Here is a 121,783-nt window from a genome sequence, read left to right on the forward strand (position 1 = left end):
GTTTTCGAGAATCAGATGAGATTAGGTCAGTGAAGACATTTTTGAAAAGTACAACCTGGAGACGAGTCCCCACACGTGTTATTATTAGGGGCATGGGTTCAGGGGAGAGCTGGATTTCTTTGCTCGTAAGCATTTTAAGGTGACCTTTTAAACAAGGAGCCAGCTGGGTTCTTAGTTCACAGTAGTTTAGAGCATTTTAGTGCAGAGGTTTTGAAAGCACAGATGAAACCAGAGAGAAATATTTGCAGGCACCGTTCCAGAAACAGCCAGAGAGAAACCAGAGCTCCCACGGGGAGCAGGGTTGGGGTCAGGAAGCTGGCCCAGATCTCTGCCAGCTGGCCCAGATCTCACCAGCTTCTCATCCCCAGAGTCAGGAAATCCTTGCCACTCCTGGCCCTTTCCCACACTGACTTCCCGCTTCCCCCTGCGGGAGCACAGGCTCTCCCCTGGCCTTTCAATCTTGACCTCGGGGTGGGGAGGGAAAGGGAGGAGGGTCTGTGAGCAGGAATGCTCTGCCTAAGGGAAGGAGGAAGGGGTATGGGAGAGGGCTGTGGGCTCTTCTGCTGTGGTGTGCGGGGTGCCTTGTGTATTTCACAACACCCCCCCCACCCCCCATATACCAGGAACTTCCAGGGAGTTCTACCTGCTGCGTCTGTTTCAGAATGAGGACACTCGGGCTCAGGGCTGGGCAGGGGGCCCGTGGGGGGACTATGGCACAGCTACTATGTGCTGGCACTGGATTTAGTCTAGTCGACTCTATACTCAGAGCAAACCCCTTTCTCCTGAGGATCTCTCTGCATGTTTGTGGAAGGACAGGCAGACCCAGCACCATGCATGGTGCCTGCTGACACCCTCTCTCCTGGCGATGTCCCGAACAAGAAGGCTTACTCTTCATGCCCCAAGCTCTGGATTTGCCTCTTCCCTCTGCTCTTCTGTCTTGCTTTTCTCGAACATCTGGCGCAGTTACACAATTCCCAAAGATGCCAAACACGTCTCCTTGCCCTGGTTCCCACCCAGCCTCCCTCCCAGTGTTCACCACTCTGCCCTGCCCCCACACCCCAGTGGGCTGGCAACTATCTACTCTTAAATCTTAAACTGAGGCATATTAAAATTTTTGAATTTATTTGAGCATGTATTGATTTGAACAGGAGAGTGGTTAGGAGTGCTCTGATGACAGGAGCTCAGGGAAGGACTTTTAGAGAGAAAAGGCAGAAGCAAAAGAAGGAGATTATTGATTGGCTCTAACTTAAAGCCTGGTTGGCTGTTTGTGACTGCTTGCACTTGGGTTTCGATTTTATAACCTTGGGGCATTGATGGGCTTAGGTGGTGGTTTGCTTATGCAGGTGCCACGGCCTAGAGGCACAGCAGTCCGAAGGCCTCCTGGTTTAATTAATTTAACATGACTCATCTTTTAAGACTTGGCCGAAGCGTTGCTGCTTCTGTGGTGCCTTTCCTTATCCCACCATGCATGCAAAGGTAGAATTGATCCTTTCCTCCTTTAAGCTCCCACTGTGACAGGTACAACTGTCCACCATAATATATATAATATTTTATTGTTCTTGCATTTACAGGCCATCAGATTATAAGCCCTTTAGCACAGGGACCACAGATTATAGATTTGGGGATTTCCACAGCTTTTCACACAGGGAACTTACTAAGTGTCATTTTAATTTGAGAACATGTATTAGTGCAAGATACTATATTAATGTGTTTTCACTGTAAACATTTCAAGCAATAAAAATAGTAAGAAATTCCTTCTTGACCCCAACTCAATCTCATTACCCTTGACCCCAATTCAATTCAATCTCATTACACCCCAATTCAATCTCATTATTGAGTAATCAATATGGTATACATCTTTCCAGGCCTTTCTCTATGTCCTTATCTACGTAACCTACAAACACAGAGAAATAGATCACTCTGAGGTGGTTAAGTAAAAATAGAATTATACTACTAATTGTTTTACAGCATGCTCTTTTTTCACCTAAAAACATCTTCCAGACACCTTAGCACATCCACATGGTTACGTCTGCTCAATCCATTTTATTTATTTTTTTAATCTTTAAGTAGATTTCACGCCCAACATGGATCTTGAACTCAAACCCTGAGATCGAGAGTCAAATGCTCTGCCAACAGAGTCAGCTAGGGGCTCCTTCCCGTTCCTTTTTAAATGCCAGTATTCCCAGCATGAAGAGACCATGGTTCAATCTAGCAAGTCCTCTACTAATGGACAGTTATATGCTTTCCAATATTTTGCCATTATAGACAGTACTGCAATGAACATCTCAGGACATATCTCTCGGAACACAAGACTGAGTTTTTCTGTCTGTCAACATCTCTCAACCAAACTGTATATTGGACTCAGGATTAATAAATCGAATGCAACATTATATAAAAAGAATTATTCAGCACAACTCAGTAGATGCAAAGCTGGTTCAACATTCCAAATCAATTCATATAAACCATCACATCAACAAGCTAAAGAAGAAAAATTGTAGGAAAATAACAATTGATGCAGAAAAGCGTTGCACAAAATCCAATACCCCTTCACAATAAGAAGTCTCAGAAAAACTAAGTACAGAGGGCAGCTTCCTTAGCTTGCCCTTCACAATAAGAAGTCTCAGAAAAACTAAGTACAGAGGGAAGCTTCCTTAGCTTGATAAAGAATGTCTACAAGAACCTAGCTGCAGCTAACATCAGATGTATCGGTGAGAACCTAGATACATTCCCCTGACAACCAAGAGCCCACCAGACTGTCCCCCGTCACCCTACCTTTCGACATCACATGGCAAATCTGAGCTAATGTCATAAAGTAGGAAGAGGAAATAAAAGGAATACCAAAAGAAAGAAATAAAACCTTCTTTGTTTGCAGATGACATGATTGTGCAGAAAATCCCAAAGAATCCCCCAAAACTCCTGAAACTAAATAAATTGTCTGTAGTAAGCTTATGGGCTACCAAGTCAACTGCTTCTGTGTATACCAGCAACAAATGGTTGGAATATATGTAAATGAACACCATTTACATTAGTACCAAAAAGAAAAAGAAAAAAGAAAATATTTAGTTGTAAATCTAACAAAATTTGTAAAAGGTCTCTCTATGAGGAAAACAACCAAATGCGGATGACAAATATGTAAGAAGAACTAAATAAAGGGAGAAACACCCTGTGTTTATGGGCAAGAGGCCTCAATAATGCTAAAATGTCTGTTCTTCCCAGCTTGATCTCTGGATTCCATGAAATCTGGGTCAAAGTCCCAGCAACTTATTTGTGCCTATCAACAAACTGACTCTAAACCTTGTAGGGGAAGGGAAACCACAGAAGAGGCCACATGATGGTAAAAAAGAACGACCCAACTTGAAGCCTTCCTGTAAATCTACAGCAATCAGGACAGTGTGGTTTTGATAAAAGAACAGATAGATAGATCAATGGGACAGAAGAGAGAGGCCAAAAATAAAGCCATGCAAATACAATCCACTGATCTTTGACCAAGGAGCCAGGCGCTTCAAGGGAGAAAGAAGGGCCTTCTGGATAAAAGGTGCTAAAAGAGGACATCCACAAGGAAAAAAAAAAAAAAAATCCAAACCTAGACTTTACATCTTTCTCAAAATTAAACTCAAAAAATGTCACAGACCTCAATGTAAAATGCAAAGAAAGCTATGTAACTTCTAGAAGATAGCGTAGGAAAAACCTGGGGGAGCTTGGGCTTGGCTTTGTAGATACAACTTGAAAAGCACGATTCCTGAAAGACAAGGTTGACAAGCCGAGTGTCGTTAAAATAAAAAACTTTGTCTCCTCGAGAGACACCGTTAAGAGAATGAAAAGAGAAGCACAGACTAGGAAGAAACTCCCTGCAAAACTCGGATCCTTTACCTGAAATACACAAAGAACTCTTAAAACTCAGCGGTAAGGAAACAATTTGAAATTTAAATGGCCCCAAATCCACACAAGCACCTTGCTCTGGAAGACATACAGATGAGAAAGAAACAGATGAAAACACGCCTCACGTCGTATGTCATTAGGGAGAGGCAAATCAAAACAAGAGAGCCTTACAGACCTCTTAGGATGGCTGACATCCAAAACACTGACAGCAGCAGATGCCTGCGAAGATGGGGCACAACAGAAACTCTCGTTTGTTGCTGTTGGGAATGAAAGACGGCACAGCCACGCGAGAAGACAATTTGGCAGTTTCTCGCAGAGCTCAACATAAGCCTGCCGTATGATCCAGCAATCCTCCTGCTTCCAGATATTTACCCAAACGAATTGAAAACTTATGTCCATGCAAAACCTGCACATGGATATTTAGAGCAGCCTTAAACTTGGAAGCACAACCAAGATGTCCCTTCGTAGGTGAAGGAGGGATAAAATCCACCCAATGGAATATAGCTCAGCCAGAAAGAGAGATGAACGATCACCAAGCAGTGAAGAGACACGGAGGAGGGGTGCCGGGGTGGCTTAGCGGGTTAAGCAGTTGCCTGGGTCTCAGGTCATGACGCCAGGGTCCTGGGATCGAGCCCTGTTTCGGGCTCCCTATTTAGTGTGGAATCTGCTTCTCCCTCTGCCCCTCCCCTCTGCTTGTGTGCTCTCTCGCTCTTTCTCCAAATAAATAAAAAAAATCTAAGCAAAAAGAAAAAAGGACATGGAGGAAGCTCGAGAGCTGACAGCCAGAAACCACTCTAAAAGCACTACATACTGTACAATTCTAATTTTATGACACTGTCATCATCAATCATTATCACCACACGTTTGCAGTCCCAAACCAAGTTCAGAAGTCATCATCACAGCAGCGAACTGATCTGATCCTCACAAGAATCCCACAGATCAGGCCGGGCAGATGTCTGGATCCCAGTTCACAGACGAGGACGCTGGGGTTCGGAGACTGCCCTGCCTCTGGACCCATGGCAGGAAGCAAAATCACCTCTTTCCAGCCCAGATTTTGTATGACACCTCATTGCCTCTGGTTCAGTCAGCCTCCGAGGCCTTGAGTGGATCTCAGATGATGGTGGGGAGGAGGCAGTTCTGCAGTATATGACCACGGGAACTGATGTGTCATCCGGGAGAGGAGTACAGAACACAGAGTCTAACAACTGCAGTCAGTGGTTCCCATGCTCTGTGGGCTCTGGATCAGCACTGCTGACCCTCAGTCCCTCCCCATGGCTTGCATTAACATTCACCACACACCGAGACAGGGTGGGAGATGCTCATTGTTTATGCACTGAGAGCCCATCCGCAGACTCCTTCTTCTCCATCTGCCTGAGAGAGCCGGGTCAAGACGTGCCAACCTCTGCCCTATCATCCTTGGGGGCTGATTCACTGCCCACAGACATAGCTGCTAGCAGAAAGCAGAAAGCGAGTTGTCTGTAGGTAGGAGAGTTCCCTTGAGACAGCCATAAATGAGCACAATGGAGACTTGCTAGAGAAATGCGCAGACAGGTGGGAGATGGGAAAGGGGAGAAAGAGTCTCTTTCACAAGCCTCTGGTCACCATGGCAACCATGTTACCTTAAAAGAAGCGCAACTGATCATTTTATGATCAGAGGGGTTTTGTTTGTAAGTTTGTCTGTTGCTTTTCAAAATAAATATGAACACATACTGTATTCCAGCCTTTCCCATAGGTGGAATTTAGGAATGGGTGAGTGGAAGGAGAGGTCTGGACCTCAGCTCCACACCCAGGCAGAGTGTCTTCAGAACAATTACGTCTCTGAGGCTGGAAGCCCCTACTTTAGTTCCCGACTCAGAACACACTTTGGAAAACAGCTGAGCATGTTGGTGGGAACAGAGAGAACCATACCTTGAAAGCCCATACAGGGAAGGACTGTAGAGGGTTGGACTGGCCTTTGCAGAAGGGCTCACCCACCAGGGATGGGGGCTGTCCTCACGGCAATGAACAAGGACGCATGGCTACAGCAGCTGTGTGACTGAATAGTGCCCCCCCCCCAAAGATGTCCACATCCTAAACCCTGAATTTATAAATACATTACCTTGGCCAAAGGCACTTTGCAATTGTAATTCAGGATCTTGAGATGGGAGATCACCCTAGACAATCTTGGAGGCCCAATGCAACCACAAGAGTCCTTCTAAGAGGAAGTCAGGAAGGTCAGGGTTGGTGGAGATTATGTGACAACAGAAGCAGAGGAAAATAAAGAAATAGGACAGTGGAAGCAGGGCCCGCATGCCAAGCGATGCAAGCATCCTCTAGGAGCTGGAAAAGGCAAGAAAATGGTCTTCCCCAGAGCCCACAGAAGGAATGCAGCCCTCTCAATAACTTGGCTGTAGGTTTCTGACCTCCAGAACTGTAAGAGGGTAAATGTGTGCCATTTTCAGCCACCAGGTTGGTGGTAATTTGCAACAGTAGCATTAAGGGACTCGGAACAGACTAATTTTTCAGTAACGGCATGAGCCATTATTGCAGAAGCGAAGGGACCAGGACACAAGGACCCATCAGTGAATGAGGAGACTCTCTGAACCTCCATGTGTCTGGTCACTGACAGCAAGATGACACACTCAGGTCGAGCGAGGCTGTGCTGGCCCCGTGTAGGGAGGGACACTGGCTACGACCTTCTGAAGAAACACGCAGTGTTCAGGAGCACTGTTGCATGGAGCTCTCTCTTGCTTTCCACAGAATGGCAGTCGGAGGTCGGGGACAGGGGGCAGAGAGGGAAGGTGAACCTGACCTTCAGGTATTTTAAGATGTCGAACAGGGTCTGAAGTTTCAAGCAGCTTTTCTCGTCCATGAAAACCATTGGGGAAGACACTAGAACTGTGGTCCGCCCTGCCCAGCGAGTCCGACGAGTTATCTACTTTCTCAATTCAGGGTGGCCATTAAGTCTGGAAACAGTTCTAGTCTTGTACTTTAAGGTCATTTGAAGCCAGTTTTCATGCCCATGCCTCTTGATGTATGTACCTCATACTTCTGGAATCCATCTTTCCTCCACATACTGACATTTCTCTTGGTTCAGGTCATCTTCATTTGTCACCTCAATTATGGCAACAACTCCGACCGGTCCTCCTGCCTCCACTCCGCCCTCAAAGCCGTCCTCTACACACTTTCCAGAACGTTCATGCTATATAGTCCCCTCCTGATGAAACCTTTCCCTGGCTTCCCATTGCCCCAGGGATAAAAGCCAGAATCCTTCACTTCTCTGGACTAGAAGCTCATCAAGGGCAGTGGTACTCATAGGTTCATTTAGAACTTTCCAGCATGAGCACAGGGCAAGGCAAAGGGAGACCCCCACAGCCTCTTCCTGGGATGTCTTACTGGAACCTCCATGCCTCACCTTTGGTGACTTCGCTTTCAGACCACTCCAGCCACACTAACTGCCTCTCAATTCTTCGACGGCGCCGTTTCTCCTCCTCGCCTTTGTACCCTCTCTGCCCTAGCTTCCGTCCTGTCAGAGACCTTTCCTGAATGCCTCATGGAAGGGCTCTTTTAATTCAGGATGGCCTGAGAACTGCAAATGGACCCGTGGGGGCAGGAACAAACCTGTATTTTGGAGTCAGCATGGCCTGGCGTATGGAATCTGGGTTGGCAATCGCAGGGCGGCTCAGAGCACGGGCCTGGGCATCAGGGGGGCTGGGCCAAGCTTGGCTCTGCCATCACAGCTCCTCAGGCCCTTGAGCCATAGTGGATAAGCCACTGTAGACGCTTTGAGTCTCCGCACACCCAAAGGGAACACTGGAGATGACTTTAACCACCCTAAAGCCTGGACCAGCGCCTGGATCCAAAGAGGCGCTCCATATATGTTTACTGGATGCCGGAGTAAGGCCTCTGAAGACGACATCCTACTAAGTGCTCACACCTACCCTCACCCGCTGTCCGCTGCCGCCATGGTGAGGTTTCTCGCGCTGCTTGTCTCTGCCCCGTTTCTCAGGAGACCTTTCCTTTCCCAGGCGTCAAATGTACTTACATGCAGTAGCTGGAGCTAAAAAGAACTTGTTCCCTTTCAGTAACAGGCAGCTTTGTCCTCCTTTTTTTTTTTTTTTTCAGTTTAATTGTCTCCCTGTGAGGGAGGAGGGGTGGCCTCCCGAGCTCACCCCACAAGCCTGCCCTGGGGCGGAGGGGCAAGAGCAGATGTTCTGCTGCTCATCTGGAAGGGCATCTTCACACCACTTGGGAGGAAGTCCAGACCCATGAGTGGGGCCCACCAAGCCCCTTCCCACTTTCCCCATCTCCTCTCTCCCACGGCATCCAACGCCCTCACTTGGCTCTGCCTACTTCTGTCCCTGGAAATTGTCTGGTGGCTCCAGGCTTTCCTGGGGTCTCTTTCCGCCTCCAGTGCCCAACCCCCCACCCCTCACCCATTTCACCTGGCGCTTTGCCTTCCAGATCTTGCTTTAGGTGTTACCTCTTCTCAGATGCCTCCCTCCCAGGCAGACTCAGTGCTGGGTGACCCAGATCCCCCTTCGAGAAAGGTCTGTCCGCCGGGGCTGGGATGCACAGTTCTTCAAAGCCCCACATCTGATGCCTGAGCAAGATGGCGGTGGGGCAGGCCCCCTAGTGTCAGCCGATGGGGTCCTGTGATGGGCAGTCTCCTCTCCCCAGCCCGGGGCTGCTTGGCCGAGGCTGCGCTGGGATTGCATTGCCTCGACCCCATCCGGCCCCTCCCACCTCCTTTACACACGTGCCAGCCCACTAAACGTCTCGCACCCCACACTCCATCTCATCATCTTCTGGACCAAGAACCCAAACCCATAATCTTGTCATAATGAAACCGTCTAAAGACATAAAAGCTGAACAAAATCAAAATGACTGCATTAATGCTTCTGGCGAAGCTTGATTTTAAACTAAGTAACCCTTTCCTCTGTCCCCAAACCTCCCCTCCTCCCTTCTTAGCCTTTTCTTTCAGGAACCTAGTACCACATGGAAATCGACTAACTAAGGAGGCTGGCAGCAGTACACTCCTGCTGAAACCGGCCAGATCCTGTATTTCCCTGTAAAACCCCCCAGCGCCATCTTGGGGTAGGGGGTAGGGAGGTTCGCAATTTTTGAAGACCCTAGCCTGCAGCAGCCTCTTCCATCCTGCAAAGCAATAAAGCTATTGTTCCTCTTTATCCCGAACTCTGTCTCCCAGGTACATTTTGGCTCCAAAGTACAGAGGTCAGTTTTCAACAATATTCCACATCTCCTTCTGCAGCGCCTCCCCATAAATGAACCTGAAGTCCATCTGGTAGGCTCCCCTTGGCGTGCTCAAGAAATAGAATAAAAAATAAATAAATAAATAAATAAATAAATAAATAAATAAATAAATATTATTTTGAGAAAGAGAGTGAGAAGGGAGAGAAGAGGGAGAGAGAGAATCTCAAGCAGGCTCCATGCAAAGTGTGGAGCTGGACGTGGGGCTCCATCTCACAACCTTGAGATTGTGACCTGAGCCGAAATCAAGAGTTGGATGCTTAACCCAGTGCACCACCCAGGAACTCCTGAAAGCATCAACATTTCAAAGCCCCAAGAGATTTTGGAGAGGAAGCACCATTTTTCCCAGCAGATGCTTGCTAAAATGAGGTCTGCAGTGGGTGTAGCCATTCTTTGAGTCTATTAATAAATAAGTTTGTCCCCCGGACAAGACACCTAGGGACACCATCCTGCAGATATGTTCAAAGAAAAGTATTTAAAATCCTCCTACAAGCTGAACACGGACTGGAAACAGGCACTCCCTGGGGAATGAGAGGTCTAGAGAGCAATACATATATATAGTAAGCCTTCTAGCATATACTTCCTTTAATAGCCAAGGGACTCTCTGGGGCCATTTCAGGCCCATTTTCCCTAAGTAATCTGCAGCCAGAAAGATGCGGCTTGGGTCCTCTTCCTCAGTCGCAGCAGGGGAATCAGGGCAGAGAAAGGAACGTCTCCTCTTTCATCTCTGTCTGCTCGCCTCTCTTTCCGACGCCACGCTTCCTACAGTCAGATCTGCCAGAAGTCTACGGTGCCAAATTAGTGATGATAATACCTGACACATACTCCCTGGCTGCCAGGCCTGTCCTGGGAACTTCCTGTGGGGCATCTGGGGGAACATGGTGCAGGTTACCAGCAGCAGCCCTGAGAGACAAACATCATACCCACACAGAAATGGAAGCTGAAACTAAAGGGGTCAGGTTGCCCAGACCATGTAGGAACATCAAAATCAAGGTTTGAATCCAGATATCTGTGACCCCACAGTCCATCCTCTGGGGCCTCCGGTAAAATCACCCTTGCAAAGAGGGCGCCTGTCTCCTCCGCTGAGGCTGCTCTCTGGAGGTGGTGAGGCCGCCGCGGCCCTGGGCCTGTGCTCTGCTGTGTCAGCAGAGACCCCGCGAATAGAGGTCCTGGACGCCTGTCTCCTATGATTCTCTGAAATATGCTAAGTGCATTAAAAGTTCTGGGACCGATTCCAATGTGTGTGGGGAGTGGTTTCCACATTCACAGGACACCAGCTGGGTTTTCCACAGTGTAGCCCTGTTCTGACGCTCTCTCTCCCTGGAGATGGCATCAGACTCCAGTTGGGGGACTCCGTCCTACAGGACTGCCCCCAGCCCCACGCTTCAGATGCCAATCACAAACCCAGTTTATCACTGCTGCTTCCCACCTCCTGGCTGCAGACCAGAAGTTCTAACAGCCCCTCCCAGGAGTTGGTGAATTTGCTAGAGCGACTTCAGGTGCCAGTCACAATTCCAGGTGGCGATCCATGCTTTTGACCCACTGGCTATAATTCAGAGGTTCTTGCGACTTTCTCCTTTGGGGTCACGAATAATTTGCTAGAACAGCTCACAGAACTCAGGGAACCCTTTACTCACTAGATTGTCAATTTACTGCAAAGGGTATTAGAGGATGAAGAGAGGTTTAAATCAATTAGTAATGCGTGTAAAGTGCACTATAAATATTGGTTCCCTTCTCATCACATAATGCTCTCTGCACAGCCCCAGGGAAAATTCATAGTGAGTGACCAATAAAGTCTTGAATGGACTTCAGGGCCTCTGGAAGAGGTATTACCATGTTCACCTCCATTTTGCCCTCCAGACATCAGAGGATGACAGCAAGGCCTAAATAATATATCCCCGGCTGCTCTGACTGTATGAAAGGTTGGACAGGTGCCGGGAGCAAGCATTAGCTCACAGAATTTCCAAGCCTGGATCCTGGAGAGAATGGTGGTCATTCCCAGGGTGGGCCACTAGAGGGCGCAGCTGTCCGAGCAGCCAGCCCTGTCACAAGGTCAGTTCCTTCAGTTATGTGCTTTTCAAAGGTGGAACAGATGGCCAACTTCTTGGTGACATCTCCAAGAAGGAGATGTCATGTGCAGGCAGAATATATTTCCAAAATATCTTCCCCTGAGGTCCGAAGGCACTGACTAATTTCCATATTTTGACGTAGTAATTTAGAGGCAAATTTCCAAAGTATCATTACGGCTTACCAATCATTCTCTGATGGGAAGAGAGGAGGAAGGACTAGGCAGGTGGTGGGACGAGGAGCGGGGTGGGAGAGGGGTAAGATTCATGCGAGCAATAGGTCATTGGAAAGGGAGGAGCAGAGGGAACTGAAGACAAGCCTCAGTACTAGTCCACCTCTCCCTCACTGGAAAAGAACAACACAGCGAACTTAAAAGGATTCCCATTATCCCACCTGTGGCTGGGTGAAGCATGTCCTTCCAGGACAAGGTCCCAGTCTCTGATTTTTAATATATCCATCTTATCCCAAGAAGAAAAGCCCTCCCCCTGGGAGCGAGAGCTCTTTCCTATTTCTCTGTTCAAACCTATGAGCAGTCTGAACAGGGAGACAACACTGCCTCCATTCTGTTGGAAATGGAGCTTTGCAGAGCTTCTCAAGATTGCTCAGCTAATAAATCATAGACTCGGTATAGATCCAGGTCTGTGTGACTCAGCCTGAGCTGTACGGTTGCACAGGTTATGCACTATTCAACTGTGGGAAGGGACATGGACTTAGATGTCTCCCTAGATATGTATATGTATAGTCATAATTTTCCAGAAAATGACAATCACGTGTCTTGAGGGAAGGTACCCTTTTTTTCTAATTCATAAAGTGTACCATCTGAGCCCTCAGCAGCCCTAGCATGACTTTAGTCACACCTCTATCTACACAGAAGCGGAGCCAATGGGCTGTTTCAGAAACTCAGAAGATCGCCTTGAGGGCTGCCACTGCTCAACTGGACTCCTTATGCACCTTTTTTTTTTTTTTTTAAAGACTTTATTTATTTATTTGACAGAGAGAGAAAGAGAGCACAAGCAAGGGAAGGGTCAGGGGGCAGAGGGAGAGGGGAAGCAGACTCCCTGCTGAGTAGGGAGCCTGATGCAGGACTCAATCCCAGGACCCTGGGATCGTGACCTGAGCTGAAGGCAGATGCTTAACTGACTGAGCCACCCAGACACATCTGCTCATGCCCTTTTGCTCAGGCTAATTCCAAAGTCTACTGAGAACTTTCTGAATCCTGGCCAGGACTTTGGATAGGGATAGAGACAGGACGTCAGAGGAAGATGTCCTTCAGTGAAGAAGAATTTGCTAATAATACTAATAATGGAAAGAAAAGAATCCTCTATAGACCAAGAAAGGAGCAGAACTACCAGTGGGTTAACAAGGACCATGGATTCTGGAGCCTGTAGACCACATCTGGGCTCCAGTTCTTACCAGCTGGCTGAGTCTCAGTTTCCTCCTGTGCAGATGGTGGGTAAGGAGGAGAGAGATTCAGAGATTGTGATCCAGAGATTGTGATAAACATGAAATGATATAATACACGAGGGGGGTGTGGAATAAGGCCAGGTACCTGCAGGGCTCCGCAGGGGTCAGCCAGCATTATTGCTAGGGGATGTCAGGTCAGCAGTCAGGGATGTGGATCCAGAGAGGCAGCTGGGAATGTGGAAGTCATCGGCCTAGAGCTGAGAGCGCCTCTGCAGTCCTGGCTGCAGCCCAACTCATTCCACCAAGGCCCATCCGGGCATCCAAACCCTGATCAGAATGGGGAAAGGTGTTGAGAGAGATGAGCCATCCTGGGTGCCAAGCGCCCCTGCCTGGTCCTATTAAGTATGCCAAAAATGCCAGGTTCTGAGTGCTCTTTGCCTAGACCATTTGCAGCAAACAAGCAATCACCCTAGAGGGACGAGATAATGCTTCCCCCTGGAGAGAGAATAGGCATACATACCGTTCTCTGTAAGAGCTTAGTGGGCCTCAGTTTTGGGTTTGTTTTTTTGTTTTTGTTTTTGTTTTTTGAAGATTTTTTCTTTTAATTTTTATTTATTTGACAGACAGAGATCACAAGTAGGCAGAGAGGCAGGCAGAGAGAGAGGAGGAAGCAAGCTCTCTGCGGAGCAGAGAGCCCGATGCGGGGTTTGATCCCAGGACCCTGGGATCATGACCTGAGCGGAAGGCAGAGGCTTTAACCCACTGAGCCACCCAGGCATCCCCTCAGTTTTGATGCAAACCCCCTTCGAGGGCAGCATCGATGTAGGAGACATGCAAAACTAATGCTGATGTGAAGCTCACATGGCTTTCTGTGCCAGGAAGGACCAAGTTCTCTGTCTCTGACCCTGGACTGTCCTGTGTCTAGTGTCCACTAAACAATACTGGGCTAGCTTATCACTTTGGAATTTGGGGGACATCCCAAACCCAGCAGGGGCCTTGGGAGAATTCTGTTTGGGAGGAGGGGCTTGGGGATTTATCATTTAAATATTGTTTTTATTTTTGAAGCTGCCTCTAGCTCTCAAACACATCCAGGGCAGAGAAGGGGAGGAGAACACATTAAAATTCATCCACATGTCTGCCCGCCCCACGAAAGTCCTATCTGGCACCAGTACACCTTGGACGGTGCTTTTCTGAGGCAGGTGGGTAGGTGAGTTTGGCTGTGAGGCCCGGCAACCCTGACCACGCCTCTGCTCCATGTCCTAGAGGGTAGCCTGGCTTTGGGGAGGGGGCAGGGAGAGATACAAGCTCTGCTGATCAGCAGTGAACAGCCTCTTCTGCCTCTCAGGGAAGGGGCTGAGGCCGCATGCCTTGAATTTCAAGGGATTTGAAAATTCTCCTGTCACGGATCTTCAGCGTTATTGACGAACAGACGGAGGTAGGGAATTGAAGGCACAAATAACAGAAGTCTCCTGTTTTTCTTTTATTAACCATTCTGTGTGTGTATGTGTGTGTGTGTGTGTGTGTGCCTTGCTGTTAGCCCCCTGGAATCCTCGTGGGAAAGAAGATAAAGAACAACATGACCAGGAAATGTCAGAAAGACACACACACACACACACACACACACACACACACACACACACAAAACCCACCTTCAGATCTCCTGAGTGATGTTGGTGACATTCAAAGGAGGAGAGAAAAGGGATTGACAAAGATTTTCAGAGCGTGAAACTGACCTGCTCCTTGTGAGTTGCGTGTAGACGGAAGTCCTGCAGAACTCCCACTTGAGATGCGGGGTGGGAAGGAAGGGAGGGGTCCTTGTCCTGGGACTCTGGGAGGGACATCGCCTCCCATGAGGAAGCCAGCATACCTGTAACCTTTCATGGTGATTATTTCCTTTTCAAAAAGGAAAGGAGCAAAAACCAAAGTTCTCTCCAAGAAAGCTGGTGGACTGGTAACACAGAACGAGGGGCGGGGCATTCCCACGCTTGGAACCACTGAATGTCGCCCCGCAGATCTTAAGCGATGGAGGTCCACAGTGACGACACACAGTCCTCTGGTTTTGAAGGGTTTGGAAGGAAGGCCCTCCGGAAGCCTTCGGGGCAAGGCCTTGATCGTGTTTTCTAACCATCCTCATTGTGGGGTATGGGCGGCAAGCTGCCAAGGCTGGGCCAGGAGCCCTCTGGGGCGTACATCACTCAGGACTCTGACCCGTTACTCTGGTGACCAGGCCAGCTTACCAGGCTGGACAGAGGGACGGATGTTTTGGCTCACATAGCCAAATCACCAAATCACCAGAAGGACAGGAAGGCGCCTGGATGGGGGACCACGAGCAGGTACCCATCTGGGACGCCCCCAAGGGCCCATCCTTCTCCATTCTCTCTCAGGCCCTGCTCCGTGATACTGGCAGCCCCCCTTCTGCCCCCCGCCAAGAGCCCAGCTCCACTGCCAGAGAAGGGTTTTGCCAACTTAAATCCAGAGGCTCCCAGCCTCCCTGAGACCCTGCTGTGTGGGCTCTGACTCAGGGCATTGATGGCACTCCTGGGTTTGGGGCCATTGTCCATAAAGCTGCACAGTGTCTGCAAATTCCTCCCTGCGCATCCTTACCTCACTCCCCATTTCATTTTTCATTTATCCCTTGCAGTGGCTGGACAGATTAACCCACCTCTACCCTGTCCCGAGGCGAGTATAAACAAGCTGCTTCCTGGCATCTGCAGAGAACAATGCCGACCCCCGGACCGTGAGAAGGTCAGATGCCAGAGTCAACCCCCCAGGGCTGCGGGCCCGGGGCTGCGGGCCCCAGCGTCCTGCCACTAACAGTAGCTACAGCCGCCCATCCAGTGCTCCTTCTGCACTGAGGTCTGCCGTGAAACTGTCCTGCCACTAACAGTAGCTACAGCCGCCCATCCAGTGCTCCTTCTGCACTGAGGTCTGCCGTGAAACTGTCCGGGCTTGTCTTAACACTCCTGCGTAAGGAGCTCATGTTACAGATGGGGCCACTGAGGCACTGCAGGCTTCAGTGACGGGCTCAAGCCCACATAGCTAGTAAATAGTGGGGCTGCCTCCCAGTTCGGCCAGTCTGACTCGAGGGGGCTGGTGCTGCCCCCTGAGAGCAGGGGACTTCGATTCCTTGATTCCAGTTATCATGGTGGAGAGGGAACGGATGCACGGCAGGGAGGTGACATCCCCTCTGCAACATTATTTCATCCTTGAAGCCTGACAACAATAATAATAGTAATTATAATAATAATTAAAATTATAAAATTTATATACAATATATAAAATTTTATAAAATTATAAGATTATTATAAAATAATAAAAAATAAATAAAATAATAAAATCATAGTAAATAATAATAATAGTAACCTGTCCCACAAGGTTATTGTGAAGTGAAATGGGATAGTGCACACAAAGTGCTTCTCACAGAGCCTAGTGCTTGACAAGAGGCACCTGTGAGCTCTGAGTCCCTGCTATTTATTTGCTGTGACCACCGGAAATGCTTGTCACATGTCACCTATGACGCAGACACAGCAAGAATCCCGCTGGTCTTCAAGATCTGTTGATTCAGCCTCCTGTTCAGCTCAGGAATCGCTGTGTCTTTTTCATGGTGACAACATTCTGAATGTTGTCAATGAACAATGACCTTTGAATTCATCCCTGCTTTCCACAGGGGAGGCAGGAGCAGGGAGAGGGACGGTGCCTGGGGCCATCGGCCTTGCAGGTGGAATCCAACCCCATTGCTTCCTGGTGTGTGGTTTTAGGCAGACCACTTAACCTCTCCAAGCCTCCTGTGATTTCCTGTATATAACATGGGCAGGCAAACCCCCACCCCTCACGTAGAGGGGAAAATACAATGAGAATGTGTATTCAAAACTTTGGGTGGCAGACTTTATCCTGGAAGTGATCACACGATAGCAAGACTGCTGACCCCCACGCTCTTCTAGAACCTGCCATTTCCACTGGAAGGGAGGAAAGCTGCCCTTCCGTGCCCTTCCTTCTTGAACCCCAGCAGGTCCCTGGAACTGCCGGGATGAACAGCTGAGGCGGAAGACGCTCTCGGTGACTCCAGAGCCCGGGTCAGACGGCAATCCGTCCTCTGCCTGCTCACTACCTAGCCACCATGCACCTTTGACACCCTGGGCCGCTGCGTCCGAGGTCCAGAAACCCTGCCGCTGCCCGCTGGAGACACCTCAGGACTCCCCACTGTTGTCACCCCGCCTTTGAGCCCCAACTGAGCCAAGCAGAGATGACCTGCCCCCACCAAGTCCTGCCCAAATTGCAGTTTGAGCCCAATAAATGGTGATACTATGCTGCTAAGTTTTGGGGTAACTGTTAGGGCCATAGAGACTAAAACACCCAGGATCGTTCATTCTGTCCCTTTCACTAGTGCGGACTCGGCAGCCCTAGTTCTCTATCTGTAAAACAGCACTGACTGGGTCACATTCCTGCCTAAGCATACCTTGCTGGCTCCCAGCATCCTGTGGTCATCGGACAGAGGCCCCAGTCCTGGGCGTAGCAGCTCAGGGACCGAGAAGACCGCCCAGCCTCAACTCCGCCTGCCGCCAACCGAGCAGAGCCCTGTGGCCCAGCACGCCCGGCCTCCGTGCCTCAGCCCCATCCCCTTCCCTCAGCCTTGCACGTTCAACTCACAACTCATCTGCTCTCCTATTTCCTTCTCCTTTGACCCCAGAACAACCCGTAGGACCCATGGGGTTGGCACTGTGCTGTGGTCCCTCCCGGTGTCCTCACCCACACTGTGAGCCAGGGGTGCCACCAGTGGGCACCAAGCGTGTGCAACTGACGTCTTAATCGTCTTTGCCCGCTTCATTGAGTGCGGTAAGAGTGAGCCGAGCGGGTGTGTGTTTGGGTGTCACAGTCAAGCGTGTTGCTCAGTGTGAGTTGTTTGCATCGCGAGTTAATTGTGATGCTGTGGACGGGCTTCACATACCAAGAACGAGTATGGGCTCTACCACACTGTGGTGGGGGTGGGGGCGTTTCTCCAACCCCGGGTCTCTGACACAGAAGGGACACGAATTTGCCACCGGCTCCGTTATCCCTGGGGAAAGGTCCCCCTGCCCATTGCCATCTGCCGTCTCGCAGCCATGGCCTTTCTCCTGTCAGCCCTGCTGTAAGGTCACGGGTTTGGAGGCTGGCAGAAGAGTCCCCATATCCCACTGTGATCTCATGGTACCGGCTCTGCCCCTGGGAAAAAGGCCAGCCCCGGAGTCTGGAGGGACGGCCTTTTGAGATCTCTTGGCTCCTTAGATGCACAAGTCAGACACGAAGCTCTGCTCAGCTGACTGCCGGACAGACCCACACCAAGCCCATGGCTTCTCAGTTTCCTGATACCCAGGCAGGGCAGGCTGTGGAGCTCCGAAAGGACCCGATCCCCAGACGGCACTGGCACAGAGGGCCCGCTCTGCCCAACGAGCTACAGAGGGCTTCGGGGAAGGCTGGCTCTAACCTGACTCTGTTGGCATTTCCCTGCGACCTTGGGAAAGTGCCCCCTGTTTTCTGCCTGGTTTCTCCCAGCTGTGTAGAAAGGAATCGTGATGTGATGGCTGTTCCTAGGCTGTGTTGCCGGCATAAAAGACACACCCATGCTCTTTAGAAGGAAGGCATTCTACACGGGGGCAGGATGCTACTCCCTAGAAACTTGACGTTTATCGCCACTTGCCGAATGCCCAGAATCACTGTACAGAAAACAGACGTGGGGGTGGTGGTGGTGGCAGTTCAGTCATTTCCAGAAGCCCTGACATCTTCCCCTCTAGCACACTGAGGCTGGTCCCCACTGAGAGGCACCGAGGGCTTGAGACGTTGCTGGCTTTGCATTTCTGTGAGTTTCTTGCCTGTTACTGACAGACGTCAGTTGCACACGCTTGGCAAGCTGTCATACGTGCCCGAGTCAGAGTCCACGGATGGATGCTGAGGGACAGTGTGTGACAGAGCGCAGAAATGGGCAAGAGGGGTTTGATTGGTCGGGATATAAACTGTTGACATCTAAATAAAGCAACTTTGAAAAAAAAATAAAGCTACTTATGGTTACCACCTCTGATGACCTCCCTTTCAAGTAACATTAGATGGAGAAGATAAGCAGATGGGAGAGAAGGGGGGCAGAGACCAGTGCTGGCTCTCGTGGGACCCCTCTAGGGGGCTCTCAGTGGGACAGGATGGCAGGTGGCCCCTGATGGTGGTGGCGTGGCTCTCAGAGCTCGCAGGAGGGGACACAACTTGGTCTGGGCTCTCAATGTGTCCCAACTGTGAGACTACCTCATACCAACTTTGGTAGTGACTTGTCTGCTCCTACGTTGGGGCTGGGGACTCCGGCCAAAATCTTTCCAAAAGCTGAGGGTGGCGGGGTCTTGATATGTTTGTCCAGGGACCCTGGTGTCCACGCCCTGACACGGATGGACCAGGAGCCCATTGTTTCCTGTACTTTTCTTCTGCTCTTTGGCCTAAACAGGAGGGCTGCATGATGTTGTGAGAGAACGGTGACTATTCATCGCCCAAACCTCAGTTCAGAGCCATGCGGGCACTTACGTGGGTCCAGTGTGGACCGTGGGTCATTTGGTCGCTTGCCCTAATCTGCCTGACCCTGCTTTCCTGAATAGGAGCACAGAGAAGCCTGTAAAGTGCTTGGCACACAATAGGTGGCCCGTTCCCTCAGGGCCTTCATCTCCAGAGCAATCTGTACCCTCTGGTGTCCCAGGATCTGAAATGCGTCAGGTACGTCACAAATTTTCCTTAGTCAACTGACAAGTGAGTCATGAATGGGTGTTCTGTTTACAGGCTGTCCTAAAGCTAAATATTTGTAAAAATCTGCTCGACACTCTGCAAAAGGAAGTGCCAAGGACGAGGGAGGGGTCGAGGCCATCAACGTCACCGAACAAAGTCATCCTGGGGCTCGCTCTCAGTTGATTGTGCCAGGAAAATGTGTTCTTCTCCAGGTCAGAAGGTAGAACGTTGGATGGAAAATCAGCCCCTCAGTCAGAGTCTGAGGATTTCTGGATAGAAAACAGGGCTGGCCAAGCCAGGCTGGGGCCTGAGCCATCAGCTGGGGCCATGGCACGATCAAGTCCTTGCCATTCCAAAGTCACCATGATATTAATCACCAATTTGGGCTTGGACAGGCAAGTGGAAAGGCTTCGATGCACTGGGGCAATCAGAGACAGCCCTTGGGCAAGCCTGACGTACAGTGCAAGTTTTGGCCTCTTTCTTAGAAGAAAATCTAAACCTCTCCTTCGTGTCCCCCTGCACTCAGCATTCCCTTGACTGCTGGGGGAGTGCTGTGGGGAAGCAGGGTGGTAGCAAAGGAGCACACCCCAGATTTCAACAAATCCCCCCTTCCATACAAAGATGCAGCCACCAGAGATAAGAAAGATCTATCTATGTTGGCAGAGAAATCTGCCTATGATCTCTTGTTGAGCGAGAAAAGCAAGTGGGATGAAATAGTACGATCTTAATGTTCACACCAATCTATAACCCTCTCCCTGTGGCTGTATGAGGTAATGGGGACTCGCAGGGTTTGGAGGGGGAGTGACTTCTGTTTTGTACTCTTTTACATGAACCTGTTTTCATAACAAATGTGCGTTACTTGCGTAATTTTTGAGTAAGCTTTCACTTAAGTTTCTTCTTTCAGTTTCCCTGAGGACAGTCACTGAACACATGTAGTAAGCAGCCTGGGATAACTCACATTTGGCTCAAATTTTAATGAGCATCTTCTGGATTCCAGATGGAGAAGCTGACAGACGGCCACGCCACCGGAGGCCATAGCCAGACTGGAGGCCACGATGCTTGGTGCACTCATCTGTGGAGGGCCCCCTGTGTGCAGGCACGTTCCATCTCTTCTCTTCTTAAATCCGTAGGGTTGACTCATTCAGTCAGCAATTACTCGAGCACCTACAATGTGCCATGACGCATGCTAGGACCCTGATTCACATGAGTGAAGAAACAGATATAGTACCCGCTAAGTTTGGAGAACGTCAGCAACTTTCCTAAGATGACTCAGCTAATAATTGAAGAAGGGTGATTATTTTATTTTATTTTTTATTTTTTGGAAGATTTTATGTTTTATTTTTTATTTATTGTGTTATGTTAGTTACCATACATCATTAGTTGTTTTTTTTTTTTTAAGATCTTATTTATTATTTATTTGACACAGAGAGATCACGAGGAGGCAGAGAGGCAGGCACAGAGAGAGGGAGGGAAGTGGACTCCCTGCTGAGCAGAGAGCCCGATGTGGGGCTCTATCCCAGGACCCTGAAATCATGACCTGAGCTGAAGGCAGAGGCCCAACCCACTGAGCCACCCTGGTGCCCCCATCATTAGTTTTTGATGCCATGTTCCAAGATTCACTGTTTATGCATAATACCCAGTTCTCCATGTAATACGTGCCCTCCATAATTCCCACCACCAGGCTCACCCAACCCCCATTCCCCACCCCCCTCCCCTACAAAACCCTCAGTTTGTTTCTCAGAGTCCACAGTCTCTCATGGTTCATCTCCCCCTCTGATTTCCCCAACTCACTTCTCTTCTCCATCTCCCCATCTCCTCCATGATATTTGTTATGCTCCACAAATAAGTGAAACCATATGATAATTGACTCTCTGCTTGACTTATTTCACTCAGCATAATCTCCTCCAGTCCTGTCCATGTTGATATAAAAGTTGGGTATTCATCCTTTCTGATGGAGGCATAATACTCCATAGTGTATATGGACAATATTTTCTTTAACCATTCATCCATTGAAGGGCATCTTGGTTTTTTCCACAGTTTGGTAACTGTGGCCATTGCTGCTATGAACATTGGGGTACAGATGGTCCTTCTTTTCACTACATCTGTATCTTTGGGGTAAATACCCAGTAGTGCAACTGCAGGGTCATAGGGTAGCTCTGTTTTTAATTTCTTAAGGAATCTCCACACTGTTTTCCAAAGTGGCTGTACCAACTTGCATTCCCACCAATAGTGTGAGAGGCTTCCCCCTTTCTGCACATCCTCTCCAACACTTGTTGTTTACTGTCTTGTTAAACTTTGAAATTCTAACTGGTGTAAGGTGATATCTCAGTGTGGTTCTGATTTGAATTTCCCTGATGGCTAATGATGATGAACATTTTTTCATGTGTCTGTTAGCCATTTGTATGTCTCCATTGGAGAAGTATCTGTTCATGTCTTCTGGAGGGATGATTATTTTAGACCTGGCAATCTGGAACACCTCCCTGAAGGAAAACAGCATTTGAGCCTCACCTTAAAGAGGGAACGAGATTTGGGCAGACAAGAAGATACTCCGGGGGCAAAGGACCGGGGGGGGGGGGCGGGCAGGGGCCAGTACAGAAATGCAGAGAGCAGATTTGGGCCATAGTGGTGATTCTGGAGTAACTGGAGGCCAGGGTAGAAGGGGAAGTGGAGAGATACCAGCCCCAGGAGCAGGTCAAAGTCATGGTGTAGGGTGTGAATGACCTATTAGCAGCTTCAACTTTATCCCGGGGGTCATATTGGGGAATAATGTTGTTGTTGTTTCTGTTGAAGGGTGATGTGATCCGACAAGCTTTAGGAGGTTGGAAGGGAACCGTGTGGCCCAGAGTCTTTGAGCCAGTCTGCAGGGCTTTGGATCCCTGTCCTACCACTCACAAGCTCTAGAATGTGGGGAAAGAGACTTGACTTGCCTGTCTCTTGGGTTCTCCTACAGTAGCATGGGGATGAGCTAAGGGTGCTAGCCTGAGAGTGACTGGAAGAATTCAATGTCCTAATTTATTACTCTTGTTTCTCTGGCATCCAGGTCAAGGACAGAGTGGGTGAGATGCGAGGCAGAAGGTGACTGCAACTGGCTGAGTGAGAGACGAGGTCTCACACAAAATCTGTGACGATGGAGACACAAAGTGTGGAAACAAGATGCGAGGTGAGTGGACAGGACAGGTGAATGACTGACCAAAGGAGGGGGGTAGGGAGGAACCCAGGGTGACTTTGGCTCCTAGCGGAGGGGACAGATGGTTGGGGCCGCCAGCAGGGCAGTGACTGTGGCAGAGAAAGCCCCAGGGGTGTGGCTGGGCCATGTTTCAGGGGGACTGGGAAGCCACACATGGAGGTCATCAGGTACAATCAAGGAGTCTGTTTGAATAGAAAACCGAGGCCCTTCTGTTTATACTCAGCATTTCTGGACCATGAATTCTGAGGTCTCGGGACATGGCTGAGGAAAAACAAGACGGGGCCCTGGCCCCAGAGCAGGCCCTGTGAGAGTGTATACCTCAGTCCCCCTCCCCCACCCCTGAGTGGCTGGTGGGCACACTCTGTGTGAACAGGGTCACGTCGCTCTAGCTGCGGTCTGTGTCTCAAACAGACCAGAGGCTTTGGTCCAGCCTCTATGTCCAGCACAGGCCTTCTGCTGGAAATACCACATTTTTAAAAAAAGCCTCAAAAATGTCTTTTCTTAATAAGCCATTTGCCTACCAATTTTCTCCAGAACTATTAAAAACAAATATAAGCAAGCAAACCATTAAAAATAAAAACTCCAGAAATTTGGAGGCCACAGGACGGTACATGGAGAAAACTGGGGGAGTAGGGACAAGCTGGCCTGTTTCCTCATCTGAGACTCAGGTGAAGACTTCGGGTCACAAGAACCCTGGAGGTTGCAGAGGCCACGATGTCCAGTCAAAAGCCAGCTCGGCGAATGTTCAGTCCACTGTCCCTCACGCAGTCGGGAGTGGGGAGAGCAATCAGGACTCGAAGTTATGTGCTCTTACTTCCCAATGGGGCTACAAGGATTCCCGTTCTTTTACTCCAAACTACCCGACAACACAGTCTGTGAGCCTTACATTCTGTTTGCACATTGAGACCCTGGGAAGTCATCCCTGGACGGAACTCCACACCGGGTGGGGAGGGCCTTGTCCGGACACCGTAAGGGAAGAAACAGTTAGGGGGTGACAGGCTGGTCAAGAGAGCTCAGGCCACCTGGACACGGGGTTGGAGGTCTGCCTCCCAGGAGCACATGGCCATGCTCCCTAAGAGGGACAGAAACAATCCAACAGTAACATCGTGTGGCGATAGAAAGCTCTTTCTTCCACCACCACTGACCTAAATCCTGATTATGTTGAGTCTAGGAATCTTAAAAGTCACTGTTACCCCTGTCGCTCCCATGTTCACCAGGGGTGGGAGTGAAGCGAGGCACCCCTTTGGGAGGCATGAGCAGAGGATGTGCAGGGCATCTCCCCCTCCCCAGCTCATGCTCTTCTTGGGAGGGGGCTTCTGGTGGGAACTCTCGCAGCATTTATCCCGTGCTCCTGCTTCCACAGTGGATGCCCCCCTCAGTGTCACCAGCCCGTCACATGCCTCCTTTCCCCCACAGCCCTCACTCTTCCTGCGACCCCAAAACCCCAAGAAGGCAGACCCAACTCCCATGTCCACCGTGGGGCTCAGAGACACATCTGACTCCAGCCGAGTCTCAGCTCTGGGTTGATTCCCCTGAAGCACAGTGGCCCCTGGCAGGTTCCTGAAGCCGGAACCGAAGCAGAGGACGCTCTGATGCAATCGAAGTAGCACCCTCTCCGGGGTCCAGCCTCCCTGCATCTACCCTTTCCTCATCAGTCTGCAGGAGCTGGGAGTGGGCGGGCGGCAAGCTCCAGGGGTCTGGATGACTCATTTCCTTCTGAGAATCAAGACCGGGTGTTGGTGGAAGCAGGAGGCCTGGGGAGGGGGTGGGGGACACTGGATGCCTCTAGAAGCAGAACGGCGAGCAAGGCTGCTTCCAAGCCACGAGAGGACATTAAACTCAACAAGCATGTACGTTTTGGGGGAAAGAAAGGAGCAAGCATGAGAGAAGAACCATTTTATCCCTTTATTATATACAATATTAAGGCACAGGTTTAAGCAGCAAAGAATAGGAAAATCTTTGGCTGACCAACAGAAACCACTTTGGCCGTGGGGGGCACTCTGCGTTCTTGGACATCACCCCCCCCCAACTCGTCACAGAGACCCACGTGGCCGTGCAGCTCTACAGACACCCTTCCGTGGGACGAAGATGCCGAAAGGTCATGCCAGAGTCCACGAGCGGGAACACAGCACGCTGCCCCCAATCACGGCGACCACACAGTGCGGGCAGGGAGCACGGGCGCCCGAGGGCTGTCAGAGAGGTGGCTGAGGTCCCTGCCTGCGCCTGCCCTGGGTTCCCAGGCGCTCGCAGCGATCCCATACGGGCCCCGTGGGGGAGGTGCCGCCACGGCCCCCCCACAGCAGGGGGAAAACACCTCCATTCCAAGAACACCACCGCAGACAAACTTGCTTATGTTCTGTTTTGTAATAAATCCTTGCAGGTGTCTCTACGCGACCAGATTCCGAGGCAAAGTCACACGTACACACACCACTGAGCATCGGCGCTTTGAGAGCTGATACGAGAAAATGCAGTGAATGTACCTCACGGTATTGAGAAGAGTATTTTAATTCTGTGAAGAAGCACTTTTATGACAACGCTACACCTCGGTCACCGCAGTACACGATAACATGCGCTTAAATATTACAAGGCTTTACGGAGCTCCTGCCGGAGCGCTCCACTAAGGACTACGGCCCCCACCCGCGTGTATGCAGAGGCGCGAACACATACAAGGCATGGCAAGAGAAGAGATTTTCAACAGCGAACCCACTAGAAGTTACACGTACTGATGCCTATTGTCCTCCTTGGAAGGGGTCACTTTGAGAGGCTCTACGAGTCCAAAGACCGATTCCAAAGAATGTTTTTGGGATTTTTCTTTTTTGAAAGGTAAAATGGTATGACCTTCATCACCCACTGTTATTTGTTCAACTGGGATGATTTCCAAACTTAGATCCATCCTCAAAGGAGGAAGATTTCTCATTGATAAGGATAATCAAGGCCAGGCCACGCCCTAGAGGCCATTCTCACAGAGGCATGGGCAAACTGTTTCTCCTGGGAACAGCCATCAGCACAGAGTCTCCCAAAGGGTCACCGTTTAAGGGGTGAGATGAAATACATGGATATTCCGGATATCAAGCAAGGAAACCCGACACACAACCTTGCAGTCATGCCTCATACGTATGCACGGACATACACACATGTCTTTATAAATCATTAAATTACTAAACAAGAAAAGGATATCCTACTTAAAAAGAGGAGAGAAAAACTTGCTTCTTCGTTCCAGAAGAAATCCATTTACTGAAATGCTGACCTTTTACATGTTCCCAACTGTCAGCTTCTGGAAGCTTCTTAATGACTCCACCCATCTCCCCGTGGAGCCAGACCTCAGCGGCAAGCTGATTAAACAGTCCTCTCATTGGAGGAAGACATTTTAAACACATCGATTAATTAGCAGAAAGAAGAGAAGAAAAGCCACATTTATAAAGCGTCTGCCAGGGCTGCCTCAGGCGAAGCCAGCATCGGGCTGGATGCCCTCTGGCTACGGGACGGCCTTACCGGTTAAGGATACCCACGGGCTCCCGCTCAGCATGGCCACGGGACCCTTTGTTCAGGAGGGCAAGTTTACCGCAGCTCACAGCACACTCCCCGAACTCCAGGGCAGCCTGCAGCAGGACTTTGGTTTTGGAAAATGGGTGGAGCTCCCTGCCTCGAAACCTTTTAAAACCCCGATCCATTCTTCATGGCCTCCTGGGAACGTGGCCTCCCCAGACGTCTCTGCGACTCTGGAGGCTGCTGGGGACCCAGTTTGTCTTCTCATCAGCCTGCGGCATCAGAACAACACTGGGGGCTGAGGACGACCCGGGCGGGGGGAGAAGGGGAGTGATGGCCAGCTCGTCTGCAGCAGCCATCGTGACAGCCTCTCCCCTGAGCGACAGACCCTTGCGGTCTCTGTTCCAAGATCAGAATTCATAAGGAGCCGCTATCTGGTTATCGGACCCCAGCCCTGTGCCGTCAAACCCAGGATGTGCTCCTAAGAGCTGGCCCCACAGGATGGAAGAGAGAAGGGCCCCACCGCTCTGTGCGCTCCAGCCAATGCCCTGTGAGGGATGAGGCAGCCCTGTCCTACAGGCCTGCCTAGAAGGGGCCCGATAGCACACGGGCACTGGCCACTGGCCTCTGGCAGGCCGCAGAGAAGCCAAGAGAAGAAACAGCTAAGACCAGGTTCTGCGCCTGCTTTGCGACGATCTTCCGGAATCCAGCGGGTCCCTTCCATATGATACCCCGGTCAACACGCGGAAATGCCAGGAGACCCGTTCCGGGAGGAAGCCAAGTGCCCCCGGCAGGTCTTCACATGAAGCAAAGCCTTTACCCTTCACACCAAGATGGGACTCGAGGGGTCCGTAGACACCACAGAATCCTGCCATCCAGGCCTCTGGGCAGTGCACAGGGGTTTTTTTTCAGTGGATTTTGTGGCCCTGCGTATGATGGAACACGGAGACTTCCATCTGTACCTCGTGTTTATGGGCAGTTCTAGGAGTTCTGGGCTCAAGTCCTCCTCCTTAGTTCCCGAGAGGTGTGGCAGCTGGGTGCGTGTGCGTGCGCGTGCGTGCGCGTGCGCTCTGCACATCACAGCTGGGGCCAAACCCGGCTGAGACATGGCATGAAAGATGGCTGGGACCCGTGTCGGTGGCAGTCCAGCCTGTGATGGGGGCACAGCTCCCCTCTTCTCAGGCCCTTGGTTCAGATGCCACTGCTGTGAGCCTTTGGGGAGGGACTGAACCTCCCTGAGCCCCCGTTTCCTCGTCTGTGAAATAAGGTTAAAGCAGCCCTTACTCTCCAGACGGCTCGAGGACTCATGAAAAGATGCTCACCACCCTGCTTGCCTACAGCCAGCACCAACTGGTAGCTCTTTTTCTGCAAATCAAATGAGATAAAGGATTGTAAAGGGCCCAGAACGCAGAGCAGGTGCTCAGTGTTTGTGATCCCTTGCTCCTATGGGCAAACGAGGCTTCCAGAAAGCTTCGAACATGAAAAGCATCAGGGGCTGGGGGAGGGGGCTGGCGTGGCAGGAAATCTCCCAGAAAAGAACACATTTGAAAGCTAGAGATCCCTTTTCTTACGGGAGAGACGTAGCAAGTCAGAAGAAAAAAAGAGTTCTGGACGATCACAGCAAAGCTGAAGAAGCGACCAAGGCCGGCCCCCAGGCCTGGAGGCAAAGGGTGTGCCAGAGCAGAGAGACAAGGCTTAGGGAACACCAGGCTGTGGCTCCCACTTTTACCCACTTCTAGGAGAGACCGCCTATGTTTGAGGTGGCCCGGGTGTGTGCCGTGGGGCCTGGCCGAGGAGACTTGCCCTCCTGCCTCTAGACACTTGCATTCGTTCCTGGTCCATTCGTGATATTAATTAAGGAGTCAAAACATCCTTAAGAGAAAGCGTCCCCATCGCCTAAACCTCACCACCTGTAAAGAGTGATGGGAAGCAGAGACTGGGGTCTCCTCCCCATCCCCACAACCGTCCACACTCACACAGCCCCAGCACAAGGCAGGCGGCCTGGCCGCCAGAACCACTGCAGCTTCCCAGGCCTGATGGGAGCAGAGGAGGCCGAGACCACACAGAGCTCAGTACCCCCACAGAGCCGGGCTTGGGAAGAGGCAGTCCTGCTCGCTGTCATGCCACACCTGCTCTGGCCACGGCCACGGCCGTCTTCCTCCCCGCTCTGGTTCACGCTGCAGCCCTCCCTCCACCACTTCCCTCTGGGGAGGCTACAGCTCCCCCCTCCTTACACCCCCAAGACCAACTCTAAAATAAGCCTCCCAAGCAAAATTCCCGGAGGAGTGTTGTGTCCAGGGCTCCACATAGGTGGGACTTGAGAAAGTCTCAACCCAGGTCTTTTTTTCCTTTAGGAAAGGGCTTGGGATGAGAAGGGTCCAGCTGACCTGGAGAGAGGAAAGTATCCCCAAGAACGTCTGCCAGCCTGGTTAGCATCTCCTCTCCCCTGATCCAGCACCCTTCAGATTCATAAAGAAAGCCAGTGTCTGAGGAGTCAGGGGCCCCCGAGCCCCTTCACTCCTGGCTCTTTGACATGATGCTCTGTCCTACTTTAGTCAGCTTGCCCCACACCGAATCCTCGCAACCTGTGACTATATATATACTGGCCCATTAGGTCACAAAGCCAGTTCGTGGCACAGAAACACTGACATGCTAACATGGAGATCTACGCGGTTGTCCACGGCAAACAGAGGAGTGCAAGGGGGTGGGGAGCGAGGTGAACAGGCTTGGACTATAGGCAGTCATGCAAGCTGTCCCAAGTGTCATTCATTTCCTGGAGGGCAGTCCTGAAAGTCCCATTAGCCCAACAGAGCAACGGGGCAAAAGGACAGAGCTCTGTGCAAGATGTGAGACAGAAGAGCCAGGGCCACGATCTGAACGCAGGATGTCACAGTGACCATGGCATCTTCTGCCTCACCGGCACTCACCTCGTTCCCCGTCGCACTGAGCCCCGTGACTCCAAGGGGGAGGAGGCGGCCAGGCCTCCAGCACACAGCTCTGTCCCACTGGTCACTACAAAGCAGAAATCCGATTCTGCTCCAACAAATCCCAGACCTGAGGAATCCCGCCGTGTTGTAGTAACAAGGAAAGGAAGTGAAAGCAAAGAAGAATAAAATGAAAGAATGAAGCAGAGGAAGAGATGAAACTGAGAGCAGTTAGGGAACTTGAGCACCAAGATCAGAACGCTCCCTTCCTGCTTCGGGTCTTTCCTGCTGAATCCGGAAAATCTAAGAAGCCCCACCGTCTCCTCAAAATCCAAACCAAGCAGGGAGTTGGGTGAGAACCTCCTAAGTGTCCATCACGCGGACACGGCTTCTCGCTGCCAACCCCACACACATTCACAGGAAACCCTGATGGCACAGGTGACATGACAGGATGCCGAGAGAGGCTCTCGGAGATTTCTAGGAGGTTCTTCTTTAAAAAAAAAATAATGATCCCCAAAATAAACATGCTAAGAGGCAAGGAGAAGGGGGGGGTATTTCACGGAAGATCCACGTTCAGGTTTATGTGTTTATAGCCAGAGGGCAGGTGTACACAGACCCTCCCCGAGAGATACATTTTCTACACAGTGAGAATCCCACTTCCTGCGACGTCTCGGTTTCCAAGCCTACATGCATCTTCTCCTCCACCGTAAGTGACGCGAATCCATAGCATTCTCGTCTTCAGTCATGTAGGTCTCCTGATTTTCTTTTTAAACGTTTATAAAAAGCGTTCTTACTAATTTAAGATCTTCATCAGTTCACATCCTTCCTGATTTTCCATCCACGACTTTCTCAATCTTTCTTCTGCCTCTCGGCCGCCCTCCTCGTTTGTCAAGAGCCCCTCCAAGGAGCAGGACGCCGACGTTAGATGAGAACCTCCATCATCTCCCCGTCAGGGAACTCGGGCTTGTGGAGCAAGCTGCTGACGCGGCCTTTGTGGTCAGGGGACTTCCCGTGGCCCAGAGGGTTCTCTGCCAAACAGAAGGGGACATCAGCAGCTCGTCCCACAGAAGAGCACGGGGCCGACCAGCTCTCTCTCCCAGGGAACCACTTCCAACCCCAGCGCTCACCACCAGCCTCAGCAGGGGAGGCCGCAGAACCTGCCCCACCCCCCACCCCCCCACCGTGGAGAAGAGCGAAATGACGGGCCCTGGGATTCAGACAGGAATAAGAGAACCAGGTGGTGATGGGGAAGGTAAGTGTGTGAAGAGGGCCCTAGGGATGTGTGTCAAGAGCCCCTCGCAGCCACTCTCCTTCTCTGCAAAACCATCCAATCCTGCGCCTACAAGCCACGTCCTTTTCACATGGTCCTTGCCTTGGAAAAGTGTGTCTCAAGAATTAAACGTTCAAGGGACACCCGGGTTGCTCAGTTGGTTTAGAATCTGCCTTCAGCTCAGGTCACAATCCCAGGGTCCTGGGATCAAGTCCCACATCAGACTTTCTGCTCAGCGGAAAGTCTGCTTCTTCCTCCTTCCCCCCCACCTCCTCCAAAGAACTCGGGAGGGCTAACCACAACTCAGATTAACCCAAAGACACAGCTGGTCTTTCCCCGGACGCTCTGGACTCACGGCAAGCCCACCGCGCCCAGGCTGTCTTCTCCTAAATATTTTAAAGCACCTCATTCTTGCTGGTGTGAGGGTTGTGCCAGAAGTCTACCTGCCCTGCAGTCAAGTCTGCCTTCCCCCTCAGTCGGGAGGGCGCCCCTAAACCTGGATCCCTGAAGGGCGAACCCCTCGAAGGCAATATCTGCATACCCAGTAACTCTGAAGTGCCTGGTGCCTGGCACTAGTTCCCACACAAGCTGGGGGGCTTCTCATTCCCAAACACCCCGCAGTGGGTCAATTCTCACACCCCTGGGGTGACTACAAAGCATCCATTAAAAGGGTACCTTCGTTTAAAAGGCAAACCGAAGTGTCTATACATATTTTGTTCCCGTAAGAATAAAGTGCATCAGGGTAAGCATAATTATGAAGAACCCCCATGGGGATGCCTGGGTGGCTCAGTCCATTAAGCAGCTGCCTTCAGCTCAGGTCCGTCCTGGGACTGAGTCCCGCACCAGGCTGCTGGGAGCCTGCTTCTCCCTCTCCTTTGGCTGCTGCTCCCCTGCTTATGCTCTCTCTCTCTGACAAATAAATAGTCATTAAAAAAAAAAAAAAAAAAAAAAAGAACCCCATGAAGTGAGAGCTGATTGGCATTCCTGGCACCCTTCCCCCCCTTACCCCCTCAGTCCCAACCAAAGGCTCCCTCTCTGGTCAGAGTTCTCTGGATTTTCTCAGAGTAAAGGGAGGGAAGAAGCCATACCCGGTTTCTCCGCAGTCCCTTTGGCCCCCGGGTGTTTCAGGATGGGGCTGTTGGAAGGGGTCACGCTCAGCCGGCCACGGGTGGGCAGGGAGGCCATGCTGGGCCAGAAGAGCTCAGTGCTCTTGTCGGTCTGGGTGCTGCTGTCCTTGCTGCCCGTCTTTGCGTGGGCACTGCTGGCCAGGGCGGGGGAGGCGTGTTCATGGTGGTCCTTCCCTAGCAGCAACCCTGAGGACACAAAAATAGCTGTGTTAATGCCAATCTCGGAAGAAACACAAACAAACAAAAATTTCATTTCCTTCTCGCCTGAGGACAGCCTCATTCATTGACTCACTTATCACGTCCTTTATAAGCACTTATCATTAGCCTGATAAGAGGACAAACACGGAGGGACTTAAAAAAAAAAAAAAAAAAGGAAAGGAAAGAAAGACCTAGAGCCCCTGTCTCTAAAACTCCCTGGGTTTTTTGTTTGTTTGTTTGTTTGTTTTGGAAGAGTAGTTCTTAAGTAAGCTGGTAATGATGAATTATGATGAACACTAGGATAAAATCATGCCCAGGGTAGTAGAAGAGGCCTCACAGCCCGTGCCGAGGGGAGGGGGCATTCCTGCCGGGCTTTCTGGAAACGAGGCTATCCGACAGCCCAGGGAGGGCTAGCCTTGAGCAGCACGTGTGTGCGGAAGAAACACGGAAGGCTTCCCGGATCTGAGACATGGAGCCCAGGGGCCTTGAGAGCGGCCCAGAAGACTGCCCCACTCTCGGTCATGGAGGGTCTCCCACAGACCCGGGTTCAAAAACAAACACTCTTGGCAGTCAGGGCAACACCAAGTCGTGCTCTTTATTCCCCAAAGCAGATCCCTTGCAGCGGCGAGCCACGCCCCCAGGAAGCAGGGAGCCAGCTGGCCTTCTGGACAGGGTCACTGAGCCCTGCTCCTCCTCCCTGCTGCCCTAGGCAGGCACTGGGGTGGAAAGGGGATGTGCTGGCCAGGAAAACAACATTTGTATTTCTGAACAGTGACACAGGGCATGCACGCCGGAAAGCGCCAGCATCCCAGAACACGAGCCCCCAGAAAAGGTGGTAGTAAGCACAATCGAGTATCTGTTCGCTTAACGAGCCAGCCATCGAGAGAGGATCCTGGCCAGGGTGATTTCAAGGTGCCCATTCACAAGCAAGGCCGTCACATGTAACTGTGTATCCATTTCTTGGACACACTGTTCAAGTGCCCTGTGACTCTGTGGGTGGGGCCTGGGACTCCGCTTCTTTAAGGAGCTCTCAGGTGATCTGGGGGTCCTTGCACTGCACTGCGAGGAACAAGGGTCTTCGGCGACCTGCTCCTCACACACCAGCTCACTTTCTACTTTACAATGCTCCTCTGACACAGGTCCTGTCCTTATCTTTTGTTTTACGGCAAAGGTAATGAGAATGCAGAGAAATGAACCTCTCACAGCTAAGAAGCCACAGAAACGGGATTCAGATGTGTCTGTGCCCGACACCAAGTCCAGCCAGTGCTCCTGGATCCCTGCACCCTGCCTGTTGAACCTCCATGGCCTGACAAGGATGCTCTGATGGAATGAGGTCACCAGCCAGTCAGCCTGCCGGGGAGCCCCAGGCCATCCAGGACATACACACGGTCACCCCTCCCTCCTTCCGGAGCCCAGGAAGCAAGAGGCAGTGGAGACAATTTGGGAACTGCGAATGTGTCCCTCTGCTCAGCCCCTCAGGGAGTCCCCTTTGGTTTTTTGTGACGCGTGGACAGTCACAATCATGAGGAGAACACCAGAGCAGAGAACACAGCAACCCTTCCTGTGGACGGGTCCTCGGTCTCCCGGGCCTGCTTCAGACATGCCAAATGCTAGCGGGGAGAGCCCCAGACAGCGGTGGCTCGCCTGCCTGGCTGGATGTCGCACACCGCCTGCAGCAGGGAGTGACCCATCATGGCCCAGCACACTTCCCACTCCTGTACCAGACCGGCCTGAGCACTACTCCCCGGGCTCTCTAACCAGGGCATGGAGCTATGGGCCCTTGGGAGGGTCTCTGATGACCCCAGCTGCCATCTGCACACGTCCTCTTTGAAGTGCATTCCTGTGGTGGGCAGGGGCTGCTGAAGGGACCTGTGAAGGGACGGCAACCAGAGACTCTGGCCGCGCCTTTGATCCCCCAACACTGGCTGGTCCACTCTGGAAGCCCTTCTTCCCTTTGGCACAAAGCGGCCAGGCTCCTCTGGGGTTCTGTGCGGAGGAAGACGGCTCTCAGCTCCACAGATAAACAAAACACACTCTGACCCAGGGAAAGGCATCAAAGAAGGGCCAGAGCCTGGGAGCCGCTGGAGCTCAAGGGAAGAGAGAGCAAGACGGGTGTCCGGGCACGCTGCCCGCTTCCGCTCCAGGCTCCGGCAGCCCCCTCAGCAGGGCTGCCCGTGCCCAGCAAACCCATTGAGGTTGAGGAAGACCCCATCGGCAGAGCTCACCTCTGCAACCACCACCCAACAAAAACGACCACCCACCACCCCTTATGCTTGACAGCACGGCTTCCAAAGCACTTTCTCCCCATTCTCTCGTTTTTGCCTCAGCTCAGCCACCTGGCAGAAAGCAGGACCCTGATTTTCCAGACACAGATGCAGAAGTGCAGCCAAGTCCAGAGCCTGACCTCTCTGGGATTTTCTCATTTTCTGCCGTGAGGGTTACTTCGACTTTCAGCAATAATGACAATGACTGTGACGTGAATCAACCCAGGGCCGGTAGCTACTCTTGTAGTCTAGCTTTGCTTCCATATATCTCGTCTAATTTCCACAACTAAAGGGTGACCAATTATCCTCGCCATCCACAGATGGGTCAATAGACGCGGAGATACTCTGACATTTCGGCATCTCATGAATGGCAGAGCTGGGGACCGCCAAAGGGTCAGAACCCTTTCCACGGTCATGGAGGGTCTCCCACAGACCTGGGTTCAAAAACAAACACTCTTGGCAGTCAGGGTTTCCGACCAGGTGGGCTCGCCTCTCCACATCTGTGTAGCTCTTGCTTTTCCGATCCTGGCCTGAAGGAGGTGTGGGGCTCACCTATGCTCCCCTTCCAGGGCTTCTCCTCCTTCTTCTCCTCGGCCAGCTGGCTGCTGGTAAGCGACGTCTGGCGGGAGTGGGTCCCCGTGGCCGCAGCAATGGACGGGACGGAGCGGGCGGGACGCAGGCTGGAGGAGTCTGTCTTCCCGGCGTCTTTACGGGACCGCTGCTGAAGGACCTTAATCATGGCATCCTTCTCTATGATTTTGGCATGGAGATTCTTAATGCTATGTAACAAGGCAAAACCAAACGGCCATAAACAGAAGCTATTTGGCGAGAAAAACCTGAACCATTTTTCTTGGGCTGCCCCAGGGACTTGAATTATAATTCAGAGGAAGAGTTATGTGCAGCGTGAGTCCTCAAACATTTACAATCTGCAAATTATACAAGACAGAACTTCCGTAGCAGATCAGAAGGGCACACCTTCTCTGGCCTCTCCTGGGACCCCAAGGACATATGCGCAGAATGGCTGCGGCCTCCCGGCAGGGACCTCCTGAACTACGGTGCGCTCATGGACCAAGTCAGAGGATCTTGGGTCCCTGGGGATGGGGGCTGGAGGGGCAGTCAGGAAACTCAACCACTCTGAAGCCTCACACAGGGTTGGCTTTCCACAAAGGTCAATGCCCCCGTTTTCCGAGAACAGAGAAATACAAGACAGACAGGTTTCTTGAGAAAAGAGGTTTTCATCCCCCTCATGGCCCAAAATGAGAATCAGAAAGCACGTGGGTTCCCTTCCAGACTTGGGGGTATGTGGCTGAGCCCATCAGCTGTTCAGAGCAGGGAGGGACTGGTGGGTCCTGTGTGGTACTTGAGGAGCGTGGCCATGAGCACATGGCGGTCCCTTACGTGTACTCCATGTCCTGACACCTCCTGGTGGCCTGTGCCACCTCCTCCTCGTCCTGCCAGATGTGGGCCTCGAGCGAGCTCTCGCCGTAGCTGCCATTCCTCGAGTGGTTGATGATCGTGGTGTCCCTGGGAACACAGGACACACAGACAATGACGCGTATCCTCCTGGGGAGGTATCTGAGGGCACCACAAGACAGTATCTCTTCAACCCCTCTCCCTCTCTGAAATCCTGGCCAGCTCTCCCCCTAGACTTGACAGAATGAAGACAGCGTCTGGGGAAACAAAATGAAATCCAAAGATCAAAACTCCCTGCTCTCCTGTGGGACCCCTACTGTACCCCCTATGACAGAGGGAAGCTGCTGTCATTGTACTTGTGTCTTCATGCCTGTCCTCCATACTTATCCTTTCTCAATCAGAGTCAACGTTCTATTTCGATTTCTCACCCACCTAGCAGCAATTCCAGTATTTTACAGTGAAACGGAGACTCGGCAAATACTTGGAAACACACACTGGGCCTCTCGGACAGCGAGGCTCAGGCAAAATCTTCCCTTGAGCCTGCAGGCTAGCTCGCGGCCAGCTTCCTGAGCCCCTGTGTGACAGCCATGCCAGGTGGCGGGGCAGAGAGATGGAGACACACAGCTGTCCCTGGAAAGTCCAGTCAAGGAGCTGAAGTGGAGGGAGTGGCAGACATGGTGCAGGGTGGCTGGAGGCAGGTGCCTGGTCGAAGCTAACTACTCCTCTGCTGCTTTAGATAATTTAATCACTCCTAGTTAATGATGACTGGTAAAAAGAAGAGAATGGTGCCATCTAAGTGATCTAGGTGTATCTCCAATTCTAAGGTGCCCTAGTGTCTCGGACCAGTGAACGCCAAATTGATAAATGGTCTAGCCAAAGATCTCACATCTCTTGAACTTCATATTCCAATGCTGCAATCATATTTAAAATCTTAATAGCGTTTTTCTAGAACACTCAAGAACAGCAAAGAGAACTCCTTCTTTTATCACTCTAATGACAGCTATCAACAAATGAGCTTTTCCTTTACACCAGAGACAGGGTAAGTAAGACACGCTACACAGGGCCTCTCACACAGCCCTCACAGCAACCTGGGTAGTTGGCCTTATCCTCATTGTACCGATGAACAAATAGGCGAGGTGACTTTGTGAGAACACCCAGTTAGCGAAGGTGGGGCAGATTCAAGTCCAGATATTTCGGTCCATGCCCTGAACCATCACGCTGCACTGCTAGAGCTTCCTGTGTCTTTTTAAATTTATTTATTCATTTGAGAGAGAGAGAGAGAGCACGAGCAGGGGGAGGGGCAGAGGGAGACGCTGACACCCCACTAAGCAGGGAGCCTGATGCGGGGTGTGACTGCAGGACCCTGGGATCATGACCTGAGCTGAAGGCAGGAGCCCCACTTCCCGTGTCTTTATGAAGAAGGCCTCAGCAAAAGGCACAAAGATAAAATAAACCAACAAAGAGGGTGCATGCAAGTATATTTGTGTGAAATGCAGCTGAAAATAAAGCACAAGGCCAACTAACATAGAAAAGAAGCAAATGCTTTAAACACACAGACAGCCAAAAGAACGCTTTGGAAGAGGTGGTGGAGGTTTTTGCTATATTGTTGCGTAGGCAGAATTCTGAGGCCAATTCTGCAGGTCATGAATTTACCCTACAGTGCCCAAAAATCACCACCACAGAAATCAGTGGCTGAAGAAAACACTGTCAACCAATTAACTTTTGGAAAAATCACGCAAGGCCAGACACCAATTAAAAAATTCATATTTGGGGGGCGCCTGCGTGGCTCAGAGGGTTAAGCCTCTGCCTTCGGCTCAGGTCATGATCTCAGGGTCTTGGGATTGAGCCCCACATCAGGCTCTCTGCTCAGCAGGGAGCCTGCTTCCTCCTGTCTCTCTGCCTGTCTCTCTACCTACTTGTGATCTCTGTCTATCAAATAAATAAATAAATAAAATCTTTAAAAAAAAATTCATATTTATGCTGCCACGTAAGGATAGCAGGAAGAATTAGATCAAAACACCTCAGGAGGTAAAATCACACACGCTGCTCTCAAAAACATTAACTACACTGCATTGGGATCTGTAAAAAGGTTCAAAACCATAAAAAAGGCCCAACCCCTCAAAATTCTGATCAACGGTGCCGAAAGGCACCAAGATGGTGGAAGCGTTCGGTAGACAAAAATCATTCCTTTAAAAATCACTGCTTATAAACACGAAGCATGCAACAGTGTGTGTAAAGTTACAAACCGAATGGCTGGCCATTTTTACCAGTTCATACATGGCCACGGAGCATCTAGACAAGAGCTGAGAATTTTGACCTTTCTCAAAAATTCATTTTCCCTTTCTCCCTCTCTATCAAAAAAAAGCAGTGCAAAATTACAGAGGTTTTCTTTGAAAATTAAAATTGGAGATCAGACTGACCCCCTGACCTCATCTCATGGACTTTCCCCCAGATGGGGGGAAGGAGTGGTCAGGAAGGGGAAGGGAGTTCCCACAGAATTATTAGATGCCCAATTGACACATGCGGAAACAAAGAAGGGGGGGCCAGGCGCATTGGTGGAAGGGCCTTGATCTACCTGTGCATCTGAGACTCCACACTGGGTACAGGAGAGCTGCAGGGCTGGGGAAATCCCACAGGACCCCCATCCTTTGTGGGTAACAGAGCAGTGTGCCTTGCCTGGAGGAAGACGAGCAAGGCGGGGCCTAGCACAGGTGAGTGGCTGAACGCGGGCTCTGACCGGTGCCCACCACAGGTGTCTCACGCCTCAGACCTTTCATTCCCCGACTTCTGGTCTGACATCCCAGTCCCGTTTGTCCTCTCGGGGCCCAGGATCCAAAGACACATTTAATCTCATAAAGCACGGGGAGTGGAGATGGCACACAAAGGACCCCAAGTCCGTTTCCAAGGTAACACATTTACACTGCTGCCAGGGCTCTCCTATCCTCAGCCGGTGGGCTACAATGGTTCTCTGACCTAACTAGCCAAGAATTACCATTTCTGTTTCAGGAATCAGGTGATTTTTTGAAGGAACTCAGGGACACTCAGGAAGGTTTATGTGTAATCACACGCCCACAGTCAGCAGCAGAGGAAGAAGCCTGCAGGGGTGGGGGTGGGGAGGCCCTGCCTGCCTGTGCAGTGTTCCCTCCACTAACAACCCCACGGAGCCAGCGACTCCCAGGGCCATCGCGGACAGCTGGGCATTAGACCCAAAAGGGCGAGGAAGGCCAAAGGCTTCAGTAACTGGATGACCGTCTGGGCTCCTCCTCGAGACAGAGGTGAGTTACCGCCTCAGAGAACAGAAAGCTGAAAAGCAATACCTCACAGCTCTGTAGAAATCCAGGCTTCACTCTTCTCACCCTGGGCAGGAACTGGAGGCCCCAATTCCCTCCAGCTCTCCCACCGTCACTCTGGGGCTCCGCCACGCGACACACCTCTCCGGGGTCTGTGCCTGCTCCCGGGGCTCCCTCAGTGGGGCTACTGTGGGCTGTTTGCCCTCATGCAGACATTCACAGCCGAGCACTAGGAACTGACCCCCAGGGGTTATTCTCCACACGAGTCCGTAGGGTCTCTCCAGGTGTGAGCGCGTTGTGGCACCCAGAGGACACACCTGTGCCCACATGGGTTGGCACTGCTCTTGCTCCAAGTTCCTGGGGGGAGCCCCCGGAGGGACAATTGCTGGGGGCTTCTCTCTGCCTGAGTAATGAAGGTGAAAGCCCTCGAGACCTTACAGAGTACCCCCATGCCCTCCACCCCAAGAGGCCTACAACATGGCCCCTAAAACGTGGCACCAACTACATGATGGAGCTGCATCCTGTGTTTACTCCTCACCTGGTTCGGGTCCCACCCTCCCAAAGGGCTCAACAACAGCCCCCAGTAAGCCCAGTTTCGGGGACATTCCTCTGAGATTTGAGGGTCTCCCCCACTTGAAATGACCCTAAACTGTGATAAATCACAAACAACTGTGAATGAAATGCCCATGTAATCTATGGGCCCACAGCCAATGCAGGGGGCAGGGAGGCAGCGGGAGCCCTGACGGTGGGACGCACGGCCCCTCAAGTCGGGGCGCGGGGAGGGGACAAGACCATGTGCAGGTAGTCCCCAGCAGTTGGGGAAGAGCACTCCCTCATTCAGACAAGAAGATGCTTTACCAGCATTCCTTTGTCGATTATCAAGCATTTGGAGTTCATTTTTATTTTTAAAAGATTCTATTTATTAGAGAGAGATTGTGAGAGAGAGATCACGAGCAGGGGGAGGGGCAGAGGGAGAAGCAAACTCCTACTGATCAGAGAGCCTGACCTGGGACTCGATCCCAGGACCCCAGGATCATGACCGGAGCCGAAGGCAGACACTCAACCGACTTGAGACCCCAGGCGCCCCTAAACTCATTTTCAAAGGGGAGGAAGTGGTTGTGTGGAAGTCCACAGAAAGGAAGCAAAGCAGCAGAGGGAATAACTGACAACAGCAAGTTTCAAAGCAAAAGAAACCAGGCTTCGGGTCATATCAGACCCCAGGGAACATGTGGCCCCATAGCTCCTGGCGAGTGTGACTGGGGATCCACCAGCACACCTCACAGAGCCTTGCTTCTTCGCCTGCACGATGAGGCTACTAACAGTTCCTGCTGGGCCCCTGGGGAAGGTGGGACCTGACCCAGGTTGAGGGTCGGAGGCGGCCCCATCGTCCAGTCAGGCCCATGTTTAACAAGGACGAAATCTCCTCAGGCCCATCACACACATGCGTGGGCAAGAGAGCACAGCACCCTTCCTGGGGACCCTGCAGCTCCCCACCCGCTGTATCAGATGCACCGTGGGCTGACCTTACCTCTCAGCTGCTGCAGTGGCCGCGGCGTTCATGGCGAAGTGCCGGATGGTACTCTCCTCCAGGTACTTCTGCTCCCATTTGGTCATGTCGGCCTCCAGGGCCAGGATGCGCTCCTCCTTCTCCCTCACGAGTTCCATGAGGGCTGGGGCGTTATACTCCGGCATGCCTGGTGGCTGGCCGTTTCCATGTTTCTGAGAAGCAAGATAAATAATGCATCTTGAGGCGGGAATGGGGCAGACCGTGTACAGAGGGTGTGCGGACCCCACAGCACAGTCCCACTCTGTCCTCATGCTCTCGCTCCCTCTCTTACGGGGATGATGTCGACCCTCCAGATCCTACCGCCAAGGATGATCACCGTCCAAATTCCTCCACCCCGAATCCTCATGCACCTTATCTTGATGTTAGAGGGGAGACAACGCAGCTTCTGGGAGGTGGAATGAATTGTCCAGTTCCTCTTAGCTACTCAGTGGTAGCTCACAGAGGACGGACTGTCTGTTCCACTGAGGGCCCCAGAAGCAAATTAGCTACTACCTAAGAAAGGCTTTTATCAACCTTAAAGGGCTAACCAAAATAAAGTGCTACCAGAAACCTGTGAAAGTCAAGCTCATTTTCAGCCCCTTCTTTCCATCTGGGTCTGGAAGATAGGAAATAAAGCAGTTGTGTTATTTGGAACTGCTCACGAGTAAGGATACGGATGTTTTGGATTTCTTCCCTTTGAACACAGGTCTATTATCTCCTCTAAATAGTATGACATGCATGTTTTGAGGTTCTGCCTTTAGAAGAGAAGGATTTCCCCCCATTACTCCATGTCCTGAAACGGACATTGCCCTCAAGTTTTCCAGCGACCACAAATTGTAAACACAGAGCTGGGTGCAAAGTGTGGGGTACCTGAATGCTTTACCCAGAACCACATCCATTAACTGGAACAACAGCTCAGCACATGAGCTGTACTCACAGACTCTGATCCTACCAGACAGACCAGAGCAAATGGGCCCAGGGGCTTTCTCTAGCCTGTAGGTTTCTGTTCCATTTTTTAAAGCTTTAATTACAGCTATTCTAGAGTCTGGTCTAGTACCAAACACTTAAGCAAGAATAGAGCAGAAAGCACGCAAATGTCCTCATCAACCTGTACAGAAACCCACTGACTCCATCTGGCCAGGCGCTGACCTCAGGCAGGGGGACAAATGAACCAGTCCATTGAGATGAGAAGCTCCCCTGCTGTTAGGAAGTTAGGAAGTTTCCAAGAAAAAGACCCCATGGCCTGGCTAGGCTGCCATCTGTGCCCGTCATCTTCTGTGTCACCCCCATGTGATGTCATGTCAGCTGGCTGATTTCTGCAAAATCCTCTCGGCCTCAAATGAGATCATGGCATCCCTCCACAGAACCCCTGAGTCAGGTCATTAAGAGTTACTCAAATAAAAGCACAAGTTTCAGGATTCAGTAACACAAAGAGAGCATGGTCTAATGGATAAGGATGCTGGTCAGAGAAACAGGTTGAGAGGGCAGGCAGGCCAGCTTCTGCCGCCCACTCAGCTCGTCCACAAGTATCTACTCACCACGTGCCTCCTGCTAGCATTACCACAGCAAACAGTACAGACTCAATCTCCTGTCCTTCATGTTTTCACTAATGATGGATGTCCTAATCTGCTAATGACCTTGGGCTGGTCTCTCAACTGCCCTGTGCCTCATCTTCCTCTTTGAGAATGTTCCCCCTCTCTTCTCTCTTCTACTTCACAGGACTCCTGTGGTAGTAAGATGTAAAAATTATCTTGAGCTCTTTGTAAGAAAGAGAAGACAGTGAATTCTTAAATGTGTTCATTTCCCTTCCTCTTCTCTTCATCTCTAAGCTTCCAACAATGCTAAGTATGATTTCACTTCTGTGGTGGCGGGAGATCCCTTATAACAAGGGTAATGGAGTTGAGTCTGGTTTCACAGCTCTCAAAAGAGGAGATCCAAGGATAAGTCATCTGACTCTAGGATGTGGGTTGGCACATTAACTGGGAAAAGAATATTCCCTTTTGCTCTAAGGATTGAGATGTGCTCTTTTTGTTGGCCAAAGTCTCGTGAGTACCCCTCAGATGCCAGCGAGATAGCAGGCACCAGAGAAGCCTACCTTGTAGATGGGAAGGTCAAGTTCTCATTAACCGAGAAAAACTCAAAGGTGGGCCTTTAAATACCAGGGTGCACAGCATAGGCTAGATGGCTCAGAAGTCCAGAGACAGACTCATCCTTCCTACAAGCTCGCAAATAAGCCGAGATGGCGGGAGGCCAGGTAGGTTCCTTAATTTTCTGGGCAATCTCACTAACACCTCCTTCCTTCATCAAGTACACACACCCAGAGCAAAATGTGTGTGCCTGCCATGAGAAAGAGCTGAGCTGGCCCGAACAGATGCTTTCAAGTGTTTTCAAGTATTCCAACCACAACCACTATGTTCTATCCAGTGATAATTCCGCGGAGCCCTGCCTTGCATTTCCCTGATTCCCAACTTCGAGCACACCCGTCAGCAGCTGCGCAGGGGGCTTTGCCCACTGCATTGGCTGCTGACACACAAGCCCCAGGCGCTCTCGGGAGCCAGGAGTCTTTGGCCAGTGTATTATGGAGTCTAAACCAGCGGCAGAGTTTTCCTCGCTGAGGAACACATGGACCCGAGCTTGGCTGTGGGACTCTAAGCTCATCAGAAGCTAGGTTACACCGACAGCTGTGACTGGCAGAAAGAAGGGAAGGAGGTTGTGGCCAATATTATGTCCTAGGGAGAGCCCTGAACTCCTTCCTCTCCTTTACCTAGAAAACTCACTGATGACCACACCCGACTCATTTCACCCTTTTACTAGCTCCCACATGTAATCCCACCAGGACACCAAGAGCCTTCCGGCTGGCCCCCCGGACTTCCACAGTCTCCCCTCCAGACCCTCCTGAGGCCACGAGATGGCTCTTTTTCTGACCTGCTGTATATTCCTCTCCAGCTTAGAAAGTTCCCGGTCATTGGCTCTCTGCTGGCCACAGGAACAAATACAATCTCTCAACCTGACTGGATGCCTTCCACCAGCCTGCTTCTGATGCCTCAGCGCTATGCGTTTTCCCCCAGCTAGCCGCTGCCAGCCACCCGAATGCGCCGCTTCATACCTCTCTCCCCTATGCAAAATCCTCCACTACCTCTGACGTTCGTCCCCCAGAATGTCCAACAAACTCATCTTTCAAAGTCCTACCCAAATGTCCTCCCCAGCTGCATTCCCCTGTGCCCAGCCCCCCAGGGGTCAGCACTTTCTCTCTTTTAAGGACTTTTGTCCCAGCAATGAGGGGACCACCTGGTTCCTTTTCTCCATGGGCCACGATGTTGGTCTGCTGGGGACAGAAGCTCTCTGTCCCCTCTGAGTCCACAATGCACAGTGCACAACCTAAACCACAGCATGGTGCTGGAGGAATGGTCGCCCCCGGCCTCACCTGCTGGGTCCTCAGCGCATCCAGCTCTCTCTCCAGCCAGGTCCGCAGTCTCCGTTCCATCTGCTCCCGCTTCTCACATGCAGACTGCAGCTGGCTCAGGGCCTGCTGGAGCTTTTCCACCTTCTCCACATAGGCTTGCTTCTCTCGTAACTGAGCAGAGGACAGTGAAGACGAGCAGAGAACTCAGACCGGCAGTTCTCAAAGCTGAGGTGGAGGTGGGTGTGAGGGGTCAGATTAGCTGGGGATTGTGTTTGAACTACAAGTGGATGGCCCTTACCTAATGCCATCTCTCCGCCGTGCTGGGACAGAAAGGACTGACCCAAACAACACCAGTTACACCTAGAACAAATGGGATGCTTGGAATGAGAAACCCCTACCAGGGCACCTGCTTTCAGCCATGGGTCCAGCTCTAAGCTCCCTCCTTGGTGATTACTTAATCCTGTCAACATCTGCAGACATGGGAAATGAAGTTGGTAAAGAGTTTTTAAGCCCACAAGAAAAAGCTTATTTTATAATGTTAAGGAAAAAACCCCAAATAAAAAATCACATACATGCTCACAGCTCTGCCTGCCTATCATCAAAAACCTGGGAAAAAAGACTGGAAAGGAAGACTTTAAAAGCATCACCCATATTTATCTGTATGGCACAATAAGAATTTCTCATCTTCCTTATTTTCTTCTGAAGTTTCAAATCTTCTATAGTAACTGTAAATTACTATCATGGAGAAATTGTAGGTATATGTACACACTTGTGATAAAGATAAAATTTCCTATTGTAGATACGTGTGGAGTATCTTTCTTCACAAGAGTTCTGGGCCCTTTATAGGGGAGTAGTGGACAGCCCCGGACAGACAGGAAGGGCACAATGAACACCCCCCACCCACCACCACAACTGAGGAGATGGAGACTGAGGTAAAAAGGATTTATGGAAATATCACATCAGGCACGGATTTAGAATCACAATGCACAACGTCAACTCTCACTCCCAGACTTTGTTTTCCTCCAGTTAGGAGCCTGGCTCGCGTCCATAAATCCCAGGCCCCTTTCTAACTTCCTGGGAATCAACTTGTGCCAAACGTTGACTCGATCTGGTCATGCATGAGAAGACACCAGATGGTAGCTCCTGTCTGCACCTGGGTATGCTGAGGCTTTTCAGGGAATCCAGATCCTGAGCTCGGCCCGCGATCACACTGGCAGGCTGGAACATGCTAGTGACTGAAGAGCCTGCTGCCAACGGTGGCTTCTCACTTCGAAGGCTGCACTGCAGGTGCTATGCCTATATCCTGGCCACAGCCACTGGAAAAGGATGGAGAGACCTCTGACCTTTGGGGGCTGGGGAGCAGCAGCAAACTCAAAGCCTGCTCTAAACCTGCTCTTGGCAACATTTTCCATCTACCCCATCCATCCACTGTGCTTCTGAGGGCTTGATTCAGTTGGATAGACATCTGAGAACCTACTAACTGCAGGCTTCTGTGCTAGAAGCCGGTTCAGCTGAGAAAACATTCTGTGAGTCCCCTTCATATACTGCTTGCCCTATCCTACACTGTCCAGTTTTCTGGGCATGTGGCTGTTAGAACAGAAGGGCCATGAGATCTGTGCCTTTCGGTCCCTGCTGGGCCAAGGTCCACCGTGTTCCCCCAGTGCCTGCAACAGTACCCGGCATCCAGTAGGTACTCAAAAAATATTTGTTGAATGGAGAACTTTTACTTCTCATAAACTCCAAGATCCTCAAAGGCATGGCTCTGTCTCATTCGCTTTTGTCTCAGCCTTTGGTCTAGCAAGGAGTGTACTGGAATGGGGAGGACTAAGAATAATAGTTCACATTAGCCAACGTTTTTTCAAGTTCCTCCATGCCCAGCATTGTGCTTTATATGCAAAGATCTCACTGAATCCTCCGGTATCAGTAAAGGGACTGCTCTTGGGTCGTCTCCAGCTAAGAGAGAGAACTAAAGAGCTTACATGACTTGCTCAAGGTCACACATGGGCCACATTCCAGGGTCAGGATTCGAATTCACTGTAGTCTGGCCCTGGAGTCAGGGTAAGCACTTGGGATGAGCTCTCTGAACTGAATTCAGACCCCTCAAAAGAAATGTGAATAAGATCACGGAGTGACAGTGGAAGTCCAGAGAGAGACGCTGGAGAAGCTACACGCAATCAAAGATTTCTAGAACAACAAGAACATCCACGGTAGTGACTATAAAAACAAAACAAAAACTGCCTTTAGGAAGCTCCCAATTAACTTGTACTTCATTAGAAATATTAAATTTACGAGATTTTTAAAATTGTAATTTTCCTTGGCTCCACACATGGTGATGGCGCTTGAGTCATTTCAGTCATAACCATAATGAAGAGTGCTGGCCTCCTGGCCTCAGAGCAGACCTTGCGTCCTTTAGGGATTAAGGTCGCTTTCTGCACCAAATATACATCCTAGTTAATGGGTCCCACAGTGGTAACTGGGAATCCTCTGGGGCTATTGCTTGGGTCCTCATGCTAGACTTAAAATGCAGGTCCTGTACTGGACTGTGGGTTTAAAAGGCTTCTAGCGGAGAAGACCCTTGTTGACTTAGCAACATTCCCATTCGGTTGCTTGCACCATGACTGAATTTGCCGGGACCCCTGAGTTAGCCAGTGTCAGGAGAGGCCTTCTGAAGGAGCCGCTTTTCATTTTCGACAACAGCTGGATGAGTAGCAACACTGTCTGCTGCGCCCCAACACCGATGGCAGTACTGTGTGGATACCTCCCTTAGACCTCTTCCAGACTTCGAGTCTCCACTTTCGGCAGTGGCTCTGCCCAGCTCAGGCCCCGTATCCTGGGGGGCTGGCTGGCGTGGGGGCCAGAGGTGCAGGCTGCTGTCCTCCTGCCTAGGCTGCTCCTCCTTTCCTGCTGCCGTGTCTGCGGCCCACACCCCCCAGCCTGACCCTCAGAAATGGTCGATCGACGTCCACCGTCGGGATTCCTGGCAAAGTCGGCCTCACAAAATGCCAGCTAAGGGATTGATTTCTTCAGAAACCACCAAATCCAGAATGCTTGAGAGGGATCACACGTTCCCGGACCAGGGGATTCACTGCCCAGCTGAGCCAAGTTCTGGAAACTGGAGACCGCTTTGCTGAATGCCACACCAACTCTACCCTACTGGAAGACTTCTGCTTTTTTTTAATGCAATCAAGAGCCCAAAGATGGAGCAAATAAACTATTTTTAGAAAACGAAAACAAAAAATAAAAACTGTTAGTCTCTTTTCTCTACAGGTACCAGTGGTTTACAGTCCTTCCATTTGTTTCCAGCCCTGGCCGCTTGCCCACCCCTGGTCTGCAGGCCGGGATTTGGGGGGGAAAGTGAGCTCCTTTACGGCTGCCGTTCACACTTGGCCTGGCTCTGGGCTGGATAAACTCTGCTGGCATTTATTTTGATTTGGGAGGCCTGCTGCATCCCTCCCCGTGACTCAAAGCCTTGGAGCTGGCTCCATTGAGGGGTGCCGGTTGGGTAAGGCAACAGAGGCCCTTTGGGCTCTGCCCCCAACCCCATCTCACCTCCTCCTCCAGCTTGATGACCCTGGCCTGGGCGTTGCTCAGAGCCTGGTCCAGGATCTCAATGTGTCTCCGGTGGTCCTCACTCGCGGTCCGCACTGCCGCTAACTCCATTTCCAACTTCTCCTTCTCCTTCAAGAATTCTTTGTCTAGAAGGGAGACAAGAACAAAACTACCTCTATTAGAAAGCACTCACCCTCTGGGCTCATGGCCAGTCTACATCTGGCAGGGATTAGAAATAAAAAGGCACGCAGAGCGCGGAGGGTTGAATTACTGCTTTTGCTCCCTCTTAATAGCGATGATGTGTGAGGTAAGGATTTACTCAAAAACCTCAGTAACTCTAGACACATTACAGGTCACAGTTCCAGAGGCGAAAGGGACACCCCATTTTCTCCATAACTCACTTCTGTACATTTGTTTTCACACTTCATATAAACCTTGTACCTAGGATTTCATTTTATGCTCCCAACCTCCCCTGCTTCCGTTTTCAGAACCCATAATGAAAGGGCAACCAGGACTAACAATACTAATATTCCCATTCACAGAATCCTGAGGCCAGACAGCAGAGGGGAGCTCCAACCCAGGCCTCCAATCCGGAGCTGAATCCTCTTCCCATATGACCTGCCCCTCCCCCCACCACCACATCTTTTCCTAGTTCTGCTCAAGAGTGGAAAGGGTATTACTTTGGATTTAGGGACATGCTCTTGGTTTAGGAAATGGCTTTCCTCCTGTTGCACGACCGTGTAACTGATGGCAATCATGGTCCCTTCGTATGTGGAGAGCAAAGGCTGCCCGACATTCGGTGGCTTCCACACAGCCTTCCTGCTGACTAACTACCACCTCAGTTGAAGCAGGGATGACCAACGGTGTCATGGGGTCAGTATTATTTATCAGATATTATTCCTGTTAACAAAATCAACACATTTTTAAAATAAATCAGAATATTTAGTCATGTTGTTTATAACACGGAAAAGACATGAATGGACTCGATGTACAAGACTTCACATCCTACAAGACACTGTGTTGCAGTCACTGAAATTAAATAAGACAACAGGGGTGCCTGTTGTCGGCTAAGCGTCCAACTCTTGCTTTCAGCTCAGGTCACGTTCTCAGGGTTTTGGGATCGAGCCCTACGTTGGGCTCCATGCTCGGCACGGAGTCCACTTGAACTCCTTTCTCTTCCGCTCCATCTGCCCCTCCCAGATAAGTAAATAAAATCTTAAAAATAAATGTATGAATAAATAAACAAGAGGATGCTAGTGGCATGAAAAAAAAAAAACCTCATTACTGAAAAAAAAATTGGTTACGTAAACTGTGTGCACACTATTCCATAGTTGTCAAAAACAAGGCACACAATGACAACAGTGGCACAGCAGGAGTTAGAGGTTGATTCCTACGGGGGCCCACGCCACTCAGATGCCTCTGACGGGTTACATGGATTCTGCGGTGCCCACACCACAGCACAGAAAACCACCGTCTAGAAGCTCCAGCAGCGCGTGCCAGTGGTTTCCTTCACTCATATTTCCTCATAGAGTCACCCCTGAATTTAACCAAGAGTTATCAAACATGAAGGACCAGCCCTGTGGGCACTGAAGCGAAGGAATGAATGCTGTCCTTCAAGGAGCAGGAAACATGCTTTTGAATACTGGGCTTGAGAACAAAAAAGGCACTTTAAGCCTGCAAATACCCACTAACAAACTCGCAATTTTCGAGCCGGAAGGGATCACAGGAAATATCCCCCTCCAGTCCCACCCCTGTTGCTTTATGAGTTAGAATAGGAAAGCCCAGGAGCGAAGGCACTTGTCCAAGGTCCCCCTGCCAGCTGGCGCGGAGCCAGGGCCAGAATCCGGGTCCCTGATGTTCAGGTACAATGTCCTTCCTGCTGGCCTGCCCCGCCCCTGCATTGTGAGGTCCCATGGACAGGATCTGTGTGCAAAAGCAACAGCATCAAAACTGACAGACTGAGAAGCCTTGCATGGATAAGGAGCACATGTATTGCCTGGAAACCATGGTATCCCCGGAAACAAAAGGAGGCCACCAAGATCCTAACACTGAACACAGAATCACTTTCAGGCTATTTGTGTGTCTCGCTGCAATCCCCTACCTCTCCCTTTCAGTGGCGTTTGAGATGCCACCTCTGAAACTTCGTCATCCGTGCAGAATGGCCACGTGAGAGGCCTCAACAGATGGGTCAGCAGCAGTTTGCGGGCTCTGCGCCACCACCCATAGCCCTGAGTGACCCGGAGCACTTCACGGTGCAGAGTCAAGGACACTAGAGCACAAGCCCCACGGGTCTGGACAACATCTCAGCAGGCATGGTGCACAGGGGCCTTGTCCAGGATCTGGAGGGCACCCAGGCACTCAGCATGCTTGAGAACCAGCCACTAAGGTTTGCAGTTTCTATCTGCTTATCAGCCTAAGCAAAGAAGTTATTCTCTGTCTTGAGGGCAGCCAAGGACACAATGATTTTGACCAGAAGAGAGCAAAATGATAGACCTGAGCTCAAGACCAGAGGCACGATCAGGGCTTCTCGAGTTTTGCAAACTGATGGTCACAATTACTGCTGTGTCACAAGGACAACTATTTAGATTTCTGAATTAAACATCCCTTGACTCCAACATGTAAGCGTGTGCACACGCACACACACTCACCCTGGATTCCAGCATTTGCTATTTCCTTGCTATCATACTGTGGCTAAAGCATTCACCTCGACCTCAGAAAGAACAGGATTCAAACCCTAAGTTCACCACTTTCTGGCTATGAGGTCTCAGGCGTGGTTCACCGGAGACTCCACTTCCTCATCTCATCAAATCTCCTCATGAGAAAGCAGCTACATCACAGAGCTGCCTGATGGCCCTATTAATGGAGAGGAGATACACAAAGCCTAAAGACCTGACTAACCTCGAGTCTGTTTTGGTCATTATTGACTCTCCGAGCCTAGAACCACCGCTAGCTCAATACTGTTGCATGAATGGATGATTTTCTACCAGGCCAAGTTCATGGCCGAGTGTTTAATACATGGTAGTTCTTGTTAGCTGCTAGGTATTTTCTGACAGCGTTTGCTACACAGCTGCCACTCTGCCACTGAGGCCACCACTCATCAGACATCTGGGACAGACCACGGATGCCCCCAGTTCCCTCCTCTGCTCAGGCTCCCTGAACCTCACATCGTACACCGCGACACAAAGACGTGTCTATTGAACGAAGACTCCATGAGGTCTGAACTGAAATTCACGGGTGGAAACACCTCTGTGACGAGTTTGGAAATTACCTCGGCCTTCAGGGTGCAGCCACCACACTTAGCATCACTCACACTGGCTCAGAAGTTTGTGTCCACGGAGAGGAAGTAGTGCTCTCCACAGCAAAGTTGTACTAACAGTGTTCATGGCAATAGCAACAGTAACAAAACCCACTCAAGTTTGCTGAATGACTACTTTGTTCCAAGAGTAGTGTCTTTGTTCCTTTTAATTATTCCCTTTCTTCTCAGTTTGCTGGGTGAGGTAGGCACCACTCGTATTTCCATCTTCCTGCTGAGGCAAATGACCCTGGGGCTGAGTGACAGGCACACACAAGTGGGAGTGCCGGATCAGTGGAGAGAGAGAACGTGTCTCCGTGCCTCTCTGGTCACATTCATGAGCACGGCACTCTGTGCCTTTAAGGTAAGGATCACAACAGTCCCTGCTTGAAAGATGCGCACGGTGAATGCCCAGGTAGTGTCAACTGTGAAGATGGTCCTTGCTGGCGTTCCTAAAAGCATGATCCATTATAGGGTGTCAAGATGAATAGGTCATGGCGTGCCGCTCTCAGTCGGGCAGGAAGAGAGCACGGACACATGCAGAGGCCACGTGATGAGTCGCTCGGAGATGCCTGTGTGGGTGCTGTGAGAACACAGAGGACGTTTCACGGAGGGCTAGCATGTAAGGGGGAGTGGCCATCCTGGCGGTGAGCCTGTGGGCAGGGGGGCTGTGGTCCTGGAGACACAGACTGGAGGAGATGCCAAGGGAGAGTCCCAGGGGTGAAATCACTGCCTAAGAAGGTCCCTTCAGCTTATTATGAGCTAAGCCCCTTTGGGAAATGTCAAGAAAGACCAGCCTCACGCTGAATTTCTGGTTGGGCTCCAATGTATATACTGAGAATTCCTAGAACAGGCAAGTTGACACCAGAGAACTCTTGCCCAGAATGTTCTGTTTACTCAGTGGATATGAATTACCCTGAACTGCGTGGAGCAGGGGGTTGTTGAGCCGATGGCTCTGATCCCATTTCCACAGAGGATGTCTGCTCATACACTGTTTACTCTGGAAACCACAGAGGTGGCACGGCTTCGCAGCCAGGCCGACCTGGCTGGCTTCCGGCACCTTTGCACAGCGGCTCACCTTGGACCTGAGAGACATGCCGGGTCCAAGGTCACACACTACTGCGTGTGACTGACAGGAGGTTTAGAACCACCAGACAAGAGAGAACAACAGCAAGAGTGGACACCTTAGTGGGGGCTTCCCATGTCCAGAGCCTTAGAACCTCATTCTGCTCCTCACAACGACTCCGTGTGACAACTGAGAAAAGCAGAGTGAAGTGAGCTAGGACCCTTGTGTGGGTCACACAGCTGTCTCTGTCCCGCAGAAAGGGCGAGAGTGGGTGAAAAGAAGAGCAGGAGGCTCCCTTTCCGTCCTACCTTCTCCCCTGCCAGTTCCAGGGGATGTCCAGAGTGGCCAGTCTGGGGACACGGTTTCTACACGTAGGCTCCGAGCACCAGGCCAGACTGCCCGGCTGAACCACAGAGTGGTGGGCCCCAGCCACCTCTGCTGAGGCGTCCTGGGGACAGAGACCATGTGTGGGGTCGGACTTGGTGGGAGGAGGTGTCGGGGCCCCGGGGGCCGCACTGCTAGTTTCCAGTGCAGCACCCCAACCTCTGGCTGGAGTTCATGAGGGAGCAAAGCTGTGACCTGGCTCTTCTCAAGCAGGTATCAATTCCTAGGCTTTTCTTGAGATAATGGGTTTTTGAGGAGGTTTTCCCGGAGCTGCATGTAACTAGAGGGATGGGGGTCCAGCTGCTGCCACCTTGACCAAGGGCTGACTAATTTACTAGAATGCGTGGAAGGTGAAAGATAGGTCTTCTCTTTCCTCTTCTCTCCTTTTAGCAAGAACCACGGTTTAACCCATTTACTCGCAGGTTCTTTGGGGATTTAGATCACACTCATCATTGGTGTGTGATGTGTGTGTAGACATCAACACAGACCAAGCTAACTCTGTTGAAGTCCAAAATCCCATGTGCTCACATAGCAATGCACAACTAGCCCATTTGGGCACCTGGTTTTGTGCAATAATTTCCCTGGGGCACTTCTCAAGGAACATTCTCACTGTCTTGGATGTGGCAAGAGGGAGTGGTGGTGACAGAGTCAAGGGAAGACGAGGCAGGCACAATCCAACACTCCTCTCTGAAACACCAATGACCAGAAGTCTCGTTCTGACCAATGAGACTGATTTTAGGAGTCCAGTCTCTGGACCGCCCTGAGTAGAGATAATGTGAAGGATGTTACCAGAGAACAAGCTGTAGACTGCAGGAGTCAGAGGAGATGGGACTGACAGTGGCCAGGCCCTCCGTGTACCCCAGCAGAGGCCCCACGTCCAGCACTAGTGTGAGACAGCTTGTGCAAGGCATGAGCCTCCTCACGGGATCTCCACAGAGCAGACAACTTCCACGAAGTCGGCTAACACTCCGTTTAGAAGAACAATAGCTACAAGCCTCTATCCACAGGGCTAATCTGATAAGCAGCCAGGAGTGTACTACAAAGTCCCCCTCATCTGCCCTCATCTGCGCTCCCCATCTGAAGGACTCCAACCTGAGGCACCGTGTATGCAAGCCAGGCCAGCTAGCGTCTCTCGTCTGGGAACCTGCAAGTGGGAGCCAGGGAGAGGTGTGAGGCTGACCTGGACGGTAACCCAGGTCTTCCACTAGCAGCCATATTCTAGCATGTTCTTTGGAGAAACAGAGAAAGCCATACTGTAAAGAGTGAAGACTCAAGCAGGGAGATAGGGAAAGGTGGGCGAGAGTCCAGGCTACGTTACTAGGAGGGAGGAAAACAGCCATGCAGACAGACACAGACCCCTAAACACAACCCTGTCTTGATTCTCACAGACAGCCCGGGGCCCCTAGACCTCACGAGGTCTGCCTGCACTCGCTGCCTGGCTGCTCCCTCACACCTTATGTTCTCAGAAAACAGTCCTCTTCTCCGGCCCTAAGCTAGCTCAGGCAGATTTTTCTTTTCATAATGAAAGATCACTAAGACACTCAGTCCTCTTTCTTTATACATCTACTCCTTCTCCACCAAGAAAAATCTTGGCAGTTGGTAATGCCTCAGAAGGACGTGCCCAATGCTGTCAGCTCTGGTAACCAGAACCTTCTCTGTGCTGCTGATGAAACTCTTGTGAAAAGATGTCCAAATAATTATCTGCCATATTCTCTCCCTAAAATTTCTTCTCCTGTCTCTTCTTCCTTAGGGATGCTTTGGCTCTGAGCTCCCCGGCACCGTGTCTTGTAACACTGGACAGATGTTAGGCAGGACTCTGTCCCAAGGGCCAGCTACACACTGTGAAGTAAATGAAGTCCCCCATTGACACTAAGAGAAACTCTGTGTGTGTGTGTGTGTGTGTGTGTGACTACAGAGACAATAGGACCTATATCATTTAGCTCACTGCACATTATGCAGGTTCTTTGTGCCTCAAAGTTATTCTTACGTGGGGCGCCTGGGTGGCTCAGTGGGTTGGGTCTCTGCCTTCGGCTTGGGTTATGGTCTCACGGTCCTGAGATCGAGTCCCACATCGGGCTCTCTGCTCAGAGGGGAGCCTGCTTCCCCCTGGCCCCTCAGCCTGCCTCGCTGCCTACTTGTGATCTCTCTCTCTCTCTCAAATAAACAAATAACCTTAAAAAAAATGATATTTTTACACTGGAGTGCACTCTGGGCCTCTGCCCTCACCTGCTCACCTCAGTTTCAGCATCAAACCAATGAACCTAGAAAGAGACCCCCCCAAATATAATCCAGACAGGTCACTGTTTACATCAGAGAAGAGTCAGCTACTGACACGAGGCTTATTTGATGTGAAAGAGGAGAGATGATCGACCTTCAAAGCCACACTCAATAATTCAGACACAAGAAAAGTAATACACTACAACGCTGACCCCAAATGCTGTTTTTTTTTTTTTTTCTTTTTTGAACCTGTCATTCAATAATCTTCTGGTTTCCATTGTTTCTTTTGGAAAGTCAATCTTTTTTTTTTTTAATTTTTTTAAATTTTTTATAAACATATATTTTTATCCCCAGGGGTACAGGTCTGTGATGGGATTGGGAGGGAGACAAACCATAAGTGACTCCCAAATGCTGTTTGTTTAGCTTTTTGCTGTCTTTAAGGTTTCTCAGGTACGGCAGATTGTGATTTCTGGAAAGGGTCTGCAGCTCCAGCCCTCCGAGGAGCCAAGAGCAGGTTGCCATGGTTCCGCCGGCGACTGGAGACAGAGGTTGTGAGTGGGTGGCTAAGTAGGCCTATTAACAAACACGGGGACACTCCAGTGGGGGCTTGTTCTACATGGCTCAGAGAGTGAACTGTTTTTTGTTTTTTTTTTTTTTTATCTTTTTTTTTTTTTTTTTTTTTTAGAGATTTTTTATTTATTTAACAGAGAGATCACAAGCAGGCAGAGAGGCAGACAGAGAGAGAGGAGGAAGCAGGCTCCCTGCTGAGCAGAGAGCCCGATGCGGGGCTCGATCCCAGGACCCTGAGATCATGACCTGAGCCGAAGGCAGTGGCTTAACCCACTGAGCCACCCAGGCGCCCCGAGAGTGAACTGTTTTTAAAGGAATTCTCAAGGACGAAAATTAAGAACAGGAGTTCTTTTTTTTAAAAAAAGATTTTATATATTTATTTGACAGAGAAAGATCACAAGTAGGCAGAGAAGCAGGCGGAGAGGAAGAAGCAGGCTCCCCGCTGAGCAGAGAACCTGATGCGGGACTCGATCCCAGGACCCTGAGATCATGACCTGAGCCAAAGGCAGAGGCTTAACCCGCTGAGCCACCCAGGCGCCCCAAGAACAGGAGTTCTAACCCAACTGTTTTGTAGAGACTTGGCAGAGAAAGGAGGGGAGGGGAAAGAAGGGATGTGGGGGGTGCTGAGTAGGAGGAAAGGGGTTCTGCAGAAGGCACCCTCCTCTCCTGGTCTCAACCAGAAATCTTTTCAGCTTAAATTTAGAATTTCCTTCTAATTTAAAAAGAAAATAAACTGTCTCTTTTTCATGGTACTAAGGCAGCAAGAAGACCCTAAAATGTGAAACGGTTTTCAAGACCCACCCTGCAAGTTTTTCTGATTCCTTTGATAAAACAGATCTCTCCTGCATGGGAGAGCCTGAACTCATATATGTTGTTGAGGGGGCAGCAGGTGGGGCGAGCTGTCCGATGAGTCCTTACCATCCTCTGCCTTGTATGCCACATATAGTGGCCCGTGTCTGCCTGTGTGAACCTTCCTACTGAGTGTACTTCATACTACCTCTGTAGGATGTTAAGAATCTAAGACAATGAATCTTGGAACACTGAAAAAATGAAATTAAATTGAAAAAAACAAAATCAAAATCAAAATATCAATATTTAAAAAAAAAAAAAGAATCTAAGACCATGGAAGTGTTTCATAGGGGAACAGCTATGGCAGGATTAGGAAACAGCTTACCAAGGAAGAGGATACTACTGATACGTGAGTGAATTCTAACACAGTCTTTAAAATAAAACTTGAAAGTGATAGCTTCAGGAGCGCCTGGGTGGCTCAATCAGTAAAGTATCTGCCTTCAGCTCTGGTCATGATCTTGGGGTCCTGGGATTGAGCCCTGCATCAGGCTCCCTGCTCAGCAGGGAGCTTGCTTCTCTGTCTCTCCCCCAGCTCATGCTCTCTCTCTCACAATAAATAAATAAAAATCTTAAAAAAGAATTTTTTTAAACAATAGCTTCAGGTCCTTATCACTAGAAAGCTACAAAACCTACCAGGAAATATTCTAGTCATCTAATAAACGGAAATAATACATTTTGGTCTTAACGTCCTTATATTTTCATTATATCACAAAATGCAGATTTTGTTATATAGAACATATAACTTATATTTTATATAAGTTATCCATGGCTCGTTAATATCCAGGCCTCAATGTGAGTTTGTTGCACCCAAAGTAAACTACCTTAGCTATATGGGAGAAATACCTGAATACCAGTAGTTCTCCTCAATATAATTTTCTATAAATATAGTTCTTTTGAATACAATATAATCTCTTAAAATAAAATTTTATCTAATTTGGTTTTCGTATTGCATTTTCATGCTGGAAACTGTACTAACACATTCAGGTACGATTCATAGGTGTTGGTTTGTTTGTTTTGTTTTTTAACCTACCTCAATTTATGACCTCTGCAGCTTGCTAACTTGCTGGACTGAGCAGACACCCATGCATCCGCTCAGGCTCCCAAGGTACAGCTCAACCTCCCACTTTATTATTGGTTTGTTTGTATTTTTACTTGAAATAAAAATGAACTGCTATTTCCCTCTCACTGCTGACAGGAAGATAACCAAGCAATGAACAGTGCCCCAGAAATATAGGACGGACAGGGCATTTGGTTTGACTGTAGACATGTCCGTGACTCGATTTTAAACCACCCTTTCCCCATCAGAGAAGAGAAGACTGTTTCTCTATTTTTGTCTTTTCTTAATATAAAAAGATAAACCATGGACACTTCTATTTCCAGGTATGGCCCAGCAGATAGTGTGGTTCCCAGTTTAGAAAACGACCATAAGACCCAGGCATAATACAGAGAGCAGGGACATGAAGATACACAGGGGGAGGGGGGAGGCTAGGAAAGGGCCACGGGATCTACACGGGCTATACCTTGACTATGGTGGTTGCTACGTTGCCTCACACATCATACACCCCAAATGTGTAAAAAAAAAAAAAAATATATATATATATATATACATATATACATATACATATATATATATGTATATATATATATATACCCTTTATATATCTATATCTGTTTTGATTAAGACATTAAGGCATTATTAGCACCACGCTCTAACCAACTGAGCTAAGATGTATAAATAAAAAGTTATGACTTTCAAATGGGCCCTTTGGATGGCAGTTAAGTTTTAACACCAGCACCTGGCTCAGAGTGACATTTATGCTGGGAAAGCTGTTCTACCTAGGAAACAGTCATTCTAGGACTGACTGAGAACAAAGAAATATGAGGCCCGCAGTTGCGTCTTCTGCCTCCTTCGACTTCTGTAACACCTCCCTCCCATTATCATTTTTGTAACTTGCTTCGAACCAATCCATTTCTTTCTCTTCTTTCTACCAAACCACAGTCTTTGTAAGCAAAAAGAAAATTAGTAACAGATGCAAGCTTATTTTTAATGGTCTAAGACCAAATTTTCTGGACTTAAAACAAACATTTTGTCCTCTCAAAGTCCTCGAATTCCATTAAGATCCAGCTGTATGCTCTCACTACAATTCGTGAACCAAAAATAGTTTCAAAAATGAATTGTAAAGGAACCGTACCGCAGAATTACTCATTGTATTCTTCTTAATTTTTATTTTTCACCATCTCAAGAACAAAACGTTTAATTTCACGGATATTTTGAGAAAACTATTTTTTTAGACTCTGAGCTCTATTCTGGTCTCAACAATTTTTTGTTTTGTATTTGAAGTGAGATACTGGATTACCCAACAAGGCCTTCTGTTACAATTGGCCAGGGTTCAAAGACAGATATAGAAGTCAGAAGCACAGAATATTAATTCCAATCGTTAGAACTCACTTGAGAAGACGCAAAGACATTATTATGGAGTCACAGTGCTGGGCTAAATAATTTGCAACCAAATAACACTTCCAGGAAGGAATTACTTACACCCACCCTACTATCCCAGATTCTTCTTGAGATAAAAATATGAAATCATTCATCAGCCCAAGAATCAAAAGAGATAGCCTTTGGAGAGGGGAAGGAAAAAAGAAATAGGGGTGCCTGGGTGGCTCAATGGGTTAAGCGTCTGCCTTCAGCTCAGGTCATGATCTCAGGGTCCAGGGATCGAGCCTTGCATCAGGCTCTTTGCTCAGCGGGGAGCCCACTTCCCCCTCTCTGCCTATTTGTGATCTCTGTCAAATAAATAAATAAAATCTTTGGGGCGCCTGGGTGGCTCAGTGGGTTAAGCCTCTGCCTTCAGCTCAGGTCATGATCCCAGGGTCCTGGGATCGAGCCCCGAATCAGACTCTCTGCTCAGTGGGGAGCCTGCTTCCCTCTCTCTGCCTGCCTCTCTGCCTACTTGTGATCTCTATCAAATAAATAAAAAAATAAAAATAAAATATTTATTTAAAAAAAATGTAAAAAAGGAAGTTCCAACTCTCATCGCAGCTTAGCCATTAAACACTGATGGGACCTTGGGGAAACCACTGGATCATTCTGGGCTGCAGTTGTTTCGTTAGTAAAACATGCAGGTTACTCTGAAAAAGTTCTATGATCATTGGGAGTCCACCACTGTCCCCGCTCACATTAAAAGTTCTCTCCACCTCCTGATACACAAGAAGGGCCTCCCCTCGCCAGCTTAGTACGTGCCTGGGCTCCAGACTCAGAATGACCTGCATTCAAAACCTGTCTGCTCCACTCGCCACCTTGTATGACCATGGACAAGTGACTCAGCCTTCCCATGCCTCCGAGTCCTTGTCTATACAGTATTTTTGATACCGACCTCATGGGTTGTTGGTACCTATAGAGGCTATAGGTACCACTTGGAGGATGGTAAGCGTTCTGCTAATGTTGGCAGCTGTTACTGTTCATCAATGACCACAGCCAGGCTAGCCTGAAGCACGACCTCAAGGACAGATCCAAAGGAGCAAACTGCAGTTCTGCCAGAGGATAAGCTTTTTTAAAAAAATATTTTATTTATTTATCTGACAGAGAGAGAGATCACAAGTAGGCAGAGAGGCAGGCAGAGAGGGAAGCAGGGAGCCTGCTGAGCAGAGAGCCCGATGTGGGCCTTGATCCCAAGGCACTGAGATCATAACCTGAGCCGAAGGCAGAGGTTTAACCCACTGAACCACCCAGGCCCCCAAAGATAAGCTTTAAACCATCAGCTCAGCAGCTTCTGACGACACTGTCTTTTACAGCGACAATGAGATGGCCTTCTAATGAGCTCCAGTTCAGAGCACACATGCATTTCTGGGGACCGCATCTGTGACCTTCAAGGTCCTCTCCAAGATCTGCAGACCTCACCTCACAGAAGGCTGCTTACGGCAGGAATTTCTAGCATTAGTGCCAGACCTCACCATCCAGGACCACCAGCCCCCTCTCCCTCATTAGCAAATTCTGGATCCTCACTGGGAGCTAAGTCTGGTGACTGCATTTCTACACGTCTCAGTGCATCTAAAATGATGACAATCATGCTCCCTTGATTAGGGATGAAGTAAAAGAGGAACAACAGTGACAATGACATCTTGGTTTCTAAATTAGGGCAATTCACAAAGTAAGATGTAGGGGCTACTGCAGGAGAGCTTTCTTTTCCATCCTCCTACTGAGGTTCCTGCTTTTTCTCTCCTTCCGTGACTAGTAGCTGCCATGGAGGTCAGCACCCTCTGGCCTGCAGACCAAATCCCACAGGCTGATTCTGTCAATCAAGTGTCACTGGCACTCAGCCACTGGCATATGGAGCGACTACAGCAGCTTTCAGGCTAGAGGGACAGACAGGAGCAGGGACAGCCCCCAAGCCTAAAATTCTTTACCATCTGGCCCTTTATAGAAAGAGTTTGCTGACCTGTGGCCTAAAACACAGTTAGCTCAGAGTAGACAGTAGACAGTACCTATTTGATTAAATGACAATCATCATGATTGTATTCAATATTCAATAAATACTTATTAAATGACTCTAAGGGCCAGGCACTGTATCAGGTTCTGGAAATACAAAGACCTGGAACTGCAGTGGTGAGGAGAACAGACGGGGCCCCAAGCCTCATGCTATGTACGGTTTCGTGAAGAACACAGAACACAACCACCTGAACAGTTATTTATGTGTAACTGTGAATGAGCCTTTACAAGGAGAAAAGTCCCCAGTGTCAGGGGACGATATAAAAGGAAGACTTCGCTGGCAATTTCCATTTAATGTGAATGGAGACCTGGAATCCTGGATCTCCTGGTTCTGAACCATCAAGGAAAGTGAGGGTCTCCTGACGGCACACGAAAGGCAGACTTCAGCACTGATTTCCATTTCGTGCTTACTCTATCCATCCATCCATCCATCCATCCATCCATCCATCCATCCACCAAGGTCTTAGTCCAAGAAACAGGGATCCTAATAAAGTCATGGACATTTGCTCTTTCCATCCCCTCACTGGAATGCCAAGCGTCAGCTGTCAGAGGCCAGCGTCAACACATGATCAAGAGACAGTTCTTCAACCAGCTCTGGTTCTCAAAGCTCGGAAAATCAGCCTACATTGAATGATGTTAATTTTCACACTTGGGGAGATTCTGCTGAACACAAACAGATGCTCCGCAGCCTGGGTGTGCTTTGCCAGTTGTTGTGTAGGTTTGAAGTTTCTCAGGAAGGCCTGTCAAGGCTGATCAAGTGGCTTAAGCACACACATGCGCTGCTTTCCAAATTCAGCAAGGCTCCATGAGCTAGAGGGCCTTCTTTGGGAACATGGCCCACTGCCCCACCCCAGAAACGGGCAGGTCCTGCCAGAGAAGGTGAGCGGAGGAAGGCCGCAAGGAGCAGGAAGAAGTACTGCAGAATGAATGCACTGTATCAAGTCTCAGCCTTTCCTATCCCTGGTTATCCCTCCCAGCCCTGTTGGTTGAAGTTGAATCAGATAGATGCCATTTCTTTAGAAGAAAGGGAGGTACAGAGAGATGAAGCATCTGTCTTCACCTCACTGAGTACCTTCGTGAAAGGCCAGGATTTAGAAGATGTAGCCACTGATCCAACATTATTTGCTTGAGACTGTGCCTCAAAACCTTTAATATTTAGGACTGCACAGTCCTATTAAACATAGGGGCCATCTTTAAGAAAACCAGTTAATTTAGGGCAAGAAAATTCTCTTAAGTGAAACTGCCTTGGCAGGCTTCATGGTCTTTTCCCTTCACCCAGACACGCATCTGTGGTGTCTGGAATGGTCTACGGATTGGTCAGCATGAGTATCTGGCTATTTGCTACAAAAACCTTCAAATACCATGGCCAACTCTAATCTCCAACACAACCACAGGGGAGTAAAAGCAAAGGAGTCAGTGGAACCAAAGTCAGCTCTATTAATATAAAATTTCAGGAAAGACACTATTAAATATAGTGTCCTTACTAGTAAAGGACTTCTCTTTCTTCAGTATCTTTCTACTTTAAAAAAAAAAAAAAAAAAAAAAAAGGGAGGGAAGGCAAAAAAGGGAATTTGAGCATTTTTTTAAAAAAAGATTTTTATTTATTTAAGAGAGAGAGTGTGTGTGTGCAGGAGCAGAGAAAAGAGCAGAGGGAGAGATAAAGGGAGATTATCTCAAGCAGGTTCCCCGCTGAATGTGGAGCCTGATGTAGGACTCGATCTCACAACCCTGATAGTACCACCTGGGCCACAACCAAGAGTCTCATGCTCAACTGACTGAGCCACTCTGGCAGCCCCTGAGCATTTTTTTTTTTTTAAAGATTTTATTTATTTATTTGACAGACAGAGATCACAGGTAGGCAGAGAGGCAGGCAGAGAGAGAGAGGAGGAAGCAGGCTCCCCGCTAAGGAGAGAGCCCGATGCGGGGCTCGATCCCAGGACCCTGAGATCATGACCTGAGCGGAAGGCAGAGGCTTTAACCCACTGAGCCACTCAGGCACCCCCCACCTGAGCATTTTTAAGTTGCTTCTATTCTGACAGTTCTTTTACTAATTTGCCTAACGTCTTAAAGTAACTGAGGATAACCCGTGTTCTCTCCAAATATGACTGGGAGATACTGAGCTAAAGAGCACATTTTGATACTGATGCTGCAGAAGGAGAATTTCCAGCCTATTGTTACAAGGATTTTTCCACTTTTATTCCTTCCCTCAATACACATTTACTGAGCGTCAATTACATAAAAAGGTTCCAGGGCTTTTAGTGAGGGTTGGGGGTGGGTACTGGGACTATCGGTGAAGAATGTCTACGGTTCTCCCACCTAGAGGAGGGGATCCATGCAAAGAAATCACAGCCACAGGGAACGCAGGTGAAGTAAGTGCTGTAGTAGGCTCCTCTCCAAGTTGGGAGAAGCTGTAAGCACGGGCAGGACCTGAGGAAAAATAACTACTTCTCTCCTGTCCTTCCTAATGAAGCCCAATGGAAACCCACCATGTGATGTCATGACACGCAGCGAGGAGTTAGAACAATCTCCTTGCACTCTATGTGGGTCAACGGAACCAGTGTTTATGTCACTGAAACTTCTGTTTTGTGTTTCACGCAAGCCCTTCCAGGAACCACAAACACCAGAGAAAGGCTCTTGCAGGAAATTGAATCAGTCTCTTTCATATTCTATGAGAGAAAATCAAAGTACCTCAAACAGGATCAAGAGTAAGAGGACGATTACAAGACACACGGAAAATGGCAAATTGCTGTAATTTTAAAAATAGGTTGGTCGCAGGGGCGCCTGAGTGGCTCAGTGGGTTAAGCTGCTGCCTTCGGCTCGGGTCATGATCTCGGGGTCCTGGGATCATGTCCCGCGTCGGGCTCTCAGCTCAGCGAAGAGCCTGCTTCCTTCTCCCTCTCTCTCTGCCTGCCTCTCTGCCTACTTGTGATCTATGTCTGTCAAATGAATAAATTAAAAAAAAAAAAAAACCTTAAAAAAAATAGGTTGGTCACAGACATGTTTTTGTATCAATTTCCAAACCCACCGAGAATTACAAGAGAAATCAAACCCATATGGTTCTGACTTCTTTACGGCCATTACTCAACAACTTAGACAAATAACTGAATGTCCAAAACATCTTTATTTTATTATTATTATTTTTTTAAATGAGAGAGGGACACCATTTAACAGCCAGAATCTAACTACACAGACTCAAGTTTAACCAAATATGCTGAACCTGGAGGGCCTAAGGAATCCCAAAGAGGTGGTAGAGACAAGTTCTCGCACACTGTGAAATGCGGCTGGTTTTAGCCTGGAATAACACATGCACACCTCAGCTCATCAGCTCCCACTCAACCCGAGAATGTGAGACGATCACCTCTACCAGTCGAGTTTCCCTGCATCAAGTATTTTACTTTTGGCTTTCTGGCCCAATAGCATGGAAATTCTGCAGAGTTATCCATTTTCAGAAAGGAAGAGTTAAAGTGATTGTACTCACTGAGACGACAGAGCTAAGAGTGATGACAGACATTCCCGGGGCGCTGCCTTTAGTGGACAGCGCCCACCTCTGCTCTGTGCGGGGGTGTGTGTGTGAGGAGACGCACGAGCGCACGTGTGTGGGAGACAATTGGATGGGAAAACCAGGGATCGCAGTAAGTTAGAGGTTAAAGGACAAAGAAGACCCAGTTTCACACAGACAGACAAAACAGGGATTGGCTCGATGCCCCATTTTCCAGGAGCAATTTCATTGCAAAAATATTCAGAAAAATAAACAAGCAAGCCCAGAAAATAAAATAGAACCAAATTTCTTTAAAGTGTATGACACAAGTCCATGAGGTGATAGAGGAAAAAAAACCCTCACAGTCATCAAACCCCTAAACACTTAATTCAGTGTGATTTTTATTTTTATTTTTTAAGATTTTATTTATTTATTTGAGAGACAGACACAGGGCATGCGTACACATGCGAGAAAGAGAGAGGGTGTGCAAAAGCAGTGGGGAGGGGCAGAGGACAGACGGAGAATCCCCTGATGTGGGGCTCAATCTCAGAATCTTGGGATCATGACCTGAGCCAAAAACAGATGCTTAATGGAATGAGCCACCCAGGCACCCCCAGTGCGATTTCTAATATGGACAAATTTCATGACCAAGTGGGGCACAATAATCACTGTGTTTAATGTTCATTTCACTCTGCAGTTCTAAGTAGTAACCACATCGACAGTCTACCAAGGTCTTCATCAGGCTCCAAAGTAAGAGCAGAGAGTTCGGTCTTCAAAGGCAAACTACCCTGGGCAACAGAGATATTAGTGATCCGGCCGGAAAGAACCGTCTCCCTCCATTACCACCCGAGAGAGCTTTACAGCTTACACTTGCACTGCAAGAGTTCCTTGGGCTTTCTTGGCCCTGGACTCCTAGATTCAACATGAACACCTAACAAAAATTCAAATGGGCCAGTCACTACTTTTCCCTTCCCTCCAACTTCTCCATCAGCCAAGGTGTCTGCTGGGGGCTTTGTGATGTAGCCCTAGCTCCTTGGCTTGAGTTATCCAGAGAAGTCACTACTCTTTGGTCTACAGTCTTGCTTTCTCTTACCCAAGGGCTAGAATCTCCAAAGGTTCCCTTGAAAAGGATGACTCCTGGTGCCTGGGTGGCTCGGTGGATTAAGCTGCTGCCTTCAGCTCAGGTCATGATCTCAGGGTTCTGGGATCAAGCCCCGCGTCGGGCTTTCTGCTCAGCAGGAAGCCTGCTTTCCTCTCTCTCTCTCTCTCTGCCTGCCTCTCTGCCTACTTGTGATCTCTGTCAAATAAATAAATAAAATTTAAAAAAAAAAAAAAAGCATGGCTCCTTTTTAGTACTCGACGTTTGTAAGTATGATTACCAAGTATTTAAAAAGAATTCTAATAACAGAGTTTCTAAAAGAACACACAGATAATGGAACACATTAATAACCATGAAGAGGGGTGGTACTTCATGCCTGCCCACATGTGCCCACATGCCAGAGCCTGACAGAGGGCACTGCCTGTCGCCAGCTTCTGGGTATGTCTGCACCAACTGTTACACCCGCTTACTCTGCTATGGGCCACAGAGCAAGATGACCCAACATGCTCAAACCTTTACTCAATATCAAATCCCAACCTGGTTTTCCTGCTTTTTATTGGTAAAGGGTGACCATCCATCCAGTTGCTCACTCACACCCCTTTCTCAGGTTCTTTTACTGCCATTACTCAACTGGTCACTTGAATCCTACTAATTTTGTCACTTCCTACTCTGTCCCCTAACCTCCATCACTACTTCTGTCTCACATCAGGACCTCTACCTCTCTTGTCTAGATACCAGCATCTCTGTTAATTAGTCTCCCTCCTGGTTTGCCTCCCAAACTAGTTTCAAAAATATAAGCCTTGTAAACAGTGAAATCATAAACACATCTGAAGATGAATATAGGTGAATAAAATACATCTGAAGATGAATATAGGTGAAACGTAGGTGAATACTTTTATAATCTTGGAGAGCAATAAGCATTTCTAAGCATGATATAAAGCCTGGAAGGTATAAATATGGTTACTTAAAAATATCTCTTATAACATAAAGAACACTGTAATCAAAGATTGAAAAACTGGAGGAAAATATCTGCAACATATACAGCAGAGGACATGTTAATTTCTTTAATATACAAAGAGTTCTTACAATTCACTGAGAAGAAAACCTATTTGCAACCTGAAATAACATCTCAAGTCCCTGTCTTGCCACACCAGGAGAGGAAAAGGCACAAATATCATGTAAAGGCTAGGAACTGAAAAATCTGTTAGACATCACGGGTAGCAAACCTGCTTCAAATGCCCTGCCTAGATTCAATGACATTAAACATCAACACTGAGATACCTTTAAGATGTTGAAAAATGCCTCTGGATCGTCTTGTTTATGCCTATGGAACACAGTGAGGCATGTTTGCACAGAACAAATCATTCCCTGTAAAGCTGGAAGGCCCTCTTGGCCTCTATTATTGATGTGTTAGCTTTCAGCCAGAAGGTTAACGTTTTCAGGAAAACTTTTCAACTCACACAACCCCAACCCTTATTATTCCATCACCACAGTCTGGGCTGGGAGGCAGGAACAAAGGCCCCTCAGGTGAAACTAACTGGCTTTTCCACCCTGACCCAAGCTAAGTGACAAAAGAATATCCCCCACAAGAAGGCAGAGTCCCAGCAGGGTGACATTCCTGACGTAACTGCCAAGACACCTCCTCTTACCCAGTTACATGGGAACCCAAATCCAGGTATTAAAATCTTAAATGCAGAGAGTACAAATGACTCCTCTTTTGAATAAAAGCTCGGATGAGAGGGTGGGTGGACTGTGCCCATACGAAGAGGTAAAATTTGTTAGGAAACGGAACCATTCAACATGCTGACTGCTGTTTATATAAATCTGAAACAAAGGCCAAGTCACTTGCAAGACATCCAAGGATTCTATGGCAAAACCCCTCAATGGTATTAGCATCCATTTACCGAAACAGAATTTTAAACCACAAAACTGAGACTAATAACTGAGTGCTACCATGAATAAATCTGGGGGAAACCAAGGAGTTTGAACCCAACCATACAGTTTTAGAAATTAGAAAATTGAACTGATTGTTTCCCTGCCTTGAGAATGTAAGGCTGTACTTGGGGGCCACACCTCAGAAAACCATCGTACAAGGGCTGGCTACTGCCTGAACACGTGACTTTCTGTTTTTGGAAGCAACTATCTGTAGTTTGTAAACACCTGACTCACGATGTTGTTGAGAATTACGATACAAAAATAAATCCAATTTTCTAAACAGCTTAAAAAAAAAAGAAGAGTTGAATTTTTACACTTGTGACATACACTGGATTTGCAGAGATTCAAACCCTGACCAATGATTTCTCAAACCCCTTTGTTTCTATCACTTGCCTCCGGTAAAAAAGACTAAGATATTCTCCCAATAAATCTAGAAGCCCAGGTTGCCACTGATCATTTTATTCTGGGCTCAGTCTTCTGCAAATGAGTGCCACACCTGGAGATGCACGGTGGGACCCTCGGTGACTGGATGCTACAAGGGGCAGCCAGGAAACGCTCACCCGAAGGAGCACAAAACCATGCCAGGAGGACCAGATCCCACCAGGCACCTCCTTCCCTTTCCGTGGAGGAAAAGAGTTGTGCCTCATTTAAAGGGGTGAGTGGAGGGAAAGGTTGTGACCTTGCTATTTCTTGGAGGATGTTCTAGAGAAATGGAGAGAAATTGTAGGTCAGAAAGACAGAATATAAACACTGCTGAAATAAGAGAAATCAACCTTGGCTTTATGTCTGGCAGACCTAGGAGGGCCTCCTCCAAGGCCCAGCAGCCTCTAGGTGACATGGAACCCACAAGAGGCAAACTGCCTACTTAGAAATCTACTTAAAATTAACAAGATTCCTTCCTCAGGCCCCCAGTTTTTAAGAATACCAACGCAGGACAGAGAAACGTGGAGACTCACTCTGGGAAGCGTACAGCCCCTCTGCAGCTCTGTCTTCGTGCCCGTCGTATTCCCTGCTGGACAGCTGCCTGTTGGCCGTCTCCAGGCGATCTATGCACACAGAAGACATGGTCACAAAGACGTGCATGTAGACCCAAAGTCACCAGCCCAGCAAGAAACGACGTGGGTGCCAGGAACCCCAAGCTGAATCTCTCTTGGCGAGAGGACTAGGTTCTAAAATCTGGGGTTGGGGTGCCTGGGTGGCTCAGTTGTTTTGAGTGACTGCCTTCAGCTCAGGTCATGATCCTGGAATCCCAGGATCAAGTCCCGCATCGGGCTCCCTGCTTAGCAGGGGGGTCTGCTTCTTCCTCTGACCTTCCCCCTCTCATGCTTGCTCACTCTCATTCTCTCTCTCAAATAAATAAATAAATAAATAAATAAAATAAATAAAATCTGGGGTCAGCAGCAGGAGCACGAGTTCTCAGAAGAATCATATAGCTATGTGCAAGGCCAGAAAACCTCTGTTCGGAAGGCCTTGAAAAGGAGCTAAGTGTCCTTGGCCTCAGACCCAGTCCTAGTCTATCCCTGACCACCAGCCCTACGGTTAGCCTGTGCTGCTACAGGCAGCTGGGAAGCCAAAAACAGAAATAAGAATGAACTAAAAATCAAAAAATTTTTTAAAAAATCAAAATGGATGGAGATTCTACCTAGAGAGCTCTACGTTTGCTCAAACCACTTGGTAAGTCTTCATTTATTCAATTCAATAATTCAGTTTGGTATATCTGTAAGGAATGTCCATGATTCCCAAGACAAAAGGACTGTGGTAATGGGAAAGGTAGGCTCTAGCCACTGGAGACCATCAGTATGTTGTTTTCGCCAATGAGGCAACTGAAAAGTGGCTTAGCTCACTGAGAGACAAGTAAAATGTTATGGCTTAAGTCATTCTTTGTTTGAGACTGCCAACATCCTACAGCAGGTGCCTTCCAACTTTCAGGGAGTTTATATATATCTACTTTTTTCACAACTGGGGGCTTTGTCTTTTTCCTCCAAGAGAATGCTGTCTAGCTCTGCCTTCTATACTCTATCCAGCAAGAGCTGACTGATGGCTTTCAAAGAAGGCTACCAAATGACTCAGCCTGATGTGGGAAGGGCTGGGCATCCAACACTGGTCTTTTCAAACATTCTTCTTCGCAGAGTCACAAATCACGCAAAGTACTTTTATTTTATTATTGTTTTTTCAATTTTGAAGTTCTATTTTTATTTTACTGAGTCAGTTTGATGCAGACCCTTAAAAGCAGGGAAGAAGCTGCACACATGCTCCCTCACTTTCACGGACTCATGCCTAGAAGCTGCCACTTCTCAGGCCCAGGGCAGCAACCCACAACACACAATCTACACTGGAGAAAAGAACAGTCCTGCTCTTTGAGCACCCCTGCCCCAGGTGGTTGGACTTCCCGAGATTACTGGACACAGCGTGGCCCAGAAAGCAGGCCGCCAGCTCCCTGGGAGTCTAGGGCAGGGAGCACATGGATGGGGCCAGACGTGCCTCGGAGGTCTCTGTTGAAGTCATGAAGCCTCCGGATCTCTCCTTCCAGTTTGTTTCTCATCGCCTTGTCCAGTGATTCCCGCTTGGTAGTGGACTTGACCAGGCTTTCATAGGCTTCTGAAATTCTCTGAAGTTCTTTTTCAAACTGCAAGAAAGAAGCGGCATGAAGGTGGGACTCCTGGCACGCACACTGGGGCCTCCGTTAGACTGATTCTTGGACACGCCGGCCGAGAAGGCGGGGTCTTCCTTCCACATCTCCGGCGGCACCGTCTACAGATGGTGCCATCAATTCCCCACCCCTCTGGCCTGGAAGGGCCACAACAGAACCTGGTTCTCAAGTCTGGCTGGACTGCCCGATGCCACCCTGCAGAACCCACGTTTCCAGACTCCAAGTCCGGTGCTCTTCCAGACACCCTCCTACCCAACCCCCAAGGAACATAAAATCCACACAAGGAGAGGCATCATTAGGCATTTTTACCCCTCTGTCTAGGAGCGTGTCTACATAAGGACACAGGACTTGTATCTAATTATAGACAAATGCCCCACAGGAAACCTCTTCATGTGAAGGAGCTGAACAATACTCCTGGGGTGAAGATCGTTCTCTCTTCCCTTCACTAAGTCAAGGACTGTGCCTTTTGTCACTGGCATATTTACATCTGTACCAAGTCGCTGTCACTGTCCCAACAGGAGTCCCCTACAGCTGTACGTTTTTGGAAGTAGATCCCAACAGCTCCCATTTTACCATTCCGTAGCATAAATGCAGGAGAGAGGAGCATGGAACCCTGAGGAACTGCTGCTTGGAGTTGGGACTGATGAGGGAGCAGGAGGCTGGCTGAGGACAAAGCAAAAGCTGGCGCCTTGCACCCCCCCCCTTCATCCGCACCCCTCCATATGTGTAGCATTCCTCAGGCAGCCCTGACTGCCATGAACAATAAGCAAATAGTTAACTTGCAGAGCTCACAATCCTGCTAGACCGGGAGTCTCCCTTGGCTTACAAATGTCCTAAATCTCACTAACAAAGACGATTGATAGCAGGATTGTGACACCCCACCAAAAAGTCTCCCAAAGATCTTAATGTTAATGGCTGGTCTAAAGACAACATTGATCCAGCAGCAAGGGCAAGGCCTCCCAGGCCTGGAACCTCCTGGCACCTTGTAGGCCCTCTTTAGCATATGAAAACTCCACTGAAACCTCCCTTCCCCTCACCTTCCCCCAACAGCAGGGTACATAACCTGCCATCCCTCACAACCCAGGGCAGCAGCTCTTCCTGCCCACAGGTCCTGTCCCCGTGCTTTAATAAACCACCATTTTGCACCAAAGATGTCTCAAGAATTCTTTCTTGGTCATCGGCTCCGGACCTCAGCCCACCAAACCTCACCTAGGTTCTAGAACTTCATCAGGACCACAGGCCAAGCAGGGAGGGTTGAAGCAGTAGCGCCCCTCACTGGGCACCAAGAGGCCTGTACCGTGTTTTGGGTTGGTCCACAGGAGAGCTCTGTCATCAAGAGCCAGGCACCCTCACTGCCTGCACCCCAACTGCTCGGATCAGAAAGGCCCCGCTGAGACCCCTGTAAGTAATACACATCCTAAGAAAGCAGGTATCGACCGTGCATCTTCTGTGTGTCTGGGTGCCAAGGACAAAGAACGAGGTTAACGATAATTTCTGGTCTCGGAGCACTCATAGTCTAGCCTTGGCCTCTCCCCAGACATGTGTGCTTCTCCAAGGCAACAAGATAAGGGGTGTGGTGCTTCTGGAAGCTCTCACAGACTAAACAAAGTCACTTTGCAGGGGTAAGAACAGGCTTCTTTCAGAAAGATTTCAGAAAGAATGCTCCTTCCAATAACCCTCGAAGGATGAACAAGACTTTGCCAAGCAGAAATGACCAAAGGGCTTCGCATTCTAGTCAGAAGACAGTGCGGGAGCCACGGCACACAGCCACAAAAGGAAGCGCGTGTCTCTGACATGACAGGAAGTCCAGGGATGAGAGGAAGACTGAAGGGCGGGAGCTACACCCAAAGGGAGGACTTACACCGCTGGGGGTGGTGGGGGGTGCGTCAAGACCTGGCAGCAGGTGCAACAGAGGAGCTGGTAAGATAGAAAGCCGGGGGTGTCACACACTGAAGGAGTGAGAATGCGGTTAGTGTCCCAGAGGTTACAACAAAGCCGGGAAGTCACGACTGGGAAGAGGTCCGTGAAGAGACTGGACAGTGTGGGGGCTTCTGAAAATTGGCAGCCCCCCAGGGTGAAGCGGAACACCAGGGCACCCCTTGGTACAAGGTTATTTTCCCAAAGGGCTCCTAATACCAGAGCTGATCCTTTGCTGGTCCCCTTATCTCACCAGGCCTTTCTGTTTCTTCTGACGAGATCTTGAATTGTGGGTACTGTGGAGAGAGAACAGCACAACCTAACTCCTGTTCACAGCCCTCCCGCAAATTATGTTCCTTCCTTTTAATTCTGTTTTCAAAAGAGATGGCTTCAGAACATACCGCCTGTAGATGGCTAATTTCCTCTATAAAGGTGGCCATTGTTTTCGGGCAAATGGGGATGCCTCGGGGACAGTCCCCTTCTGGGCCAGGGGGTGTCATCTAGTCCTCAGAAGCAGAGATGCTGAGGCATCCCCCAGGCAACTGCTGCTGCTGGCTCAAGCCCAGGACAACCGGGAGCCTGCCTCCAGGACGCGGAGCACTGGAACGTTTCGCGGGCTGATTTCACAGTACTCTCATCTGGCTGGAATTCTGTCCTGCGTATGTACTTTACGTCTCTGATCTGTCAGCTCCTTGAATGCAGAAATGGCCCTTCTGGTCCTGACACTGCACCCTGCCCCTGACACAAACGCAGGCTGACGGAACGACTCCTCAAACAGGTCACTCCTCAAGCCAGACTCGGGCACGGGTCAACTGCTCCCGATCGTGGCTTCTCTCCTGCACGGGAAGCGTGTCCCTCGGCACACTTTATACAAGGAGACTGAGGGATCCCCAGGGCAGCACAGTTACTATCTTAAATCCGAAAACAATCGGGAACTGGGATATGGTTACATGCTGGGAGCTACCCACTGAGAAAGGGCAAAGGTCTTGGTCCAGGACAAGGTACTCCCATCGTCGTGATGGAGCCGTTTGTCCCCTTCATTGTGTTAGGGAAGACAGAGCTGTGATGAAATGGAGTGAGTCCAAGGGATGCAGACTTTGTTTCAACAGAAGGGAGAATATCCAAACTATGTTTTCTAGAAATAGGCCCAGTAGGAGGGAGCGTCTCTCCTCTGGAAACATTCAAGTGAAAAATGAATGATCTTTCAGGGACATGAAGCGAGGATCCCTAGGGGTGAGAACTTGACCTACAATCATTTTCAGAATTTTCGGTCTCACTTCAGTCTATGACTCAACTGCACACTCCTTCAGAATGGGAGCCACCTGTGTCCCCCCCACCGTCCAGAACACCAAAGCTTCCCCTGACATTTGCTAAAGGCAAGGGGCAGGCTGGATAGGTTGGCTTTGATATGAAAACACCCGGGACAGTTCAGAGTCCCAGGAGGAACCTATGGAGGCAGCCCCGGGTTTGCCTCCATGGCACCTGCCTTCCCTTCAGGCCGGTGTTAGGAAGCTCTCCGGCCAAGCTGCACAGCCCCTGGGATCCCACAGAGAAGCACTCCCCGTCCCAGAAAAGAACCAGAAGCAGAGAAAGAAAAAAGCTCAGCTACTCTGAGCTTGAGATACCAGTGTCTTCCCTGAGCCCCTTCATGTGCACAGCCCAGAGACCCACAGGACAAGACTGGCCTGCGGTCTCAGCCACAGAGCGCCCAATCAGAGCCACCACTGTTTGCTGACCAAATACCAGGGTCTCCACTCAGGCAAGCCTAGGGAACGGGAAATACCTGGCTCTTTCCCTTCACATGCCCACCTAGGTCCTGATGGCTTCTGAGGCCGAACCCTTCAAAGGCCCGTGGTCCAGTCCCACTGCAAACTCTGTCCATTAATTAGGTTTCAGGGAAACCGGGAGGAAAGAGAAGCAAAATGCATGGCCAAAAGGAAAAACGACAAACTACTCTCTCAGGGGTACTCAGCCGTTGGTCCCACACTAGCAATGAGAATCACCACCTTGTGCCTCTCTGGAAACAGGGTCTTCCTAGATAGGCCGCGCTCTGGCAGGCTCCGCATGTAGCCGTTCCTTCCCGCTGTGTTCCTGGCACAGGATATGTAGGCTAAGGCCTGTCATTAAAAATTCATCTACTTCTGGTTTTGCCCTCACAGTGAATCTCCACAAGGGTCCCGACACTGTGAGTATCCCAGATTGGATGTTACTGCTGGCACAGGGCGGCCCGTCCTTGGGAGCCACATGTGTCTCCACCAAAACCAGGGTCATCCTCACTAAGAAGTGAGGTCGTCCCCTCACCCAACAGTCCTGACAGATGGCCGAGCAGGGCAGCCCATGCATACGGAGGACCTGGGACAAGGCCCACCTCGGGGACACAAGCTGCGAAAGGTTATGTCACAGCCTTCAGGCAGCCCTTGTGTCTCTTGGTGCTGGTTGCAGACAACAGCTCGGGACGAGTGATGAACACAGCGGGCTCCATTAAAAGCTGTGTGTTCGGGGTGCCTGGGTGGCTCAGTGGGTTAAAGCCTCTGCCTTCGGCTCAGGTCATGATCCCAGGGTCCTGGGATCCAGCCCCACATCAGGCTCTCTGCTCAGTGGGGAGTCTGCTTCCTCCTCTCTGCCTGCTTGTGATCTCTCTCTGTCAAATACATAAATAAAAATAAAATCTTTAAAAAAAAAATACATTTAAAAAAAAAAAGAAAAAAAGCTGTGTGTTCAAACTGACAAATCCAGTCTGACATATGACTGACTCATGACGCGGAGGAACCATTTGTAATATTCAAGGGACTGAAGGATTTTTGAGTTCCAGAAGGGAAACCGCTTTTGATTTTAACTTTTTTAATCATCACAATCCTTTTGGCCCCAAAGATTAAGAATCATCGCCTGTGTGGGGAAGCTGAGCCCCTGGGAGATTGATTTGGTTTTTCAAAACAGAAATGTGCACCGAAATCAAGACAGCGATGCTTGTGATGGGTCAGTAAAAAGTATATGTTAATAATAATTAAAAAAAAAAAAATCAACCAAGAATAACAAGACCTCCCAACTTCTGCACCTTCCACTATTCAGAGACATCCATGTGGAAAGACCCAGAACCAAACTGCCCTCAGGTGGGTCTGCCTAACTCCTGGACCTCTCTGCCACAGGGCTTCACCTGGGAGAAGAAAGAACGACTTACTTCCCAGGAGGGGTTGGGAGCTCCTTCTCAACGTGCAGACTGCGCCTAGAAGGAATCTGCCCCAGTAGGTGTCTGAGGCAAGCTTGGGTCTGAGTAGGGACTTACAGCCAAGGCCACAAGACAACGTGCTTGTTTCCCAGCTTCTGGGGTGCAACCAGGGTGGAGGTGGGGCCGCAAACTTCAGGCAGCCCCTTTCTCTCTGGCTCTCATTCTTTCCCCTCCAGGAAAGGCATCCGGAGGTCTCTGAGCCAAGTCTGGTCTTGACTCCAGGGAGCTCCAGACCCTTTGGGCAGAAGCTCTGCACGAACGTGCTGGGGCAGATTCTGCCTGAAAACACTGGCACCACCAAGCCCACTGTTCCCAGTGTGTACTGCCAGGAAAGAAGAGGAACTCCCACTTCAGAAACGCTGACCAGCAAGAAGACCAGCTGAGAGGGAAACGCTACTCGGGCCAGCCAGCCGGGAGCACTAACCATCACACGAGACCAAATGGCAATGCTCCATGGCAATGCTCCTGTAGTCAGGCGGGCTTTCTATTCTGCCCTTTCCTCTTCATGAAAGCCCTTGGGTGTCCAGGACAGAGCCAGGAACTTAGACTCCTAGAGGGTCACTCCCACCAGAAAGGAAACTCTAGGGCTCTGTGGCTCTCCCACTCTGCCACATCCTGATGCCTGTGCCCCTCACCTCTTCCGTGCAACCAGAAGCCCTCCAGGTCTTGACACGTGGGACATCATGAAATCACTGCCTACAGCCATTCATCCTGCTGGAAGTTCTCCCACTGACTGTGGCTCTTGGTGTAAAGCCCCATACTCTTGATAGTCCTGTGGTAAGGACGCAGGCTGGACTCGCACGGCATCTCCCTGCCCGACAAGTGCTGGACAGCAGGCCGTCGCTCAGACTTCACCTGCAGCCTGGAGGCCACGATGCTTTCTGCAGAGCCCAGCTGATGAACCCCAAGGGGCAATCACATGGTTCCTGAGAACCCTGTCTCTCTCAACCCATTGCTCTGTGTTCCCCTCGGTGCTCCCTCTTCCACACTGTCCACCCAGGGGAATAAGACTGAACTCTTGTGTCTCGGCTCCAGGGCCACCCCACCCCCACTCCAGGGCCACCCCACCCCCACACCACACCTGACATTCTACTGCAGGGATGAGCTCAGAGGACGCTCCCTCTTTTGGCCTGGAAGCTTCTCCAAGGCATGCACTGTGTCTTATTCATTTGTCTCCGTAAAGCTTTGCATGGTGTCCAGCATAAAAAGGGGTCACTGACGGCCTGTGGTCATCAGCGTCCACCTCTGACGGGCAGTAAAAAATTCTGACGCTCCCAGAGACCCTGCTTCTCCCTCTCCTTCCATTGGGAAGTCACGTACCTTGTGGAGCTTGTCGGCATTGTCATAGTAACCCTGAAGTTCCTGGTGAAGCACCCGGTTCTCCTCAGTGAGTATCTCTACCATCTGCTGGGCTCGCTCCACGATAGCGAAGGCATCAGGCCCGAGCTGCTGGCTGGGTGAGGCGGCTGGCGGGGGCTGCGGGCCTGCCAGGGTCATGGGGAGCGGCAGCGGCAAGGACACGGAGTGCAGTGGCCCGCTGACCGGGGGGTTCTGGGAGGACATCGGGCTGTGCTGCTGCACCGTTGACGGGAAAGGGAGCTGGCAGGGGCGGCTGCAAGGGAAGTGGAGACAGGCATCAGACCCTAGGAACGCAGTGGGAGGAGAAAGTCCCCAGTGAGACCCCAGGCCACTGGTGTACATCCCTGTGCTGGAGAAGGATGGCGGGACCAGGCCCTCACTCACTGATAGGTAATGTGTTCTCCCTCTGGATCAGCACTGCTGGGGCGGCGGGGGTTAGCAGGGCCCTGTTCTCATGAAGCTTCCATTCTCGGAGACAGAGACAGGCGAGCCATCCAAACCAGGTCATGGGATGGGGGGCAGTGAATGGCTAGTTCATTCTGGGAGGGCAGGGAAGGGGACGTGGGTGACTGAGCTGAAGTCTGAAAGACACCCAGAAGGAGTCCATGGCTGGGGCAAGAGGGTAAAGGAGGAGGCAGAACAATATTCCAGGTAGGAGAACTGGCTGGTGTATGGGGCCTACATTAGGACCTAGCACAGGCAGACCCATGGATATGAAGCACGGCCAGCAAAAGTGGGACAAGGTAAGAGCAGAGAGAGCAAGAGGAAAGGGCCTTTGTAAGCCAAGGCCAACCCTGCCCTCAGAGTGTAGTCCATGCCCATGGAGGAGCTGCCCCATGGGGTGGTGTAGAGATGAGACGCACAGGGGCAAGAACGCATGCAGGGCACCCCGCAGGGAGGCTGCGTGTGGTCTCGATGAGAACCGATGGGAGTCTCACAAGGCCATAGCAGAAGGGCATTTAGGGATGGATTTGGGAGACATCGGTTAGACCATGCACAGTGAGAGAAAAGGGGAAGAAAATTTAAAAATCACTCCTAGACTTGGGGCCTCGCACAAATCGTACCATCCAATGAAAGGGGCAAGTCTTCGGGAAGAGACAGAACAGATGTGGCATGTCTCCTTGGGGCCGAGGTGGGCACAGATGATCCTGCATCTCTACTGTCTGAAGCTTGGGGGTTCCCTTTGGCCCAGGCAACTATGGGCCGCGGCATCTATCTTTTCACATTTATTAACCTCAGGGATTTGGGACTCACTCATGGTCAGAGGTGGGCTTATCTTCTCATCTTTTTCCCATCTAGGACAAAAGGAAGTGGTTCCTGAATGCCAACCTAAGTCATCCATGATGGCGACTAGTCACTTGCATGGCAAAGCCGGAAAAGGGTGTTTGCCAAGGTTAGGCAACAGAAAAGAACTCACTTTTTCAAAATGGGAACTCTTCTACTAAGGAGAACAGTGGCCTTGCAAATAACTCAGTTACACATTCAATAAACAGACCATCACCAGGGACGATGGGCGGACAGCAAACGTCCATTCCTTGGCTCCACCACTCTGCCAGCAGGTTGGTGAGATCAAAGATCTGGACCAGGCAGATTTGGGCTTAGTGGAAATGAGGGGGAAAGAGTGTCACAGAACCAGACAATTTCTCACGAGATCATACCAGAAACCACCTATCCTCAGCTTCCAAAGATAATGCTGTTGATCGGCCACGTCCCAAGCAATGAGAACACAAAGAAAAGGGAAAAAGACAGGATGGGAACCAGTATGCACTGAGAAACACCTGCGAGTAGAATTCGATGCTGTAATCATCTACTACTTGTTCCCGACTTCCTTCTGTGAAGTCACAGAGCCAGCTTATTTGCCACCACGGGCCTTGACCTCCTGGGACTGTGTACTACTTAGCTCAACGCTAAAGGGCTTGAGGGCTTAATAATATATATAAAGGCCGGCACAAAGTAAGCACTGGACAAGGGTGAGCTATAATCACCATTACTGTTACCATCTGAATCCCACAGCCCCTAATAAAAAGCCTGGCACCGAGCATGGCACGCATAAGTCCAATAAATTTCCTCTGTTACGGCTAACAATGACTGAGCACTTTTTGCATTCAGCGTCTCATTTTAACCTTTATAACTGCCTTCTAAAATAGGTCTCATTATCAGCCTATTAAGATGAGAAGAACAAAGCACAGGATGGTAACGTAGAACCAGAACAGAGAGAACAGGAACATAAAGGAGAGCCACGCCCAGGCTTTCGGATTCCAGAGTCCTCGCAGTTCACTTTTTCTCTGTCCTGCTGAGAGCAGGGAGGGAAGGCAGCCACCCTTTGGTCCTTCACTCCTGAGGTCCTGGGGCCCACTGTGAGCACCTACGCCCACACTGAGCCTCAGAGCGCCGCAGACAGTGACCTTTTCCCAAGTGCCACCCACCGGACCAGTAACTGACCAGTTGCTTAAATATGTCTGAGCAAAGCCAAGTCTACAGTGATGTATTAAAAATACAGCATTTAAAGAGTCACATTTATGAGACAAAATGGAGGTCATGGAGGAAATTCTTGCAGACTGGCCCTCCATCGTCCACGACTCGGGCCATATGCACATAGCCTGATCCCAGAACTGGTAGCCACTTCTTTCCTCCAAAATGACAACCTGCTGAAATCACGATTCTCACAACCTGCCACCACGGGCCTATATTAAGTCTTTTGTTCTCCTGAATTTTCATTTTAAAGGTAATATTATTTAATTTTTCACGCATGTGTCTTTTCTCCCAAATTTTTAGCATGTTTTTTGAGGGTAGAAGATGATGGCTTAAACCAGGTTGGTACCCAATACACATGTGTCAGTTGATTTGGCCCCTAAGCAATTGCCCCAGGAGCAATTAGGGAGACAACATATGCTTGATGTGTTTTCAAATAATGGCTAAACCCTCAACATTGTATTGAAGAAGAGACCTCTGGTGTTTAGATTGGTTCTAGATAATCGGTTCTAGGTAGGATCTCAAATCTTGATGTTGCCAGTATAATAACATAGCTCCATGTCACTGCTTTTTTTTTTCTTCTTAAAGATTTTTGAGAGAGAGAGAGAGAGAGTGCAGGTGATCACGAGCAGGGGGAGGGGCAGAGGGAGAAAGAGACCACCCGCTGAGCATGGAGCCCAATGTGGGGCTCATCCCAGGACTCTGAGATCGCGACCTGAGCCAAACTCAAGTCGGAGGCTTAACCGCTTAACCGACTGAGCACCAAGGTGCCCCATCACTGCCCTTCTTATGTATTTGGGGTCACAAAATGCAGCTCAAAATGGGAGTGACAATGTTATTTGACTTGGGAAAACAGGATCATTGGTGACAAGTAATCACCAGTCCATTTGCTCCTCTGTGCACATCACAGGCCTTCATACACAAGCTCGTTCATAAACTTCCATATTTATGTGACACCTGGATATAATGTGTCACATTAGCATGTCACACTGTTGTACTGACTTCTCACAAACTTGGGCATTCACTGCTCTCACGCCATACATAACTTATTTTTAAAGTGTGCAAACTTCAGGATTCACAGAGCTGCGATCTCACTACAAAATAAAACAAAACAAAACAAAGGGGGGAGCCTTTCAACTGGGGGGACCTAAAACCCATCATACTCCCACCACACGGGGGTTACCTCCCATTTTAGTACAGGAGAGCCCTATTCCTCAGCACGGGGTCTCTTTTCTCTGCTTCTGCTTCTTTCTAACCATGGACTCACGGGTGAGTTTTTAACTTCTTCATCTTTAAATGAGATGATCATACCTACCTCACAGAGTTGTTGCGAGAATTAAATGAGACAAGGAATATAAAGCATGCCACACTGTGTGTATCCTAAGGGAAGCACTTAAACATGTTAGTCTCTGTCATTACCACACACTGATCATTGGTGTTCAGAGAAAGGCAAGAAGAACCACCTGAGTGTCCCTTCCTCTTCAAACCCCATGTGATGAGGATCGCAGTCCCTAATGCTCGACCTCAGTAAAGGAGCAAAGCTTGTTACAGCGCCACAGAACCTTGGGCATCTAAGAACTTTCCCGCAGCACAGCAGAGAACAAGAGCACGTTTCAAGGCGATGTCTGAATGTGTCAGGGCACTCGCTCTCGGAGTCTTACCTCCTCTGGGACTTGTGTGGTCCCAAAGAGTAGCCACAAGCTATATGTGCTCCCAAACACCTGAAATGTGCAGGAAGTGTAGAAGACAGACATCAAAATCAGAAGACTCAGGGCCAAAAATGTAAACTGTCTCATTAATAGCTTTCAATGCTGATCACCTGTTGAAATGATCATGGTTTTAGCTAACTAAAACGTGTTTTTATTTATTTTTTCAAAGACTTACTTATTTGAGAGAGAGAGCACGAGCTGGGGTGGGCCCAGGGAGTGGGAGAAGCAGGATCCCCGCTGAGCACAGAGCCCGACGCAGGGCTGGATCCCAGGACCCTGAGATCATGCCCTGAGCGGAAGGCAGAGGCTTTACCCAGAGTCACCCGGGAGCCCCTAAAACGTGTTTTTAAAAATATGTTTTTAACAGGTTAACTTAACTATGTTTTAAAATTAATTTCACTTGTTTTCTTTTAACTTTTAAAAAAATGTGGCTGCCAAAACATTTTTGAGTAGACACGTGTGGCTTATAACTATACTCTTATTGGACAGCACTGCTGTCGACCGTACTGAATGTACACCAAAAGGCCTCATTTGGGGAGATAATTCCAGAATTCAGTGACCATCAGAGCAATTCATGCGAAGAGACCAGCAGTCAGACCCCTCCCTGCTCTCCCCATATTCCCAGGCATCAAGGGTGAGCAAGTTATGTTCAATACATGAAACTCAATGTTCATCTGAAATTAGGTCATCATGCTAACATTTAATAAATTTGGCTCATGTGATTAACAATTAAAAATTAAAAACTTTTCAAACTGTGGCAGGAAAATAAACATCAATGGATAAACAGGCAGAGGATGTGATCAAGGAATTCAAAAGAAAAAATGCAGACTGCTAAAGACATATTCCAAAGCAAACTTATTAACAGAGACATAAAATCAAAACAACTTTTTTCAGTACTGACATTAACAATTCAGTTCAGCAAGCTTCCGTTGAGTCCCTAAGAAAAGACTTTTTTCAAATCATATCTAGACATATTAGGATTTCACCTAGTATGTGTGAAACACAATGTAGAGAAAAATGACTAGAAGGAATTATAATAAGAAGTCAGCGTGGCTCAAGCTATGTGACGGGATTATAGATTTTTCTTCCTTGTCCTGTTTTTCTTTATAAAATTTCTACAATGGACACATGTGGCTACTTTTTTAAAAATTCATTATCTAAGATTACTTAGATATATGTATGCTGTAGAAAAATTAGAAACTGAAGATAAGCCAAAAAATCTGCATCATTATTGTGATAATCAGAGAAAGTAAACAAAATGAGATAAAAGAGTTTAAAAACAAGATGAAATCACAAAGTTCTTCTTGGCCTGTGGTGAAGAGGTTAAAGAGTTAAGACCCGTCGTTCAGCAAAAATACCTCCTGTTTACACAGAGCTTTCTCACTTAGAGTACTCTCTTATGATTTTCTGACCCTTGGGGCAACACAGCCAAAGCTTACTGAACTCTGGTTATCTCCGGATAGTGGGACTGCAGATAATTTCTACTTTCCTTCTTTCTCTTTGTTGAGGGGGAAAAATGGGTTTTAGAAAAAATGAGCAGTAATAGTTTGCAGATAAGGAAACTGAGGCTCAGAGAACTGATGCAACTTACTACAAAATGGAAGAGCCAGAACTCAAAACCCCTCAAATCTTCATGCAAACCCAAATCCTCCCCGCCGGCCCCCATTGATTGTGCAGACACCAACAAGACTCATAAATGCCCAAATTAAGACTCAAGTCTTGTGTAAACGAAGATCTGATTTATTTCCACACAGGATGGACAGAGGCAATCCTCTTGTTTGAAGAAGTCACTGGTCTCACTCATTATAGCTGGAACTGTGTTACGCTTCCTAAGAAAGTAACCTGAACTTGACCCTAGCCTTTGAAATTCCCATACTGCAGAGCTTTTTCGCAGAATAAACAGCATGTTTCTTGGCTCATTCAGCCATAATCCAGCTTAAAAGCTGTAGAAACTCCCAAGTTCTAATGCTCGTATTCAAAACACATGTTTAGCTGGTGGAATGTAAATAAGGCTCCATGGCCTCATTTCTGTTAAGGGCAACACATAGTTTTTAATCCAACAACCTTGGACCTGGTTTACCTTTTGTCCTCCATAGCAATTCATGTTCATAACTCTGTAAACTGCAAATCACCGCTCTGAATATACACTTACTCTGAAAATTCCCCTCCCTCCTCCAGACATTTCCAAGTGGAAGCAAGATGGGACCACCAAACATTCTTTAACACAGCACATTCCAAACCCCACCAAGTGAGCCCTGCTCTTGGCCACCTATTTCTGTCCTTGTTCATGGTTTAAACTGCACTCTGCTTACACAGTTGAATCAACATGAGTTTCTTGGGGAGAGGGAGAGGTGTTCTCTCTCTTTCATTTGTCACGTGCGCTCCTTGGCTCCGTCCCCTCTTGGTGCCTCCCTCCTTACTGTACCCTCATCTGGCATGTTCCCAGAGGATGTCATCTATCCTAAATAAAACTAGCCCTGGAGGTTTCTCTGGGAAAAAATGCACTGTGCATTTTTAAAGGAAAATATGAGCGACTTAGGACATTAGTTACACCACACTTTCTCTCTCTGGATGCAGGAAACTGTCACCCCGTGCCCTTTTGGGAAGGAGGGTGGTGGACATGGCTGGCCCGGCAGGGTTTGGGGGGAGGGGGGAGAACCAAACAAGCTTCTCCTTGCAAGGAGGTCCGCAGCACCTCCTGCTTGACATCATCTGTAAGATGCTTTTATCAGCCCGCACAAAGGGCTGGGTCAAAGATGCCATCATTCGTGCCTTTATAAGGTATCCCTTCACATACTAAAAATCCAATTAATACATTCATAGATGGGAAAAATATTAATCAACAGTTACCACTCTTTTCCCTGCTCCTGGAAAGCTGGTAAAACGATCTTCCTATGCTTATGCCTGGGCCTCAGTGCTTACCATGAACATCATGGATTCCCCCCTACCATCCAGTAGGGACAGCGACAGTGCCCACCCCTCAGAAATGCAGTGACAACAGAGGAAGGTCACCCACACAGAGTGCCTGGCGCAGGCAGGCACTGAAGCTTTAGTCCTGTTCCACTGCCCCCTGCTAAGGGTACAGATGGAGTTCTAGACACTGCAAGGTCAGGGCCAGTGATAGAGAACACAGGTTTTAGTGTCTTCTGAATCCATTACAATATATAGATCATACAAACGGAAGACACAAACAGCTAATTTGCAAGGTTAAATTAACCATTAAATTAACCCCCCAAATAACCCAGCTAATAATGCAAAGTAAAATAAAGAATTAACACTATCTGCCCATTAAGTGAGCGAAGGTTTTGTAATGACAATGACTAAGGTTGGTCAAAGGGCAGTGACACACACACTGTAACGATTTTTACCAACTTATCTGGTATCACGAGTCATTAAATGTTTGTTACAATTTACCTAATAATTTCAACCCTAAATAATGATTTCTAAAGAAGTGAACCAAAAGTTCAGAGACCTCCTCCAGAGAACAGAGCCCCGGACTTCTCCTGGGGCAAGGACAGACAGGGCAGCCAGCCACAACCTGAGTGAGAAGGGGACCGGGGGCTCCACGCACTCTCGAAACAGACATTCAGTTGGTCCTTCTGTTTTTAGCTCCACCTTCACACCAATTTTCAGAAACACTGCCAAGTCTTAAATATTTGGGGTCTTCTCTCAGGCCCTCCCATCCTGCACTCAGAGAGCCACCCTCCTAGGGGTCCTAGGGGATAGGACCAGGTGTCAGGAGTCAGGGCACAGAAAAGTTGATATGCATGATTGTGTTCACTCTATTATTTGTAGAAACTATGATGTAAATTATATACTTTATAAAATATCACCCAGCAATAAAAAGGATGGTGAGGAAAACAAGTGCGTGGTATTGTAGAAAGCACTGATACGATAGGAGTTAAAACAAGCTGAGATACTATTGTAGAAAGAATGTGATACAACAGTCCCGACAAACAAGCCAAGATACTCCACTGAATATAATCTATGAGGATAACACACGAAGAAATGAATGTGTAGAGGAAAATGTTAACAGTCATTGTACTAAGAAAGTAGGCTACTTTAAGTGATTTTTTTTCACCTTTTCGGTTTCCACTTTCGGAAATATGGGCAGACTTCCTTGGAAAGCAAACATGCACTTGACTGACGTCCTCCCAACTGCTCGGACAGCGGTCAGTGCTTCTAGAATGCTCTCTCCACAAAGTGAGTACAAATTATCACCCAAATGCTGGCTTTTTTTTCTTAAAGCCCAATTCTACATAGAACAACCCGTTCAATTCTCAGCTTGTCCTCCTTTATATCCCTTACCACTTTCAGGTGGAAGAAAAAGGATGATGGAGCAGGAATACAACCAGAGCCTTCCTCCTCGGCCAGCTCCTGTTCCCTGGAGGTCCCCACCAGCCACCTCAGCAGGGCCTTAGTCTCCCCATCTCTGCCAGCCTCACTACCTCACCCACCACAGGGGCCAACCTGGAGCAAGTCAACGAGGCTGTAACTGATAGCTTCTGCCTGGGGTCTCCCACCAAGAGACTAAAGTGCTTTCCAACAAACCACCACACATCTCCACCTTTAGCAGGTCAGGGAGGGTAAATGTATAAGCTATGGTGGGTCAGTAATGAAGGCAAGAATTCCCAAGTTCTTCCTCCTTCTGTCATAAGCTCTGTGCTCTGTCTCACTTGCCTTTTGGACCTTTCTATCAGTAGGCAAACAGCTGTGAAGTCTGAACAATGTAAAGGGCCAGGAGATGGGACTCCATGACCTCACTCAGTGGCCCTTCCTTGGTGGCCAGGAGTCTGTGAGGTACGGACACCACAGCCTACAGCTTTCAAAACTACCGCCATCAATGATGAATAGATAACTCTTTAGGTGCAAAGGAACATAACCACGAAACTCAAATCTCCTGGGTTGAAGGAAACTCGAAGATCGCACACTGCTGAGTCTCAGATCCCACCCTGGGAGTTCAGATCACGCTGGATGTGTCTGCGGCAGGACTGGTATGCACGTACCTTTGTTGACTCTGTCGGCCCAGGGCTGGGCCGCTGGAGCCATGCTGGTGAGCCATGGCCAGGCTCACAAAGGGGCCTTTCAGCGCTGGGCCCGAGCCTCAGTGGCCTGTCTGTTACCTCTCTGGAGCCATTTTGATGTGCTGTGTCAGTCCGGCCACCAAGCCTGGCAATTAGCTCAAATCCCTCACGCATTTCTTCTTCTTTTTGACGTCATAACTTTGAGACAAATGACACTTTCCACAAGTAACTGGGTAGATCTCTTACTGCTGCTTCTCTTCGCCCCCTATCCTGTTTCCCACCTCCTAGCTCACCTACGGCCAGATGACAAAAAACCAAAATGACCCATGTGATGCATTGCTGTAAAGCCAAAGAGAAGAGGAAGGCTTCCTTTGGGGATGTTCCCACCTTCCAGCAAGCTCTAAAGGCTGAGTCAAATGTTCAGGAAAAAAGGTGAAACATCACAAACTCTGATTTGATCCTGTGATAAACACCCTTGACGACTATAAACAAGTCTCTTGAATCAATGTGGCACATATGCCAGACATAGGAAGACTTTTCTTCCCCCCTCTTCAAACCTACAGTTTTAAAGTTCAAATGTCTCCTGTGGCTCGAGGAGTTATGAAAGGGTAAAAAACAAGAGCCCCGCAGGCCCCATCTTGGATTCCTCAGTCAGACTATGATGCCTTTGGGGAGAATGAGGTCCAGAGCCTGGCAGAGTTCTCCGAGGTGCTATCCTGCTTCCAAGCTGGCATTCCCAGCCTAACACGCGGCGGAACGGTCAGCAGCCGGGAAGCCGAGGGCAGGCAAGCCAGCTCTCTCCCTCTGCCAAGGCCCACTCGCTGCCTTTTCAGAAGACGTACAGCCAAGGTGCACTCTGCACACAGCCGCTGGGGTCCCCCAGGGAAAACTCAACTCACCTGATTTGGAAACAGACAGATAAAGCCCTTTGTGAGAATGATGACATAGCCAAGAACAGGCAGTGGTCACTCGCCTCCCCTTCTCCTGCTCCACCTCTCTCCAAGAAGCCTGGCAGCATTGAAATGCTCATTACTCCCGAATTTGTACCTTCAGACCCAATTTCTCTCTTGAGAGTTTGATTTCCAACTGACCTCTTGTTTCTCAGCTTCTGGGTCTTATCAGTCATTAAGTCCTGTCTCTGTGACTTTTCTGCCTCTCACAGCACATAACGCTCCCCTGTACCTCCGGCCTCCAACATAGGCCGTGCTCACCAGTTCTTAGCTGGACTACTGAAATTGTCCCTGGAGGTCTCATGGCCTCTGGTCCTGTTCCTTGGATCCATCCTCGACCGCCACTGAAGTCAACCTAATAAACACACACAGAGTCTCTCCCTGGAAACACTGGCTTTCCCAACTGCTTATGGCTAAATTCCAAACTCCATAGAAGGACTCCCAGAGACCTTGACCAGCTGGTCTCAGCTCCGTGTTCTAACACATCTCTGCCACTGCTGGCCCCTCCCTAACCCACCCGTGGTACCTGGGTGTGTTCCAGACCAAACCAGCCCATTCCCCCCACACAGTGTGTTCTGCTACCCCATCTCCTCACATGCTTTCCCCACAGCCCTACTGGTCCTCTGAGACCCGGCGTGGACGTCACCTCCTCTGTGGGGCTCTCCCCCTTGCCTCCGGGTGTGAGTCATACAATCTCTCTGGTTCTAAGCACTCCACGTACTGCCTTCAAACAGACCCTACAGAGCAGTGATGGGCTCAGGGGCTGGCCCCACCAGGACAGCGAGATGAGGTCCTTGAGGGTGGGAGCCCTTCTTCATCTCAAACCAGGTACAAGGCCGCACAGAGGAGACACCTTGTAAGTGCTGCCGAATCCAGCCATCAGTAGGAAGAAGGATTAGAATTAGGGCCATGGAGGGAACAGCTGTTGATGGTCAGGCCACTGCAATCTCGTTCCAGCGGCCCAGAGCGGCGGACCTCGAAAATGCAGGTGTCTCTCTAGGCTTTAGTGTCTCATCTGCTCAATACAGAGGTGAAACTCTAAGATTTCTATGGCCCTTTTAGCTCCACTGTTCTAGCATTCAGACTACGTTTTCCTTTCAAATCTACAATGAAGAATAGCTCCATAAAACCCCATGGCAATAATAAGCTCCAGGAGTCTGGACACTGTCCACAGAGACAGCCAAGAAAACTGCCGCTTTGCCTGGCCACTAGGCAGAGCTCCCAAGGATGGCCAGAGACCGAGGCTCCTCCCCTCAACTCATAAATCCCCGATCGCCTTCTGCTACATTTGGAGACAATCCTCTATTGATCTGTGTTCTGTTTCACTCTACGTATTCTGGTCCAGAAGTGCCTTATTAAGTATCACGCGCAAGGGAAAAAAAAAAAAAAAAAACCTAATGGCTGAAACCCAACCCGCCTTGAAAATAACAAGCTCGGAGAACATGATCTCGAAATCTTGAAAAGCCAGGTTAAACCCATGGGCCCGAGAGAGAATCACCTGGTCACCCCATACTCTGGGGGCGGCTGGTACCGCAGGACGGCCACTTCTGTTCTCGCGGGCTGAGGGGCGGGGTACGACTTGACCATCTCGTGCAGCATCGCTGGGTGCTGGTCGCTGTAGAAGAGTCCGTGCTCCTGGCTCTTGCTGACGGGGGACACCATCTGCTTGGTCTTGTAGGGGTACTCGGGCGGAGGACCCCGGGGGTCCAGCACTTTCCCCGCGGGCTGGGCGGGGGAGGGTCCCCCTCCTGCCTTGAACCCCTTTCCGTTGCCAGAGCCAGGGAGGTGCTGCTTAGCACCGTTCCTCTCCAATGACAGCTGCATGATCCTCTCGCTGAGAGAGCGCACATGGCCCTGCTTGAGCTCCTTCAGCGCCTCATCCTTGTGCGCCTGCCCGCTGCTGGCGCGGCTCACCGTGGGCCTGCCCTCGGTCCGGGCCTTCTGACCGCCGGCCCCGGCCATGTAGTAACTGTGCCCGACAGTCCCCTGCGGCGGCGGTGGCGGCGGCGGCTGCTGCCCCCGAAAGAACTGGGACTGCGCCTTGGCCTCCTCGTACGTGGGCAGCTCCTCGTTGTTCTGCTGAGGCTGCGGGGGCCGCACCTGCTTCTCCATCGCCGTGTTGTCCACCTGGTGTTCCTGACCCTGTGGCTCCTGGCGCGCCGCCTGGTAGACCATTGGTGGGTCTTCTGGAGCGAGGTTTTCCGTGGAAGAAAAGCTGTTCGTGGGGTGGGCGGGTCCTGCGCTCCCTGTGGCCTGGTGCTGAATGGCCAGCAAGTTCATGTTCTCGGTCGGGGTGCCATACCGCAGTTGTTCCTGGATCAGCCGCTGTAACACTGTCCCAGCGGCCGCATCCTCGGAACCTCTCATCTCCACCTCTGACGTCCGCAGGAGGCTTGGGGGCTGGAAGTGACACGGGGGCTCCTCAACTAGAAGGCAAACAGAGGGAAAAGGGTGTCAGGATGTGCCATGGGGACACGGGTCTGGATCTACATGCTGAGTAATTAACATGGTAGCTACCGTAGCCTTTATTCTTTTTCTTTTATCACTTTATATATTTATTTATCTACTTATTTATTTTTACAGATTATTTATTTATTTGAGAGAGAGAGTGCACAGGGGGAGGAACAGAGGGACAGAGGCTCAGCAGGGAGCTTGGTGTAGGGTTCAAACCCAGGACCCTCAGATCATGACCTGAGCTGAAGGCACCCAGGCCACCCAGGTGCCTGCTACAGTAGCCTTTAAAGACAACATTTCAAATACACTGCCACCTCCGTTTACCCTGAGTGTCTCAGGGAAGTGTTGCTCCCACTCACAGCGAGGCTACTACCCTCCATTCCCTCATCTCCTGCTTCCTCCTGGACCTTGCTGTCCTTCACCCCCTCCCTTTCCTTTAAACTCCCTGCTGGCTCCTTGCCTTCCTCATATAAACATGCCAAATCTTTCCCATCTTTAAAAAAAAAAAAAAAATGGAAACAAAAAAAAACCAAGATCAAACAAAAAGGAATCCCCTTTTCTTGGCCCTAGCCACATACCTCTAACTGCCTCTATGCATCTGTACTCCTGTTCTCTTCGATTGTCCTCGGTAAGCAGTCTATACTCCCCGTCTCCTCTTGCCAAATGCCCCATTTGCCACTCTCCCTAAAGTTCTGATTAACTACCAAGCCCAGCGAGAATATTCCATCTCCCGTATGACACACCTCACCTGTCAGAAGCATTTCAGACTTGTCATGGTGAGCATCTCCTTCCTGAAGTGCTTCCTGAAGCATCCAGGTCTCCCACCTCCAACCCCTGCCCTGGTTCCAGCTCCTGCCTCTCTGGGCACTTCTTCTCTGGCCCCCTCTTCTTCACCCGCCTCTTAAATTCTGGTTATTTCCCACAGCTCTGTCCTGAAAGCTCTCCCACCATCACTCAACAGAATCTCCCAGGCCATCATACCGGCCACCCGTCTTTGAAGACTGATTCATGACCTACATCTACCGCCCCCAGCAGACGGCCCGTTGGCTCGCCACACTCAACATGTCCTCCCAGCCCCCAGCACTTACCCACCAACCCCCATATCCCTCCCTCATCTACTCCTAGCCAAGCCAGAAACCTGGGCGTTTTCCAAAGTTCCTTCTCCTCCCTTACCTCTAGCATCCAGTATTAGCCTGCCAACTCTACCTCTTAAACACCTCTCCTAACCTTTTTCATTCCCCTCCAGTCCCCAAGTGTATTATTGATAATGTAACCGTAAGAGCCATTTTAAAAGTACATATGATGCACCAGGTACTGTGCTAAATTCTCTCCACATGTTATTTCGTTTATCCCTCAGATAATCGTATGAGGCACATATGATCATACGAGACAGATATCATTTCCCCTATCTCACAGATGAGGAGAGAGGCTCAGAGAAGGCGAATGACAGGGGTCACAGAGGTAGGAAGAGCCAGAGTCGGGATCTGACTCATTCTACAAAAAAAGCTGTATTTATTCCACAACACTGCAAAGCCCATGGTGTCTCATACCCAGACAATTCCAGCAGCCTCTTATCTATTTTTCTGACACTCGGTCCCACCTCCAAACCCACCCGGGAGACCTCAACCTATCTTCCACGTTACCCTGAAAGACTGTTCAACTAGGAAAACCTAACTATATCACTCCTCTGCACAAAATTCCTCAGTAGTGAATTACAAGATGAAACTGACATCCTACCCTAGGCTGCAGCAGGTAGGGGGAACCAGCAACAGTTCAGGCCACTACCACTACCTCCCCTCCCAGGCCACCCCTCGGTGCGTGAGTCCAGCAGTACCTAAGACCACATAGCTCCCAGACACGCCAGTTGTCTCCCGCCTCTAGGATTTCATTCATGTTCTTCCCTCTGCCAAGAGGGATGCACCTCACCAGGTCTTCTTGGGAAATTCCTAGACATGCTTCAAATGAGGGCTCACAGCTACTCTGGAGTATAACTTGTCCCACTGCAGCCCAGCAGACTTGACCCCTACTCCTAAGTGCCTTCTCCATTCATACAGATCACCATTAGAACCGTTATCGCTCTAGACAGCAGCGATTATTTATCCAAGACTCTCAGCTTCTTAAAGGCAAGGATCCTGCCAACCTATCCCGGTCTTGTTAGTGCACAGAACCCAGTGTGCATGTAACAGGGGATCAAACATTTAAGAACTCCTGCATGAGTGCAGGAAAATCTGTCCATTTCACAATACTAGTAAGTAGTGTATTGAGGAAATTACATAGCAGTAAGTAAAAATTCTAGCACTTACTACAGGTGTGACCTTGAGCAAATCACGATCTCTGAGCTCAATCTCCTCATGGGTAAAGAGAGGGAACTGAACTAGATCATCGCCAAGGAGCCTCACTTCTACAATCCCAGACAATGATGGCTCTGTTTCTATATATACACAGAATACCTCGTCTCCCCCCAAACCATCTTTCTTCCCCAAGGTTGCCTTTTTGTTTGTTTGTGTTTTCTGTAATTGGCAGCCTTACCCTGTAAGCCATCCAGACAGAAATTTCAGATGTACTTTTAAGGCCCTTTATCTCTTTTTCTCTCCACATTTGATCAAGTGCCAAACTAGTTTTTCTTGGTCCAGTAAAATGAGAAAAAATAAAGGTGGTAGTATATCGCCCATATACACGTGTGTACCCACAGATGCTTGTCATTAGGTTTATGCCTCTATCTTTTTTTAGGCAAGGGCTATGAAAGGTCACATCCCTCTTACTCTTTTTGGCATTAAAATATGACAAAAGGTGACACTAGATGACATTTTTAGTGTCTTAGCGATAGTAAAAGACTGCAACCTTAATTTCCATGCCCTCAGCCACTTCCCAGGTGCCTGCTCTCCCTACCACTTGCCTTAGAGGTCTCCAATGGCCTCCTCACATCTCTTGCCTCTGGCCTCTTCTTCCAATCCACCCTGCATATATGATCTATACTCTTCTACCAGAATTCAAGAACGAGATGGCAGAGTTTTATCTGCTCTCTTCACTTGCTATCTCTGCAGTGCCTAGAACACAACCCTGATGCACAGAAGGCATTCAGAAAATAATTGTCCTGCAACTTCAAGAACTTTACAGACTGGGTCCTGAAGCTCATGACCAGAACTCTGATCACACGGGTCTGCCTCTCCCCTCCCCCACACCCTCCAAATCACACCCCCAAGACCTCAGGCAAGTTACTTGGCTTCTCTGAAACCCTCCCCTCTGGGAAATGGGCAGACTTCATTTCTACTCCATAAGACTGCATGTGCAGTAAGTTCGAACTTATTCCCTACTTCCCAAGAGGGTATACTGTAACTAAGATATAAGCCCAAAACTCAGCAATAAAAAATTTCAAACACGAGAAACAGGTTTTTGGAAGTCCATGTAAGATGAATTGCCAAAGAACTATAATAAGCAATGAAGAACCCAAGGAAAGAGAGATCAGTGTGGGCTTCGGTGGGCCACACACTCACTGTGAAAATCTTCCCCACCGACCAGTTACATCCAGGCCTTCAGACAGGTGCTGGAGGTAGAAGGTAAAGAGAACACAGTCCCTGCCCTCAGGATAACTGTTATGAAAGGCTTGTGGCACAAACGAATTCACATAAAAATAAACATTGTAAACAACTTGACTAAAAATGCAAATAAAAAGACAAATGTATTTCCAAAAGATAATGACTTGGGGGAGAGGGGTTCTCCTCAAGCGTGAAAACTACTGAATTTCCTTTTCATAAGCACATTTGCCAAGAACCAGGAGATCCCTCCCTACAGTGCTTTTTGTTTTGTTTTTGTTTTAAGATTTTTTTTTATTTGACAGAGAGCAGGAGAGAGAGAGCACACAAGCAAGGGTAAGAGCAGAGGGAGAGGAAGAAGCAGACTCACCATGGAGCAGGGAGCCCGATGTGGGGTTCGATCCCAGGAGCCCAGGATCATGACCTGAGTCAAGGGCAAATGCCCAAACGACTGAGCCTCCCAGGCACCCCTCCTTCAGTGGTTTTAAAGATTCCCTTCTAGTTTTACCAATTTCAAATGCCCTCAAAAATAGGCAAGAAGTTTTCACACAGGAATCAGTTCCCTGCCTACTATAGCTTTGAATTTCTTCTGAACTTCTCAATTATTTGCAGAAAGAGATAAAAGTAAAAGCAAAGGAGGAGGGAAAAGTTCTGGAAAAAAATACTACAAAAATGTATATAGGAATTAGAGAAAAATTAGGGAATAAATGGTATGACTCTTAAGTTCCTACATAAGAACTCTGTCTGTTGAGAGTCACATATTATTATAAAACAGTCTACTGACACCAGAGCACAAACATTAAGAATAAGACACCCACCAATAAAAAGACAATCAATAATACAACTGGCCGGTTTGTAAAACAAGGACAGAAAAAAAAATTAAGCAAAAGGCTAAAAATCAGAAACATATGATCATCCTGTTTTTCCAACCGAAATGCCAGTAAAAGGACTTACCAACTTTTTCCCTGATGCTACTACCGTTTGCCTCCACTGTCAAAGCAGATGGTTCACGCCTCCCAGAATAGAGCTGGAAGTCAGGGAAAAAGTAGTTGGGGTCTTCCAGAATCGGGGCGGGACTACCGGGGCTGTAACAAACAGGAGGGGGACCTGGGGAAGAAGCAAAGTGCCTATTAGTGCCAATGAAGTCCTCCTCTCCCTCCTTCCTGTGTGACTCACCAGAGCCCACGAGGCATTCTCCCAACACCCAACTCGGAGCTGTCTTTTTGATTCAGAAAATTCCAAAGTTAACATTCAGAATTATCGCAAGTCCAACCACCCACCAAAATGACCCGTGAGGTCAAAATAACAACCTACAAGACACACTGAGTGAAGTCATGATGATTTCACACGACCCAGTTCCACGCACCGAAAGAAATCACGCCCCCTACAGAACTGGACAAATCGCAAAGTTCGGGATGGTCAAGGCGGGGGCCAGAAAAGGACAGGGGTGGGGAGGCCTGAAAAGGAGACTAAAATGAGAAGAGCAGCTGTGTCACCGAAGACATAAAAGACACCAAGAGGGGCTGGCTGTGTCGCCAGACCACGTGGGAGCAAGAGCCTGTCCCAGCCCAGGACAGAGCTCGCAGCCCCACTCAAGGATTCTGGAACCCACGCGGCAGTGTGAGCCGGGGTCGTTGGGTTCTGGCTCTCTGCCGAGCGCCGGCCTCTCAGCCCCAGTTTATCTGCTTTACACTCAAACCGGAATGGGCTTCCTGTTCCAATTCAACGTGACACAGTAGTAAACCCTATAGGCACTAAACATGAGATCCCACTAGTTGAGGACCCACACATTTCAAAAAGAGAGAGTGGCATTTTCTCATTATGGATCTGGCTCAGGAATGGCATGTGCAAGCATATAACTCTGGGTGACACCATCTAGTCACGTGGCTCAATATTTTAGGTGAGAATGGGGAGCAATCTGCTAATGAAACGGAGGCCTAATTAAGGGTATGTATGTAAAAGTGTATACGCCTATAAAGGAATGTGTAGGGTGTGTGTGCATAGGTATAGGCTTCCGGTACAGAACCTAGCTAAGAACCTCTGCACTAAGCCGTTCTCATGACTACAATGAGACAGGGACCACGGTTACCAGAACCGAGATGCAGCCCCACATACAAGCTGGCCTTAGAACAGAGGACCCGGTCTCCGAAAGCATCGTGAGCTGGCGGAATGGAATGGCCGGCCAATATCAACCAATCAGAACGAGGCCCTTTCAACCAATCAAGAAACGTTCTTTCCCCCGCCCCCTCATTAGCAAATTAAACCAGCGTGGGAAGCGGAGGAGGAGCCTTATAGGCTGCAGGACTTCCTTTCTGTTCCAGCCAGTCTAACTTATCTGTCCTAGCGCTGAGTCTCCCTTCAGCTCCAGCTGTAACCCTGGTAAAGCCTTGTCTGTGCCTTTGATTTTGGGATACAGCCTCGTTTCTATCCTTGCGCAGCCCAGGAACCAGTAACAGGAACCCTGGTACAAACTGATTTTCCACAGCTTATCCAGTGGCCTGGCAAAGGAGAGCGGGTTCGAGGCTCCAGGCCACAGAGCATACGGAGAGCAATCCTTGTCCCCACATCAGCAGAGAAGGCACCAGAGATACGCCGCCTTTCACCATTTGGCTACAGGCCTCAATATTAGGAAAGCGCAAAAGCACTTCGCACACACCCGCAGACTGAGGGACAGGATGTCCAACCACATATCAACAATCACTTAAGACTGCTTTTTTTGTACACTTGGGTGTCCCACGCATTCCCAGAGAGTCCCGTTCCCACTGCCCCCCACCCCTACTCCTGGGAGCTGCAGAAAGAGCCCAGCAGATGACCAGATGGGCCCTGCAGACAGACAGGCCCGGTATCATGGCTCCACTAAGCCAAGTGAACCAAGTGAGCTCGTCCAGCCTGACGCACCCACCGAATCACGCTCTTTGTAGCTTCCTCGCCTGTCAGGCAAGATAAAATGACCAGAATGTGTGTCACTGGGTCTGCGGCAGCAGATTCCTGGGCTATATGGCAAAAATGAAAGCAAGGCCTTGCCCTTAATCCCACAGGTACATAATCCTTCCCCTCCTATGCTAGTTCAGAATCTTCACTAGGAACTCCTACAGCAAAAACCGAGGCTCTTTTCTTAGGTGAAGGCAGGGTACACGATCTACCCCACGGGGTCAAGGCTAGCTGACACGAAGAACTGGAAGGAAACGCGTGCCACAGGACAACATACGAGGGGGAATGCTGTGGGCTTTGTTAGCGGTCCCCACCCCCAGGAGCAAGGCTGGGAGAATCCACGGACACTTCCAGGTAACACTCCCACCAGGGGAGCCCCTGCAAGGCCTGGCTCCTGTCCAGGGCCCCAGGCAGGGTAGTGGTTTTAGAGCGGTGCACAGCCAATCAAGGATCCCCACGTACTCAAAGGTGTGTTAGGCAGCTGTGAGGTTGCCCCAGGGGCTACATAAAGACTATTTCCACATGGGGTCCTCCGGACTTCCTGACCTGCAGTAGTAACCTGCTTCTTTCAAGCCAATCTTTGTCCCAGGAAGACCACCAACACAGCTTTAGCCTACAGGGGGATAGGGGCACGAGCAATGGCAAACAGGCTAAGGCCAGCGTAATGGAGTGAGCTCTCTATAGCGTCTCCCTCTTGGGGAGTGGGCAGGTCCCAGGGCTCCTGACAGAGGGCCAGGGATCTGTCCGTGATGTGCGCCACAAACGGTGAAGTTCTGGAATTCTGGCTGGAGCGGTCGACATTTTGGTCTCATCTTGGCTCTGATCCATCTCACCAAGAACGGTCCGCTTCTTTACCAAATCCACCTCTCTGTGTCAACAAGAAGAATCCTGTGGGGCTCTCTCTGAGAGTGACTGCTTCTGGCTTATTTCTGAAGCTCACTTCCCATTATGGTTTTATGGTGTTACTTTCTTTGTACCTGTCCCGAAGCCTTTAGGTAATGCAACCCTGGACAAGACTTTTTTTCCCCCCTTACTCAATATAGCCGTAACAAAGGACCTCATTGTTGAAGGGAAAATGACGTGAGTTTTCTGGGGGTAGGCAAGAGGCAGAAGAACCCTGGGTGACCTCATCTGCTTCACCTCCACCACAACCAGTTTCTTCCCTGAGATCAGATCCTGAATCTGTAAAGAGGCTAATAGAACAGGCTCAGAAGTATCCTTTATGTTTAGATACCAGAAGACATTCCAACAGTCACTCGCCTATCACCCAGCACTCACAGAGCTGGGAAATCTCCTGTCCTTAAATCTCACTTCTCAGCTTGCCATTTGCTGGCACATACTGTTCTAGCTACAGCTTCAAGGCCAAATTCTGTTTGGATTTCAAGGCTGCCTACTACAGTTACCCACCCTACTGTCAACAGCCTTAATGGTCCACTTGGCCTCCCCACATCCCTTGATCATGTCACCCCATTTTCCAAGTTCCAGCTGGGAATCCCATCCCCTGACCTCACACTCCACTCCCCAAGTCCTTCACAGTTCACCCCAACAAACTCACTATACTTCCTGTCGAACACCCCCCCACACACATAATGGCTTTCCTTCCCTCAACTATGGCAGCAATTATGAGGTGAAGCCCACAACTTAGCATTTAAACATGAACTACCAGGCGTCTGGGTGGCTCAGTGGTTTAAAGCCTCTGCCTTCAGCTCAGGTCATGATCTCAGGGTCCTGGGATCGAGGCCCGCATCGGGCTTTCTGCTCAGTAGGGAGCCTGCTTCCCCCCGTCTCTCTATCTGCCTCTCTGCCTACTTGTGGTTTCTGTCTGTCAAATAAATAAATAAAATCTTTAAATAAATAAATAAATAAATAAACATCAACTACCTAGTATTTTACAGCAGTCATTTAAAGATTTTTTTAAAAATTTATTTATTTGACAGACAGAGATCACAGGTAGGCAGAGAGAAGGGGGGAAGCAGGCTCCCTGCTGGGCAGAGAGCCCAATGCAGGGCTCCATCCCAGGACCCTGGGATCATGATCTAAGCCAAAGGCAGAGGCTTTAACCCACTGAGCCACCCAGGCGCCCATTTTTCGTTTGTTGGTTTTGTATTTTTTTTTTTAAGATTTTAGTTATTTGAAAGAGGAAGAGCAAGCGCGAGCTTCGTGAAGGGCTGAGGGAAAAGCAGACTCCCTACCGAGGAGGAGCCAGAGGTGGGGCTTGAACCCAGAACTCCCGGATCATGCCCTGCGGTGAAGGCAGACGCTCAGCCACCTGAGCCACCCAGGCGCCCTTGTAACAGAGATTTTAAACACAGTAACAAACAACTGTGGACTTCTACCTTCCCTTCAAAGAGCTAAGGAATTTGCTGAGTGTGCCAGCAACCTCAAAGTTAAATGTAAGCAACCAAGCCTGATTTGGGCAGATCTGGAGGCTTTTCTAGGGGAGTGGGATACTCTGCTCAGGGAGGCAGACACCCTAGAAACAATGTTTAGAAGCAGCCTCAGGAGCCCATGACTAGGGCCTGAAAAGGAAAGGCAAATCTGTTCATAAGTCCTCTTAAGAGACCAAGCTAGCTCTTCTGAGTTAGCCGATTCCCACTTCAGGAGCCTGAGATCGGCATGAAGCAAAGACAGGTGAGAGCACCCTGTTCTAGAACACTTGCACACAACACACAGTTTTAAACAGGAAGCAGAATCTCCATGCACTGGAAGAGCTCTTCCCCAAGGAACCATTACCTGAAACCCAAGATGGGGGTGGGGATGGGGACGGGTGGGAGGGAGGAAGATTTCCAAGATTCCCAACCCTTGTATGATAATCATCTTTCTTGGCACCGAATGTGGATTCTAATCCCTGCACCAATCTGTCTGTTGTAGAAAACAAGTTAAATAATAAATACACTACTAGCTACTTAATTTAGACTTTCTCAAAGTGGAATTTGTGATTAATAACGTTAAAGCCGTGCGAAGTTTAACTTTGTAATGCTTATTTAGAAATATCCAAGATACTATCAGTGTGAGCCAAAATGCAGAATGTATGCTTAACCTTTAAAGTAACAATTGAGTTCAGCAGGGCACTGTGCTAGGAGCTAAAAACACCAAGAAATGAGTAAGAACATCCGTGGTCTCAGGATATTATGACCTAGCTCTGAAGACCAACGTGCACATATACAACTACCCGAATTTCCCTGCAGACTCAGTGCTCTACCCAAGGGACACACAGTTACCCAGAAGTAACTCATCACTACCTGTTGACTAGGAAGGCAAGACAGAGCTGAAATAACAAGGAATAAGAGACAGGTGAGTGGAACGGGCAAAAATGAGGAGGATATTACTTCACTGGGGCATGAGGAGAGGGCGCTAAGGTGGAGAGAGCAACACAATGTGGTTCAAGAAGAAGCACAGAGCCTGAGTCATGGAAGCCTTTCATCTCTAAAAGGAATGGCGAGTTCCGTGTCACTCGGGTATGGGTAGGGAGGAGGATGACTCAGAAGTCAGTATTTAAGGGAGCTTCTTAAAAGCTTTTTAAATTTTAGTACATTATTTTCCTAACACTACAGAAATGCAAAATAATTTCGAGATTAGGTGATCCAACTGCCAACTGCTACAACCATATTCCTGAGTCAATCACCTCTAATTAAATGCTTTTAGCGTTAGGGAACCCTGAACTCACTACGTAAACCTTGGGGTAGGTTCTATCTCCCATTACGAAGCCGGAAGGTTATAGCAACTAGGACACCCTCAGCTCGGTCAACTGGATTTTCCATCCAAAGACTTTGAATCTTGACGAAATGACACAAAGACAAAGGGTGTTGATCAAATGCCGGCAGTACCATTACCAAAGCAGTCCGGGGGCAGCCGTGGTTGGCCCTGCAGGCCCACGCTCACAAGACGGACGGCACATCCCTGGCTGGGTTCCCGGTGAATTTTCACCTCAGCTCCTGCCCATTTTCTGGGCCTTCCTGTCCATTTGTGAGCTGACGGATATACTTCCAATAAATCCCTCTTTTTGCTTACGTTAGCCAAAATCACTTTGTGCTTACAATCAAGAACTTCTGAGAGAGACTTACACTTAAAATAATGAAATGTTCTGTCCCTGCTCATAATAACTGAGCATTGTTTATATCCCACTACGTGACTTAGCACCATCTGCCTTGGCTTCTAGTCACTTGCCTCTATAGCCCCAGGTATCCTTCACACAAACCCTAAAAAAACTTGAGCTCCCCCCAAAGTTTCCCTCATCCGGAGGACCTTTCCTTCCAAGTGAGTTGGAAAACTCTTACTTGGGCACAATCAAAATGCTCAGATACACATGCTGACTCTGCAGAGTCTTCTGGAGCTCTACTCTAGGGCCACCTCCTCTGTGAAGTCATCCACCCCCCCCCCATATGCTTATGGGCTATTCCTCCGTGCCCCCATCATGGTCCATGCAAATTTATGCCACTGTTCAACCACCTACATATTTGGTTTATATTTTTCTCCCTCCTCCCGCCCCAGTCAACTCATAAGTTGATTAACAATTGATGATGTCTTATTTGCTTTTTTATCCCCAGTTTCTAGCAGAAACAAAATCACAGTAAATGCTCAATACACATGTATTGAATCAATAAATCATCTGCGTATGTTTACTGGACCTGGTAGTTTCTAGCACCTAAGGGGCATTGATAAATATGTATTAATGGAATTAGGGTATGTTTTAAAATAACCAGTTATAAAGATACTCTTAATTCTATAGACCTTACTTAGCTCAAAGATGATTTTGTCTTTTTCAAACTAATCAGGAGACCAAGGCTTGGTAAAAGTTACTGGGGAACAAAACAAAACAAAACACCACGAGAGAAAGCCACCTAGTGCTAAAAGAGGTTAATTACAAGTGAACATGGATACAAGTGTCCTGTTCCTACAGGGGCTCTGTATAGAAAGTAACAGCATCCCAGGGATTCTGCAGCTGGGGCACAAAATCACACTTAGAGGAAAGTGCTCCTGCATCCTGCTCCCCCTGCAGGTGACCCCTGTGTCCTGGGTCTGTGCTCCAAATGCAGTCTTTGGCTCCTGCTCCTTCCATAGGTCTGGGAGCAGGAAGAGAGTCAGAAGACTCCTACGGGAACCTGTCCCTCACCCTAAGAAAAAGGAATGAGCCTAGTCTTAGCTATCACACAGCGTCAGCACAAACACATGAGAGCAGCCCATACTAAAAAGACTGTAACTGCAAAGAGAAAATCACTTTTCAATTTTGGACTTTAACAGAAAATCCAAATGCTACTTAAATACCTTGACTCAACTTGTATGTAGTATCATAATGTGTATTTCACGTTGATATATTTGGTATTTATCCTATCTAAAACTCTAAGTACCTGGACTCCAGAAATTCTTTTCTTCAGATAAGTTTAAAAAAACACTTTATTAAGGTGTAATTGCCATTTAAAAAGATGTGCATATTGAACATGTATAACCGGACAAGTCTGGGGATAAATATACACCCACAAAGCCATCTCCATCATCAGGGTCACAGACATACCCATCACCTGTCCCCTCCTACCTCCTCTATTCATCTGTGTGTGTGTGGTAAGAACACTGCACACATGATCGACCCTCCCAGCAAGTGTTAAGTACAAAGTACAACATTAATAGCTCTCAGCTCTACACCATACAGACCTCTAGAAGGATGTACTCTGATAAAATAATAAGTAAGCCCTTTGCTTTACTAAATAACTGAAATTTAAATAATCTTTCTTTAATCTCAGGGCCATAATAAAGGTATCCTTGTAGGTGCCCCTGGAACAGGTTATGTTCCCACTGAGAGGAAAAAACAAAAATTAACTCACTAGCATGTGAGCTCCATTGCTTAAATGTGTTTCCATCACTGCAGGCAGACAGTTAGTATTAATAATTTCTGAACAAAGGGAAACAGGATGAAAAGTCGTAAAATAAACCCCAAGACACAAGACAGCAACATGAACGCGTGTCTATGCTTCTCAGTTTCCCTCTGCTGCCCGCACTGAGGAGAGGAGCAGCGGGGACACCTCTGGCCTGCGCCCAGCTTCCTCCAGCTCTTGGGGTCCTGTTGGAGAAGCCACTGCAGCTGCAGGTCAAGGTGTGTCTGCATCTCTCCCGGGGACTGGGGCTTCTTCTACTCACTCCCCTCAAAAGTCACTATGGCCTCGTAAGTGGGCTTCATGATTTAAAGCAACCAGTGTTCCCCAAGAAACAAAAACAGGCCTCCAGTATTAAGAGTAAAATCAACGGTGGCAGGAGCTCCTACTTGTTGAGGGCTTAGGAAGTATAGGGATGATACAAAAATCTCCACGTTTAATTATCACCGCCCTATTCCCATTTGTAGCGAGGGAGACTGGGCTCACAGCAGTTAAGTAATGCCCAGAGGCACAGAACTAGGCAGCAGCACAGACAAAATCAGAGCTCCTTCCACGATGCCATTCTGTCATCCAAAACTCCCCCACCATGGCGCACTTCATTCTGAGTCTTTTACTCCTTCCCAATTTCTTACATTAAAATGAGGGGCGTTTTAATGATCTGCTCTTGCTTGTGAAAAATGGGGAAAGGTACTGGGAAAAGTGCTTTCCCTGAGTATACGAAGCAGAGAAGTAATCAGAGCTATTTTATTTGTGTTATTTTTCGTAAAAGCTTAGAGTAAAGATAGCACCCTCCCTGCCAATCACCAGAACACCAAGGTGATTGATGAAGCCACCGTCCTCGTCCCTTCCACTTGGCCGCCTATTCTTTTTACCATGGGGTCTCCCATCAAACAATGAACCCCAAACCTGAGCTCAATTCACGTTAGCTGTGGTACATGTTAAAAATGTCACTTTCGAGCCCCGTGTTGCACCTGTCAATCAGGATCTCCACAAGTGCAGACCAGAAATGAATTCTTCGCTGTCGATTTGACTACAGGATCAGATGTAGGAAGCTGATACCTCTCTGCCGTACGAGGGCTGATACGCCACGTGCACTCCGGAACAGTGGTGATAAACCGAAACTGTACATCGATCACATCTGAAGGCAAAGCGTGATGGGTCTGGTGAACCCACATGAGTAAATATAGGCAGTGACTCTTCCTAAAACAGGCCAATGAGCCTGCACTGACTCTTTTGGTAAAGAATTCTGTGGGTAAATTTGAGGTTTTTTAGTAAGTTCAGATTTGAAGTCAACAGTTTCAGCGCTCCTAGATTTCATAATTGTTTAGACCTGAACGACTGGGTCAGAGGATGTGACCATTTCAGTTACATCTAAACTATCGCGATTAAGATACATTAAAGTGACTGTAGCAAAAAATGCATCTAGTGCACCAAGATGACATAGGCCTGTGAAAATGCCTACCGTCTTATATGACACGTGCTTGCTAAATGTGAAACAAACATCACACAGCCAACTATGCCACTGAGTCGTGTGAGATAAGCCCCTGCGGAATTTTATACAGAAGAAAGGCACAGAACATAACATTATAGAGCAGGACAGGGCAAACACATTATCCCGGGTAACTCTCACATCTCTGAGAAACAGGTCTCAGTATCTCCTCTTTACCTAAACAAAAACAGAAGTGACGTGCTCTGGGTCACACAGCTCACAGCCCTAGGGCTGACATGCAAATTCAACATGACTGTTCCAAAGCATCCCACAGAATTTCAATGTATTTTAAAGCCTAGATATCTGCAGTAGTATTTGGTTTCCTTATAATTCCTATCCCTTACCAAAGACCACGCATGGGTCTGTGGACTTCATGAGCAGCAAAATGCAGAATTACACAGTCATTCATTCACTCATTCCTTCCACAAGATCTAGGACACCGAGCATCTTCCAGGCCAGTCAGTGCCTGATACGGGGACCCAAATAAGGCAGGCTAGTGAGAGAGGCAGACACAAAGGCAGACAATTGCCCAACAGCGCACAAATGCAGTGACCCAGGCAGGCTCAAGGTAGCATGGAGTGGTAAGCAGATACCAGTCCAGGTCCATCTCAGGGCACACACACTGGATTCTGGAACTGTGCTGAGAAGCCACCCTTACCTCTTTCTTCTCATCGGCCTGGAGGTCTGGGATCACCGACATCCCCCTAAACAATCTGTCAAGAGCTACGGTTTCTCCCTAGGTCTATAAGAACATACACACACTAACTGCACGGACTTCACAACTCTATGAGGATTACCCTCGTTTCTCAGACACAGGAACTAACGCACTGTTGCCTAAAGTCACACAGTTAAAGGGCAAAACCAGGATGCAAGCCCTGGGGGTCTGACTCAGAATGTACGCAGTGTTTACTCTCATACCAACAGCACTCAAACTTTTTGGTTTTAGGATCTCTTTTATAGTCTTAAAAATTATTGAGGGCCCAATAAACTATTGTTTATGTGGGCCATATCTATCTGTATTTATTATGTTAGAAAATGAAGCTGAGAATTATTAAAATGTATTTCATTTAAAAACAATAATAATAAATCCACGAAGTGACACGAAATATTTTTTATGGAAACTCATTTCAAAAAAACAACTCATTTCTAAAACAAAAAGCAGTGAGAATGGTTATTATTTTATAATTCTGCAAACTGATGTCAGGCTTACAAGACTGCTGGATTCTCATATCTGCTTCTGCTGTCAGTCTATTGTGTGATTTTTAGCTGAAGCAGGGGAAGGAAATCTGGCCTCATTTAAATATGTAATTGGAAAAAGGAGCAGTATCTTGATAACCTTTCCAGTGACTATCCTTTGAAATAATACCAAAACTCAAACAAGTGCCAATTTCTTAAAGGCAGCTGCAATGTGAAATACTAAAACTATCTCAGTGACTTTGTCTTGGATATTCTTCTAAATTCTAAATTCGATCACATTGGTCCATCTTTTACTTTGGAGGGAACGTTCTTTATCCATGATTTCATAACTTCATACATTGGTCATTTGGAAAATAATGGTTCACTGAACTATGCAAATCTTCCATACATGGAAATATTTCAAGTATGTAACATCAACAAAACCACATTTGTTAATACACCATGGACTGTGATCATCAGAAAAGTCTTTTGTGTTTAGGAAGCTGTCAAGTCCATAGTGGCAAATCCAAATTTCCCAAAATTCTAATTTTCACTTGAAATTTTCTAATTTTCACTCTCCATTTCAGCACACAAGGCATTATAAAGGTGTAGCTGAGGTTGGAGATTTAATAAAACTAGTTCCTGTGCTAGAGAAGAACAGTCTTAAGCAAAGCAGGCTTTTTACAGCGTGTGCTGGTGAGGGACAGACCACTAGTAGAGTTGGTGCCATGTCTTCAAACCATGCGAAGGCACATGCAGTTTCACCCAGCATTGCTTCTACACCATCAGTACAAATGTCCATGCCGTCAGAGGCACATGTGTGTTACTGTTACCATGAAGGTGGTTTTTAGGAACCCCCAGAGTTCCACAGAGCACACTCTGAGAAACATGGCTCTACAAGCTATAGCCTCTTCTATGGGGAAGGGGCCAAAAGATGGGAAACTTAAAGAGACCTTTAAGATGAAAATGGCTACAAATCAGTTATAACTGACAGCAAATCGCCTCCCTCCCAAGCAAAGAAAGGTGCCCACAGGCCCCAAAAGTGGTGAAGCTTGAAGACACACAGAGGCCCTTTCATATAAAGCACTGTTTGAACTCTACTTGTCAGACGAACGAACTCCAATGACTAAAGAAAATGTATCCGAGGAGAGGGAGCAGCCTCTCTAGAAAACACCTGCACATGATGCATCTTCTTGCCCTTGAGGGATTTTCATAAAAGGGAATACAAATCAACAATGATATTTCGCTAGAAATAAAGGCTCCATGAGAATTACTTTTAGGAGGTGGGGAGAAAAAAAACTGTAATAATTTGCCCAGCAGGAAGTCAGGCAGTCCTGGGACAGAGGGAAGGATGTTAAGACACAATGAGTGAGGAGAAGAGGATGATGCTGTCAAGCCAGAAGACCGGAGTCTTACAAGATTTAAAGAATGACCACGATATCCACCAAATGGCAGAGATAGAGGAGGAAATATCCACCAAATGGAAAGAAAAGAAAAAGGGGCCAATTTTTTTCGTTCTGTTTTGGCAAATCTGCTCCTAACGTAGTGTCAGAATCCAGGCTCGATGATTTATTACCTTCGCGGACAGAGCAAATGAGTTAACTTCTTGGTGCCCATTACCTTATCAGTGAATGGAGACAGCAATTAGACCTACTATATAAGACCGTCACAAAGATTAAATAAGACAGAGCAATGAATGGTGTTCCAGCACATGGTAAGTGCTCAGTACATTTTAGCTTCTGTTTATGAGAATGGGGAAATGGAACAGGAATTAATGATATATATTTCACGTTCAAGAAATGATCAAATCAGGGAGCTTTTTAAAAACAGCAAGATGCCCAAGCAGATCAAAGATGAAGACATTAAGGGCAGCTCTCTCAGGTTTCCCCCCACCTTGGGGAGCTTTGTACTATCACTTTACTATCTCTCAATAAACTTCGCTGCCCACCAGAAAACACACACACACACACACACACACACACACACGAAAACATTTAAAGTTTCATTTAGGTCCGACTGTTCAGCAAACTGACAAACTAGACTAAAATTACATTTTGAATTTTCCAAGCACTTGGGTTGAGAGATCTTATTTTTTTTTTTTTTTAAGATTTTATTTATTTGTCAGAGACAGAGGGAGAGAGAGCGAGCGAGCACAGGCAGACAGAGAGGCAGGCAGAGGCAGAGGGAGAAGCAGGCTCTCCGCCGAGCAAGGAGCCTGATGTGGGACTCGATCCCAGGACCCTGGGATCATGACCTGAGCCGAAGGCAGCTGCTTAACCAACTGAGCCACCCAGGCGTCCCGGGTTGAGAGATCTTAAAATACACCCTTTCTCTGAAAATAAGCTTACTGGTGCAATCTTAGTATCAGAGACCAAAACAAAAGCATGCATGGTGTCATCCAAAGATTCTCCAAAACTCCTAACTTGTCTGTCACCTTGGCATGCAAGTCAAGGGCTAGCTGGACCTGGAGAGGGATCAGGAACCAGGCTCTAACTTGAACAGCTCAGCTGCCTAGGAAACTCCTCTTCAGACGGAAGGACACTGGGATCGGTGGTGGAGAGAATCTGTCCTCTCTCCTAAGCACTACAAATAAGAAGGGAAAAACCTCTCTTCTTACTCCACAGTGAATTTTCCATAATGAACACTTTCGGAAATTGTGAATCTCAGGTCTGAATCAAACACAAAGGTCAACTAAGCATCGATTTCACTACTGCATTGTTGAGCTTTAAGCTTTGTTTAAAAGAGATATATAATTATTTTTTGGAGATATAGTTATTGATAAAAACATCATACTCAGCAGTGAAAAACTGAGAACTTTCCTCTAAGATCAGGAAAAAGACAAGGATGTTGTCTCTTACCACTCTAATTCAACACAGCACTGGAATTCCTAGCCACAGCAATCAAACAAGAAAAAGAAATAAAAAGCATCCACATGTGTTAAGTAAGTAAAACTGTTACTATGGGCAGATAACATGATACTATATAGAGAAAACTCTAAAGATGCTAACCAAAAAACTATTATTACTGGGAAGTGAATTCAGTAAAGCTGCAGGATAAACAGAATTAAGAGTCGGGGGCTGGTTTTGTTTTGTTTTTGATTTTGATTTTGTTTTAACTTCCCAGATTGTACAACTAACTCAAATCAAAGAGGAAACTGAAAGGCAAATACAGACACAATCTGTGCTGTTGCCACAGGACCCCCTGACACAGCCCCACCTGATGGTTTTCCAAGGGCTCCCCTCCCTCATCTGGGAGAACCTACGGAATCTGATCTGGTTCCTGCTGCAAACGTCTGTCAGAGTTCCAGCCATACAAGCTTCCTTAAGTTCCTCAAAAGCCCCACAGATGAACACATCAAAACCAGCCATTAGATCCACATCCTGCATTCATATAGGGCATTCAATCATACTCACTCAATTTAAAGAGATTTCTAGAGTGAGACAGCCCCACACTTCTAGTAATTTCTTGGTTGCTTCTATAGCCTCCATTTCCTCCCAAGCTCCCTGGCACAAAACACAAAACCCATGCTTCTAGAAGTTGTGGTATCTTTAACTGAAACCCATTCCCTCTTTATCATTTCACAGCAAAGATAAAATAGTTGAAAGGCAATTCCAAATTGTTCCTCATCCTCTTCACACAGCAGAATAAACCCAGTTCAGTTTGCCTTCTGTTTTCTAATCCCTTACTCCATTATATCCCTTTTAGAATCCAAATTCTATGGGAGCAAAGGATATAGAGCCCACGCCTCCTCCAGTTCCACACACATGACAGACCCTCCAATGTTGGATGGAGGACTGTATCCTTGTATTGTGTCCTCATCAAATTCTCCACCTCAGGGGCACCTGGGTGGCTCAGTGGGTTAAGCCTTTCCTTTGACTCAGGTCATGATCTCAGGGTCCTGGGATTGAGACCCCCCACTGGGCTCTCTGCTTACTGGGGAGCCCACTTCTCTGCCTGCTTCTCTGCCTACTTGTGATCTCTCCGTCAAATAAATAAATAAAATCTTAAAAAATAAAAGAACAAAAGAAACTTCCAAATTTCTGAACATTTTATTTCTAAACTCAGGACTAAGATAATCCGTATCTCAGAGTAGATATTTTTAGATCTTACATTCTTGATTGGGGGAGTAAATACTTTATGGGATCAAATCTCAAAGTTAGCTAAAGTAAATGTACTCCCCACTTTTCATGCAACTGCTCATTTATGATCTAGCTGGCCAATCACGATCACAGGAAGATAAGTCTGCCAAAGTCATGCCCTTTTGTAAGCCTCCTGCTTATTATCTGACAGCCCCATTATATTTAAGGTTTGTGTAAGTGGTTTTGTGATACTGTCTACTTTACTTTCCTAGGTGTCTTAATTTAAGGTCATTTGATTTCAGAAGACATTTTCTGGTGTTACATGTGTTCTGCAGTGAATTTAATGCTGTTCCCTAGGTACCGTATCCACTGGTTTCCATAATTCTGAGAGAACATGCTTGCTAGACCCTTTTGCTATTTTTCCTCCTCCTTGATCCCCCACTGCCCAAAAAAGATCCCAGACAGGCAATCTCATCCGCCCTTCTATCTTCAACCTTTTCCCACATAACCAAGATGAGCAATCAACCAATAGCTGCGGTGAGATTTAGAGACTGGTCCCTCAGGAAACAGGGCCCTGCCAAATTTTGTAGAGAGAGGGGGCTTACCCTTCCGAAACTTGGTTCTCAGAGTCCTTCCAAGTACAGTTCATATCAGGAAGGAAAAGGCCTGCCTCACCCCTGTCTTTGGGGGTCACATTCCTGGGTCACACTAACCAGGGCAGCCCTTACGGCCAAGAAGCAGCAGTTCAATGCGAGAGGCCTCCTTCCTCCCTGGCTCCCCGGCCACAGGGCCGGGCAGAGCCCCACCTAAGGCAGGAAGCAAAGCGGGCCTGGAAGACAAGATACCTATCCCCTCGTCCTGCTCTGCCTGTTCTGAGAAGGGTGGAGGAAAGCAGGAAGGGCGGGGCAGATCAGAAGAGGTGCAGGAGAGCACAAGTGGGAAGACCTGTTGTGTGGCTGGGAGGGTTCCGGAAGCTCGGTAAGGAGTGCGGAAGCACCCAGTGTGTGGACACGCAAAGCAAGGAGACGGATGCATGAAGTATTTGGGAAGTCAGTGCAAGGAGCTGGACGTGCGTGGGAAAGGGAAAGGGCCTTACAGCTTACAGAACCCTCTGAAAGGAGGCAACCGTCAGGATGAGGCAGGGAGGAACGGTGTCCGAGCAAGTCCAGACACCAGCCGAAGGCCTGCCTCCTGCCTCGCGCTGACAAAGGCTAGGGCAAGAGTGGAACCCACCTAAGGCAGAGGAGTCCAGGCGGGCCCTAGATCCTCTCCAGGACAAAGACCTCTGGGGCTAACTCCACACTCGCATTTCTGTTTGCTTCTCTCCAGGACCACACCCCCGGGAGAGCCCCAGCGATGGAACCAAAGCCGCAGACATCCCTAGAAGCAGTAGATATGCCTTGATACAGCTGGCTAACCTGGTAACTGCTACCCCCAGCATAAGCCAAACGCCTTGCTGACCCTCGAAAAGAGATGAGCCTCCAAAAACGAGGTTCATGTTGACAGGTGAGTCGCCCTGCGGTATCGTCTCCCAATTGGTCCACACAGGACTTCAAGGGAGAAGTGATTCATTTCAGTCAAACATGTGCGCCCATCCCATCTTATAAAGCCCAGCAGTGGTGCCATCCGTCAAACGGCTAACGTCTCTCTAGAAGAACACTGCCCGATAGAGCTTGCTGCACTGATGCGAACCGCTACTGGGTATTTGAACTGCGGCTCATGTGACTAAGGACTTGAATTTTTAGTTCATTGACTTTTGATTAACTTAGATAGGCACATGTGGCTAGTGGTCACTGTGGACCATGTAGATCGAGAACTCCAAGTAAAAATAAGCGGGGGCCAGATCGCATCTTCCAAAGATGCCAGGAAAAAAAAAATGTCATGGAATTCTATTTCTCTGCTGTGAGGAAGTTGACTCTTAATAGTCCAGCAACTGTTCAAGCTCATTTCCAGCACCAAACTCTTCTATGGTCACTGCCACATCTCCACATCAACGTGCCTCCAAAACATCCCAGTTCGGAAGGCCCTCAGAGACCCCAGCCCAACCAGTCATCCACTGTGGGCCCTACTTCTCCACAAAGGCCCCGCAGATTTCACCCAATCCTTACAAGCCCCCCAGCAGCAGTGAAAGTCAGCCTCAGAAGGAGTCGTCCATCCTCAAGTCCAAGGACACTGTTCTGAAGGGGAGTCAAGGATGCTCAAAATAATAAAGGAATTTTGCAGCATGCTTTACCTTGTATGCAGTCCCTTCACGCGCGCTGTCTCGCTGAAGCCTCACAGTGACCTCACCATGTAAGTATGAAGTCAACACATTGACTTTACAGAGGTTAAGTGACTCAAGCAAAGAAATATGCCTTGTGTCTAGGAACCATTCACCCTAACTCAATGTATCTTCCAAGGAGTGACAAAAGACAACTGAGAGAAGTAAAAGTCAGGGTTGGGAAGGGGGCAGGCACAGAAGGGTAATTAGAGCAGAGCACAAAGGCAGATCAGCTAGTAACCTGAGAAGTCAATCTATTTCCATCTCCCTCTTTTAAACAGAAACACATTTAGTTCCAAAGAGTTAGCACCTCAGACTAGAGCCAATTAAAGTGAGACTATGCTCTCAAATAGTGGTTCTCCAAGTGTGGTCCCTGGACCAGCAGGCCCAGCATCATTTGGAAACTATTTAGAAATGTATATTCTCGGGCCCCTCCAAGAGCTAACTGAAACAAAACCTGGGCGAGAGGGGTGCTCACGTTCTGTTCTGTTAAAACACGGGCCCTCTCGGTGATTCTGATGTCCACCACATTTGAAAACCACTGTTCTAACCACTGCCCCAGAACTGTACATCTGAGGTTCATTCCCTTTCCTCTGGGAAACTGACAACTTGGTCATCGAGGGAAAGAAAGGGAGCTACCAGTGGTGAAGTTTGGGACCCATCCCGGTGACATTAGCCCGCTGACAAGCATGGGTAAACTCTGAAAGAGCTCCCAGAGCACACAGACCTCCTCTTTGGACAGAGAGGAAACCATTCTTTCCTCAGAAAATCCTGGGTGATTGGTGGGGAGGAAGGTCTATTTTATAGCTAAGACTAGCTTGTGGACAGAACGTCCTAACTGTGAAAAGCTAGGTTTCTATTAGAACCGGAATTCGCGTTTCTCGGAGAAAGGACATCTATGAGAATACACATTCCGAAAACCATTGGGTCTCTGTTATTTTAGTAATAATAATTATTATTATATTATAGCAGGTATTTACTGGGTACTTTCAATATGTCCAGCACTGTACATATGCACTGCTCCTTTTCACCCTCATGCAATCCCAAGAGCTGAGAACTATTACCGTCTTCATTTCATCCACGATACTTCGGCAAGTCAAATTACCTGAGATTATACAGGAAGGAGGCAGAAGGGCCAGGAAGCAAACCAGGTCCACTGTTCCTAAACAACCTGGAATACTACCTCCTTTCTCGCTTTAACACACATACTCTCATTTTAAAGCTATCTAACTTTCTTCATACTCTGTATGTTATTGAGTCTTGAGTACTGCATTTTTATTATTTTTTTAAGCTATTACGCCATGTGCAGTTGCAAAACAGCCCTCAACCACACTCAGTTTACCGACGAGGATGACCCACACTAAAGAATTCATGGCAATGCAGATACCCACAAACTGCATCAAAGGCAAGAACTGTTTTTATTCCCATCCTGTGTGGGCAACCTGCCCAGGGAAGCCCTGACCCCCTCCATCCAAGCGAGCCCTCTCTGTTCAGTGCTCCTAGTTGTCTCTTTTACTGCACTTTGCACACAGAAATGTCCACACTACGACCCCACTAAGGGGTGAGCTCTTGAGGGTGGGAACATGCCCGAGTCAGCTGTATGCTTTGAGAGCACTAAAAACATGATCAACACCTAAGAGATGCTTTTTAAGATCGGTAGCCAGACATACAAATTCTTAAAAGAGGGCAAAAATGAACTACAGTTTGAACACAAAATGTAAAATTATGGGGGCGCCTGGGGGGGTGCACTCCATTTAGCATTCTTGGTTTCAGGTTAGGTCATGATCTCAGAGTCATGAGAAGGAGCCCCATGTTAGGTTCCTCGCTCAGCACAGAGACTGCTTAAGTTTCCTCTCCTTCTGCCCCTCCCAGCCACACACTCTCTCTCTTTAAAGTAAATAAATAAATCTTAAAAAAAAAATAATAAAATGGAAAACTGGGACATCTGGGTGGCTCAGTTGGTTAAGCATCTGCCTTCCACTCAGGTCATGATCCCAGGGGATCAAGTTCTGCATTGGGTTCCCTGCTAAGCGGGGAGCCTGCTTCTCCATTTGCCTGCCCCTCCCCCACTTGTGTTTTCTCTCTCTCTCTCTCTCTCTCTGAGCAAATAAATAAATAAAATCTTTTTAAAAATGTAAAACTATGAAACTTTAAAAGCAAACACAGGAGACAATTTTGGGGATGTAGGCCTATGCCAAAGCATTCTTAGATGTGATACCAAAAGCCCAATGCATAAAGGGTGGGGGAGGAGGGGACCAATAAACTGGACTTCATCAAAATTCAAAACCTTTGCCCTGCAAAAGATCCAGTTAAAAAGATAAAAAGGCAAACTACATACTGGAAAAAAATATATGCAAGACATATATCTGACAAAGGACACATATTTAGAATATAAGAAATCTCAGAGTTAAGAGTAATAAAAAACCCAGTCCATTTAAAACATGGGACACTAGCAGACATTTCACCAAAGGGGACATACAGATGGCAAACATGAAAAGATGCTCAACATCATTAGCCATTAGGGTATGCAAATTAAAACCAGGCTGAGACTAGAACACCTATTGGGACAGCTAAAATAATAAAAAAATGCAGGTAAGGATGCAGAGAAAAACCAGATCTCTCCTACGTGGCTGATGAGAATGTAAAATTGTACAGCCACTCCAGAACACAGCTTGGCAATTTCTTCAAAAAAAAAAAAAAAAAGAGCATACAACTACCACTCAAAATCCAGCAACAACACTCCTGGGCATTTATCCTGGAGAAGTGAAAACACATCTATGCAAAACCCTGTGCACAGATGGTCCCAACAACTTTAATTGTAAGAGCCCAAAACTGGAAACCCCCAAGTGTTCTTCAGGAGGTGAATGGTTAAACAAGCTGTGGTATATCCATACCATGGACTACTACTCAGCGATAAAAAAGAGCAGACTGTTGATAATGTGACAGCCTGGATGGATCTCATGGGTATCACGCGGAGTGAAAAAGTGAGTCCGAAAAGGTCACATACCACATGATTTCATTTCTGTAACATTCTCAAAATGACAGAGAGGGAGAAGAGATTTAGTTGTTACTAGGGTTTACAGCTATGTGCCGGGAGGGGAGAGTAGACATGACTGTGAAGGGTGGCATAAGGGTCATCCTTGAGCTGATGGAATAGTTCTTTTTTTTTTTTTTTTAAAGATTTTATTTATTTATTTGACAGAGAGAAATCACAAGTAGATGGAGAGGCAGGCAGAGAGAGAGAGGGAAGCAGGCTCCCTGCCGAGCAGAGAGCCCGATGCGGGACTCGATCCCAGGACCCCGAGATCATGACCTGAGCTGAAGGCAGCAGCTTAACCCACTGAGCCACCCAGGCGCCCCGCTGATGGAATAGTTCTATAGCTTGACTGTGATGGTGGTTACCGGAATCCACCAGTGTGGAAAAAATGCAAAGAAGTACATATATACAAACACAGATGCGTGCCTGGAGAACCAGTGAAATCTGACATGTAGCGATGTCGGCTTCCTGGTTCTACTGTACTTTGGTTATGTAAGATGTTACCAATGGGGGAAAATGGGTGAAGAGTACACAGGACCTCTCTACTATTTTTGCAACTTCTCATAAAGCTATATTCATTTCAAAATAAAAAGTTTTTTTAAAAGGGAACTACAGGCTTTTTACTTAAAACAAAACTAACGAAAAAGAGGTATATACAGCTGCACTACTGGTCAGTGAGATCCCAAACACAGATTTAAAGGCACATAGTAGGTCTGTGTGATTTTTTTTTTTTTTTTTAAGTTAAATCTGATTCTCCAGAGTCTTGACAGGAATACATTTCCAAACATCTTACAGCTACTTCCCCATCCCCCTCATAAAATGAAAAATAAAAAAAAAAGTCCTGATGTGTGAACCCCTTTGGGAATCCAGGAGTCCTATCCTAAGTGCCTGGAATGAATAGACCCTATTTCACAAGAACAGAGGTCAAGGGCCTCACAATTTAGAGAACAGGCAACGAGCCACACACAAGCCCAGGCGTGGCTTCCTTCAGCAAAAGTAGTGTATGGACCCACCCACAATGGCCAAGCTTTAAATGATGCCTTTCTTCCAAAACAAAACAGTCAAACCAACAAAATAATTTTTTTTTAAATCGTTAAGCAAACAAACAAAAACCTCAACAACCTCAGACTGTTTCCAACAAACCTTATAATCAAATATGTCCTCTGAGTTGACCTCCAACTTACCCCTTGCTTTTCAAGTATTCCATTGCCTAGGAATTCTGGGACACAAGAGCCTATGAAAATTAATGAAAAAATAGGAGGAGAAAAATTATTCAAAACGCTAGAGATTTTCTGACCTGAGCTGTTTCCATATGCATTTGAAATGCAGATAACCACAGGAGGGTGAGGGGTTGGTGGGGGGGATGCTACTTTGGGAGAATTTTGCATATCAGAACTACTAAAGGGGGGGCGCCTGGGTGGCTCAGTGGGTTAAAGCCTCTGCCTTTGGCTCAGGTCATGAGCCCAGGGTCTCTGCTCAGCAGGGAGCCTGCTTCCTCCTCTCCCTCTGCCTGCCTTTCTGCCTCCTTGGGATTTCTGTCTGTCAAATAAACAAATAAATTAAAAAAAAAAAAAAAAAGAACTACTAAAGGGTCTTACAAAGTTATTTCCTTTTACTTTACAGGCCTGGAAAATCTTTCAGATTTTTACAGTTTTCACTAGCAATTCCCTTGTTTCAGAAGTCATGAATTATTATTTGTTTAAAAGCCTTATGTTATACAGTACTTAATCATTTTCAAAGTAGTTTCACAAATTACTATGAAGTAAAACAGCCCTGGTACCTAGGGGCTGCACTTTTCCTTGCAACTCTCACCACCCAGGCTGCCTTCTAATTTCAGTTAGTTCGGACATCTTTCCCCCAGGCCCTGGGTCTGCTCTTCTCCACAGGGGGAGACTTCAAAACAAAACAAAAAAACCCACATCTCTACCAAGCCTCCAGACTCACTGGCCAAGGGCAGACACTCTCAAGTCTAATCAGCAGAGTGCCTTCCCATAAAATTACTTACATCTACATTCATGTGCTTTTCTCAACAGTAGCACTCTGAAATCTCATTTGAACTGAAAGTCCTCCATTTGCTTCCATGAAAAGATGTATTTTTAAATGCTTTGATCTCCACATGCCCTTCTGTACATTAGTGTTCTTCACCTTCCACCAACAGCACAGAACCTATAAGACCAAGACTTCTATGCATTTTAAAAAGAAGAGGGAGGATGAATTAAAAGCGTGGCACCTTCTCTCCCTCCTTTCCATTTGCAGAGCTTGGGTTTCCTTATAATCCTGAGAAATGTATTTCACAAAAGTCAAACTATACCTATCCTAAAACTAAATATCTCCCAGAGCCCACCAGCGAGACTAGAGGCATCTCTAAAACTTCTACTCTATGTCTTCCTCCTTTTCATTATGGTCAAATCAGTGGTTTCCAACACTTTACTCCTTGGCAAAAACAGTTCAAAGTGTATTCAACTACTGTTCCCACACAATTCCCATAAAGATGTTCATGGTAGATGCACGAACATGCTCAGAACACCAACCGGGGAAATAAATTTCAAATTGGTCTAGATTCTTCAAGAACTTGCAACCTAGGGAAACCCCTTAATCCCTACCCTAGGTCTGCCATCTACCGGGAGCTACTAGGGTCCAGCAGCGGTGGGCTGCCAGGAGTGGTCGGCAGCCAGGGGAAATATTAAGTCAGTTTGGCAGGGACCCACAGGCCCTGCAGAGAGCAGTAATTGTTCAACATCTCAAGTCTTGACTTTTCACTTCCCGAAAAGGAAGGAAGTTTTTTGGGATAGCAGCTATTAATATCCCTCTATTTACTCGCTCATGGCAAGTAACGCTGTCTGGGGTAGTCCAAAGCATCTTTGGAGATCATAATTGGCTCTCGTGACCTCCCATGTCCGCTACCAACCAACGACTTTATAAGCAGTACAAAAACTCGATTCTCATAATATGCCCTGAAAGAAGGAAATGGGCAACCATGTCGGCACTTGATCGGGACAGAGCAAAGCAGTTGAGAGACCAAGGGCATAAAACATTCAGTCCCAACCGCGAAAGCCACGGGAACAGGGCGCCCCTCTACCGAAGCCCCCTGTCCAGGTGATCCGTACGGTAGCCGAGCATTTTCCAAAGCACTGCCACTTGAAGACAGGACACCAACACCCAAGCCCAAATGGCAAACCCTTCAAACAAAAATGGAAAGGGAAAGTCTACCCAGCCACCAATCAAGCCACTACAGAGCAGGGCGTGGCGCGGCGCGGGAGCTGCGGGTAGGGAGCCGGGATTCCCAGCCTGGCCTCCTAATGGGGAAAATTTGGAAACGTCGTGGCGAGCTCAGAGCAGGAGGCAGAGGCCCTCGAGGTGGGTGCGCGCGCGGCGTCGTGGGTTCCGCCGCCTCTTGCTCCAGCCGTGCAGCCTACGGGGCACGTTCGGCCCTGTCCCGGCGCAGGGCCCCCGGCTCCGCAGGGCTGTCAAGGGCCGACGTGCCAATCTCCCTCCTGCCACAAATGTCACATTCCAAGAAAAACCAGTTCCACTTGGAAAGTTTAATTTTTCCCCCTAGAAACCAGATTCTTTAAAGGCGGCACTAACAGCGAGGGAGAGCGAAGTCTAACTCCCCAGTTTCTAAGAAACTTGTCCGGGAAGAACAAAGGAGCAGCAGCGAACGCGATCCGAGCCCCCCGGTCTGGAGCGCGAGCCCCTGGCCGCCCCCACCCGCCAGAGCCGAGACTTCCCCGCGGGGCAGGAAGGGTCTGGCCGGGGCGCCGCATCCCGTCGGGCGGGCCCGTGCGCGCGTCTTTGTCTCGCGCGGAGGGCAGCGGCCACCCGCGCCCCGCTTCCGCCCCCTCCCTCGGCCGCCGAGAGACCCGCGCGCCGGCGCGTCCCGGAGAGTGCAGGCATGTGGCAGCCCCCTCCGGAAAGGCCAGCCCCGCGTCGGGGCCGCGCCCGCACCCCGGGACCCTGGCCCAGCGGGCCCACCCAACTTCCAGGCTCGGATGGGGCGCGGGGCGGCGCGGCGATCCGACCCGCCGCACCGGGGGCCTACAGCGTGGCGCGGGAACAGAGTTCCGCTGCTTCTTCTTTTTTTTAAACCAGTCTGGGTAAGGGAAAGCAAGATTGCGGCGGCTGACATTCCCGGCCACCCGCGCCGAATCGGCTGCCCAAGCCGCTGGGGAGCCTGGCCGATCTCCGCCCCGGGTCCCCCGAGGAGGAGCCCCGTGCCGGGAGCAGCAAGGGGGTGGGGGAGCACCGGTCGGCTGGGTCCCTCGCGTGGGAGCCTCGGAGGCGCCCTCCCCGCACCCTGAGCGGGGACTGGTTACCTTTCACCGCAGACTCACAAGTTTCCCGGCGCAACTTTGCCTTCCACATGAGGCGACCATGGCTGGCTCAGTGGCGCGGCTGGGGGAGGCGGCCGCCGGGCAGAGTGCTGGGCATGGCGTGGGGCAGCGCGGGGAAGCGGCGCCCGACAGTCAGCCCCATTCACACAGGAAGGAGAGAAATGCCAGGGCTTCACCTCCAGCCGCGAAGCCGCCCGCCGCCGCTGGGTCCTAGAGCGTCCCGCGCGCTCCACCGCCGCCCGCGCTCCCCGCTCCCGGCTCCCCGCTCCCGGCTCCCCGCGCTCGAGCCGGGGAGGGTCGTCGGGCTCGTCACGGTAACCCTACACTCCACCCCCGCCGCGGCGCCGGGCCGCTGGGCCCTAGAGCCCGCCTGCCGCCGCTCGCCTCCCCTCCCGGGCCGGGACCTCGCCTGCTGAAATTGCCCGGAGCTCAAGCTGACGTGTCTCCCCGAGAGTTTAGGAGGGCGACAGCCTCCGCCGTTTTGTTCCCTGCCGAGTCTTAATTAATGTCAGACTCAACAATTCTCCCTCCTTCGAGTTTCTCTTCCTTCCCAGCAGGCCCACTCTGGCAGAAATCAGTTTCCCGGTCTGCCCTCAGTGTCCCTATTAGAGTATGTTCAGAATTTTTTTTTTTTTTTTTAAGTGGAATTACCAGGTGAAAAGCGGTCAGGCTTCTCTTTGCATTCCTCAGGCCCTAGTTCGCACACTGGGATTGGGTGCCGAGCTGCTAAGTTCGACTCTGCTTGTCAAGAGTCGACAATCCGGCTGTTATTAAGAAACACTACTACCCATCCCATTATACTCAATTATACTGTGCATACCTCTGGAGCCTTGATCTGGAAACCTGGAACAGGCAAGCATAGCCCTCCTCCCTAGCTTTCAGGGACCTGCTCTGCTGCTGCCAGGTTGAGAGACCAGGGAGTAGAATAGTTGCTGCGGAAGACGTTAAAAGGACAGTCTGTGCACACCACACCTCTTATCTTGTGCTCCTCTCCTCTCTTTGTCTTCTCACCAGACCAGGATTTCTTCTGGGATTCCTGCCTGGACTGTAGCAATTACCCAATTAGTCTGCCAGTGCTTGTACCCTTATGCTCAATTCTGGTAGACTGTGTATCCAGATTTCAGTCGCTCTTCTGATTCATCTGATGGCTCAGTGAGTCTGCTCTCAAGATAAAACCCAAATGCAGTAATGTAGCAATCATGTATCAAATACCTACTCCATTTAAAGTCAGCAGCATTAGGACTTGATAGCGCATCAAAGAAAGAAAAGAAGCAGCAGCTCACCAGCCTTGCTAGGGTTTATTCAAGTGGACAAGATATGCAACCAGAAAACAGGAAAGCGCTGGTGATGCCTGAAGAATGCGGAGTAAAGGACTGACTCCATGCAGAAAAAAGGGGAGGCTTTTTTTTTTCTAAAGATTTTATTTGACAGACAGAGATCACAATTAGGCAGAGAGGCAGGCAGAGAGAGAGGAGGAAGCAGGCTCCCCGCAGAGCAGAGAGCCCGATGTGGGGCTCCATCCCAGGAGGCTGGGATCATGACCTGAGCCGAAGGCAGAGGCTTTAACCCACTGAGCCACCCAGGCGCCCAAAAAAGGGGAAGCTTGAAGGGTAGGTAGCATTTGTAGGAAATGAGTCTAGAGTGGGGAAAAGACAATGGATAGGAAAAGGAGGGAAAGAAGGAAGGAAACGAACATTTATTAACTGCTCCCATTAGATAACACACTATATCCTAGGAGGCAAAAAGTTTAATAGTTATAAGCATCCACTGCGGGGCACCTGGGTGGCTCAGTGGGTTAAAGCCTCTGCCTTCAGCTCAGGTCATGATCTCAGGGTCCTGGGATCGAGCCCCGCATCGGGCTCTCTGCTCAGCAGGGAACCTGCTTCCCTTCCTCTCTCTCTCTCTTGCCTGCCTCTCTGCCTACTTGTGATCTCTGTCTGCCAAATAAATAAATAAAATATTTTTTAAAAAAATAAGCATCCACTGCAACAAAACAGGTGTAAGTTGAGTGACAGCCCACTCACTGTATGACCTTGGGAAAGTCACCAGACTTCAGTTTCATTTCATTTTCAAGGTGACGGAAATAGCCATGGAGTAGAGGTTGTAAGGTTGGAATGAAGTAACAAATGAAATACTTAGCATAGTGCATGTAAGCGCTGAACGTATATTTGCTATTATTATTTCAATCAACCCTTCAATAGCCCTGTGAAATAGGGAGCTGTCTGGGAAATAGTCCAGGAAGCAATGACATGTGAGTCCAGGCAAAGGTGATGGGAAAGGAAGAGCGAGATATCATCCAGATATCGAATCTTTGAAGATACCAAGCACAGTGAAGATACCAAATCTTGAAGCAAGAATTTTACTTTTTCCAGTGACTTAGATAGAAGGAAGAACAAGGTAATCAAGTTAAGCCAGTTTTGAGCCTGGGCCATAGGAAGAATGGACCATTCCTGGAAGGATGGGTCATTGGACCAATGCTGGGAGAAGCTGAGTGAAGAGGAAGGACTGGTTTGAGAAAGATGTTGAAAGACTTTACCATCCTCTGGGCAAGAGGAAAGAAGTAACAAGAACCTGGGTAAGAAGCAGAGTACAGGGACGCCTGGGCGGCTCAGTTGGTTGAGCGGCTGCCTTCGGCTGAGGTCATGATCCCAGCGTCCTGGGATCGAGTCCCACATCGGGCTCCTTGCTCGGCAGGGAGCCTGCTTCTCCCTCTGCCTCTGCCTGCCTCTCTGTCTGCCTGTGCTTGCTCGCTCTCTCTCCCTCTATCACTGGCAAATAAATAAATAAATAATCTTAAAAAAAAAAAAAAGGAAGCAGAGTACAGAGGTGTAGAGAAAAATATAAATGAAGCCATGAATATCGATTTACTTGGAGAATGCCCAGGAGAACAAAAGTAATAAACAGGGAAAGGAGGAGGAAGAAGAGGGCAGACTGGAGAAGGAGAAGAGTGGGAAGGTTTAAAATCACAGAAGCCAGAGGAAGTTGTGAGAGGGTCCCTCTAGCAAGAGCTCGGGATTCCCAGACTTCCCATGAAGTGGTGGGTCCTGCTTTGTGGGCCCCACAGTCAGCTGACCACAGCAGGTGGACCTAGCCTGAGCTCTTCAAACTGAATACAAAGGAATAATACAAAGGCCAAATACATAGCAGGTCAATTTTTCCCCTCCATGACCTGGGTTTCCTCAACTACTAATAATCACCACAGCAAATATAGAAAACAAATAATCTTCCACATCAACTATATCGGAAAAAATATATAGCTGGGAATCTGTTGTTCAAGAACTAAAGCCTGAGAAAAAGGCTCCAGATTTGACCAGCAGCAGATCATTAATACCATCTTACAGTATATTTGGTTGCAGACTGCAACACGTGGCTGGGGCTAAACAGAAACAAGGTGTGTCGACAACCGAACCTGAACTCAGCTTTACTAGCGGTAAGGCAGCTCACCAGACAGCATCTGTGTTGTCTTTGGGTCTAGATACTCACTCTAAAGGTCAGCATTCTTTCTACAGTGACCTGGTTGTCTTTTACTCACTCCCAGGAAAGCCAAGAAGGTGATGGAACAATTCCAGCCCTCTTCGGGACAATGCAAAGAACAGCCTTTAACTCCAAACAGGGCACATACTAGGATGCTCCAGACCAGATGACAGAGGCATCCAGGAGGAGGAGAATGCACATGGTCTTTAGAGTCAGTCCTGAGTTCTAGTCCTGGGTCCACCTGTTTCCAGCTATGAAGAGTACCATAACATGAGCCTCAGCCTCCTCCTCTGGAAAATGGGAATAACTGCACTTACCCCATTGGCTTATTGTGAGGGTTAAATTTAGATACTACGGATCAAGCGCTAGACACACAATAGAAATCCAGTAAAAGAAACCCTTCTCTTCTCCTCCAGTGATTTGAAACACCAAGGAATTGAAATTCTCTATTAAAATGCAAACCTCTTTTCCCCTCACTCTTCTTCTCTGCACCCTCTAAAACACACCCCTTCAAGTCCTTGTCAACTACTGCATGGACTATGATGGGCCCTAAGAATGGGCCTGAGCTTGCCAGGAGGGAAACAACAGATGGCAAAAAGAGAGTGGTCATGACCACACCAGGGACAGTTCCTGCCAGCATCACCTAAAACGGATCCCACTCCCTTTGGGAGTCGCCAGTCAATGCCTGTTGAGTGAACAAACCAGTGATTGGATGTAGCCAGACTGTCCTTATCAAAATGTTTGTTTTGCTTCCAGAACACGTAAGGAGGTTTTTTGTTTTTTTTTTTTTAAAGGTTTTATTTATTTATTTGACAGAGAGAGATCACAAATAGGCAGAGAGGCAGGCGGGGGTTGGGGGGGCGGTGGGAAAGCAGACTCCCCGCTGAGCAGGCTCAATCCCAGGACCCTCAGATCATGACCTGAGCCAAAGGCAGCGGCTTAACCCACTGAGCCACCCAGGTGCCCCATAAGGAGATTTTTTTAAGCCCAAGTTCTGTAATGCTTCCCAAAGTGTGATTTATAAACCGGAAATGTACGAGGTTCAATGTCTGATGTCCCCACCTCCAAATTCTAGAGATTCAGGATCTCTAAGGGTGACATCCTAGAATCCGTTCTGACTTCTGGCACACTGCAGTTTGAGGGGCATGAACTACTGTCTCTGACTGGCTCCTTGAGGTCACGGTGCTCTAGTGATTCTCCTTCAGAAGCATTCACTATCTCAGAGCTTAGTATGATAAAGGTCAAGGATGATGGGTGGCATACTAGAAGTTAAAAATAAAGCATTATAGGAGCACAATGGAGTGACTGATACTCTGAAGCAGGCAACGAGCAGGTTCCAAGAAATCCGAGGGCTGAGAGAAGCGGGAGACTACCAGCAAAGACATGGACACAGGAAAGGAAAGCGCACGCTGTCCTGCTTCTCAGCACTGCCTTTGAGCCCCTTCTGCTTTTCGTAAGTGTACAACCATCATGCCCA

General features: G+C 48.7%; 1 protein-coding gene across 5 annotated transcripts; it reads right to left on the reverse strand.

Moving 5' to 3' along the window:
* Window positions 1-24,411: 24,411 nt before the first annotated feature.
* Window positions 24,412-117,195, reverse strand: AMOTL1 (angiomotin like 1). Of its 5 annotated transcripts, none has more exons than XM_082684079.1 (13): window positions 116,833-117,172; window positions 92,614-92,766; window positions 87,171-88,098; window positions 75,479-75,770; window positions 68,847-68,991; window positions 67,322-67,411; window positions 46,990-47,135; window positions 43,462-43,611; window positions 40,020-40,210; window positions 35,187-35,312; window positions 34,341-34,567; window positions 31,288-31,512; window positions 24,412-29,957 (listed from the first exon to the last, which is right to left on the reverse strand). In XM_082684079.1, exons 1-13 carry the CDS (start codon window positions 116,861-116,863, stop codon window positions 29,851-29,853), a joined length of 2,811 nt encoding a protein of 936 aa, XP_082540205.1. In that variant the 5' UTR covers window positions 116,864-117,172; the 3' UTR covers window positions 24,412-29,850. The 5 variants fall into 5 exon arrangements, with proteins under 5 accessions (XP_082540205.1, XP_082540204.1, XP_082540208.1 ...); XM_082684078.1 differs by having other exon boundaries at window positions 116,815-117,172; XM_082684082.1 differs by having other exon boundaries at window positions 117,009-117,170.
* Window positions 117,196-121,783: the final 4,588 nt, after the last annotated feature.

Source organism: Mustela nivalis, assembly GCF_964662115.1.
Source record: "Mustela nivalis genome assembly, chromosome: 9".
Classification (NCBI taxonomy): Eukaryota; Metazoa; Chordata; class Mammalia; order Carnivora; family Mustelidae; genus Mustela; species Mustela nivalis.

Bases quoted from the DNA above. Each gene is read 5' to 3' on its own strand.
- AMOTL1 (XM_082684078.1), bottom strand. From the start codon at position 116,863: ATGTGGAAGGCAAAGTTGCGCCGGGAAACTTGTGAGTCTGCGGTGAAA. The intron at 43,612-46,989 runs GTGAGATGGGGT...TCCTCTGCTCAG, and splicing joins TCATCAAGCTGGAGGAGGAG to TTACGAGAGAAGCAAGCCTA. The intron at 34,568-35,186 runs GTAAGGGACCGC...CTTGTTACATAG, and splicing joins TGTCAGGACATGGAGTACAC to CATTAAGAATCTCCATGCCA.